This window comes from Mustela nivalis, assembly GCF_964662115.1.
Source record: "Mustela nivalis genome assembly, chromosome: 4".
NCBI lineage: Eukaryota > Metazoa > Chordata > Mammalia > Carnivora > Mustelidae > Mustela > Mustela nivalis.
The window spans coordinates 29331197-29475375 of record NC_139023.1 but is presented as its reverse complement, the minus strand read 5'-3'; the positions used below and the strand labels follow the sequence as shown (position 1 = coordinate 29475375).

Sequence of the window (144179 nt, the reverse complement as noted above, 5' to 3'; positions counted from 1 at the left end):
TCAATTTATTTTATTTCTATAAGCCTCAGTTTATTAATTTATGACATGGGAATAATACTACCTCTCAAATGGATATTTTGAGTTAAATGGGCTAATATATTTAAAACTTTCATAATTTTTTAAAGATTTTTTTATTTAAATTCAATTAATTAACATATAATACATTATTTGTTTCAGAGATACAGGTCTGTTATTCATCAGTCTTATATAATACCAGTGCTCATTACAATACATACCCTTCTATGTCCATCACCCAGATACCCCATCCCACCACCTACCTCCCCTCCAGCAACCCTCAAAACTCATAATTTTCAAAGCTTTGTAATACTGCAATGGTTAGTTATGATTTTTGCCCATATTTTATTATTAACAATTGCATATATTGGTCAATAATGTAAAAGAAACTAAAACATTCATTAAAAGTTTATTATTCAGATGTGTCATATAAAAAGAGCAAATAGCTGATTGGCTAAAATTGAATTTTCACACCTTTTTGATGTTACAAATCACAACTTCGTGTTGAAGAGGCATTCATTAATTCAATAAACACTTCTTACATACCTCCTAAAAGCCTATCACACAGTTTCTCTTAATTTGACCACTGTACATATGGCAAGAAGAACCTCTCCAGAGATATGGGCTGAAGTAATATATTTTACTTTTAGCTATGTGAGTCTTTTACTAAGAATGAGAATTATTTTTGTGGTAGAAAAGTATTTTTTTAAAAACTATGTAGAAATAAATGTGAACAAATTATTTTCCCCCTGGAAACAGTGACAATTGCTAATTTTAAATTTTTACTATATGGCCAACATTGTGCTAAGAATTTGGACATATGTTACCTCCTTATCCTTCAGAAAATTTAAATACATAAATATCATCATAATTCCCATTTTACAGTTAAGTTTATTCAATCTCAGAGTAGTTATGCTTCCCCAAAACTGAGCAAGTAGATAGCTAGACTCTGTCAGAATTTTTATACCATTACAGAACACATATCACTCCAGAACCTATACTCTCAGTTATGTATTGCTTGTAATTAGTAATAATAGTAATAGTAATAGTAATAGTAATAAATAATAATAATAATATCATTATTTCTTTTTGGTGTGGATATAATACTTTTAGAATTATTCATACCACCACCCTTGTCTCTCAACATTTTAAAATAATAATTGATAGTATAGTTCTTAAAACACTGTATATAAAGCTTTGGGTTAATTTAGTGAAAAAAGTCATTTGTGCTGCATTAACTTTAGAACTGGTTTTACTGCCAAAGATGGGATTTTTATTAGAAAAAAAAAATTCAGAGGCAGTGTTTTATTTTGCTGGAAAACATTTGTACTAATAGCTAAAGAAGGCAGTGACTTGTTCTTTACCTTTAAATATGTGGATCTAAAATTTGAGTACACAGAATAGTTTTGAGGTTTCTATTTTTTTATTGCTGAGAAAAAGAGGAGTCAACACTCTTTTATCACAATTGAAAAATGTATCTCAGTTTTCTCTATAAGAAGGAGCTGTTTAAATAAAAATGTAAAAAAAAAAAAAAAAAAGTAAAGAGCATTTAGAATCTCTCCCTTAAGAAAAAAAGTAGCTCTTTATTCTTCGGAGAATTTGTGCCAATCTGGGAGAAACAAAAAAAGAAATTTTTTGGATCATGTAACTGAGAAGTCCAGAGGTAGGGCTGCCTTCAGGCACAGCTTGATGTACTGGCATAAATGACATTCTTAAGCATCTGTTTTCTCCTCACCACTTGGCTTAACTTGACTCTTCATGCCATGGCTGTGCTCTCTAACAGGCTTAGAAAAACTAGCTGTAGGAGGTCAAAGCTTTATATTCTTTCAGCTTCAATTCCCTTAGGAAGAGGCAATGTTCTTTCCAATACAGTTACCATGAAAATCTTATTGTATCTCATTGATTTAAACTGGATACCAACCTTAAACACAAATGTATAACAGGAGAACGTGAGTCACCAATTGTCTTAGGGCTAGGTCATATGATTTTCTAGAAGCTGACCCTGAAATCAATGTTCCCTCTGTAGGCGACTAAGGCAATACTATGCGAAACCAGAAAGGAGGATGGGGATAGGAAGGAAACAAAGCAAGGGTGTGATTTCAGACAGAGTCCAGACAGAGTGTGTTTCAGGCACTATCCACAAAGATACGTCTTTAATCTTTCTTGCAATTTACTCCTACACTTTTCAATTCCTGGACACAAGTAAACAGAAGCTCCAGACCTCCTGTGTATGAGGTCAGAGCTGGGTATGAGGGCGAGTGGGGGTGTGTGCGCACACGCGGGCACATGGAGCTGTCCAGGGTCCTAAGGGCTGTCCTCTGAAGAGAAGTCTTCTACTCCGGCCACTGGAAGCAAATGCACGTGGAACCTGGGCAGGGACACAAAGAAACTCAAAAGGATTGGAGCAACAGTGTTTGCTGCAAACCCTAAGGTCATGGAATAGCTAGGGATTTTGCCCTGATGAAAAGAAGAATGCAGCTACCAGAATATGGGTAAAATGAATGCTGTGTAGTACAAAACAAGAGCTGTCCACTACATTCTCCAAGCTAAATTTTAGAAACAAATCAAAATATTGTTTAATAAAATATTGATTTAAGGTGCTGTGAAGTGCGTAAACCTGGCGATTCACAGACCTGTACCCCTGGGGATAAAAATATATGTTTATAAAAAATTAAAAAAAATATATTGATTTAGTGGTTAATTTTAGAAATCTTGGTTTTATGTTTTAAAGGGCAGTATTTAGAAAATTAAGCTACTGTTGAGGAGTGGAATGAGCATAAGATTTAGGAAAATGTTGTGGTTTCACCATCTCATTTAGAGTGTAAATTTGAGCAAATCAATTAACCTTTCTGAGCCTCAATTCCTTTACCTGCAAAGTGAAAATTAAAATAAGACCTCCAGCACTAGTTACAATGAAGATCAAATGAGATAATGAATGCAAAAGAGGCTTTGTAATGGTTACACTGCTTGGAAAGTTAATGGATCCACCTTGCCCATTAAGGTGTAAATGTCGGAAGGCCAAGACCTTATCCTCCTCAACTATTCTGTGTTTAGCCCAATACTTATACTTACTTTATCTGAGAGATTTAATAAGGTAACATATTTTTGGCAGGCAAGATTTTTGCTTTGGTATTTATATATTCATAGACATGACCATCTTATACCAAAAACCAATCACTTTAATAGAAATATAATAGACTCTTTCAGATTTTTCGAGAGAGAGAGTGCACACATGAACACACAAATGGGGAAGGGCAGAGGAGGGCGGAAAGAATCTTAAGCAGGCTCCACACTGTGGATCACCTAAGGTTGATCCCAGAACCCTATCATCTGAGTTGAAATCAGGAGTCAGATGTTTAACTGACTGAGCCACCCAGGTACTCTACAAGACATCCTATATACTTTTTGATGAAAAGAAACAAAGACAATGAGGCAAGTGCTTTTTGATTTTGTATCCTCTGTCTTAAGGCATTATATATTTCTGTTTTATTGAGCAGGAATTAATGAGGCATAAATTCCAAATACTCAAAATAACTAACAGTCATTTGCTGTCAGAGTAGTAGTCTGGTTCCTTTGGAAAATTAAGCTTATGTGAGTCTAAAAGGAAACCATTAGTGTTTTGCAGAATTAAAACATCACCAAAGTGGTCTTAAAGAAAGGAGTAAGATATAAGGGAGTGGGGAGAGAGATAAATATAGGTGAAAGAGATTCTAGGGTATGAAGAGTGGCTAATTATCTAGACTCCAGAACCAGGCTACCTGGAGTTATTAATTCAGTTTTGTGCCTCTATGTGCTCTTGCTCATCTATAAAAGGGAACAGTAATAGTATTGCTCTCCTAGGTTGAAGTGGGAACTAATTGTTTTAATACATTCAAAACACTTTATCAAAGCTTATGCCTTATTTTACCCTAAAAACTTGTTGTTAACCTAAAATTACCATGGGACAAAAGACATCAGACACTGTAGTATCCGCAAGTATTAACTGCAGAATACATGAGCACCTATAAAAGCAATACAAATTCAATACAAATTAAAAAGAAGAGGCCTTATTCTCTCCTTGTTAAAAATGACGGGGAAGATTTCCCTCCCCCTCTACTGCCTTTTCTCTTTTTTTGACCCTTTGCTTAAGAAAATTTGTAATTGTAAATTATTTCTCTCTCATGAATGTATGTAAATCATTTTAAAAGTTAAGGAAGAGTTTTGTTGGCTGTATGAATGCACAGGGATTGCTTTCTCAAGGACCTGGGAATGTAAACATCCAAGAAAAATAGGATCCAGGTCTCGCAGTTTCTGTGGGAGGACAGGAGATTAATTTCAGCTGGCTTCAAATTACAAAACTGTCTTCTGTTACAGGGATATGGAAAGTTTATTTTTCCTTTGAGTAAAGCCAATTCACTAGCATAGGTGGTCACCCTAATCACCAGGTAATCACACATTATCACACTAAGTGTGTTCTTGATGTGGTCAAGCCCTTTTACTAGAAGATTAGCTATTGTTTACATTGAAAACACATATGCAATAGGTTATATCTGCTTGACTATATGAAAAGATAACTTTCCTTTTTTATCTTTGCAATCTGAGCAGACTGTCTCTCAAGCACATCACATTCTGATTGAATGCTCATTCAGTAATAAACTGTTTTCTTTCTCTACTATATTTTGGACAGGTTTCCCAGATTAACAGAAGATTTTGCTTGCAATTATATTTTACCAAAGTACCTTTCTCTTTATAGGTGGACCAAGAGCTATTTGGGCATTTATAGCTTTAGAGAGAGCGACGACAATCGGCAAACAGTTCTGGATTTCTCCCTTACTTATGCTTCAATCATTTTTTTTCTCCTCTGGGTATAAAGCCACAGTCACAAAATCTGACAGATCCAGGATTCAGAAAGACAGTCTTTCTAAAGTGTTAGTAAAGAACTAATCCCTCAGAATCACTTGTTCTGTTGATAAAAGTGAAGATGGGGAGCCACAGCTTCTAACTTTGCCCAAATTTTACTGGCCTTCGATTACCAATCCCATGGATATTTAACTGTTCCAAGTTTCAGTTTAATCATCATAAAAATGGGGCTAGCAACACCTATTTCTCTGGGTTGTTACGCTTAGTAAACCTTCGGATGCAGTATGTTAGTCCATTTTCACTAACACTGTGTTGTGGATTTGCTGTCCTTGTCGTTATTCTTTTTGTTTCAGTCATGATAATCTGTGATTATCACTGAATTTCTTAGTTCCACTAAGGACATCAGTGATTTGTGATTGTTAATGCCAAAACTGCTACTTAAAAAAAAAAAAAAAAAAAAAAGGACTTCAAAGTCTTTAAAAGATTTCTACATTAATATAAAATATATCCAAGAAACTACTTCAAATCAACAAGAAACCACAGTTCAATACATTAGAAAAAATGGACAAAGAACAGGATTAATTTACAGAACAAAACCCCAATGGCTAAAGCTATATGAAAAGACAATTAACTCCTCTGGCAAAGAGAAATGGCAAGACCATAGGGATATACCTTTAATCAGACTGGCAAACCGGCAAACCCTATGATAAATATCAAGGGTTGTATAGTAGATAACAAGATAGTGATCTGGCTGCATTCCTCTTGGAATGAAAACTGGTATAAGAATTTTGGAGAGTACTTTAATAGGATGTAGTAAAATTTAACATGCATGTATAGAATGACCCAGCAATTACACTCCACATACAAACTGTACAATCAAGCCTCAGAAGAGAATTTTGTAGAATGTTTACTGCATTACTGTTTGTAGAAGCAGAGTTGGAAATAATCCAGGTGTCTCTAACAAGAAAAAGTTACATAAAATGTAGTTAGTATGTATTATAGAATGGTATGCAGCAGTAGTTGTTGGAAACAATGAAGAGCATTTTTACACTCTTGGGGACAGATCTCATAAATGTAGTGTCAAGTGGAAAATCAAGATATGGAAAATAGATCTACATCAAAATGCAACACATATAGAGGCAGTGTACATAAAGGTAGGTTAAAACTTCCAGATTCAATAGCCACATTATCTGGGTACAATTTCTTGTTAGCTGTGTGAGCTCTTGTTCTTGTTAGCTCTTATCTGTAAATTAGCTCTTATCTGTTATCTCCTTATCTGTAAATAAAATAAAAAATGATAGTATTTACACAATAAAATCATTGTAAGAATTAAGTAAGTCAGTATATGAAAACTTTTTTAAAGATTTTATTTATTTATTTTAGAGAGAGAGAGAATGAGCAAGAGTTGGGGGTAGAGGGGGAGAGAGAGAGAGAGAAGCAGATGCCCTGCTGAGCAGTAAGGCCAACCTGGGACTTGATCCCAGGACCGGGAGATCATGACCTGAGCCAAAGGTAGATGCTTAACCAAATGAGCCACCTAGGTATCCCTGAAAACCATTTTCAAGGCTGAATAATTCTTAAGACTTTATTATCTATTTTAAGACGTATTTAAACATGCATATATTCCCAACAATATTGCCTGTTTTTCAAAAGATCTATGCAATTTCCTGGTGATATATGAACATGAGAATCTATTTACGGGGAGGATGGGTATAAAATAAAATAAAATGCAAGAAATAAATAAAATATAATATATCATATGAGAGAAGGCTTGTAAAGATTGATGATGATAGAGTCCATGAATGGAAGCGCATGATGAACTAAAATTCTCTACTGAGGTCTAAAAAAAACAACTCTGCTATTTTAGTAACTTCAACTGTATTCAGGCTTTTTTATGACAACTTACCACAGTTAGTTAGAATACTATTTTTGTACAATTCCTTAACAAAATTTGCATTTGATCATGTATCTAGAGAACAATATCTTAAAACCTTCAAGGAAATCAAGTAAAGACACTCATCAAAATTCAATGTTTCTCGGTCTTACCACAACAATATACACATACAAAACTTTTGATTGTAAAATAAGCTATTTTTTAGTGTGTAGAAAGGGAAAGGGAAATTCTGGAGTGTAAGCTTGTAGTATTTTTTAATAGTTTTGACACTAGCACCTAGAAACATGTCTGACACTTCGATTCTCAGTTATTATCTGTTGAGTGAATGAATTGATATTATAATCAGATTCTCACTCCTCTCTTACTGGTGGATTTCACATGCATATTTAAGAGCTTATTCTTTCCTAGGGATTCAGTGATAACTATTTCACCAATAACAAATGTAATCATAATGCTTTATGATCTCTTTCTCTTCATGCCTGTGCTGAGTTGCCCAATTAATGAAGCCTGACAGATGCCTATGTAGTTCCTTTCTGTCCCCAGGCAACTAACAATGACCCTGGTAGCGTATTAGAAGCCTTTGGATGCAACGGATAAGTCAGCGTTTTGTTTTCTGTCTCAAGCCCATTATCTAAAATGGTTAAAGTGAGGCCCCAGGCCTGAATTCAATAGCTCCCCATTCCCCTCTCTCTGCCAAGTGTACAAAATCTGCATGAAGAGATTTCTGCCACAGCATTTTGATTATGCCCTCATTTCATCCTGAGCTTGTCAGGAGCTATAACAACTTGTTAAAATCCTCATCAGTATTTTTTCCATGGTTGAGAAGACTCTATTCACTACGATCTCAGTGAGACTTAGTCTCATGATCTCCCCCATTTATGCTTAGAAATGCCTATGATGGATAGGTGCTCCCTGCCAGACCAGTGCCCTCAGATATTTAGTGGGTGTGAATCAGACCAACGCTTATGTATTCCATATCTCAGGGTGCAGTGTTCTGGGCCCCTCTCTTGTCAGTTGCTCAAATCTTGGCCATATCAACTCCCAAGCAACTTCCTTTTCCTGCCTGCCTGATTCCCATACTAAATTGTGATTGGGTGTCTGCATGTTAACATGACAAATCGTCTGTGTAAATGTGTTTGCTATTTTCTTTTCAATTATCAAAGATTAGCAACCCCAACAGAACTCTGTTAATTAAAACAGAGCATATGACAGTGAGTGAATGTGTTTATGTCTTGAGTTGTAACTATAATAAGCAGTGTTTTGTTTTTTCCTGATGAGAATATTTATTGTCCTGAGTACTGGAAGGACATAAAACTCCAGGCCCTTCCCTTTGAGTCACTTCAATAATATATAATAATAAAATGTTGTTTTGTACTGTATAAAACATGTCATCATTAACAGACCCTTTATCTCCTCTTATTCTTTGTTTTTATTAAGAAATTAGACCTTGGTTTTGAAATTTCCTCACTGCATAAACCTGACAGTATTTAAATTTATCATATGTGTCTTTAATATGTGTCAAGTACTAATTGTGGAGTGATAGCAATGATGAAAACAAATACAGCAGTAATTATAGGTTTTAAAGTTGAATATTATATTTTTGGATCAACAAAAAGTGTTATGGGCATATCTTAATTTCTCTCCAAGTAGATACTAGCACTACTTATCACTAAGGATTGCTGTAAGAATTAAATTTGTTACATATTAAGTGCTCAATACAAGTTATATATGATGTCATTGTATACCACAGTGCCATATACTGTATAAGAGAAAATAATCAGAACAGTTTTATATTAAAATACAATAACAAAACAAGTATAATGCATGGTAATAATATTCATTCAGGGATTACATTATTGATAATAGTGGAGAATAATATTTACTGTTTCCTGTGGGTTTCCTTAAAGCTAGCCAATCTAAGCAATTGATTTTATCTGTGAATATGCTAATCAAGGCTTTAAAGATTTATTTATTTATTTTAGTGGGGGAGAGGAAGAGGGACAAAAAGAATCTCAGGCAGACTCCCTGCTGAACACAGAGTCCACCCACGGCTTGAACTCAGGATCCTGAGATTGTGACATGTACCAAAACCAAGAGACAATCACTCAACTAACTCTGCCACCCAGGCATCCCACTAACCAGGGCTTTAGAGTTGAAATTTCATAACAAAATCTCCTTCTGACATCTCTTGTGGTGGACATTACCACTGGTCATAGAACACAATGCTCATCTCGTCATGCTATGAAGGAAAATAATACGACAGATTCTTTTCCACATTGTATTGCTTAACGCAGTTTGTCCTTTTTATTCAAAACGAAGGTCAGAATTTTCAATAATCAGGATGGATTTTGTGCTTTTTTTCGTTTTCAGTTAGAAAGCTGTAAGTAGTGTCTTTTATGCTGATGTAGTTATATAGCCTTTGTTTCATGTACAAAAATTCAAGCTGCAAGATTTATTTTATGCACTCATTTGTTTATTTAATGTGCATTATAAATTATTCTGCCACTATATTATCTATTAAATCAAATTGTTTGATGTTTACACAGTACTTGCTATCTCAAGATTGCAAATAATTTCTCAGGCAACTCATGGGAAGTCAGAGAATATCTATGAAATAATAAATCCAATATTTATGAATAATGATATTTCAAAAAATACATAGTTGATATTTTTGAATTCCACTCCTGAGAAAATAAAAGTCAAACAAGATTTCAGCAGGTCGTTTTGAACAAGCACAGTTTCACTTTACCACAGCCAGATCCATATATGAAATTGGAGGGCATGGTGAATTTAGAAGAGATTTTTTTCATATTCCCCAAATCTGATGAAAATATTGTTTTTCTACAGTCTTTTAAGTGATTGCAGTCGTGTGAATTCTTAGTGATTTCATATGGACATCTGGGACTAATAGAGCTCAGAATTTGGGATTCAAATATTTGTTGTGTTATATATCAACTTGTAACAATCCAAACTGGTGGAACCACATAGTTTACTACTCAGGAAAAACAAAAAATTAACAGTTTTCTGACCAACCTCAAGAATGGTAGCAAATTGTAAGATGAAATAACTCTTTTTTAAAATAATAACTTTTTAAAAAGATTTATTTATTAGAGAGAGAAAATGAGTGGGGAGAGAGACTGAAGGAGAGGGAGAAGCAGGCTTCCCAGCAAGCAGGGAGTCCAATGTGGGGCTCAATCCCAGGACTCTGGGATCATGACCTGAGCCAAAGTCAGACACTTAACCAATTAGGCCACCCAGGTGCTCACATTTTTTTCTTTTTAATTTGGGTCTTGAGACAGGGTGATATACTGCTGAACAGTATAGATTTTGAAGCCACACTACCTACTGAGAATTCGAACTTATCACTGCAGATTATTTATCTGTGCATCAGATTCCTGATATCTAAAGTAAGAATAACAGTGGTAACTGCATGGGTTATTCAGAAAAAACACATGTAAGAGTGATAATATAAGCACTCAGAATAAAATTTGATATCGTAAGCTAACATGAAGAACAAACTAGAAAAACTGTTTGCAATAAATATGGTGATAATCAGTTATACTAATTTTTCTCACAAATCTATTAAAAGATAACTCAAAGAAAAGAAAATACATTGATTATGGGAAATACAAATTTCACTAGTAAGCAAACAAATATATATTGAAAACAATAAAATACTTTTTTATCTTCTAAAGTAGCATAGATACAGGAAAATACAAGAACACATTATGCAGGAAGTTTACACTTAAAAACATTCTTGCATTTATATTGCCATTTTGGAAATCATTCTGGCAAAACTTATCATGTAAATTAAAATATTTTTATTATTTGACCTAAAAAAATACATTTTGTAATTTTGTTTTTAGGTTACAATAATTTTAGGCAAAATAATAGTGTAACATAATTTGTAACTGTGAATTTTTTGAAACAATATAAAAGTACACAAGTAACTGTTAAGTATGTTAGTTTAATTTCAATTATTAAAATGTATTTTGGAAAAATATGAAATGCTTATGGGGAATTATTAGTTTAGAAACGAAGGCTCTAAGGGTAGACTATGTGCTATGCTCATATAGATACATGGCTGAGAGAAAGACATCAAAATGTCTGAGTAATAGTTCATTGTGTATATACTATCTCTTCTTTAACCATTCATCAGTTGATAGACATTTGGATTCTTTCCATAATCTGGCCAGTGATGATAATTCTGCTATAAACAGCAGGGTGCATGTGTCCCTTCAAATCAGTATTCTTGTACTTTTTGGAATAAATACCTAGTAGTACACTTGCTGGGTCATAAGATGACTCTATTTTTTTAACATTTTTTAAAAAGATTTTATTTATTTATTTGAGAGAGCAAGTGAGAGAGACAGAACACGAGAAGGGTGGGGAGCAGAGGGAAAAGGAGAGTCCCCGCCAGCTGGGAGCCCGACATAGGGCTCAATCCCAGCACTCCAGGATCATGACCTGAGCTGAAGGCAGGCGTTCAACCAACCGAGCCACTCAGGCGCTCCATAGAGTAAGCCTATTTTTAACTCTTTGAGGAATCTCCATACTATTTTCCAAAGTGGCTGTACCAGTTTGCTTTCCCACCAACAGTGTAAGAGGGTTCCCCTTTCTCTGCATCCCTGCCAACATCTGTTATTTTCTGTATTGTTTATTTTAGCCATTCTAACTGGTGTGGGGTGATATCTCGTAGTTTGATTTGTATTTCCTGATGATGAGTGATGTTGAGCATCTTTTCATGTCTGTTAGCCATCTGGATGTCTTCTTTGGAAAAATGTCTATTCATTTCTTCTGCCTATTTCTTAACTAGATTGTTTTGAGGGTGCTGAGTTTGATCAGTTCTTTATAGATATTGGATACTAACCCTTTATCAGATATATTATTGGAAATATCACCTTCCATCCCAAAGGCTGTCTTTAATTTTGTTGATTGTTTCCTTCGCTATGCATAAAACCTTTTATCTTGATGAAGTCCCAATAGTTTATTTTTGTTTCCCTTGCCTTTAGAGATGCATCTTGCAAGAGGTTGCTGCAGCCAAGGTCAAAGAGGTTACCGCCTGTGCTCTGCTCTAGGATTTTGATGGGCTCCTGTCTTACATTTAGGTCTTCATCATTTTGAATTTTTTTTTTTTTGTATCATATAAGAGTAGTCCAGTTTCATTATTTTACATGTTGCTGTCTAGACTTTCCCAAGTCATTTTTTGAAGTGACTTTCTTTTTTTCCATTGGATATTCTTTCCTGCTTTGTCAAAGATTAGTTGACCATATAGCTGTGGGTCTATTTCTGGGTTTTCTGTTCTGTACCATTGATCTATGTGTCTGTTTCTGAGCCAGTACCATACTGTCCAGAGCATTATAACTGCCTCCAGCTTTGGTTTTCTTTTTCAAGGTTGCTTTGGCTATTCAGTTCCAAAGTGGTCCCATACAAAGTTTAGGGTGATTCAAGCTCTGTGAAAAATGCTGGTATTACTTTGATAGAGATTGCATTAAATGTGTAGATTGTTTTGTGGAGTATAAACATTTTAACCATTTGATCTTCTAATCCATGAGCATGGAATGTTTTTCTATTTTTTTATGTGTCATCCTCAATTATTTCATGAGTGTTTTAGAGATTTTAGAATACAAATCTTTTACCTCTCTGGTTAGGTATATTCCTAGGTATCTTAAGGATTTTGGTGCAATTGTAAATAGAATCAATTTCCAATTTCTCTTTCTAATGCTTCATTATTGGTATGTAGAAATACAACGGAGGTACCCTGGGTGGCTCAGTTGGTTAAGCATGGGACTCTTGATTTTGGCTCAGGTCATGGTCTCAGGGTCATGTGATCCAGCCCTGTGTCATGGCCATGCTGGCCATGGAACCTAAGATTCTCTGTCTCCCTCTCTTTCTGCTCCTTCCTCCACACTGCCCCGCCACCACTTGTGCTCTTTTTCTCTCAAAGAAAAAAAAAAAAAAAAAGGCAATTGATTTTGTGTTCTGCAACTTTACTGAATTTGTATATCAATTTTTTGGTGGAGTTTTTTGGGTTTTCTATATAGACTATCATCTCACTGAAAATAGTGAAAGTTTGACTTCTTCTTTGCAGATTTGAATGCCTTTTATTTCTTTTTGTTGTCTGATTGCTGAGGCTAGGAGCTGTGGTAAATAACACTCATTTGTGATTCTGTTTATTTGGGTCCTATCTCTTTTCTTTCTGAAAAATCTTGCTAGGGATTTATCATTTTTATGATTTTTTTCAAAGAACCAGTTCCGGGTTTCATTGATCTGTTTTGCTCTTTTTTCAATTTCCCTATCACTTATTTCTGCTCTAATCTAATTTCTAATCTAATTTCCCTTCTTTGGCTGGCTTTAGGTTTCTTTTGTTGTTCTTTTTTTAGCTCCTTTAGTTGTAAGGTTAGCTTGTTTATTTGAGATTTTTCTTCTTTCTTTCTTTTTTTTTTAAGATTTTATTTATTTATTTGACAGAGAGAGGAATCACAAGTAGTCAGAAGCAGGCAGAGAGAGAGAGAGAAGGGGAAGCAGGCCCCCTGCCGAGCAGAGAGCCTGATGCAATGTGGGGCTCTATCCCAGGACCCTGGGATCATGACCTGAGCAGAGGCTTAACCTACTAAGCCACAGAGGTGTTGGAGACTTTTCTTGCTTCTCGAGGTAGATATGTATTGATATGTATTTCCTTCTTAGAACTGCTTTTGCTGCATCCCAAGGTTTTGGGCCATTGTGTTTTCACTTCCATTTGTTTCCATGTATTTGTTTTTAATTTCTTCTTTAATTTCTGATTGACCCATTCATCTTTAGCAGATGTTCTTTAACTTCTGTGTATTTGTGGTCTCTCCAATTTTTTTCTGGTGATGACTGCAAGTTTCATAGTGTTGTAATCAGAAAACATGCATGGTATGATCTGAATTTTTTTGTACTTGTTGAGGCCTGATCTGTGACCTAGTATTTAACCTATTCTGGAGAATGCCCCATGTATACTTGTAAAGAATGTGTACTCTGCTACTTTATGATGAAATGTTGTGAATATATCTGTTAAGTTCATCTGGTCCAGTGTGTCAATCAAAGCCATAGTTTCCTTGTTGATTTTCTGCTTAGATGATCTGTCCATTGATGTAAGTGGGGGTATTAAGGTCTGCCACTACTGTTGTATTATTCATGGTTCTTTTATGTTTGTCATTAATTTTTTATGTATTTAGATAATCCCAAGTTGGGGACATAAGTATTTACAATTGTTAGATCTTCTTGTTGGATAGACCCTTTTATTATGATATGCTACCCTTCTTCATCTCTTGTTACAGCCTTGGGTTTAAAATCTAGTTTGTCTGATATAAGGATTGCTACCTCAGCTTTCTTTTGACATCTATTTGCATGGTAAATATTCTCCTTTACCTCACTTTCAATCTGCAGGTGTTTTATGTCTAAAATGAGTCTCTTATAAGCAGCATACAGATGGAACTTATTTCCTTTCTTTCTTTTTTTTTTTTTTTTTAATCCATTCTGGCACACTAAGTCTTTTGATTGGAGAATTTAGTCCATTTACATTCAGAGAAATTACTGATAGGTGTGTATTTACTGCCATTATATTACTTGTTTTGTCATTGTTTTTGGAGATTTTCTCTGGTCCTTTCTAGTCTTTGTCACTTTGATTTTTCTTTCCCACTCAAAGAGTCCCCTTTAATATTTCTTTCAGGGCTGGTTCAGTGGTCATTAAGTCCTTTAGTTTGTATTTGTATGGGAAAGTCTTTATCTCTACTCCTATTCTGAATGACAGCCTTGCTGGGTAGTATTCTTGGCTGCAAATCTTTCCTATTTAGCACATTGAATATATTATACCACTCTCTCTTTTCAAGTTTCTGTGGATAAATCTGGTGTTAAACATAGGGGTCTTCCCTTGTAAGTTAGAGACTTCTATTGTCTTGTTGCCTTTAGGATTTTTTTTCCTTATCACTATATTTTGGAAATTTATCTAAAATATGTTGTAGTGTTGGCCTGCTTTTGTTGATTTTGATAGGAGTTCTCTGTTGCTCCTGGATTTGGATATCTGCTTCCTTCCACAGATTAGCGAAGTTTTCAGCTATTATTTCCTCAAATATACATTCTGTACCCTTTTATCTTTCATCTTCTGGGACTCCTGTGATACAAATGTTATTATATTTCATGAAGTCACTGAGTTTCCTAAGTCTACTCTCATGATCCATGCTTTTTCTCTTTTGCTCAGCTTCATTATTTTCCATAATTCTATCTTCTATATCACATATTCATTCCCAGGCTTCTTCCAACCTTGTGGTCATTACATCCAGTCAGTTTCAAATCTTGGTTATTGCATTTTCCATTTCTGCCTGATTGTTTTTTAGCTCTTTTATCTCTGTGGTAAGGGCCTTTTTGAAGTCTCCCATGTTTTACTCAAGCCCAACAAGTATCCTTATGACTATTTATTTAAATTCTCCATCAGGCGTATTTCTTATACTTGTTTCAATAAGATCCCGGGCCATGACCTTTTCTTGTTCTTTATTTTGGGATGAACTCCTTCATCTTGTTGTTTGGTCTAGGTCTCTGTCTTATTCTATGTGTTAGAAAATCCATTGTGTTTTCTGTTCCTGAGAGTAATGGCTTTAAGAAGAAGAGGTCATATAATAATGTTCAGGGCCTGGTGTTTCAGGAAGTGTTTTTGATATGTGCTGTGTGCACTCTGTTGCTGTGTATTGGTTGCTCTAACCCTCAGTTCAGCCATCTGCTGAGGTTCTCCTTACTTGCCATGGGTCATATTTGGACCTTGCCCAGCCTTGCCCAGAGTGTGGTGAGTTTTAACTAGTTGTGCTTTGGGCTGTTTATTTTTTTGTTTTGTATATATATATATAGAGAGAGAGAGAGAGAGAGAGAGAGAGAATGTGCACACATGCACAAGTGAGAGGTGTGAGGAGAGGCATTCCGAGAGGGAGAAGCAGCCTCCTCACTGAATAGGAAGCTCAATGCCAGGCTTGATCTCGGGTCCCTGGGCTTATGGCCTGAGTTAAAGGCAGACACTTAACTGACTGAGCCACCCAAGAGCCCCTGGTCTGTTTATTAAATGAGACTTGATGCTGTTTCCACTAGAACTGAAGCTTTGCAGAACTCTATGGTGTATAGACCATATACACCATATGGGGGATTGGTGCTGATCTTCTGGAGATGAAGCCCTTTGTGCTGGTCCTTAGGTACACTTTCCCAAGTAAAGCAGTACTAGCAGAGGACAAGGGAGATGCACATGATGTAAGGATGTGAGGCCACCACTGATGGTTCTGTGTTATTTGCTGAACTTGGTTTATGCCAGGAGTGGGGGAGAGAAATGGTTCCAGCAGCTCCTTTGTCCCTGGAGAAGATAGTCTGTGCTTGCTGCTCTCAGGGAAGCCTTTTCAGAAGAGCAAATAATTTGCCCTCAGGCATCCTAGATATTTGTCAGATCACTACTTTCAATCTCTGTCTCCAGGTTGCTTGCCTGCCTGGAGCAGTGTTGTGCACTTTGGGTTCATTCCAGCCAAGCCAGCAGACTTTTAAAACTTCAGACATTAGGGATTTGGTGTGGTGGGGACTTGCACTGGTCCACTGGTGGATGGTCTTGTCATGTTAGGACCAATGCAGGTTTGACCCAGGAGGGCAGTCATACCAGAGTGCAGGGGCATGGACTTTGGAGAAAAGCAAGCTACATAACCAGTTTCCAGGTTAGCTGTGCTCAGTAGGTGTTTCTGTGCCTAAACTGAGGGGCAGGAGAAGGAAATACTGTTTGCTAGCTCCTTTGTCCCTAGAGAGGCAATGCTACCTCTCACAGATGCCCTCTAAAAAAGTAAAGTCTCTAGATGTGTGCCTAAGGCAATTCTCAGATCTCACTATCTGCCCAGGTTTGCTTGTTTGCTTGTGTGCCTTCTCTCCAAGAAGCGGGCAGTATCCTCAGGTCCCCACCCCAGCCAAGCCAGGGATCTCTAAAACTCCAGTCTTTGAGCCCTACTGGTTGCAAAAATTCATGAAAATCAGCCCATCTTATTTTCCTATCTTCCCAATGGCTTTAAGAAAGCATTCTCCTTGTGCATATTGCCATGTGCTGCTCTCTCTCTTGCTTTGCTCTAGGACCAGGATTCCTTCTCCTTTGTAGCATCCATGATCTGTTTCTCCCCCAAACCATGTCTCCACAATTCCTACCTTCCTCTATGTAGCTTCTTCTCTCCCTCCAGTTGTGCAGTGTATTCTATCAGTCCTCAGGTCTATTTCTTGAGTATTTAGAATAATTTGATAGTTATCTAGCTGTGTTTGAGAGACAAGGCAAGATTAGGGTCCTCCTACTAAGCCAGCATCTTAGCTTCTCCATCAGATCTCATTTTTAATCCATATATTTTTAATAATAACATCTGAATATCATGTCACTGTTTAAAAAATTGTATTTATTTTCAAAATGGTCACTATGGATTCTCTGTAAATATCTTAATTTTGAACTTTATTTATATATTAAATTATTGATTTTCAGATCATTTTATTAATCATAAATTGAAATTCAGAAAAGTAAGATAAGTGTCCTTAGGTAACTTGAACACATAAATGGTAAAACTGAAACCCTGGGTATTCTGATGTTAAATGTATGTGTCTTGCGTTCTACTATGTGGGTGCTTTTCCTCTCTTATGTGTAAGAAATAAAGGGATAAGAAACAGATAAAATATTATACCCATTTTGTTATTTATTCAACAAGTATTCATTGAATATAATTAGCATCAGACATTATGATAAATATTGACATTGAAAAGTAAATCACTATCCTAAATACATGAATGTTGAAGCTTTTATGGTGACAGGCATATAAAAATATAGGAAATGTCATCCTGGATGTATGTGCCAAATACATACAGGAAACACTACCATGGAGGTGTGTGCCAAGTGCAATGAAAATATAGTAGATTCATAAGACTGTCAACCTGGGGATTCAGGGAAGTGTTCATTAAAGTGGTAATCTATTAACAGGATTTCGCCAGATTGAAGAGGCAGTAGAGGAACAAAGTTTCAAATGAGATGACTCTTTAGAGAACAGTAGGCAGTCCTCTAAGCTGCAATTACAGTGGACTGAAAGGTTATACATAAAGCTGGGACATAAGCTCATGTGGAATTACAGGTGATTCAAGTAAGATTAAAAAATATGGAGTAGTGAAAAGTACATTAGCCTGAAAAGTAGAAAGATTCAATTCCAGTATTGCCTTTCTTTTATAAGCAATTATGGCAAGTCTTTAATGTGCTAAACACTGTACTACTTGCAGAGCTTATGGAAATGAACAAGAATGAATAAAAGCCCTGCCCCAATGGAGTTCATAGTACAGTGGATAAACATACATTTTTAAAACTATTTACAATACATATTATAGTTGCTAAGTGGTATCTGGAAAAGGGGTTGGTATATGTAAGGAACTAAGGCAGTATGCAGGAGCTATTAGTGGCATTCAAGTTCTGACCTCTAATCTGTAGGAGCTAGATTTAAGGGAAAAGTAGAAGTCCATTTAGAACAAGAGAATAGCATTTGCAAAGTCCAGAGGCACGCAAGAGCATGTTGAGGTCAGTAATGGGTAGTGAATAGCCCTTGAGAAGGAGAGATGAGAAGAGTTCAAGCAGAAAATCAGAAGTGGTCAGATGAGTCACAGTCTTGTAATGGAGTTAGAGGTTACTTTAAGGCAATGGTAAACCTTAGGGATTTTATGACATCATTGCGAAGAATATATTTTTGAATGACCACTCATTTATCAATGTGGAGATTGGACTGTAAAAGGCAAGTCTAAAGGCAATGATAACACTAACTAGGTGGCATAGTGAAGAAGAGAAGATAGAGTGACAGTTTTAAGTCACTAGGGTCACAGAGGTAGGGAAGGAAATTTCACTTTATCCTCTTGAGCTGCAGGTTCATCTTCTAGCAAATAGAAATGTTGAGTTGTATGGACTCCCATTATCTTTCCAATGCAAAAATTCACCCCAGAGTGTTCAGCTCATGGACTACAATGAAAGGAACATCTCATTCCCACCAGGGGCATTCAGAGAGTGGTGCAATGGAAATCTGACTTACCACATAGCTATGATGGTCTAAACTATAAGAGTTTGAAAGAAAAACAAATAAAAAAGCAGCCACAAGAGAAGTAGGAAAGCTAATAAAGTGGATGTCTGGTGGGAACTGCTTCACACAGCCTCAGTTGTGAAGATTCCTAGGGGAAACCAACACACTAGAACAGTGTGAAATTTTTATCAGAAAACCCCAAACCACATGAACACTCTTTCCTTCTACTTTATGCACAAATGTCACACCAAAGTGAATTCATTCAGATTTGGGGACTATTTTCCCCTTAGCCCAGGAACCTTTCATCTAAGCAAAAAAGAAAGACCTGTTACCCTGTCCAGAGAAAGTGCTCTCACCAGGTTGATTGTGTGCTTGCAGTCTATCAAGAAGAAGAGATTTGATGTAGGTGTTTGGATTTTCTGTATTACCACATGGAAAATCAGAGCAAGCATTTTTTAATAATACCTGAAAGGAGAACCAGGTTCCTGCCCTTCATGGTGGGAATGGAGAAAGAACTGGATAAAAGTTCTCAGTTAGCCTTACCATTCTTACACAACATTCCCCAACTCTGTTGCTACCCTCCCCATCATTTATGGCCTTTCCCCACAAGAGATCCATACACTTTTCTTTTCACCTGGTTGTCAGTATTTCTTTGGTTTGGTGATCTACAGGGCCCACCTCCACTCTGAGGTGCCTCTTTTGCAATCGGCCCTGTACCTACTCATTCTGTTATGACCAGATATATAAAATCGTTAACTTCAAAGATCTTTAAGAATCTGATAATCCAACTACTTCTTCTTACTGCCATAACAACTGAGTTGGGAGTCTATGGCATCTTCTGCCTTATCAACCCTGTTCTGAACCAGGACTGAATAAATGTGAAAATGATGCTACATGCTGAGTCACAATACTGATTAAGGTTCCTTTCTTCTTTTACCAAGAAGGCATCCTCTTTGCCATCATGCTGAATTTAACATAGGGAAATAAAATGGTATTTTTCTGTTTCCAAAACTTTCTATTTCACATATTAGTGTTTTTCCTGAATGTTAGAACTCATTCTGCCCCTATCTTCATGGAATTTTACCCTGGGGGTTAAAGGTGAAGTTCTTGATGAAAATTAGTTCAGAAAAGCATTAATGTATATAAACATTAGAGATAATTGATATATTTATTCCCTATATCCCATAAAGTTTTATTCACTATATTTTTTCACATTTTTTTTTTTAGGGCTCCTCTTGTGCTGTTCACTCAAATATCTCATTACATGCCTGTCTTCTTTTTAAACTGTAAGCAACTTGATGGCAGAACCCATGCATTCTTCACTTTTATATTTTCAACCTCTAAAATTGTATCCAGCAAATAGGGCTCAGTGAATATTTGTAGAGTGAGTAAAAAAATCGGTTTTGAACTGAAGAGACAGTGTCACCTATATTAAATAGAGGTAGTATAAAAATCATGCAAAAATACATATGTTGATGAATTTCATTTAAGATAACTTTAGAGCTTTGGTGTTAATTAAGGCATGAGAGAAATTTGAAAAGTCAATTTATGCTACTTTTACATGCTTCCAATTTCTTTATATGAAACCAGGAGAAAAATAGTAAAAGAAGAAAATCATATAAATTGTATATTCTCTCATTTACTAAAAATAGTATGCAGTTTTAAGAGTTAGTGGCTGCTGCTTTCACCTCAGGTCATGATCCCAGTATCCTGGGATCGAATCCCACATTGGGCTTTTTGCTCCGCAGGGAGCCTGCTTCTCTCTCTACCTCTGCCTGCCACTCTTCCTGCTTGTGTGCTCGCTCTCTCTCTCTCTCTCTCTCTCTCTGAAAAATAAATAAATAAATAAATAATCTTAAGAAAAAAAAAGAAAAAGAATTAGTGGCTTGAACTGGCTCGTCATTTCTACCAAAAGAAATTATATATCTATGCAGGGTCTGCAAAGAGTTTCTCTGAGTTTTAATTTGTATAATATAATCATGAGCATAGTCTTCAGCAAAAATTATATTACATAAACTAACTTCAATTTCTACATTTCCAACTACTCTTTGTTCATTCAAGGCTGACATAAATTTTTTGACAATGGAGGTAGATGTGTAGTAAATGGAGCTCTATACATATAGTAACATTTTGCTCTCACACATATAGTAACATTTTGCATACTGTAATTCCAAGTCTTCTTATGCTTGAATTATTGCTTTTACATAAGGAAGACAAATTCTTGAAGACTGAGGAGGCAACAATTTATTTGTTCCCTGTATTTGGTGTTAAAAAGAGACTTGTATAAATGATCATTAAGTCACTGACTTGGATTGCCTAATACATACTGAGCCATCACCTAAAAGCTATAATCTGAAGGAAGTGAAGATCCTCATCAGCAGACTGCCTAAATTTGCCTTTGCATATCATCAGAAAAATTTATCCTTGGATGTCTCCTTTCTCAAGGCAATAAAGAATCCTTCTGTACAGTTTTCACATGTGAAAATCTATTTCCTTTAGCTTTGCCCCTGCTGCTTAAGGGCCCCATCAACAAACTGGGAAACATCTTTCTGTAGAAATGATCTAGAAGAAGATTCTCCAAATGTATTCTGTGTAATACTAATTTTATTAGATTTTCCCTTTTCAAAAGTGGAAAAGAATTCTGTGATCAAATAGTTTAAGAAAACTGATTAGACAGGTTCCTTTGCTGATGGATTTCTTAGGAGTTTTAAATTCTGTTATGCATTATCTATCCTGAGAAAAGAGATAAAGAACATAGTGTTTTCCAACCTTAATGACTACAAACTTTACTCAACTCTAACACATATTGTGGAAATAGTATTCTGTTAAAAAGCACTTGCAAAAATTGCATTCATGTCAATGGGAATGGAAATGAAAAGAATAGTCCATTAGTCAAGAAAACCAAAATGAGTTCAAAAGTTAAAGTCTTCTTCAGAGAAATAGAATACATTCAAATGATAAAAATATATAATTTTATGCAATAATGACAACCAAATACAGTAAAATTATTTTCTTTCTGTGTTATGTTCTGCATTTGTCTTTTCTTCCATAGTAAGAATCCTGGTTCCCAACAATACCTGTGTTTGTTATTTGCTCAGTCCTGTAATACAACATGGTTTCATTTGTTTCTATATTCCAAAAGAATATAGTAGCAATGGAAGTACTCCCAGTGAGTATACCTCACAGCTTGTCTTATAGATTCTGCTCCTCAATAAACACCAAGCAGGAGTACTTAGGTTAATGGCTGATTATAAGATAATTCTAGAATATCTTACTGAGCCAGAAACTACACAATCACTCAAAAATGAGGGGTCATGTGCAAATGACACAAGAACCAACTTGACGAATTTCGAACTGACCAAAGCTGGAAAAGGAAATCTTCAAAATAAATAATGACAGTTATGGATTAAAACATAATGAGTATTTTAAACAAGTACTACAAGGAGCGGAGATGTACAGGAAGATAAGATATATATATTTGTGTGTGTGTGTGTGTGTGTGTACTATTTATAGTATTTATACACACTCACACATACATACACAGGCGATCCTTGAACAAGGGTTTGACCTGGGTAGTGCACTTATTATACAGATTTTTTTAAAAAACACAAATAAGTATAATACTTGTTTAGAAAACAAGCTGTGAGGTGTACTCATGGTGACTGTAATTCCATTGCTTCTATATTATTTTAGAATATAGAAATAGGAGGGGTGCCTGCCTGGCTCAGTCTGTAGAGCCTCTAATTCTTGATCTTAGGGTCATGAGTTCAAGTCCCATGTTGGTCATGGAGCCTACTTTAAAAAAATATAGAAACAGGAATTGTGCCATGTGTATTGTAGGATTGAGCAAATGAGCAAATACATTGATATTGTTGGGAGCCAGTGTTTATTTTATGGAAGAAAAGACACATAAATACAGACTAGGGAAAGAAAAACCTTACTGTATTTACTTAGCATTATCAGCATCAAGGGATAAGTTTTGTCATTTGAACATATTTTTTCTTTTTGATTTTCTTAATAACATTTTATTTTATCTAGCTTACTTTGTTGTACCAATGCATAAAAGTGTTGGTTAACTTTGTTATCAACAAAACTTCAGGTCAACAGTAGGCTATTAGTAGGTAAACTTTTGGTGAGTCAAAAATTTTATTCATATTTTTGAGTTGACAGGACATTGGCATTCTTAAACCCTGTGCTGTCAAGGGGCCAGATACAACTAAAGTTACATGGGGAGTATTTTCTTAAAAAATTAAAAATAACTGAGAAGAATGATATTTTCTCTTATATACTGTATGCTAAATATTTTAAGGGATTTACTTCTTCATAGTTTTTTAAATGAGTAGTTTGCTACTACCCAAGGATGTATGAAAATAAATGAGAAGAGATTTGGTCAATGAATTAAAAAAAAGCCACAACAAGCATGAAAGAATTCATAAATCACATATTAACACTAAAAACCAAGGAAACAAATAAATTCAGGGAGGAGGGAAAAGCTCTTTTTTATAGTAGAATGCCAACTAATAATTGCCAAAGACCGATGTGGTCCAAAAAAATCACTAGTTTTTGCAACCAATATAGTAAGAATAAATTTAGGTGTTGCATGGGTGGCTCAGTCAGCTAGTTAAGCAAATGAGCCTTGATTTCAACTCAGGTCATGATCTCAGAGTCATGAGATCAAGCCCGGCATCAGGCTCCCTCTTGGGCATGGAGTCTGGTTAAAATTCTCTCTCCATTTCACCTCTCCCAGCTCATGCTTTCTCTCTCTCTCTCTCTTTCTGTCTTTCAAAGAAAAAATAAATAAATTCAGCTCAGGATAATTTTTCATACTATGTTTTTCTACATTACCTTTGGCTTAATTCTTTGTAAGTGAAACCATGAGTGATAATGACCAAGTGTAGTTCACACAAATATAAAAGGAGGTTTTATAGAAAAGATATGTTAAAAGTCTGGATGCAGTGTTGCTGGCTTTTCTTTTCTCCCCCCCCCCCCCCGGCAAAATGCTGAGTTAACAATGCTGAATTTCATGTGAGTTACAATTCTTAGCAATATTTTAGCCAATTATAAATGGAGTAGTATTCTCTACTTCTGTCTCTAATCTTCAGAATCTTCAACTCTTTTCTTGAAGAATTCTGAAGTACCATATGTTCTTTCTCAATTTTTATTTTTGTATTTCAGCAAACTGTTGGTAACATTAAAATATAAGATTGGCTCTAGGTTAATTCTCTTATATGTAGTAAATAAATAAATAAATAAATAAAGCTTAGCTCTTGCTTTTATCTTTTTCAGAATGTGAAATGTCCAATCTAATTATAATTGTGATCTAATCAACAATGCAGGTCTTGATAAACCATCCTTATGTGTCAATACCACTTAAAATGACTTCATATTTTATTATCTTCGTAGAAGCTGATTGTCTTTAATTTTCCAAAGATTCTGATTTATCAGCAATTCAGACAGCATTTCCTAATTCCACATCAGTGAAATTTGATATTAACATTTATATTTCTCCCTTGAAAAAAACTGCTTTGGGGTCATTTAAAAGAAGACTAATAGTTGTTTTGTTAAGATATTTCTTTCATAACTACCAGACATAAAGTACTTTTCCTCTGCTTTATTTTTTTTAATTGGTTATATTTGCTAAGTTGATGAAAATTAAGGAAAAGACAAGGAAGCAATAAGGAAACCTATCAGAAATAATACTAATCTTATAAGAAAAATTCATAGCCACTTTTTGAATTTATCAATTACTTTCCCCACGTTGAACATTTTTATTATACTGACTAAAAACATCACATAATTTTCACATTCTAAAGTAATTAATGACATGCCAGATGATTTTGTCATAATAACTAACAAAATTTTAAGTTTTTATAATTAAGGGCATTTCCTTTTCTTTTCTTTTTAATATCTCTTGTTTCCTTCTTAGTTTCTGGGAAAATGCAAGTATGCATCGTGAGCCTAGGAGATAGTTTTGACTTGAGATTAGAAACTAGAAGTTAGTTATAAAAACAGAAATTCATGTGGCAATTTTTTGATATGATTTAAACTTTTGTGTAGGCAGGTATCCTGTCATAATGGACATTTGTTTCATCACTACTTGAAAGCCTAATTTGAGGGGCACCTGTGTGGCTCGTTCAGTTAAGCAGCTGCCTCGGGCTCAGGTCATGATCCCAGACTCCTGCGATCAATAACTGCATCAGGCTCCTTACTCAGCAGGGAACCGGCTTCTCTCTCTCTTTCTCTCTCTGCCTGCCACTCTGCCTACTTGTGCTCTCTATTTCTCTGTCAAATAAATAAATAAAATCTTTAAAAAAATCTAATTTAAGATAATTTTTGATGCTACAGTCATAAACTGACAAATAGGAAAAAAACATCTTATCTCAGTATGGATAGTTTATTAGAATTGCTAGATCATTCTTTGATTTACCAGATTTCCTTGTCTTTCCTGGAGTTGGGAAGTCAGACATCAAGATATTTAAAAATAGATCTCTATAACTATAGCTAGAACATGTGTTATAAAAAACAGCTAATCTACATGTTCTAACATCTAACTTGTGGCTCATAATAACTAATATCATGTAATAATAGTTGTTAGGACTCAACACTGCTTTAAATAATGGAAAATCTGATTTGCAAAGAAAATACAAACATTTTCCATTAGTGTATGTCTATCCAGAGCCAACTGGATATACATTTGTACTTCTTTGGGGGAGGGGAAAAACAGTATGAATAGTTCTGTTCTTCATAATTTAAGAATTACAGCAGATACTGTGTAAGTTTAGTTTCTTGAAATATGAATGTACCTATCTTGTAAAAGATGTAGGTAGAAAAAATTATGTCAATTAACTTAGCAAGATATGGCAAGAAGAAATTAGTCTTCTTTTAAATGACCCCAAAGCAGTTTTTTTTCAAGGGAGAAATATAAATGTTAATATCAAATTTCACTGATGTGGAATTAGGAAATGCTGTCTGAATTGCTGATAAATCAGAATCTTTGGAAAATTAAAGACAATCAGCTTCTACGAAGATAATAAAATATGAAGTCATTTTAAGTGGTATTGACACATAAGGATGGTTTATCAGGACCTGCATTGTTGATTAGATCACAATTATAATTAGATTAAACATTTCACATTCTGAAAAAGATAAAAGCAAGAGCTAAGCTTTATTTATTTATTTATTTATTTACTACATATAAGAGAATTAACCTAGAGCCTGATGTATATAGAAGGAACAAAGTGAAAGTTTCTGCCTATATAAATGGCCAAGTGAAAGACATAATGAATAACAATGTTTAAGGAGTTTGTTTCAATTGAACAAAATGGCTCACAAATTACTTTTCCTCCTATTATAATTCTTTTTTTTTTTAACATAAAAACATTTGGTAAACTCTAGCCCCATATATTGACTGTCAAGGAAATTAGAACAGGCTTCATCTTACTTAAAATGAATACTAAAAGAACATAAATTCAAAAGGATTTGTTGAACACCAGTTCTGGTTTGTAACATTATAGTTTTATATGTTAAAAATCCTATATAAGAAATACTTAACCTTGGTAATATTTCAATAAAATATTTAGGAAAAAACAATCAGGGAATACTCATTTGATTTAATCCACCATTGTTATGAAAAATCAAGGAGAAAAATTAAGCAGAATGAAGCATTACCAACTGCAGTGGAGAGGGGGAAAATAAGTAGTTATTTTATGTAGGTCAGGGAAGGCCTCTTTCATCGGGTGACATTTGAACAGTGACTTGAAGAAAGTGAGGACGCTAATTATGAAGATATCAGAAAGAGGACTTTTTAGGCAGAAGAAATAGCAAGTATAAAGTGTGGCCTGGAGTATGTGTCTTGTATTTGAGCACATTGTAGGAAACTGGTGTAGCTGAAATGGAGAGAATGAGGAAGGGACAGAAAGTACATAGTCTGGAACATAGTACCAGGTCAGTCCATGTAATTTCATAGCTCATTTTACAGATTTTGGATTTTTCCTTGAAAGAAATGGGAAGCCATTAAAACATTTCAAGCAGAGGACTACAATGATCTGATTACTTACATTTCAAAAGGATCATTCTGACTGTGGTGTGGAGAATAGAGAGGATGCAGATGAAGCGTCTGTTCAAGCCAGGCAAGACATGATGGTGACTTGTCACCATGGAGAGAGCTTTGGAAGTGATGGGAAGTAGCCATAAGAATTTTGAAAAATTTTTCAGGAAGAACCAGCAAGATTTGTGCTTAAGCTAAGTGTTTGGTCAGGCACAAACCCAAGGCATTTAGCCTGTGCAACTAACCAGAAGGATGCAGTTATCTCCTGTGAACATGGAGAAGACAAAAGAGGAACCATGTTTAAGGAAATGGAATTCAAGAAATTGGGTCAGGCTTATGACTTCTAATGAAGAACCAAGGAAAGATGATGATTTGGCAGCTGACTATAGAGTTCAAGGAAGACATATGAATTGGTCAGCCATTAACATTTAGACTGTTTCCTGGATGAAATCTCTTAGGAAGTGAGTGACTTAGTAAAGAAAATATTCTAACAGTTAAAATCTAAGTACAAACTCCTATACCTTCAAAGCAGAACACAAGATTAAAGTTCTTTCATCAAAGACCTATCAATTCTTACACTTGCAACAATTGAAAAATAAGGATATGTCTTGAAAATAAAGGAATCATTTGTTTTTACACTCATTATGACTTGTCATTTATTTATTTATTTATTTTTATTTTTTTTAAGAATTAAAAAGGAATGGAATGTATCTTGCCTCCACAGAGAGAAAGAGAGAGCTATGTGTGAGGAGTTTGGTTTCTGTCTATAAACATAAGGGTAATTTTTTCAGGCCCAACCATGGGCAATTACAAAGTCTCTACATGGCAGACCTTATGGGGAAGGCTGCTGTCCCCATATAGATTTGGGGTACAGCCACTGTACTGCAGTTTCTGGAGGGAGTTGAAGTCAAGAGTTCAGGGCCCTGCTGTCTGGTCATGCTCTTCTCGTATTGGCATTATTAACTCTAGGACCTTCTTTCCTTATGTCTATATCTTGAGATCTAGGGCAGAGGTCTTCCTCTGCCTCTGTTGAGACCACCTTATAAGGGAAGGAAGAAGAAAACCTCATGGCACTCTTACTCAGGTTGACCCAGTACTTTTCTGCCCCTAACCTTTTTCTCTGGTCTCCTTTGAACCCCAAAGTACATAAAATTGCCAGTTCCTTTTGTTCAAGACTTCCTCAACAGTGAGCCAACCCAACACTTATGTCTTTGTCTTTGTCCAGTCACCTGGCACTGGACTGATGTGCTGTTGGGATGGGGAAACAGAGTGGGGGATTGACAATTTTTCCACATTTATACTCTTACTTAAATTATAGCAGTAAGTAATTAAAGCCTTGAAATTTTTATTTTTGGTTTGTTGTTTGAATGGACTATTCCAACACCAGTGGCTCTGTTCTCTTTCTCAGTTCAGCTGAGCTCTTGACAGTGTCAATCATCTATTTGTTTATATTGTTTTATCAGAACAAACTCAATATAATTTAGTAACATTGTGTAGATTAAATTTTATCAAGGTATTTTTCTACATTTGAAATATATTATGATTTCAACATTTCTTGAAGTTCAGTTAATTATTCCAAAAATTCCATAAGCACTATTTTTTGTAGGAAAATACTGCTCTGGCCTTCTGTTAATGCTTATATGTTCCCACTGATGCCTTGGCAAAAAAAAAAAAAAATTATAAATAAATCATAATTTACTCACTAAGATCTTTCTCCTGTTAATTCTTTCTAACAGCATTATTAATAATTATATACCCAATGAATTAATGGTAAGCCATTAAAACTTGGTTTTATACAAATTACTTGAGTATGACTATATTTAATTTTCTCAAACTTATTTTTATTGCTTGTTTAGCACTATAATTGATAAACAAAATTTAATCTACATAAAAATTTGTCATTACTGAACATATAACATGTTCTAAGATTCTCTTAGAAAGACAAAATACCAAAATTCAGTTAAAGCCAGTTCATTTTTATTCTAGATATGTAGAAAAAATTACTTATGCATCATTATGAAAAATGAAATGTGTCTATTAAGATTACTTAGCTTTTACTCAGTACTTCATGTTTCAAAAGAATTATAATATTATTTAAACATTATTCTTAATTCCATTTTTAATGTGGTTGTTAAGACTCAAAAGACCAAAATATCCTACACAGGACAAGTATAGTTCACTGAGATTTATGTAGAGAAGATTAAATGGGGATAGGTATAAAAAGATGGTTCTGCTTTCAGCTCTGGAACTTGGTAGCGAGGCAATCTACCGAAATCAGCGAACTTCTCTGAATTCCAATTTTCTTAGCTCTAAAACTAAATGTCAAAACACTATTTTATTTCAGGAATCAAATAAGTTGGTGTAGTTTAAAATGACATGTATTATGACTACTCAATCCTTCATTATCTTTATAACAATATTAGATTTGTAGAGTTTTTTGGTGAAATGTATTGGATTGCTTATGTGGTAATAGGTCCACGGTACCTAGGCAAGTTTGTAATCTTCCTTTTCCACTTCTCAATACCTTCAGCTCTCCTCCACTCTGCTTCCTTGCTACCCCTAAGAATGATCTCGGATAGTCCTTTATCTGAAGGAGATTTGCTCTTGTGGGCCCTGTCTCTTCTCTCAGACAGAACCCTTTGCCTCTTTCCTCACATCCCACAAGGCTAAATTATCTGGGCTGGCCAAAGAGCAAAGTCACTAATCAGAAGGGAATGGTGCTGTGGTAGAAAGAACTCTGGAATTAGCTCTGAAATGTCTCAAATCTTTGGTCTTCAGTAACTACTTTTCTAAATTCCAGAAAATAATTAGTTCTTGTTTTCTTAACTGCGCAGTAGGGTTAGTCATAGTCTTTAGCTACTTTTCACATATGAAGAGCAAATGAAATAAAGTTCCCGGCAGGATGCCCTGTAAACAGTAAAAAACACAAAAAGCAAGTAGATATTGCAGCTCCGATTAAACGTATCCATGCCAGTGGAAAGAAGCCAGTGACGAAACTCTGAAAAACTTCCATCATTATGAAAAGGTGTTTGAATGTGAGTGTTTAACAGAGGCCTTCCAGAGGTAAGATCTGTTCTCTCTTGTTGAATTGAAAGGAATGGCACCAAACACTGCCTAGGAATGAGATACATTTAGTGAAGAAGGTGTTATGTGTATCATTTACATATTAAAAAATGGATAGCCTTAAAAAAAAAACAAAACCCTGATAACCTAGGTGTACAAATATACCATTTAATTACAACATATACAAGTTTATTTTTATTTTTTTAAATCATGCAAGGTAGAGATGGTAATGGTAATTCCTTTGGCATCACACCCAATAAATCTCTTGTGTACATTATCCCATCATAGCTTTCTCCTTCCTGGAGAACCCAACCATCCCTCCATACATCTACATGTGCCACCCTACCACGTCACATACATTACTTCAAAAAGGTCACATTTAAAAAGTTAGATAAATATTCCTGTAGTTTGGAACCAGTAATAGAAATAAGTTATTGACTTTCTGGTGAGATGAGGCTATAGTGTTACTCTTAACAACATCAACTGAATTTGAAATTGCTTGATGGTTCTTAATTTCTAAGGTTAGGTCTTATGACTCCAAGTGTTTCTATACTAATTCTCAAGACTTATAGATATCATGCTGCATCCAGAAAAAGTTTCTGAAACAGAAATGAATAACACATGGTTTTTCATATATTGGAAGGACTTTGATTCAGATGTTCAAGATGATATTCAAAACACTTGAATGGTATCTAATTGTTCTGGAACTAGTAAATGGAAAGCTCAAGTGGTTTATTTAATGTGATTGGGTAATAGGAGGTGGATAGTGGTCTATTTGACTCTAATTGCACATGTTTTCCCAGTGTATATGGAAACACTAGTTGTACTATATGTTAAATGATTAACATTAGAAATACAGTCAGCATTTCACAAAACAAACAAACATAACAGAAAATCTTTCCAACAGAAAATTGTCTACATACTTTTGAGTATATATCCATCAAAATTCAATGTTGAATATTTTATGAAGAATTTCTTCATTTAGTAGAATTGAAAATTAGAAGTGATTCATGGAAAAGTTGGTGGAGGCAAAAGAGGAAAGTTAAGTCCAGGTTTTTGCTTGTTTGTTTGGGGTATCCTATAACCATTGAAAGCCATTGTGAAAGAAATCATATTTAGATTCCAATTAATCTGAATAGGCATTAAAACAATAGCAAGATTCTTGGGGTGTCTGGGTGGCTCAGTGGGTTAAGTCTCTGCCTTCAGCTCAGGTCATGATCTCAGGGTCCTGGGATTGAGCCCTGCATCAGGCTCTCTGCTCAGTGGGGAGCCTGCTTCCCCCTCTCTCACTGTCTGCTTCTCTGCCTACTTGCGATCTCTCACTGTCAAATAAATAAATAAAATCTTAAAAAACAAAATAAAACAAAACAATAGCAAGATTTTTTGAGCACTTTGCAATTATCACAAACAGGCCGATGATTCCATTTTTTCAGTTTACTAGAAGAGCTTAAGTTATTTATTTATTTATTATGGCTTTTAAAAGTCTTATTTCATTTATAGGTGCTCTCATCAATCCTGAGGACAAATTGTCTTCACTTTATTAGTTTCACTTCACTTCTTTTACCTATTAAAGCACATTGGGAATGTGAATGTTTGTATCTGTGGTATTTCAGCAATATGGAAATAAAATATTGTTCTAAAACAATACCATTTGAAAACATAATCCATTATGTATACAATATTTTACATTGAGAGCCACTGTTCCTAGTGTTTCTGTGACTTAATTGTTAACTTATTTTACTTTTTATAAAGGTAACCACGTTTCTTTCATTTTTCTCTATATCAAACTGTGAAAGAAGGAAGCACGCACACAAACATGCATTATCATTAGCCAGGCTAATCTAACTTCAAGTCTTACTCTGTCATTTACCAAAAATGTTACCTGAGCAGATAACTCTACTACCAAAACCTTCACTAAATCATTTTACTTTTTAAAAATTTTTAAAATTTTTTTTGAAGATTTTATTTATTTGACAGAAAGAGACAGCAAGAGAGGGAACACAGCTGTGGGAGAGGGAGAAGCAGGCTCCCCGGTATCATTTTACTTTTTTAAATTTTTAAAAATACTTTACTTATTTATTTGAGAGACAGAGAAAGGATGAGAGGGAGAGAGAGAAACCTGTTGAGGGAGGAGCCCAATCTGGGGCTCCATCTCAGGACCCTGACAGAGATCATGACCTGAGCTTAAATCAAGAGTTGGTTGCCTAATAGACTGTGCCACTCAGGTGCTCCTTCACTAACTTATTTTAAAATAACATATGAAAGGATGTCTGGATGGCTTAGTTGGTTAAGTGCCTGCCTTCAGCTCGTCATGATTCTAGAGCACTGGGATCGAATCCCACGTCAAGCTCCTTGCTCAGTGAGGAGACTGTTTTTCCCTCTGCCTGCTATTGCCCCTGCTTGTGTTCTCTCTCTCTCTGACAAATAAATAAAATTCTAAAATAATAATAATAATAATAATAATAATAATAACATAGGGAAACTCTAGAAATTAAATGAAATAATGTGTAATATATGTATATGTATATACATACACATATCTATAATAAGAAAATATAAAGAATGTTTCATAATGTATTTAATCCATGTCTTCATAATTTCTGTGAGGTATTGGTAATCACAACCCTTTCGGATTTTCATCTCAGAAGATCCTGGTGATACATAGCCAGTAATAATCTGTCAGTCATGGAATTATGTCTGCTAGAATTTCATATAAAAGGTATTACCAACACCTATGTAAGAGGCTTGTAGTTTTCTTAGTTCCTCCTTTTTCCTAGATTTTAAATAAATTTTGTGGAAAAGTCAAATTGAGAAATTTAAAAAAATTATTTCTAGTCTATTCCTTGTAATGTAAAATAATTCCTTGTTACATTTCTCTGGCTCCAGTGCCTTTTCTTCTTGATTCACATTGTTATTATGATAGTTAGTACTTCCATGTCAATCTTGGGCATTTTTGTTGCCTTGTTACTGTTGTGTGATTGTACAAAGTACTTTAGATATCTCAAGTCTTTCTTTATCTTATGTTTTATCTCTCTTACATTTCCAAAATTGATTACGAATTATCTTTTTTTTCTCACATGTTTTATCAATGCTTTTTCTTCTTTACTTTTTAATTGCTTGCCTGTGCTAATCCACTCAATTCATGTCATGTTATCAATTTATAATTTTCTGTCTTTGTCATTTTCCTCCATCTTGTTTTTTCTTGCATTTGTTATATTATTTGATTGATTTTTTATTCAATCATTTTCTTTGTGTCTTGTTGGTAATGATACATTAAATACTGTCCATTTACTTGATTAATTATATCTTGCATTCCATACGTTTTAAAGGAAGTTTTTTACACATTTGTTGTCTTATGATCAGGGTATAATTTAGCTTTTCTGTCTTTGAACCATTATTTCAATACTTTTTTTCAAAAAATAGTTATTAATTTCCTCTTATGTGGCAGCCATTTTGGACCTTGTCTTTCTGAAGTTTACAACATAGAAAATAGACAATCAATTAAGCAATAGATCAGTATTTGTGTACATATTTATAAAATTTACTGCTTATGATAAATGTTTCAAAGTGAATAAATGGGACTCAGGTCAGTCAGATATTGAGAACAGAGAATAATTGTGGGGGGTTGCACATTTATAGAGTAATCAAAGGATGACTCCTTTAGATTACAATTAAGCTTAGATATAAAATATAAGAAAGGGACAACAAAGCAGACTATAAGGGAAAGAATAGTCTAAGCAAAAATAATAACTTTTGACAAAGTTCTTAGTTATTAACATCCTAGGGTCTTTGGAATGACACTAGACAACCTTATGATGTTGGCAAGGCCATATGTTATATGACTTTCTAGTAAATGAGTAACTGAATTTATATTAACAAACAAACCTCAAGTTGTGTGGATATCAGATTGCAATTAATAAGAGTGAAAGGGGAAACATCAGAATATTGAGCTAATTTAAGAGTTCCAGAGACAATGAAGAGATTGTGTCTATGAATGCACAGTGGAACTAGAGACAAATAAATCATGAAGGTAAAAACAACAGGTGTATGTGTTTTCCCAGACTATTGAAACACTTATTAATTTAAGTACCTTATTTAGGATATATGCTTTTCAGTTTGCTACTCTATCTACTAATACCAGTCTTGGGCAGGCTGCTTCAGAAATTGTACATTTAAGTAACCCCCGTGGCCTAGAAGGCATTTAAATTAAGATATGTATCTGAATAAATGTGAGTTTCATGAATGCAGAGAGATATATATATGTAATATCTTAATTTAAATATATATCTCTCTGCATTCATGAAACTCACATTTATTCAGAATTGGAGAGATGATATAGAATAAATATATAGGTAGTAACATTATTATCACTAAAAAATCCTAGGTTCTATCACTCAACATTCCTTCATTTCTAAAGAAAGAAAGTTGCAGTAGTTACTATTACTGCCTAAAATACATTAAAACTTAGTGCACGAAACACTACTGTTGGTATGCTCTCAGTTTTTATAGATTAAGAACTCAGATATGGCATAATGGGGATGATTTGTCTTGATTCCCCTGTGTCTGGGGCCTCAGGGAAGATTAAATGGTTAGAGGCAATTCAGTGCCTGAGGACTGGAATTAATCTGGGGATATCTTCACTCACTTGTTGAGTAGTTTGATTCTGTCAGCTGGGACGTTGGTTGGCCTAATGGCTAAGAACACCTACATATTATCTCTCTCTGTGATTTCTCTGTGTAGCTATTTTGGGCTTCCTCAGAGTATACTAGCTAGGTTGTAGGACCGAATACCCCAAGAGAACTAGGAAAAAATTGTATTACATTGGAATGCTTGTATCATTACTTCCATTAGAATTACAAGCCTTTCCAGATTATAAAGAAATAACATAAGTTCTGCCTCTTAATTGGAGGAAACTCAAAGTCACATTGTAAAAAGGACATGTGCATTTGCCAGTGTTGTTGCAACCATTTCTGAAAAACACAAACTACCTTGTTACTGATACAGTAAATAATGGGACTCTGGAAGCATAATTTGCTTTATACAGGACTTGCAAAGAGCCAGTCACATCATTACTCCATTGCATGTCTCATCTTAGTTTAAATGTTATTTTAATTTTCATCTTGATAGCTTAGGGTCATGGTTGAAAACCACACCATTTAAAGGCCATTAAGAAACACATTTTTCAGAATAGTCAAAGAAGCATTTCAACTTATTAGCTTTCCTATGATGAATCACAAAATGAATCAGCTTTATACTAGGAAGACAGCATGGCTCAATAAACTAATCAATGAACTAAGTCTTCAACATATGGTATACACACTGTACTCCCCCCAAGATATTTTAGGCTCATTAGAATGGTCCAAACCAGATGCACGTACAATTTTTTTTTTTAAGGCAACAGTGAAATCCTTACCAAAAATGATATTTTTGCAAACCCTTTGAAAGTCCTCACAGTATATTTGTATGCATTCTTGAATGTCTACTTTCCTTACTGTTCAACAAATCAGTCAGAATATATTGGAAAAACGATGTATTTCCTGTTAAAAAAAAACAAACTAGGGAAACCTATAATATAATTGGTCTCTTACAATTACGTATTTATTGGTAAAAGTTAAGGAAGTGATAAAAATATTGAATTGTGGCTCACATGGAGATTGATACTAACACATTCTTCTTCTAGCATATATTCTGCATCATAGAATATGAAATAGAAGTGTCATGAGAGGCATATTCAATTTAGCACACGTGTCTGTCAATAATAACTTGCTGCAGGCAAGTCACTGTGTTAAGTGCTTTCCTTCTGTTGCTTCGTTTAATGCTTGCAATATGCCTGTACAGTGTCTTTAAAAATAGAGACCTATTATTTAACTCGTAAAGACAAGAAATCCTGGGATAAGCCGTCTAAGGCTTATTAGACAACTCAGCAATGCTGTAACTCCTGATCTTCCTATGCATCAACTTTTATACCTCCAGGTCATGTGTCTAAATTTGAGGGGGGAAGAAGAGAAAGACCCAAAGCTGACGGATCTAGGGACTGAAGGTATACATCAGCTTCATATAATTCTTAACAAGAAAATGAAAAGTTTGCTGGAAGGAACTCTCAAGAAATTTCTTGCACTTAATTAATGGGGATTGGATCACATGGTCACCTTTAAATTATTTTTGAAAAACATGAGGAGACAAATATTTATTTTCTTCTTTTGGATCTATAGGAGAGCAAGACTGGGGGAAGAAAGGAGCTGTGAATATTCTTTTCGGCATTCACTTCACGTTGTCTACTACACATCCTATGGAGTCATTGCATTTATTGTCATCCATGATTTACAGTTGAGATGAGGGTGGTTGGCAGGGTGAAGTAGTTTCCCCAGTGTCATATGGTCAGTAACTAGTGGAGCTGGACTACAAACTGGGCATCTAAATGCAGAGTCACATTTTCAACTGCTATACAATGCAGCTTCCTGTTACCACCCTGGATCAGAAAGTCATTATTTCAGGAAATCTCCTTTTCTTCCTTTTTTTTTTTTTCTTTTTTAAGATTTTATTTACTTATTTGACAAAGAGAGAGCCAGAAAAGGAACACAAGCAGGGAGAGAAGGAGAAGGAAAACAGGCTTCCTGCTGAGCAGAGAGCCTGATGCTGGGCTCGATCCCAGGACTCTGGGATCATGACAGGAGCCAAAGGCAGACGCTTAATGACTGAGCCACCCAGGCACTCCAGGAAATCTCCTTTTCATAACTCTTTCCCCTCACATAATCATCAGAGCAGATATTAATAATTTTGGGTCATCTGAAAGATGCCAAAAGTTTCTATAAAAGTTATCTTTATTAAATCAATTAAAATATCTTTATTAAATCAATTAAATAAAGCAATCAATTTTTATTTGTTTTAATTTGATTTGATTTGATTTTTTTTTTCAGTATTCCAAAATTCACTGTTTATGCGCCACATCCAGTGCTCCATGCGATATGTGCCCTCCTTAATACTCACTACCAGGCTCACCCAACCTCCCACTGCTTTCCCCTCCAAAACCCTCAGTTTGTTTCTCAGAGTCCACAATCTCTCATGGTTTGTCTCCCCCTCCTCTGATTTCCCCCAATTCACTTCTTTCCATCTCCCAGTGTCTTCCATGTTATTCCTTATGCTCCACAAGTAAGTGAAACCGTATGATAATTGACTCTCTCTGCTTGACTTATTTCACTCAGCATGATCTTTTTCCGTCCCTTCCAAAACAGAAAGGCTTATAAGTATAAGAAATTTGTGTGTGGTCACACAAAAATAAGGGCAGGCTAAGATTTGGTTCCAATTCCACATAATTCCAAAGCCCTTTGTTTGTTTGTTTGTTTGTTTTCATTTTGTTTGTTTTTCCTACACACCAAGGGTTACAATTTTCCTAAATATAATGACTGTTCCAGATGCCACCCTTTTATATCCACTCTGAAAGGAAGATTTGAGAAGCAACTTATCATTTAGTTATCTATTCATCACCTATCAATCATTCTTTCATCTACCTATCTACTAATAGATACATATTTAATATGGTGGGAAAACACAGAGTATAAAACTTGCCAGTTTAACCATTTTTTAAGTGTTCATTTCAGGTGTTAATTATATTTATATTATTTTGCAACAGATCTCTAGAACTTTTACAGCTTGCAAAATCAAAATTCTATGCCGATTAAACAACTTCCCATTTCTACCATCCCATGACAACCACCATTCAATTTGTTGTTTCTGCGAATCTGACCACCTTAGATACCTCATATTAATGGAATCTGCAGTACTTATCTTCTGGTGGCCGGCTTATTTCACTTAACATATTGTCATGTTTCCTCCATGTTGTAGCATGCCACATAATTTATTTCTTTTTAAAAGCTGAATCAGATTCCGTTGTATGTATATACTATGTTTTCTTTATCCATTCATCTGTCCACAGTCATTGAGCTGCTTCCACCTTTTAGCTATTGTGAATAGTGCTGCAATAAACAAGAGTGTGCAAATAATCCATTTGAGATCCTGCTCTCATTTCTTTTGGATATGGATAGTATTATTGGGTCATTATAGAAATAGTTTTAATTAATAAAATGATGAAAATTGCTCTTTTTATCTACCCCTGAATCCTTGTAGTTTTATGTGATAACAATTAACCTGTGGCCTTTGACTCTTCAGTTACATAGATCCATACAAATAATCTTGTTTCTCCAGATTTTTAGACCCTTAATGAAATCTTCTGCTTTTAATCCCATTCTGGACATGCATGTCTTGCTGATTCTATCCTTCAATGTCAGTGACTCCAGATGAAATGCACTTATAGTAATACTTTAGGCGTTAGGCTGGGTGTGTGGAACTTAGATGTCTAGAGAAACAGTTTTGTAGTGTGTAGAGAGGACTGGATCTAGGTTGGGATGCCTGGGTCTAATCCCAGCTGTACCACTCATTTTCTCTGTGTCTCTGAGCAAGTATCTCAACTACCCTGTGCCTCAGTTTCCATTTATGTGAATTGGGATAATAATACAAGCTAATTCTTGGGATAATGTAAGGATTAGGCTAGTTACTATGAATAAAGCTCCTAAGACAATATCAAATGAACATTATGTGCTGGCTGTATTACTTTTTTATTGTCCTAGTATTTGTTATTGCCCACTCATTTTTCATTCTCAGAAGCCATTCTATTTTCCAAGTCCTCATAGAAGAACATGGTTGTTAGTCCCACCATAGTTATTCAACGTGCCACTTGCAATTGTCAAAAATGGTTAAATTAGAATTGAATTAAGGTGTGTTCATGTTGAATCATAAATGTTCAGTTGCAGAGCCAGCCAATACTACTGATACATTTTAAAGCTCAACCTTCATTCATGATTAAATTTTGTAAATAATTCTGGGCACATAGTAAAAGCTCAGTGTATATACTATTTTATTCTGCTTTATAACAATTATCAAACTCAGAAAGTATGTCATATTCATTGTGATCTTAGCAAGAAAGGAAAAGCTAGGCTCAGATTTTGCCTTTCTTGGCCCAGCTCCTTTTCATTCATTCAAACTGTCAAGATAAAAATATTGTACAGTGGAGACAAAGAAAAAGAACAACACTAATATTCACTGGAACTTTGGCAATAAGTGTCCATTAAAAAAAATCTAGCAAATTAGTCCTTGACTTTTAGAACAAATATATACTTAGAAATTTACTGCACCACTGTGCCAAGAATTTTACCTGCCAATAACAGAGAAAATGGAGCTGGAGAAATGGAGAACCTTCTTTGATGCATGGGTCAAGCTTGCCAAGGCATCTTGGTCCAGTCATGGCTATTGACCCTGCAGTAGGAGCTACAGAACTCAGAACTGCCTGCGTGCTTCTAACTCTTATTTTCTAGGTAGATAGAAAATAAATATATGACCTTAAGGTGCATTAATTGTAAGCATTTCTGAATCTCCCAGTAGTGCTCTCAAATATTTTTCTGAGTATGTTCCATTTCTCCTCCAACTCTCTCTAGCAGTCTGCTCTCTGCTCTGTGTCCCAGAAAACTGACTGTAAGGATTAGATCAAAGTCTCCCTTGACCTCTGGCTTTCAGTAGGGTTTGCCAATGATGAGCAAAGGGAAGCAAAGGGAAAGAAGGGAAGATGTTGGTGAGATATTTACTCTACAGATTCCCTCCAGCAGAGTTGCCATGAGATGCCAGTGCTCTTCTGCTAAAGGTCACAGTGCCTGTCAAATGTCCTTTGGCCAACAGCTTTTTTTCTAGCTTTTTGCCTCTTCCCTTCCCCTTGGTCCTTTAGCACCTGCTACTTCTTCTGTAATTAGTTTCAGGATTGTAGAAAATGCTTGGGGTTTTTTCTAACTCTTATCTATTCATAAAATGTTCTTTTATTAAACCCTTCTCAAATCACACAATTCAAATATCCCATTATTCTCTTTCTGGGATCATGACTGGAAAACACATCAGAAACACTGAGGTGAAAATACATTTTCTTTCAAAAAGGGGACCAGAGTTAAGGAAGATGAGAGGGATTATGCATGCTGTGCAAATGGTTCAAATTCTTTTACAACATGCCTTAACATCCAAGAGTTTACACTTGAAACAAGAATTTATAAGAAAAAGCTTTGACCTTAATGTAAGATGTTTACTAGGTCTCCCCCACTGTCTCATTCACCGTTGTCTTTATTTGTCAAATGGAGTGCTTACTATCGGTCTTTCATTTCCCATAGATTTTGCTATTGGTCAGCTAAGATCATTAATATAAGAATACTTGTGTAGTAAAACAGTATATTAATATTAATTATTTTTATCAATGCAAAAGGAGGTTTTCAAAATTTTTATTATGAGTATAATCTTTTAAAAAGACAAGTAAGAATGAAGAATTGAAATGTTAGCACACTAATTTGAAGGTTAGAAGCTAAAAATAGTAAAGTCTAAATTTTAGTTTGAATATAGGAAACATTAGTAGTATACTTGAATCAATTTTCAGAAATTTGGTTTATGCTAAATGATGAGTATATCATGACTAAGTTACTTCTTATATAGTATTATCTTAAAAAAGTGTTCCTATTTTATTCAGAGTGTACAATTCTTAACAAACTACTTTTGGTGACTATTTGAAATGTAAATTTTAATAATTGAAGTGCACATCCTGAAATGCAGAGGGAAAGTACATGAGTAATGTGCACGGTAAATTAAATATTTATTCCAGTGAAATTATTCAGAAAGGGCTGCTTAGATTTTAATACTGTGAAAAATGTTAAAAGCAAGATTTTATTTTGACACAAACAATTTTAATGAGGAAACATACTTGTTTTCTCACGGGGGAAAATATTAAAATTGCTTTAATATTTGCATTAATCATTTTCTTTTACTTAAAGCATCTTGTGTCAATTTTAGTGGCAACAGCAATCTTCTCTCTAGATTAATCTACTTTATCTACTTCAAATAGCATTGAAATAATTTTGAGGAAGTGTATATTTTCGTTAATAAAACGTATTAACATTTTTTTTTTTTTTTTTACAAATTCTACATAAAAGAACTAGCCTCAGTTAATGTCTCTTAGAGAGGGGCTGAAACTATAAAGTACAGTGAAGAGTAATTTAGTGCATTGTTTCACATAAAACTCTTTTTAACTAAGATCTTTTCCTTTTAAATTAAAATTTAAAAACGGGAGCTTGGGTGGCACAAACAGTTAAGCATCTGCTTTTGGCTCAGGTCATGATCCCAGGGTCCTGAGATCCAGCCCCAAGTCTGGCTCCCTGCTCTGTGGAGAGCCTGCCTCTCCCTCTGCCCCTACCCCAGCTTTTGCTTTCTCTCTCAAATAAATAAATAAATAAAATTGTTTTAAAAATTAAAATAAAAAATTAATAAAATAAATTTTTAAAGCTCTGACACCTTTCTAAATGTCACAAGTAAAGTTATCCCAAATATAAGTTGGCAAACTTTCTCTCCAAAGTGCCAGAGAAAAATATTTAACCTTTATGGGCCATTTGATTTTTGTTGTACCTACTCAACTGTTCTATTATAGTGCAAAAGAAACCACAGACAATACATACATGAATGTGACTGGCTGTGTTCAAATCACTAATGTTGTAGCCATAATGTGCCAACTCCTTTTCTAGAAAGTCAACAGTCTGTATTATATTTGATTGGATGGCAGGAGAATTTTCCAGAACACTTTTAGTACATATTTAAAACATTTCAACTAAAATGAAGTCCACATTTGAAATTAGCTGGTAGAGATCATGTTCTTACTAAAAGAGTATTTTTGTGTTTTAAACAGAGCTGAGTAGGTTGTGTTTTAGGTCTAAATTTCTCTTTTGTGAAGGAAATCTGTTCTAGTGTTAGAATATGAACAATCATTTTGTCATTAGAGTAGTAATTGAACGATAAGTGTCTCTAAATTTAATTTCAGGTTACAGTCATATGAGCTTAGAGAATGATTCTAATATACTGAGCCCTGGTTTCCCCATCTGTTAAATAGAGCTCTTTGCTCTGAAAACTGCATTATTAATATAAAATGCTTAAAGTTCCAGACAATGGCAGGTGCTCAATAAACATTAAAAATTCATCATCTTTAGTATTTTATAGAAACAGCATTGGACCTGAAGGAAAACTTCTAAACTGTGTTTTTAAGACCTCTTCCACGGTGGCAGAAAACAGAGAACTGCAAGGGTGAAGCAGAAAAGACTCTTGATTTTCTGGCTTTTAATCCTCTGTCACTATTTCCTCAAACTAAATAAGACCCTTTCGTGGTCTGGAGTATTTGGAATGGCCTGGGTACTAATCATTGAATAAATATTGGTCTCATGGACTCACTTGGGGAAGAGTATCTGGCAGTTCATAGTAGGATGAAGTCACAGGTTGTTCGAATAATCCAGAAATTCATAGTCTTTGTAGTGAAAATCATGCATAAATATGAACTATCCTTACCTACCTTTTTATAGTTCAGTTCGTTTTCAGATCTATCAAAGAGAAACCTTACATTTATTTACTTCATTGAAAAAATGTGAAACAACATTGATCAGAAACTAACTTCAATGCTAAAGTCATGATTATATACTGTGAAACAATAAAGGGACATATCTGTAGAAAACTATTTTTAAAAAAACACATTTAAGAGAATGTAACACTTTTTTTTTTCCATTACAAGTTATTGACTTTATTCTGTACTTAGAATCATGAAAATACAGAATACTTTGAAAAGTCGAGATACCTTTGCCACATACTCACAAAAGGCTCCCCAAAATGATAAGGCAGAAGCAGACAACAGAAGCCATTACAATCACAAGCCATAAGACTTTATTATATGAAGTGACTGGATACACTTAATAGAAGCAAATAGCTGTTATTACAGTGACTTATCAAGTTCCAAACTATTTCCATTTAGGTCAGCCTTATCTTTAAATTCTGTTAAATTAGACCTTTGTGTTTAACTGCCTTACAGTTTTCATAGGCTTAATCTTATCTATTCACAGATTCAAACTATTCATGATCCAGGTACATTTTATGGTCCACAAATAAAAATTAATTTCCATATTTTGAGACAAATATTTCAGAAATTGAGACTCTAAGCCAACTTCCTGGATTTTTCTGGTCCTACAGCAGCCTAATTCTTTTGCCAGTTTTTCTCCCTCCTTTTTCCAAATACATTATTATTTTTTTCCTTTCTCAGTTAGAAAGAAAGAAAATTATTTGATAAGAAAGTTCTTTTAATGAGAAACATATTTTAATAATAATAATAATTAATAATAATAATAATCTGGAAAGACCTGATTGATGATTTGTATTTCAGGAAATTATCACACACACAAATAAGAGGAAAGTTCTGCAGTATTCATAATGGCTCTTTTCTACTTAAGTAGTTTCTGAACTCTCCATGAATTCAGAATATCACCTAGCCCCCTGTGGTTTGTATTCTTGCCTTTTTACCATAGGGCTTGACCTATCTTTATTTGTCTCATCTTTAATTGCCTCTGTATGCATCTTAACTTTCAATTAAAATGGAAATTTTATTTGTGTCCATGCTTCTGTTTCTTTATTCAAGCTGTTTATTCAACTGGAAGTGTGATCTCTACTTAACCTCACCTGGTGACATATTGAATTCTCAGGCTTCCATCTGTAGAAACTTTCCCAGAGTTAGCTTCCCTCCCATAGATTGTATAACTAACCCTCTCATTATATGTTTCTTGAGGGTTCATCTTTATATATCCCTTGCTGTACTCTATCCATAGAAAGTGTTGCATAAATATTTTGTATTAGGTATTAGGTTATTTTTTTTTTAAATGCAAAGAAAAAAAAAGGCAGAACTAACATTATATTTACTAGAGCAATATGAACGATAGTGTTTGGAAACTCCATTTGGAATCTTTTTTTTTTCTTTTAAAGATTTATAGATTCATTTTGAGAGAGAGAGAGAGAAGGAAGGGCAAAGAGGGACAGAAGACTCCACACCGAGCACTGAGTCCTACTCAGAATGTGGACTTTTCCACCCTGAGATCACAATCTGAGCTAAAACTAAGAGTAGGATGCTTAACCCACCGTGCCACCCAGGCATCCCCATTTTGAGTGTTTTTGACAGTGCCTTGGTAATGGTTTCTTTGACTTTAGAGTGGCTTGTCAAGGGCTTCGTAAGAGTGAAAAACAATGACCAATAGAAACATTGCACCAAGGATCTCTGGTCTTCATGTGGAAAGGCATTGAGAAGTAAATTTGATGATGTAAAGAAAAATACCTTGGTCAGAAATTATCTTCAAAAATGTTTTTGGTGGGACAAATGTTAACTCATCAGATATCCATTGAATCACTTCAATTCCAGTGGTAAGTAAGATCAAGGAAATAATTGACAATGTGGTATCTTGCTACAGGAAATTTTCCAAGCGCAAATGGGCCCTGGTATAGTAGTTTGATAATTTTATATGTATGTTTATTCATTTATTAGGTGCCTATTCAATTATTGGTTATTAATCTAAATTTTACTTGAGCAAGGGATCCTATCCAACTCTCCTTTTGTGTAACCAAAGTACAAGATGCATTTTGTTGTAACATATTGACTGGGAAGGGGGCACCTTAAGCATTAGCTTTCAGCTCAGGTCATGATCTGGTGTCCCAGGATCTACCCCTCCTCAGGGTCCCTGCTCAGTGGCTAGTCTGCTTCTCCCTCTCTCTGAGCCCCTTCCTCCATTTGTGCTCTCTCTCTCATTTGCTCTCTCTCTCTCAAATGAATACATAAAATATTTTAAAACAAAACAAAGCATATTGACTTGGAATACAATTTCACGTTTTACAAGTATGGGTCTTTTGAGGTGAGAGTGCTATCAATCATTCTTTCTGATGCTACGTCATTGGCAAACATGCCACCCTCAGTTCAGCAAAATTGTAGCATATTCTAAGACTATAAATTAATGTCAGATATGGGAACACTAAAGGAAAAAACAACCTGGTGAGTGTATAGTTACACACATTTACTGTGTTTTAGCCTATAGTTGATCAGTTTTAGTAAGTCCTTAAAGAAAGCTTTGTCTTTAACTTAAAAAACTTCCAATAAATTGATTTCTATTTCATTAAAACTTCATACTTAGTTAGATTTACTGAGGAATTTGTCCTTTCTCTACCAAATTCTCAGGGAGGCTAAGTTTTTGGGTTTTTTTTTTTTTTTTTGCTTGTTTGTTTTATGGTTTTTTTCTTTTCTTTTCTTTTTTGTCTTTCTGCCTGTATTTTTTTCTTCTTTTTTTTCCCTCAGAAACTACTTGGCATTTTAGGAATTAATTTCAAGTGTGCCTAAGTTTTTCTATGCAATTCAAGAATAAATAAAATATTATTTTATTTATTGCAATTGTAAACTCAGGAGAATAAAATTGTTCCAGTCACAATTTCCCTTGTCAGAACTTGTAGATCTTGGTCACATATTTAAAGGATTGATCTATGAATTAACGTTTTCCCAGATGATTCTAAATCCTTCTGCTCCATTTATCTTTCCTAACCTTTATATCCACTTCTTTGGTCTGTTAGTGTTGAAACCACTTAAAGCAGCTAAGAAGCACAAATTCCAGTGAGTCCAATAAATTCAGATAAAACTCTGAAAGGAGGATTTTTTAAAAAGTTGTTTCTTAACATGGTAAAACTTCTTGAAAGAAGAGAGGGACAGGAATTAGACTGTATTCCCTTTAAAAATAAGTTCGATTTGATTTCTTATAAAGAGAGTCTATCCGTGTCATCACCTTTTTATTCTTATTTTTAGAAATACTATGATTTGTATCCCTCTCTTTCTGACCTACATATTTAAATAAAGCTGTTTAAAATTTCACTTGCTTTGTAAACAAAGTGCTTGTTTTGATGATCTATACAATGAATGTATGTAGTAAAGCATCTTTCATATTTTTATTAATTTTATTTCCACTTGTTAACATTGCCAACATTTAAAGCCAAGTTAATGGAACACCAATGAGAAAATCAAAGCTATTTATATTAAGCATTTTAAAGTATTTTAAAATACAGTCATGCTTAGTTGAAGAATCTCAGAATTAAAATTTCCTGCATGAAAATGAACAGGTTATAGCTTAAAACATGGAAATAGCCATAATACATTTTAGTGATGTGTTTTATTTTCATGGATACTTCATTTTCCATTTATCCATAAAAGAATCTTCACATTATGAATATCCATCAATACTCAGTTATAAAAATGAATGCATGAATAATTTCTAAGTGAATATATACATGGCCAAAGTTTGATTTGGCTCTCCATTCAAAAAAAGTAGTGTCGGTGGATATTGGGGCATTATCACTCAATTCATGCTTACATTTTTTTTCAGAAAAGTTTATAATCAAAGTAAAAAAAAAATCTGACATAGCTGAGGAATGCACAATGAAATGTATTTAGATTTTTAAAAAACCCTATATATTCTATAAAGATAAGCATAACCATGCCAGAGCCTCCTTCATGTATTCACTAATCATGTGGGGGACTACTGCATTAAAAACTAGTATCAAATGCACAGGTGCTAGCTCATAAGCTAGCTCACATACCATGAGATAAGTTTGAACACAAAACTTCTTATCCTCATACTTGCTCTTGGCAATGGAAACAATTTTTAAAGGTTATCTCCGAGATCACTTTGGTGATTTCCCAAAAAATTAGGTGGTGGTGAATGAATGTGGAGTTCTTATAAACAACAGATGGGCTTAACTATTTACAGGAATGTAGTGATTAAAGTCTAAATTTAACTCTCCTCGTAAGGAGAGAAGCATTTGGGAAACTACCAAACAACAGGCTTTATACAACAGTGTGCCTTTCTCTGCTCCTGTCTCTAAGAGTGTAGAAAGCTGCAGCACTCATGTTCCTCAGAGGGACCTCGAACAGAACTCCACTTTTAATGTGATCTTTGAGCCTGCTTTCATTTTTTTTTTTTCTAAGAGAACATCATAACAATTTACAACATAGATATAAAATGGACAGTGTAGGAGCTGGCAAAGACAACATGTGACACACACCTAAAACTATATTTCTCGGACGCTTTTAGTCTGGCAATTATTAATAGTACATATTTAAGACCATATCCTCAATATGAATGGTTACTCAATTTGCTAGATAATAATTCTTTTCCCACAATGAGTGAATACAAGCACTGTTCTTCATTTTTTTTTTTTTTTTCTATTTAGGGAACATAACACTTTTGTAGAGCAAAAAAAAAAAAAAAATCAATTCTTTCTGTATTTAATTTCAGTGTTGGTAGGTCTAAATATTTCAGTGTTAACTTCTTCATATTTCATAAATACTGTGAGTCAGAGAATAAAAATGGTTAAATGTAACTTCTTTTTCATCTATAGTTAAAATATAAATTACTTTGGTGGTTTTCATCCTAGTTTGTAAATCACCAAAACTGAAGTAACTACAATACTATTTAATATTGTGTCAGGAAATGGATTCGATTAAAATACAGATAAAAATTGGCCTTTTAATAAGGTAATAATTGGTCTTTTATTCTAATTTAATTTGTTCTTGGGAGTAAAACATCTGGATATAAATGCCAGGAAATCTTGGCTTTATGGTTTTAATTAGCTCTATTCTAAACAGGGCATACAAATAAAAACTAAGAAAAAAAATCAAAATAACAACATTTTCTAAGCAAAAAATTACTACATAACATTAGGCACAAGGTTAAGTTCCCATTACAAACAACGCTAGATTATATTTAAATAAAATATTACTAAAGTTATTAAAGTATTCCATCTTTAAAATATGAATCACAGAACTTATGAATTCAAAATCCTAATGGGATACAAGTAAAATAAATAAGATTAAAGTAAAAATATATAATAGTATTTTACTATATTTAATTCTGCAACTAATTTCTTTTACAGATATTTAAGTAAATTAAAATGAAAACTGCTACTTTATTTACCTATGAATCGGTAGAATAGTTACAATGCTTTTACATTTTAACCATTGGTTTCTCTGCATTTTAAATTTAAACTTCATATGACTGAAATGCAATAGATTATATTGGATTTAGTTAAACTTCTTACGATTTTTGCCTGGTAAATAGAACTTATAAGTAAAGATAGCCAACCCAATAAACCAGATTGAACAGGGCAAATGCTGTTGGGAAAAATATTCGAGAATAGGAGTCAATTTTAGCAATGCGTATGTGTATCCTTCCTTCCCTCCATGACCCTGTTCTGCAGTCTTCAAAGCAACAGAAGAAGCTGGCACAATCTTTGCCCTCCAAACACTGATACCCATAATCCTCTTCTCCATGGGGCAGAGAAATGTTATTCATTGGAATCAGAGTGGAGCCAGGATGGAGTCCAGGGGACATCTGAGTAAAATAATAAATGAATTTTTGAGGAAAAAAATATAATAAAGATCAATTTGTCTCCTCGAGGCAAACCCTAAAAGACTGATACGCAATAAAAATAATCTTAGTTTACAGAAATCAAAGACGTATTCAATTCTAATGTGTTTTTAGATTATAATTTACTTTGTAAGACATAACTTACAAGGACCACGTAAAAAAAAAAAACCCCTCATATATGCAATACATTTTATAGCTTTAGAAAATCGACCTACCAAAATATTGTTAATCATGAATCTAATTCTAAAACAAAAATAAAGTCTATATTTCTCTATTTGACACTGAAACATTCACAATGCTATAAGTATCTGTCTGCCATTATTATATTATGTAATTTATTTATTTTAGTGATAATGAGAACAAATAGCAAAGATGACATTTTCATAATGCAGAAAAGCTCTGAGGAGCTGTGAATGAATAAAAAACACATGGGTTGGGTTTGTAACAGTGGATAAGGCATCATATTTTGGAGACAGAATATGCAGGAGTTAAAAACTCAGGTTTGAGAACAACTGTGTTCTAATTTGACTTTTTCTACCAATATAACTATACTCACAGCTAGAATTATATTAACACCTAATCTTTGTGATGGCTGTGATAAGTAAATTTCAGGGCTTATTTGAAAGATAACTGCTCCATCTTGCCCAGTTATAATAGTTATTATTATCAGGATTATTTGAGACACGTATCAAATTAACTTTTTATGATACCAGTTTCTGAATAATACTTATATAATAAAAATACTTTAAAAAATATTTAGAAATCAAGCAAGTCTAGGATACCATGAAACGCTAAAGAAATCACTTTGGAGTCAGTCAGGCTTGGACAGAAATCCCAGCTCTGGCCAGGAAAGCTATGTTGCTCTGAACAGAAAATGTTAGTGCTCTTCATTTTATCCCTGTGTCTTCTCCTTTACAAAAGTCACAATAATACATAGATCCATTAGATAATTAAATGAGATGATGTACATAAAGCAGAAAGCAAAACATTTTAAACATAGCAAGTATTTATCATAGGTAATCTTTTTGTTATTTTCATTGTCATTGACAGTGTTGATGCCTGAAGAAGAAATACTACCATTTGGTATAAAATACATGCTTAAACAAGGAACGATAACAATCTGGACCTCATAAAAAATGCTACTGGAGGAAAAAAAAATTAATGAACTCTCGAAAAAATGGCAATTAAAACATTATTGAAGACTGTAGCTTTAGTAACACTTCCTTCAGAATTCCTGCATATTTTAGGGGTTATTTTAGAATGTGAATCTTAAGATATGGTCCATATATACAATGGGGTATTATGCCTCCATCAGAAAGGATGAATACTCAACTTTTTATCAACATGGACAGGACTGGAAGAGATTATGCTGAGTGAAATAAGTCAAGCAGAGAGAGTCAATTACCATATGGTTTCGCTTATTTGTGGAGCATAAGGAATAACACCGAAGACATTGGGAAATGGAGAGGAGAAGTGAGATGGGGGAAATCGGAGGGGGAGACAAACCATGAAAGACGGTGGACTCAGAAACAAACTGAGGGTAGGGGTTGTATGAGCCTGGTGGTAGGTATTATGGAGGGCAAGTATTGCATGGATCACTGGGTGTGCTGCATAAACAATGAATTTTGGAACACTGAAAAAATAAAATAAAAAAATACAAAAAAATGTGAATATTACAACTTGTTATAATTGGTGGCTTTTTATCTAATCACTAAATATAATGCTGAGATTATTAAAATTATTTTAACCTGACTTTAAATTCTTCCTAATGAAAATATCTGCAACATTGTTTATCCTGAATTTTAAAATAAAGAAATTTCAAGGCCATGAAAATTAAACATTGTATGGAAAAGTTTTTAAAAATTAAACACAAAAAATAATTTTAAAAAATTTGTGTCTATATTCAAATCCATTTTGTTTCAAATCCAAACCACTAAATATTAAAATTCAGTCAATGTCAAAGAAGCCAATAATCATATTTAATGATATTTTAAAAGATAAATGCATCACACAAGTCACAATAATAGAAACAAAATGTGCAGCCTGAAGATAAGGAATACATCCTAAACACAAATAAATTCATTACTCTACGTGCCTGGATGTATTATAAAAAGCAGAAGTAATATATTATTAAATGTTAGACATATGTTTTGAGCTTGACACTTGGGGATACTTGACTAGACTCCGAAATTTTAGTGGAACACTAAAATCATGTACAAAATGAGGCAAATTGGTATTCAGTTCCTTGTCACTTAATACTTAAATAGCATATGTTCAAATGCTAATCCGAGTGAAAATTGATTGAAATACAAGCTTGTTAGTTGGCAATTTCAAGGTTATACGGCACAAAATGCGTTCCATATATCACTTAGCACTGCCATAAATAAGAAGATGGTGGGTTTGTTGGAAGATATCAGTTGTGCATGAGGAAGATGATTAAACTAATATTAGAGTGTCCGAAGGTGGAGAAAAACTGAATGGTTCATTTTAAAACTGGACTAATCTCTGGTGATCAAAATCAGGGAGAGCTTCTGTTTCAGTGACACTTCCAATTGACAATTTTCCAGTTTCCTGCTTTCCCTTCAAAACACCACAAGTTCATAAAGTGAAAGAAGCTACACTTTAATGAATGGTGGAAGTGAATAGAAATATAACTTCATAGGTGCTGAGAAAAATGTCCTGAGCTGACACAGTAGCAATAAAATAAAATATTTTGACACACAGATAATGACCTGGCAACCACTAATGACAGAGTAATCAGAAGAATATACATATTCCAAAACTTATTTATCTGAAGTGCAGCTGTTTCATTTCTCAAGTAAAACTCCTGTTGCCCCCCAAAATAGCAAGCATTGAAAAAATAAGAAATAAATCAATTTAAGTAATATAAAAAGAAACTACATAACTGAGTAGGATTTTCTTTTACCTTAAATAATATAGTTTTGAGACTATATCATTTGTTGTTCTTTGAAAAAGTCACTAGGAATATAACTGAATTTAACATTTTGCGAAACTGATCCCATTCACATTATTAAAGATATATTTGTCTGGCTATATGTTATATACTACATTATTTATATATTAAAGATTTATTTATTTATTATTTGAAGGGGCACTAGGGGCAGAGGGACACAGAGAAAAAGAGCGTCTCAAGCAGATTCCCTGCACAGCACAGAGCCCAACATGAGCCTCAGCCTCTAAGACTATGATCTGAGCAGAAATTGGACAGAAACCTACTAAGTCACCCTGGTGCCCCTCACCTCTATTTTTTAAAAGATTTATTTATTTATTATTTGAAAGCGAGAATAAATACTACATTATTTATATACTAGTAATAGATTTAAATATACAAAATATATTTCAAGCACCAAGATACACTAAGGCTGAAGAAATATTAAGTAGCAAAGAAAATATTTATGTTAATTAAGTAGTAAAGAAAATAATTATGTATGCATATTTGTGTATATTTGTGTATTATAATTATTACTTGTATCATATACTAATATAATCAATGTTATTAAATATTAGTGACATTAATATCAAACATTATTAGGTCATGTTACCAATATGAAATGCTAACTAATATTTCTGTTATTAATTTCCCATTTAAAACTTTGTATGGGAGAATGCAAGCCTGAGCACAGGTTTTCTCCACTCCACTTTTATAAAATTCCATTGAAGTATCAGTTGGGATTTCAAAAACTACAAAATCTACATCAGTGTTAAAAACAGAGAGGAAGTGGATTTGGAGCAGCCAATTGGCATGTCAGAATTTGTACTGTCTTTGAAAGACAAAGAACAGGTGAAAATAGGCCAACATTTCAGGAGGCCACATTTCAAAAGAGGCTCAGAAAATGGAAACTTTTTTATCTTTTTAATCTCCATTTATTTTTAATTTAATTTTTTTCAGTGTTCCAAAATTCATTGTTTGTGCACCACCCCCAGTGCTGCATGCAATACATGCCCTCCTTACTACCTGCCACCAGGCTTACCCAACCCCTCAACCCCCTCCCTTTTAAAACCCTCAGTTTGTTTCTCAGAGAAAGTGGAAACTTGACTGTGGGAGCTATTGTTTCCACCCAAGACACTTCAGAAACACTGTAATGCAGGATGAATGGGGATGATAAACAGGATGGAAAACATGACGTTAGTTAAACGTCTATCTCCGGAAGAGCTACCGCTGTTTGAACCACTGCTCTTCTGTGCATATAAAGAGGAAGCGATGCTGACAGGTCAGAGTCTGTTTATGTTTAGAACTCCGTAATTCTAAAAATAAATAAACAGATAAATTCATGCCTCTCCAGGGAGGATTAGGGCTTATGAAGCTGATATTGGAATGTTCTAGTGATATCCTCATCATCACTTAGAATGTATGTGTGTATGTCTGGAAGCAGTAAGATGTCACACATCCCATCCACACGCATGAGAATGAAATGTGACAGTTGCACACTCAACAGTTACAGGCCAAGCTTGCAGGGCCTACTGGTGAAAAATTACAGAGAACTTCCAAGGTAAACTAACAATACAAAAGAAAAACATGAAGACAAAGAGTGAAGTGAAAAAAATATATATATAATAGGTTTTTTTTTTTTTCCAAATATTTATTTATTTGACAGAGGAGACAAAGAACATGTGCACACAAGCAGGGGAAGCAGCAGGCAGAGGGAGAGGGAGAAGCAGGCTCCTGCTGAGCTGAGAGCCTGACAGAGACCTCTATCCCAGGATCCTGGGACCATGACCTGAGCCAAAGACAGACCCTTAACCGACTGAACCACCCAGGCAACCCTAAAAAGTTTCTTTTATAATTTATATTCACTGTAGAAAATGTTTTGCTTCTGAAAAAGTATGAAACCAGTCATGTAATTGAACTAATTCCCCTATATATATTGTTTACTTCTGATTTTTAACTTGTATTGTACTTTATGTATAGTATATTTTTCCATAACTAGATTTAAAGATTGATGAAAGCAAACAAACAAACAAACACATACTATTGTTTTGTGTTTGTGTGTGGTTTTTTTTTTTTCCTCTCCAAAGTGTCTTGTTCATGGTTGGTGAAATAAATTTCCATCATTGTACACTTTAACTAAATTGAGAGAATACAATAAGTCAGTCTGTCCTCAAATGGATTAAAACAGGACCCTGATATAGGTATGTATAACATGATTTTCTGAGACTCCTAATCATCTACGGGAGGAATATTCTAGTCTCAACATGACTACTTTTTAATTAATAATGAGTAGCTTATCACAATTACATTTCTATGACCTTTATCTGTTTCATAGTCTTGATTTCATCCTTTAACTTTCTTAACTTCTTAGATTTAAAAAAAAAAAGGTATTGACATAAACACAATTGAATCATATTCTTAACAAGTATAAATAAAAACACAATAATATGTATTAGATGGGGTGGAAATATGGACCAAATGAAAACATCATTGATATTCACAATAAAAAACAAAGAGAAAGATCTGGAAAGAAGGATCAAAGGAAGGAAGGTGGGAGGTAAGGGGGGAGATAGAGAGTGAGGCAAAGAGGAAGAAAAGGGTCTAATATATCACATGCACAGTAAGGTAAAAAAGCATTTTTATTAATTTGTGTTTTTAAAAGGATTCATGGAAGCTCAAAACCTAAATTGGGACACAGCCAAATATTATCTCTTTTTAAAATAAATTGGAATCTTCTGGGATCCTCAGTTAAGCAGTCAGACCTCAAGAAGTTGATTTTGGTGTGGCTTAATGAAGACATGTCGATCTTCCAGTGACTCGAGTCAACGTCTTTTTTTCTGACTTACTGCCATATGCTATCTAGAGAACAAAAGGAGGAAATGCTAGATTTTAAAGTATTCAGGATTTTGAGCTTAAGAAAGAAAATGTGGACATGGAAGGAAGAAAGAGAGGAGGAGAAGAGGAAGAAGAAGGAGAGTGGGGGGGAAGGGTTAGGGAAGAAACAAGAGGAAGAGGAAGAAAAACAGAAAGAAGAAAAACAACAAGAACAAAGAAACATTTGAAAGGAAGATGCACCACGAGGCACTCTGGACTCTGAGAAGCAGAGGGTTTGAGAGGGGAGAGGGGTGGGGGGATGGGTTGGCCCTGTGACTGGTATTAAGGAGGGCAAGTATTGCGTGGAGCACTGGGTGTTAGACACAAACAATGAATCATGGGACACTACATCAAAAACTAGTGATGTACCACTGTATGGTGACTAACATAACAAAACAAAAATAAAAATAAAAGGAACAAAAAGAAAGAAAGGGTGCCAAAACAAGAACCTGCAAGACTTGTGTGTTTGATTGTCCTGGCTAGCAGAAGAAAATGCAGATTCTACCAACCATTAACTAGAGCACTTAAGACAACAAGCAGAGCTGTTTATTCTTCATAAAAATGCATTCTGATTTACTTGATTAACAAGACCAGATGGCTGAACACTGAACCAAGCAGGGAGTCAGATTTGATTACTGATTTCAGTTTTTCAATCAAAATGTCATTTAGTATTTAAAGAACTCATAAATCACATAACTGAACAGAAAGGAAAGACTATAGAACTTTATTTTGGCTGTAAAGAAAATACATTTTTGTACCCAGGTAGTCGGTTATATGTACCAATTTAACTTTGGATGTTTGAAATTTAGTTTTTCAAAGCTCATATTTATTTTTTATTCCATATTTTTTTTTATCTTTACTGTTTGCTTCCTGGGCTTGATGCTAAATTTTAAATACTTAATATAACTTTTTTTTTTCTTAAATAACTATTCTAGAACATTGTGTAGGACACGGGTGTCCTTAATAAATATTTGGTGAATGAAAGATTAAAAAACATCATAATTTTAAGGTTTGCACTTCAATGTTTAAGGTTTCTGAGTAAATGTGACAGTCAAACTGATCAGCTATAGTCCCAGAATAAACACTTGGTTGAGTGTCTTTTATAATATAATAATAATATGTACATTATATATTCCTAGAATGAAATCATAGAATCTGTATGAGCTTGTAGATTTCCTGATTTTATTCACAATTTCTAGAAGTAAAATTTTCAAAGTAGCAATTGAACATAGCTATGGAGGAGTAAATCATGAAATGGAAAATTCAGAGAGGGTACTTTGCTTTGATTAAAGGAAAACAGTAGAAAACCTGAATTTTTATTTTTATTTGAATTTTATTTTTACTTAAAAACGTAGCAAATGGGTATTCAAATTGACATCATTGCCCTCAGATGGTTTGTCCCTTCAGGGGCTACAATATGTCCCACAGATAAACTAAAATAGGATAAACTGAGAGAGTCACAGGCTAATTCTGCAATGTAAGCTATCAAATGTGTACTGCCAGCAATGTGCCCTGTCCTCTTGGAATACTCTGGGAAACCAAAAGCTAATGCACATAGGGTTTGGTCCTTGGAATATAACATGGAAAATAAAATATAATTTAAGAATATGTCAAAGTTTTATAAAGAAATTAATGAAAAATGGGAGGAGGGGTGGAAAGCATCACATCCTAGAACTGACTAAATTAGGAGTTAATACGGAAAATTCCATGCTTTATTATATACGCTCTATGGTAGGCTTACAAGCTTGCCACTCAAGCATAGCTGTTGTATATAGTTCTCATTTATTGAGGAATTTGGGAACAAATCTGCTTTGAAAACATTTGCTGGAATCATCAATAAAGTGCCATTTTGGTCAATATTGAAAAACAGATGTTTGCTTTTCTGAGTCTTTTGAGAACAGGAATATAAAGGAAGGATTACAAACTTCAGGCACCAGAAAAGGCCTTGGTATGAGTCTTGGATTTTTCACTCCCTCAGACTGTCCTTGTGCAAATTACTGAACTTGTACTCATAAGAGCACAAATGAAATCATGCAGGTAAAACACCTGGTATACTCAGGAAGTGTTGGATATTATTTTCAGGTTGTTGTAATTGCCATTAGATATGAATTTATAATCGATCACCCAACACTTAAGTATCTTAGAATTAATAGAACCAACTCTAATATATCAATTTGATGTTATACACGTTGAAGTAGATATAGGATAGGGAAGGGGGAGTAAGGGTACAGAAATACATACAAACCCAAAACACTTTTTAGCTATGGCTTTCAAATGCAGCTGAATACTAATATTAAAGAGGGTTCTTTAACTCTAAAAATGAAGCAATGTTTTGGGCCACCTGTTGTTAGTACCCAAATCCTAAGAAGCAAAATAGAATCAAAGAGAGATCTTAAATAATTGTTTTAGGTACAAAGAATCTGCCATTGAGGAAAAATCACAGCGTAAGAAACCACTCTTTGAAAGGGGACCCAAGAGTCTTTTCGAAGGGGAAGTATTAATATGTATTTTTCCTGGTGGGCAATGACAGATAGTTATTAAAATCTTATGCTGAGTAAAATAAGTCAAGCAGAGAAAGTCAATTATCATATGGTTCCACTTCTTTGTGGAACATAAGGAATAACAGGGAAGACATCAGGAAAAGGAAGGGAAAAATGAAGGGGAAAAATTGGAGGAGGAGATGAACCATGAGAGACTGTGGACTTCAAAAACAAACTGAGGGTTTCAGAGGGGAAGGTGTTGGGGGGATGGTTTGGCCTGGTGAGGACATGTATTGCATGGAACACCAGGTGTTCCATACAAACAATGGGTATTAAAGAGGGCAGGTATTGCATGGAGCTTTGGGTGTTATATGCAAACAATGAATCTCAGAACACTACATCAAATCTATCGATGCACTGTATGGTGACTAATATAACATAATAAAAAAAGGAAGGAAGGAGAGAAAGAAAGAAACCTCCAGCTTCATCTTAGTGCGATTTGGCTTTTGTTAGAGTATCTCAAGAATCCCTATTGGTCTAAGCAAGTAGAACATGAGTACTCAAAACAGTATTTCAAATAGTAAGTTGCTGTTTATAAAAATAGAGATTTTTAACATACCGAGCTTTTATTCTTTAGCTTTTTGTCTCTAGTGGTCTTTACTTTTTTGTTGCTGGTAAAATAATGCAAAGTGCCATATTCCATCAAGGCTGCAAAAACAAAAATGAAACAAACAGAAACAAAGAGATCCATCGCAGTCACATAAGAAACCTTAGGTAAGGACTTCCTGGCGATTGTGCTCAGAGTTGTCATAGTCAGAACTGTAGTGATACCTGTGGAGGGAGGGGGAAGATACAAAATAAAACATAGCAACCCATTTTTATTCTTCCATCTGATTTGGCAATGTTGGGAGTAGAAAGAAACAATGGAAACAAAAGGATATGATTACCCGTGATTTACAGAAAAAAATGATTGGTAACCATAGCTACCTTACTTTCGATGTGATCTTTGTGTCTGCAATGAGTTTTAATCATCTACATTTGTGCACTACAAGTTGCTGACTCTGCACACTCATTTTTCCATTCTTCATAGCAAGAGACTCTCCAATTTTTAGCTGGCATGAGGATAAATGGAAGAACTTCTTTGCCACCTTTGCTCAGCTATGTGTGGACACAGGCTGAGATCTAGCCAAGGAGAATTAAGTCAAGAGTGTAAACAGTGTCCAACAGATGGCATTAAAAATGCAAAAAGGGCATCAAAAGTTTCAAATTTCCAATTGTAAAGTAGATAAGTCATGGGGAGGTAATGCAAAAAGCATGGCGATGACAGTTAATAAGGTTGTGTTGTATATTTATAAGTTGCTGAGAGTAGATCTCCAAAGTTCTTATCCCAGGAAAATAAATTTTGTGACTATGTATGTTAACTAGACTTTTGGTGCTGGTCATTTTGCAACATATACAAATATTGAAACATTAGGTTATACTCCTAGAACTAATACAATGTCAATTGTATTTCAATAAAAATAAAAGATGGCATTAAAGAGATGGAAAATGCCTGGCTTTCCTTCTTCCTCATAGCTTTCTCCATGGAATGCAATGGCCAGGGCACCAACAGCCATCTTAGAACATTATATAATCATGAGAATTAAAATCATCCACAACACCAGCAGAAAACTGGAGGGAACCTGTGCCCCCCACACTGAAATCGCCTTTTGACTACATACCTCTGGACTTCTCACATGAAAAACAAATACTCTTCTACCTAATAAGCTACAGTGATTTGAGGTTTTCTACCACACATAGTTAAAATTAATCTAAACTACAGTGTTTCCATATGCAGTAACTTGAATTAGCACTATTTTTTTTTTTAAATCTCAAAGTTTAAGCAAAAAATACTGGCTAGCTTATGTCAATGGCTAAAAAATAAAATTAAATTAAATTAAAAAAGCACAGGGAAAATCTTTATATTTTAAAGAATCTGGCATATAAATTGGGTATCTCCTTGGGCCTCAGCCCTGTGTATGTATCTCTGTATACGTCCTTGTTTCTCTTTAGTGGTGGCTTTCTTATGGTACTTACAACTGCTAATCTTGATACTCCTAAATCACAGCTGTACAGGACACATCTCTCCTTACCTAAACTGCTGTAATTCTCATTCTATGTCCACCAAATATAGCTCCATGAATGGAATTATGTACTCTTCAAAAAGTATTTAATGTAATGCAAAACTCTTCCTAATTTGGCCAATTATTTATACCGTGGCAACATCAATGATGAAAAAAAAAAAAAAAAGAAAGGGTCTCTTTAATGTAGTGAAGGCAATACTACCTCTATCTTCATGTCTCCTTTGAAACATGCCCTAATCATTCCTCTTATGCACTTGTCTTTTTACTTGTATCATCACGTAGGATTGAAAAAAAGTGAAGACAGGGGTATGATGTATTGGGAGTCATGGTGACAAATTTAAGTTCAAATTCTGACTCTTTTATCTATTAGCTCTGTGACCTTAAGGAAGTTTCTTAACTCCTCTGTGCCTTTCATCTAAAAAATTGACACAGCAATATCTTGCTTAGTTCTTATAAGACATTTATACATAAGATATTCATTTTATTTATTAGATTTTAAGGTAGATACTTAGAATATTAGTTTTATATCTTCCTTTCTAATATTAGCATTGTAAAGCTATAATTTCCCCTCTAAGCAATGTTTTAGTTGCATCTCACAAATATTTACATATTAAATTCTAATTACTTAAAATTTAGGAATATTTTTAATTTCCAGTTTGACCCAAGGGTTATCTAAAGGGTCATTTTAAAATTTCCAACTAGATAAGGTCATTCTTATCTATATTGTTTATATTAATAATTGTTTTTTAATTTTTAGAAAGGGGGCAAGAGAGAAAGAGTGAGAGAGATTGAGGCATTGAGAAAATCCTAAGCAGGCTCCATGCCCCCACCACAAAGCCTGACTTGGGGCATGGGTGCCACAATCCTGAGATTGTGACATAACCCAAAATCAAGAGTCGAATACTCAATGGCTTGAGCAACCCAAATGCTCCTATTTATATTAATTCTTAATTTACTTCCATTTTGGTCAGAAAATATACTCTGGAAAATTTTGGTCTTTTAAATTTTATTGAGATCTAGGTTAATGCTCCATATGAACTTGAAAATACGGTATATTCTGTAGTTAGGTGTATCTTCTATAAATATCAATCAGGTCAAGTAGTTGATAATTTCATTCAGATTTTCTACATTTTCATTGATTTTCTTCCATGTGCTTTTTCTATCAGTAATGAAAAAGGATGTTAAAATATCCAAATATGATTACAGATTTCTTTTTTCCCTATTGTCTCTGACAATTTTTGCTTCAATTATTTTTAAACCAAAACGATAAAGGCTAGGCATATGGTAACTGCTAAATGATCTCCATGAATAAACAAGTCTTTCTTCTTCCTCACCTAATGCTCTTTTTTTTTCTGGCAACTTACTAAATCATAACATTGTCACAGTCAGACAAAAGTAGATTTCCAAATGTATTCCTGGCTTCCATACTTATGTCCCAATTTACTAAAAAAAACACGTAAAGATAATGTGTGTTTTGATTTCAGTATCAATGACTGCATTAAATTTCACTTTATTAAAATACTATTACATTCCTATTCATAAAACAATGAAAACTAGAGCAGAATTTAGCTTTCAGACTTTTTTTTAATTTAGTAATTATTATCACAGTGTTAGCTTAAAAATTGGTGGATTTCCTCTTAAAATATCTTTGAATCCATGATAATAAGAAAATTTTGTGTTATTAAGCAGATTCATGTATATTTCCTGCTCAAAATCCTACATGTCACATTGAAAATAAAATCCAAAGTCCATAAAGTAACCTACTAAACCTACATGATCTAACAGTTAGCCATATCTCCAATTTCATTTTTCTCTTCTTTATAGTCAGTTCTAGCCATAGCTGTCTTTTTTCTGACCTTCAAGCATGATGGCAGGGAAGATCCCATTTTAGGACCCGGTGGTTCTCCCTGTCTGACCTATCTTTCTACCACATATCCACCAAGCTAGCTCCCATGCTACACTGGGTCTCTGCTACCTCCTCAAAGAGGTGTAGCCTGACTCCACAGGATAAAATAGCAAACATCATATTCACATTCACAATCTCCTGTCATTATCTTGCCATTTATTTTGCTTTCTTTTCATAGCCTTTATTACTCACTGATGTTATATGCTCTTTATATTTGTACATTACCTGCACATCCTACCAAAACATAAATGCCATGAACATGGGGATTTTATAGCTACTGTTCACTGTTAACACTGAAGCACTTAGAACACTGCCTGCTTCATAAAAAAAAATTTGGCAGATGTTTGCTAAAACACAATGTGGAATAAATAATCTCTAGAAATTGTACTTCCATGACATATATATTCATGTTTGTATTTGTGTGCATATACTTGCTTAAAAATTTTTGAGCTCCAGATACATAGGGTGCAAAACTGTAAGAGATATTCTTCAAGTTAGATCCGGCTATGACTTATCTAAATAAATATTGATATGCTAATATTAAAAAATATTAATTCATATAACAATATAATTCTGCAACTGGCTATTCCCTTTGAAGATAAGATAGCATGGTTTCTGGCTTCATACAAATATCATGGTAGGAATAATCTATTCGAATTTTCTTTGGGAAAAATATGACAATAATGTTCAAAAACAAAAATATAATATTCAAGTCATACTCATAGTATCATACAAAGAATCTAAAATAATTTATTTACATTGGAACATAAATAATTTGAAATAATAATAGTTTAAATAGGAAACAAAACTCAGGTATTGAGTACATTTTATTCACTAGCTGTAAGTACACTTCTCTTTAGACCCCCCAAGGGACTGCATTTTCAAATATAGAGCTGGGTGCCTCAGGCTTTATCTTGCCACTTCTATATGATTTGCTTTTTACTGTATTTATTAAACGGAGTTATTCACCAGTGTGATTCATGTCTTGCACTTATCTTGGGAATGAAATTGATCAATAAGTTATCTTTGTATATCAATACATAAATGGAAGTTATTTTCTTTTAAACAAACGCACAGTAATTAGACACATTTTTTATATGGTTTTGATTATTGCAATTGATTGCTAAAGAAAGAAACCAAAAGGTTTATTTTTTCGAGTATGAATTACAAATTGCCCTCTTAATCAGTGTTATTGTGCAGACAACTCTCAAAATATTCATAGACTAATTACACATTTTATAGATTACAGAAGCCCAGAAGTTTCTTGCCCCTTTCAGTGACTTGCCCTTTAGAAAAGTTCACTGTTGATTAGCACCATTGTAAGAGCAGGAGATTTCAAAGCCTTCTAAACACACATTGGTCAATAAATGCTGGCTATCAGTGAGTCAGCTAAAAAATAAAATAAAATATTGATGAACAGTGATTAAAAATATAGACCAAATTGAGATTCAGGGATCATGTATGGGTTTTGTTTATTAATTCCTGCTGAGTGTTTATGTTTCCTTTGAACTCCATTAGCAGGAAAATTTTAAATTCTTTGTGATTCTACTTTCTGCTTGTTTGTCATATAGTCATTTCAACATTTTATAAAGCTCTAGAGTACTTGTAAATTTTTGCTTGATTGTAATGTAGAGAAATATTGTAACATATTCAATGATGAACTTTCTTCACACTAAAATGTTTTAACAGTCCCATGATACTATAGCATAATATTCATATCATACCAAGTGATGTTCTTGCCGGTACTGCATCTTTATTGATCCAAAAAGATACCCAAGAAAGAACAACAGTCAGGATACATGGAATGTAGGTTTGAATAGTGAAATATCCCATTCGTCTGCTCAGGTCAAAAAAAATTGTCATGATAACATAATCCCCTGGAAGAAAGAAGTTTTATTTTTGCTATTAAAATACATAAAAATATAGATTCAAACCTATAGATTTAAATAAAAAATCATTCATTGATTGGCATTTCCTTCTTACCAGAGATTGTGTGAGAAATTTCAGTTGAGTTCCGTAGCCCTACAAATGCAAACTGATATAATCTCCAGTATTTAGGATCAGCCACTTCTACAGAAGGTTTTTTCCACTTATACTCAATTTCATTTTTAGGGTACCCATCTAGGTAAAAATTAAAATAAAAATATATAGATTACCAAGATTCAAATCTTTTACTGCTTCAATACCAACATCATTCCAAATTCATTTTTATATTATAGGTATGTCAAATATAGAAAACATGGCATAAAACATGGCATAAAATAGTTTGAAAAATAAAAAATTAATAAAAAAAAATAAAAAAAGAAAATAGTTTGAAAAATCATATAATGATTAAATAATGATAATCCATGTAACTCCACTTAACTAAAAAAAAAATAGTATCATGTTAGTGTCTAGGGAAACTCAGTGTTCACTCTGATATAAAATTCCATCTCATAAATAGAGGTAACCACTAACTTGATTTCTGTGAAATCCTTCCCTTGTGTTTCTGTTATTGATTTTCTGATATGCGTTTCTGAACCATAGTTTATTTTACATTCTATTTGAATTCTAGATTGTTGCCATACAAGATGTATTAATTTATATTTTACTTATTTTGATATGATATTTGTAATAGTCACCCATGCTGAAGTATACAGCTTTAGTAAATTTTTTCCATTATAAAGATGTTCTCAAATTTATCTATTTTATTGGTGTAGACACCTATAATGTTTCTTATTGGTCAATAATAACATTACTACTAGTAACATTACTATACATACTCACAAAATTCATGCATGCAAATTTCTTTGGCATATATATATGTATATGTATATATATATGGAATAGCTGGGGTCATGGATTACATATAATTTCTATCATCTCATAATAATTTATGAGACAGTTCCAACCTTCTTTTCATAAAGAGTATATCAATAAATTTTCTCAGTAGCCAGAGTATGAAAGTATACTTGGGTTCAATTCTTATTTAACTTGATATGGATATTTTTACTGGTCTGTAAGCATATTTTATTTCACATTTCTTCTGATTGTGAATGAAACCTAGTAATTTTTTCATATGTTTATTGGATTCCTAGGTTTCCTCTTTGGAGAACTGCTTGTTGAATCACATATCCCTTTATTGGGTTTTCTCTCTCTCTCTCTCTCTTTTTCAGTCTGAATTAGTTTTATATCCTGAATACAAGATCATTATTATTTGTGTTGAAAATGTTTTTTCATCTTGGAAGTTTCTTAGCATGGAGGTGACTTCTCTCAAAAAAAATAATTTTTTCCTGCCACATTTCAGAAAAATCCATAAGGATTTTTCAGAGTAATCAAGTGAATGAAATTTGGGCTGCAAATTCATGTGAGTGTGGGTTTGTAATTATATCCTCTCAAGGAGTTACTTCACCCTAGTTTGCTGATTGCAGAGTCAACTTTTCTTTTAGACATTAGTGGTTTTGTGTGCGTATGTGTGTGTATACACATCTGTGTATATAGGAGAGGATGCTTCTTCATGTTACCCTAAGCATCCAGCCTTTGTAACCCAGTTGTATGTAGAAATTATGTTCTAGTAGAACTCTAATCCACAAGGCTGTCAAAGTCACAGCTCAAATTTACCTTGTTTGGCAAATGTCCTTGGGTCAAAATTGGCTATAACCTTTCTGGCTTCATTTTTATGCTTCAATATCTTCCTGGGGATTTCACTTCTACGTTTTTGAGAAGATTTTTTAATAACATACAGTTTTAAATTGTTTTCAACAAAAGTATTGGTCTATCACATTATAGAAACAGAATTCGCTATCAACTTAAAACATTTCCAAAACATTATATCACTTTGTACCAGGATCACCTCATCAGCCATTCAATGAAATAGTACATCTCTCCTCTAACTTATTAAAAATCTGTTCCCCCTTTTCTTTTTTCACATCTTCTTTTTGTTTCATAGGGCTCTAACCATCCTGCTTTTCCATATTTTGTATTCTTTAGATTATCTTTATCAATGCAATAGAATATAGTCATAGTATATAGGAGTATGGGCACAAATAAAAATAGCTCGTTATTTTTCTATTCTAAATTTCATGATGTTGACTTTTAAAATGGGGTTGTATTGAAATCTTTTGAATATATTTGTTGTGAAGTATTAGGTATAGAAACCTTAATTCTAAAAAAAAAAAATAAAATAAAAAAAAAAAAAAAGAAACCTTAATTCTCAGCTGGATCTGTGTTGAATATCTGAAAAGTTAGCTATGATTATTATGTTTATGTTAGTGATAACCAATTACATTCACAGGGGCAGATTATTAATTTCTAGCAATGACAATCAAAGCCAAAGAACTATCACACTAAGAATTTAGTCATGGTGGGCACCTGGGTGGCTCAGTGGGTTAAGCCGCTGCTTTCGGCTCAGGTCATGATCTCGGGGTCCTGGGATCGAGTCCCGCATCGGGCTCTCTGCTCAGCAGGGAGCCTGCTTCCTCCTCTCTCTCTCTCTCTCTCTGTCTGCCTCTCTGCCCACTTGTGATCTCTCTCTGTCAAATAAATAAATAGAATCTTAAAAAAAAAAAAGGGGGGGACAAGATTTATGTTATTAAAAAAAGAATTTAGTCATGGTGTCTAGGAGGCAAGTATAATAATCACTCCATTTTCAAATATTTGCATTTCAACTATTCCTTGAGTGCTTGGGTTAATCAAGTCTTTGTTATGATTTGGGTGTTTTATTCATTGAGAAGTTAATGTTAGAAAATTAAAGCAGTGAGATAGATTATACATTTAAAAGGACATTTTAACGAGACAAAAATCCTTAAGAAAAGTCAAGACAATCATTAATAGAAACAACAAGAAATAATTGGGAATTTTGTAAATGATTAAGTAGGATAATACTCGAGGATAATATTATTTGACTCGTGAATACACAAAATATATAGTGAATAAACAGTAGAATATGATATATGAAAAAGTCAAGTTTCAATAGAATGAAAATAGTAATTTGTAGATATAGGCAGCAACACTTTTTAAACTCATTTTACATGGTTTCAAGACTTGTTCAATTATATATTATCTAGAAAAACATTTTTATAAAAATATATGTAAATGTTACTAAATATGAAATAAAATCGATATTCATACAGAAAGATAATTATTTTCTTGGAACAAAATACTTTTTATATTCAAATTATTTAGTTCTAATCATTTCTCTGTGTTTCAATCTTTCTTTTGAATAAAATAAGCTTATTTCTACCTAGGCTTTTCCAATTCATTAAAGTCTTTGCAAAGGTTTGCTATTCGTGTAGTAAATATTATTCACCAAACCAATCTTTGAAACATATTTTAAAATCCAATGTAATAAAGATAAATCTTGCCTCAGGGAGATGAATAAAATTTGAATCAATATTCTATTCATAGCAGTGTTAAAACATTTGAACACAAACCATTCTTCAGGACTACTTTATTTAATCAAAATAGGAAAAAGATACTCGGATAAACCCAAAATTTGTAAGATGATATAATTAAAAATATATGCATTTATTATCACTTTTTAATTTAAAAGCAAGAAAAATAGGTCATTTGTAATCCATACTCCTTAAAAATATATGTTATATTTTGTTTCATTTTATTTTACACTTTTTTTATAAAGAGTTTATTTATTATTTGACAGACAGAGATCACAAGCAGGCAGAGAGGCAGAGAACGAGAGGGGGAAGCAAGCTCCCTGCTGAGCAGAGAGCCCGATGCGGGGTTCGATCTCAGGACCCTGAGATCATGACCTGAGCTGAGGGCAGAGGCTTTAACTCACTGAGCCACCCAGGTGCCCCTATTTTATGCTTTTAAATAAACAGAATCTAAAGCTAAAATGCTATAAAATTATTACATATTTTGTCACTTACAGCTTGAAAATTCCAGTGGACAGGAATGTTCATCCATGGGAAAGTTATGAAGCTGAAGGTAACATTCTGCATTAATTGTCAATCTATTCAAATGAAAAAAGTAAATATTAAATAATAGGAAATAGTTTAAAGCATTAAAAATCATTTGTCTAATTTTCAAGAATTATTTTGGTCTCTAATAACAAACTGTGATATATTAGAAAATAATAATAATTGTAATGTTTCGAAGTTTTAAGTGGTAATGTTATAGCATTCACAAGTAAGAAAATTTTAAGATTTTCCTCTCCAGCCAACTAAGCTGCCACTCTACAATTTCTGTTTACAGTTTAAATTTTATACTTCAGGATCACAACAAACACACACATGCAATTAACAGAGCATACATGGTTAAGGATGGTGATTGTTTTCCATTAAATTTTCATAAACTTCTTTCCATTAAGGATGATTCTTAATAAATTAGGATGATTCTTGATAAGGACGTGATGATATGTTCAAGACAATGAGTCAAATAAAATTGAATCTTCATTTAATCCTTTCTTAAGAATGTTTTGCTACATTATTGAATTTTATAGCAGGATTGGCTCCTAGAGAAAATCTCAGTCAACCATTTGCATTATGGATTAAAACACATAATGTTCACACCACACTCTCTTATGTTTCAGAAGAGAAGGATATCAAGAGGTTTTTTGTTGGTTTTTTTTTCCCTTTGCTTTTAGTGCCTTTCATATACCAGGTACTCTGAGCTTAAAAAAGAAAGTTTCCAAAATATTCCACCGTTTTAGATTTTAGTGTATGAAAGGAACTCAACATTTCTTTCTTTGTAAAACTGAAAAAGGAAAATTTGTGAGTTGATCAAGTATTAGTATGGAAAATAAATTAGAGCAACTACATTTTTTTCCATAATATTACCTTAGAGTATATAGAACTCGTCCATCATTCCAAATTCGAAGCAGACGATTAGGAGTTGTTATCCAATGTGCATCAGATTTTCTTGAGTTTCTGAAGAACGTGTCAGGAATCCAAATTTTCCCTACCATATTGCTGTTAAGCATAAGCACTTTCATGGTACTGTTGAATTTTAAACGACTGTCAAACCAGGTTTGGGCAAAAATTATATCTATTGTGTATTCCTGAAAGATAAAAAGAAGGGTAACAGCCTATAATAGTAAAGTCACTATTCTAGATGTTTTCTTCAGACATTTAAATTTTTACATTATAAAGTTTCTGTAAGTAAATAACTCTTAAACTCAGTCCTTTCAAAAAAAAAAAAAAGTATGGCATTATCTTAACCTTCCTCTTTAATTTTTTACCTGAGACATATAAATAAAATTCAAAACTCCTACTAATAACTAGGTTATTACTTATATTACTTATATAACTGCTTCCCAGTCACACTGTAAATTTTACTCAAGATTTTATAATACATGAGATATAGTCACTAGATATAAAAACAAATTACCTTAATGTCAACAATTATATTAATTTTGTGATATTTACATGGAGCTAAAGCTTTAAAAAAATCACAAATAAGTACAGAATCAACATGCAAATGCTTACCAAATTATCTAAAATACCTTATATTGTCTTTTATCCAAAAAATCAATTACAAGTATGTGGATTCACTGTCTTCAAATATTTCAAACAAATCACACACACACACCAACACACACACACCCACACACACACACCCTTATTTAATGCGTATAACATTCCAAGCACTATGTTAAACTTTGCATGAATCCCATCCTTAAAACCTTACTTACAACCCTGTGAAATAAGTATTGCTATAATCTTTATTTTAAAATCATATTTGGGACACCTGGGTGGCTCAGTTGGTTAGATGACTGCCTTCGGCAGATCCTGGAGTCCCGGGATCGAGTCCCGCATTGGGCTCCCAGCTCCACGGGAATTCTGCTTCTCTCTCTGACTTTCTCCTCGCTCATGCTCTCTCTCACTGTCTCTCTCTCAAATAAATAAATAAAATCTTAAAAAAAATAAAATCACATTTATTGAGCAATACAGAAGTAAAATAATTCTCCCCACATCATAGAGGTAAATAAGCAGATGATAAGGAGACTGAGTCACCACACAGACTGAATCGCAAATCCACATCCACAACCACCACATATAATGGTGGTCCTAGTGGGGCCCGATGGGTACCAGGATTAGAGCACAGGCTGTACCCATTATCAGCAAGTAACTGTAAAGAGGAAATTGTGCAGTAATGAGAGAAGCTTCAAGGAAGTGATTAGGTATTATCTACTTTTATACGCTGACAAAATCTTGCCATATTATAAGCATTAAACTTGATTTAATAAAATTAATGGATAAGAATGCAGTAATTACCAATGCTATTGAGGAAAGTGATTATAGTATGTGTGTATAACTGTGATATTAAGAGAAATAAAAGAGTAAATTGAAAACTATGAGTATTATATAAGTTACTTCTGGTGGGAGAGATCGGTTGCTCACACCTGATACAGTGCCAGCAACTGACCAATTTACATGGGTGGACATACTCAGTGTAAGAAATGGAAGTGTAGGGCACCTGGGTGGCTCAGTGGGTTAAGCCGCTGCCTTCGGCTCAGGTCATGATCTCAGGGTCCTCGGATTGAGTCCCGCATCGGGCTCTCTGCTCAGCAGGGAGCCTGCATCCCTTCCTCTCTCTCTGCCTGCCTCTCTGCTTACTTGTGATCTCTCTCTGTCAAATAAATAAGTAAAATCTTTAAAAAAAAAATGGAAGTGTAATTGGGAGTTTGACAAATGAATAAAGAAAGGTAAGGAAAATAATAAACAGACTGGGGTCAACTTGTTAATATGGAAGTTGTGTCAAACCCTAATTTCCAAGCAGGATATTTATAATTGTAATTTACAGGACTAGAATAAGAGAAAATGGAATAAAGAAAAAATAGAGACTGGAAAGGAAAAACTTCTTTTGTGTGTTTTGTTCTTTTTCTTTTTCTTTATTTATTGAATAAATTTGACATGTAACATTATGTAATTTAAGGTGTACAGCATACAGCATACATAAAGCTACTTTGATACATTTATATACTGTAGTCTGATTGCCATCATAGCAATATTTATCACATTACATAATTATGATATATTACTGTCTATATTCATCTCTCCTGTGCATTAGATCTCCATGGCTTACTTACTACTTATAAGTAGTAAATACTTATTTTGCAAATAAGGTGGTTTTTTTTTTTTTGCATTCTGCATTGCTTAACAGTAGTAAGTACTTATTTCAGGTTTGTATCTTTAAACACCATCATCTTATCTGTTTTGGTTGAACAGTGTTGCAATGTGGGAAATGCATATACATATTAATAATTATTTAAAATCCAACAAAGCCCTAGACATTATGTAGTTGAGTATGAGATGTGCTTATAAAGGAGTTAAGCAATATAGATAAACTACTATGAATAATATGTCCATATTATAATGTATCATGTGATTATTCAGTAATCTCTCCATATATTTAGCCTCTACTTTGTGTCATTGAACATGACACAAAGTCCTTAAACACAGAAACACTTGCATCGTGATCCCCTCCTGAAATAGTCTTGATGGCCACGAGGTTGCCAGAATAATTTAGGGAGAGAGATGACTAAAAGTTAGTTCTTTCCAACTTAGTATGGAATGGCATAGAATCAAACTGTGCTGTGGAATAGAGGCTGAAGGTACTTTGCAACCAGGTAAGCTCTATACATTCCATTGCCAACAACTTGCTGAAAGTCTTGTTCATAATTCAAGCTGAGTCATACTGCAAAACATATCTCATAAGACATAATGATGAAGTATACTTATTCTGTAAATACTTAATCATCTTATTTAGTAACATTAGTGGATTGGACATGCATTTAGGTGGGCCAATGTGCCCTCATAAAATATCACGGGTGTACTTTCTCACTGAATCTTGTGGAAAATCCTTGGATAGCTTTACAACAGTTATCTTTTTTTTTTTTTTTAAAGATTTTATTTATTTGACAGAGAGAAATCACAAGTAGTCAGAGAGGCAGGCAGAGAGAGAGAGAGGGAAGCAGGCTCCCTGCTGAGCAGAGATCCCGATGTGGGACTCGATCCCAGGACCCTGAGATCATGACCCGAGCCGAAGGCAGAGGCTTAACCCACTGAGCCACCCAGGTGCCCCGCAACAGTTATCTTTAACCCTTATTTTTACATCCTGCTTCTCAGGCCAGATGTCTTTTCTTTGAAGTAAATCATAATTTATCTAAAAAAACATTCAGAATCTAGCAGTGTAACCTCTGTTAGTAACACACTTTCTGGTTTTAATAGTAAATGCAAATAGAAGGAAGCCTTATACTCATTCTACAGTGGATCCTAAAAAGACTATTTAATAACTTTATGTGGCAGAATTACTTTGTACTTTTGTATGAAATCAAACAGTAGAAACTGCTTAAGATAAAGGATGTGGCTTACATAACTGCTAGAATTATGTCTTGGCAAAGATCCAACTTTGGTTGGTAAAGGAACATCATGCTACCTGATAGGTATGCTTGGCTGCCCTGTTCCTAACTAAAAGGACATTAAAGGCTGCACTTGAGAGTGAACTAACATGTATAGGAGTGGGGTTTAGCAAGTAGAATCCTGCTTAGCAGCTGATAGGATCTTTCTTAGAATACCTGTTGATAAAGTGTTAATCTCCATTGAAAAAGTTATGATTTCTACAGAGCAAACTCTGAGCAGAGTCTTGGGGGAAACGGGAAAATTTCCCTAACCATAATTATTCCCTCAACCTAGGACCAAGAAGAGAAAGATATAGAGCATGTTCTTGATAATCCAACCTTCCTAAACCCTTTGCAGATGCTAATACTTCCAAGCTCTTTTAAATTGTTAATCCTTAATAAGTGCTTCACTGAGATAAGAAGGTCATTAAAGTTTGTGCTGCTTTATATGTAATCGAAAAATCCAATTTCATTTACTCATTTGTATTAGTGTAACTTCCAGAAAATGCTCAAACTGTGCTATTGTTCCTCATGTACTTCTTTAGAGGTTATAATTATCTGCATAAGAAATAAGCAAAGGAAACATGAAAGGGAGTCTCCACTTACTCAGGACAATAAGTACCATGGCGTCCAGTATAAGCATTTTGCAATAAGGACCAGGGCATTTAACATTCAAGTTCCAATGTACGTTATTATACTTTGTTTTCTTGCTAGTTAGCTGAGAAAACAGCATGAGTGAATAAAGGTGAAGAAATGAGTCATCTTGATTTCTAACTCAATCAAATCAAAACATAGTTGATGAATATGTGTGTCCCATAGTCTTCTTACTACATGGTTAAACTTGCAATCATGTACATGTCTCACATTTAATAGAACTAGTTAATTCAATATTATTATCTTTCTACTAATGGAAACTTTACACAAAATGCAGACCTGCCTAAGGAATTAAGATAAATGCATAATCTCATAATAAAATTTGTTTAATCCTGATCTGGTCTTCACACCATGGCATTAATTTCTCCCTAAACTAGCTATTCCCACGCACAAAATAGCATGCTGGGCCAAATAATGGTTTAGAGTACATTAGATGCTAAGGCTACGGATATATAAAGAAAGGGTACCGGCACAGCTAACCCACAGTACAAACACGTTAGTGGTAAAAGTTCATAAGTGGCTGTTCCGCTTTGCTCAGTTATTATAAAAGCACTGGCTCTTGATACTAACACAATATGGTAAGTAAAATGTTGGTATTATTCTATTTTTCAAATAGAAAAAGAGATAAGAAACAAAGATGATTTATCAGTATAAACCACTGAATTCATCCAGAAAAACACTGAGAGATATTTAAAAAGTAGACATGAATCCTGGGTTCAGTTACCAAACTTTTGGGATCTTAAGTTTTATGTCTCTAACTGGAAATTTCCAAAAGAACATAGCATCATGTACACTCATCAATTAACTTTTTAACAAATATTTTTCAGTGTTTAAGTTTCTTCTTTGTCATTCTGGGTTTACAAAAATGAAAGTGGATTCTACCTGTTATAAATACACTAAATATAAAATAAAAATTAGAAATTAATAAAACCTAGGAAAGGTACAGTTAAAGAGAAATGGAAACAGTAGAGAAAACTTTAGGAAGACTTTATGACAGAAGTTGTATTTAGTCTGAACCCTGAAGGATACATGAAATTCAGATAAATGCCGGGGTCAAATAATAGAAGTGGGGAGGAAGTACAGTTGGTAAAATGTAGGGCATAATGGGTAAAAAGAATGTAAGTCATAGGTAATGAAAGGAATAGTGTGTTTTCTGACCATCAGGGAATGTGCATTCCTCCGATATATAGAAAATTCTAAATCTAGAAGAGTTTTTGAAAAATCTAAAATTACCAATTACCCATAATTGACTCTGGAACCTAGACAGAGCTCCATCTCCTGTATTGCTGAATTGAAAGTCTTAATATTTCATGTGTTCATTTTATGTACTATACTTAATCATGCATTTCCTATTAGATATTTATTCTATAATATTCAATATACAACTTGAAAGAGTAAAACATCAAACTTAAATAATCACAGCTAAACCTTACAAAAGATTCAAATTTTAAAAATTCCCAGTCCTCAAAAAGTTTATAATACACTAGAGAAAATAGAATTAGATTCTAGATGTATATAACAAGTAACCTAAAATCTGGGGTGGGAACAATTCTTATGAACCTGTTTCAGCCAGGGTTCTCCAGAGAAATAGAAGCCATAAGGGGCACCTGGGTGGCTCAGTGGATTAAAGCCTCTGTCTGCGGCTCAGGTCATGATCCCAGGGTCCCGGGATCGAGCCCCACATTGGGCTCTGTGTTCCGCAGGAAGCCTGCTTCTTCCTCTCTCTCTGCCTGCCCCTCTGCCTACTTGTGATCTCTGTCTGTCAAATAAATAAATAAAAACTTTAAAAAAAAAAAAGAAAGAAAGAAATAGAAGACACAAGATAGATGGATGGGTGGACAGATGGATGGACAAACAGACAGAAAGACAGAATAAATAGATTTATCTTAAGGTTGTTGACTCAGGAAATTGTGAGGACTTCAAAGGCAAAAACTTGGAGGGCAGGCCAGCCAACTGAAAAACAGAGACGAGTCCTTATTTCAGTCTTGAGTCAGAGACCAATCTGGTGGCAGAATTTCTTTATCCTGGAGGGACCTCAGTCTTTTCTCATAAAGCGTTATCCGATTGAATGAAGCCCATCCACATTTTAAAAGGACGAGCTGACTTACCCAAAGTCTACTGATTTTCACATCTAAAAAATGTCTTCACGGTAACTTCTAGACAAATACCTGGGTACCATAGCTTAGCCAACTGAATGCATAAAATAGACCATCACAGAGATATAACAGCAGGGATAGACATTCATCATTTCGGGAAGTCTTAAAAAATTATACATGTGTGTATTTGCTAGACAAATTAAAATGACTAATTTTTGTGGTATGAAGAATCGTATTTCCCCTGCTCTGGTTTCTGTGTAAATCTACACTCTTCATTTTGCATTTTTACTCACTCTACCTCTCAGAGAAGTCTGTTCCATATTTTTCAATTGGCTAAATGTTATATATATATATATAAATTTGTTAAGAAATTTTTGTCTGTTTTTCATTCTCTGAACTCCAAGGTTGATCAGAATAATCTCTCAAAGTTAATGCAAAGTTGGAGTCAGTAGGTACACAGGAGTGCTGACAAAGCCAGGAGTCCAGATTCTTAACCCTACTCTACATTCCCACTTTAATCACTAATTAGATAGGTTTGTTTGCCTGTCTTCTATGCATATTTGTCAATGGATTCAGAATCCATGCAGAGGGATAACAATAGGAGATATTTTGGTCCTTTCAAATGCCAAATATGCTTCAGAACACATAGACTGCCATTTTTTGTCCCATACAGATATCCACTTGTTAAGAGGTTCTCAGATTCAATTTTGGCATTGCATAAAGGTAATAAAATTTGGAATTCTATTATTTTTATTAATTAATTTATTTTCAGAAAAAGTGTTCATTATTTTTTCACCACACCCAGTGCTCCATGCAATCCGTGCCCTCTCCAATACCCACCACCTGGTACCCCAACCTCCCACCCCCCGCCCCTTCAAAACTCTCAGGTTGTTTTCCAGAGTCCATAGTCTCTTGTGGTTTACCTCCTCTTCCAATTTACCCCTTTCAACTGAAGGACTCCCAAATTAAGTCATATGATTTATGTTTATTTATATCATATGTTTTGCAAAGTAATTTCCAAATGTTACCTGCCTTAAAATTACTGCATGGGATCAAATATACAATATTGCCTATTCCCTGTACCATTCGTAGGATAATAAGAGTTGTGGCTGTCCTCATGTAGGGCATCTAATATTAGGACGAGAAAAGTCTTGGGCATGTTAATAATATCTCTATCAATCTACCATGAGAAATCCATTACTTCAGATCTTCAAATTTTAAACAAAAGGTCCTCTGGGAATTTATAAATTTGTGAATTTAACCTTCCACAGTTAGACGTGCCTTGAGAAGTTTCATCAAAATTATGTCCCATTGATACGGAGTATCACATGAAAGGACAATTTCTTGAAAAAATTCTAGGAAATTCTCCAATGCATAGGCATCAAAAGGATGTTTATGCCATTCTGCTTTTCTTAGATAGATATAAAAGAGGCAAAAATACACACATGAAGTGTGTGCCATCTGCAACACAGGGAGCTAAAGTGAGAAACAAAAGACAATCTAGAAGGCCAAAGAAAGGCTTTCTAGATTCACCATAGCTGAATCAAGCCCAAAGACAAAAACTTAAATGGATGGAGAAAAAGCACCCAAGTGAAAAACCTAACATATAGTCAAGAGAAGTCCAAATTTTTTCAGTATGGAAATTTGGAGTACTCTGAGTCCATGAGTTGAGAACGCATTTAGAAGGGGGCAGTTTAGTGTAGTGATTAAAGATGAATGCTACCATTGGGAAGACTTGAGGGGGGGGTTGAATTCTGAATATAACAATTTTTAGTTGCTTTGAGTATATTCCCCAGCTCTTTATGGCTCACTTCCTCCTCTTGAATCCTTGTTGTCCATAGTATATAATATTCTTGCAAATATTTAACATAAATTACTTAAAACAATGATTTCACACACAGCAAGTATTCTATAATATTATCATCATAATAATGAAGGAAAGAATTCATAGCATTTTTAAATGGGGCAACAGAGCTTTTGCAACCATTCCCATTTACAAAGATTATGAGACATAGCCATATAATGACTCCTCTGGAAGACATGAACATTTTATAGACATAGTTTTATTTTTGAGGAAATTTCTTCATGTATAGAGACAGCCAGCTTCAATACCAAGATTTTAAGTCATAAAAATTACCTAGCTTCTGGAAAGCTATAACTATTCATATTATTAGCTCATTTGCAAAATTGTATCAGTTAATCAGTTTTGTTTCATGAAATATTTGGCCCACTCAAAACTTGGGACACCGAGTCTTGTTTTTCTCCCACTTCAGGGGCCACTTCTTCTCAGTCTCCTTTGCTAGTTCCCCTGCCTCTTTCAGATGCTATGCAATGCAGTGCTTCAATTTATGCAAAAGCTATATTCCAAATGCAACTACTTCCCCTGAAATCCCAATATGCATGTATGACCACCTCCTTAATGTTTTCATTTGGATAGCTAATAGACACCTCAACTTTATAATTTTGAAATAGAACCTTTGATCTTCATTATCCTCAAAAAAAAAAAAAAATTCTCTCTTCTCTGTTTCATTAAATGACAAGTTTTCAGTAAAAAAATCTTGGAGTCATTCTTGATTCCTCTTTTTCTCTACAATTCCACTCTGGTCTTCAAACTACCTTGGCATCACTGTTTTCAAGTTACTTACAAAATCTGACAAATTCTCATTTGTTTCATCATCATCAGCTTTTTCCTTGATTATTGCAATTATTTGTAACTAGTTTCCCTGCTTCCACAATTCACTTTGTATAGTTTATTCTTCACTCAGAAAGATAATAGTCTCACTGAAAAATTAAGTCATATCACCGTACTGTTCTAATCAACACTTTTATATCACATTCCCATACTCATTTAGCCAAAAAAAAAAAAAAAAATCTCAATATCTTTTCAGTGTATTAAGGATTCCAAATGATCTGAACCCTAATTACACCAACTTCTCTTACCTATTTTAACCTTATTAATTTTACTACAAACACTACTGATGCACATTCTTATCTCAGATCCTTTACTCCTACTATTCCCTCTGGCAAAGCACTCTCCAGTATCTGCCTGACTTCCTCCTTTAACACTATTGATTTCTATTCAAATGTTCCCTAATGAGTGATACTTCCCTTGGCTACTACATAAAATAAAACTTTACCCCCATCCTGACTTTTCCTATCATGTGCTTTGCCTCATTTCTCTTTATCCATTCATTACCACTTCATATGTTATATATTTACTTATTTTATAGTGCCTCCCAACTAGAATGCAAGCTCCATGAGGGCAAAGGGTATTTGATTTTTCAAGACTATAATCTGAACTCCTTTTTTTCTTCACTAAGCATTCTTCTTTTATTTATTTTTTATTTTTTTATTTGAATATAATTGACACACAAAGAAAAAGAAAAAGGGGGACTATGTGAGGTGACAGATATGTTAATTAGTTCAATTATGGTCATCACTTCACAAGGTGTATGTATATCAAAATATCAAGTGGTACACCTAAAATATATACAACTTTTATCTGTCAATTTTACCTCAGTAAAGCTGAAAGAAACAATTCTTCTTGTTAAAATTAGTCTTCTTATCTAAGCAAGATGGAACATTATATCTGGAAATGATACATTTAAAGAGAATTGGCATGTCTCATGTTTTAAATTATTTATATGAATTACCACTTTATAGATTCTTTCCATTGTCCATATTCTCATGCAAAAAATGAATTTTCTGGCACTCAGTCTGCTGCTAGAATAGCATTGTTTGTGCTGCTTTAGAAGCTCTGACTGCCAGTATTTACCTCAGTCATTTGGATATAATTGTGTATATCACAAAGCTGAAGGTTCTTATGAGAAAATCCAAGGTTTAGCACACAATTGGCAGAATTTCTATTATAGAAATTTGTCATAATTTCCATAATCACAAAACATCAAATGTTAAGACATTTAAATAAGTCTTTTCTCCTTCACATTTTAATTAAATTGCAGAGCAATTGATATTAGTTCAGATCCACTGCCAATCTAAGACCTAAAACTATTTTATTAAAATCCCTTCCACTAAAAAATATCTAAAAATAACACGTTGAATGAGAGCAAAGGCATTGTCTTTTAATTATATGTACTATTTTAAATACATGTCAGATAATCAACAAAATGGTTCCGGATATATCAAGGGAAGGTATTGTAGTGAGAAGTTGTGATGCAGTGTAAAGAACACTGGCTAGATGGAATCCGGAAATCATACCATAGCTCCAAATCTGTGATTTTCTAGAATATAATGCTGACCAAGTTTATTCTGTCTCACTGGAAAAATGAAGGCACAAGGCAAGATCGTTATTACTGTCATCCTGAGCTCTAAAGTCTGGTGATCATGAGAACATTGTTGATCATGAGAATGTTATAAAATGTTAGAAATTAATTTTTTAGTATGTTATGTAGTCACCATATGGTACATCATTAGTTCTTGATATAATGTTCCATGATTCATTATTGGCATATAACACCCAGCACTTAATGATTTAAACATAAACAAGGATAAAGGCTAAAATGGGTGTTTTTGTTGCTTTCATTTAATCCCACTTAATTTCTACTAAATTGATTTTTGAAAATGGTTTTAGGAAATGGCCATGAAACTTGGTTGACTAGAAGTCTTTGAAGGCCATTTCAGCATTCTGATTCCAAGTCCCTGTCAGGAATTACTGAATCAGAATCTCCTGCCGTGATGACTGAAAATTTGGATTTTTCTTATAAAGAAAAAAAGTGTTATTTTCTTATATAGTTTGGGTTATAAAGGCCTGGGAATTTTTGACAAGATTCTATCCCTTCCTCAATGCATTTATATATTATATCCATTGGTTTTCTGTATAGCAAAAAAAAAAAAAAAAAAAGAAAGAAAAAGAAAGTAAAAGAGAGAGAGAGACATCCTTGTAATACAGAATAATAGATCTCTAACTTTGAACCTCAAGGCATTTAAGCACTTTTTGCAGTCAGTATCTACAGATGGGAAAATTTATGTACCATTCCTTCAAACTGAACCATGTAGGCTGCCATCTCTCTAATTGTAAGCTCCCTCTATTAATCAGCATATGAGAATATGTGTGTGTGTGTGTGTGTGTATTTAAGAGAAGTTTGTTTTTTAGCATTCAACTAAAATGTGTGATTCTACACAATTTTAGAATGTAGTCTTCTATAAGCCTGTAATATTAACCCCTTGAAGTTACCTTAGGCCATGTCAAAGTACCACTACATGAGGAAAGCTGCTTTTTCTTAGACATTTATTGTTTTGTTATGTTTTTTTTTTTATATTATTAGCAAAGCATTAACATTAGTCGCTCTCCTCCTATAAATAAATTTCATGTTGAGATACAAAACAATTAAGTTGTCTATTAACTTTGGCTTCAGTATTGAAAGCCTCAGGTAGGTACCATATAACCCAAAGAATACAATTTCAAGCAAAGGGGTAAAAGAAGAAGAATCAAGAGTATGTCTGAGTCAACTATCAAAAATTAAATAGTGACTTGAAGCAGCTGGCAAGAAAGCAAGTCTAAAACCAGCTATTAATCACGTATGAAAGTCACAAGTTGAAACAACTATCATTCTGCCAGAACTTTCCCTTTTAAGCCTAGCCTGAGGCCAGATTTACCAAGCAGTAGGGGCTCATTCTACAACATTCTGTATTTAGTAATTCATAAAGGACTCAAATTGGAGCTAACCTGGGTATCTCTACCCTGAGGCATATCATTAGAAAAGAATTCAAAATAGACACCTCCAAAATCTGACCAAGATGTACCAGAGATCTCAAAGGTGTTTATATGCATATCCTAAGGCAATAGTTATGGGTAGCCAAATGATTTTGGTAACATTACTTTTAATTACAACAAATTGGAAACATTCCAATTGTTAAATAATGGATGATTAATATATTACGGTACAAATATATCCCTTAATATTATGCAATACTTTATGATTTTTTAAAAAAGTAATTAAGTGGAATAACAGTCATGATATAATAAAAGGAAAGATAAAAAATTACAAATTAGTATGTATAATAGAGCGTTGATAAAACTACGCACATAAAGATATTAAAATGATAGTAACAATGTTTACCACTGGGTAACAATAATTTCAATAATTTTTTTTTTCCTTTGGCCTAAATGGAATTTCTAATTTTCCCATATTGGACATGATTTCTTTTTTAAGAAGAAAAACATATATGATTTTTTTTTAGAAAAAAAAACTATAAGGTCACCATGTGTAACTTAAAATAAGTATAGGTTCGTACACGGCATTCTTCCTGGCATTTCCCCTTCTGTTTTGATCTGATCTGCATTATTTAGTCATCCTTCCCTTAGGTTTTATGCTTCTCTGAAGGAAGGAGGTCATATCTTTTATAACTTAGCAGCCAATGCACCAACTGTCACAATACAGGTAGTAAATAAATATAAGACAAACAAAATCACAAAGTAAAAATTAAAATGTAGTTGTTTACATCAAGAAATAATAAAATTATTTTAATAAGTTTTGAGATTCAAAGGTTAATTTAATTTTCTAATCTTAGAACTTTAGCTTCCTTTGTATGGGGCAAATGAACATACTGGATCCAAGAAAAAGAGAGATGAAAATAACACTCATTTGTTTATAATTTTTAATTTTATCTCTCCTAGTGCTGAATCAAAAAATACCTAAATTTTATGCTGTTTTAAGATGAAGCTTGTGAAAAGAAATAGATTTTAGAGTATCTAATGCCAAAAGAATTAACATAATATGCAGAAATAAAAAAAATTAAATCCATGGAAACAAGCCTTAAGATATTCTACAATCCAATCAAATATACTTAAAATCATTAAATATAAATGCATGTTTTAAATACTTTAATTCATCATAGCCAAGAAAGCAAAACCTCTTTGTCTTCCCTCCATTAGCATATACAGATTAATTATCCAGATACAAAAGTGTATATATACATGTATTTTCCATGCTTTTGCTGTTTCATAATTCCTCAATTTAATATACTTGGTGAGGAGTGACTAATTCCTGTTAATATAGTAAAAGAAATAAACAGGGTTTCTTTGACATGTAGAAACTATGCCCAAGGCATTTTCTCCTTGAATCCTGAAGCATCAGGGACAAAAAAGAGAGAGAATGACAGACAGTGGGGGAGAAAAACCAGTTGAACATTAGTGCCAATTGCATGAAATACTGAAAAAATGTGTTCCTTGCAGTGTAAGAAATTTTTAAAGGAAAATCTCTGTGTGGGCACCAGCTTTCTCAATATATCTAGAATATTTAAATACTAGTTATATGTCTGGGGAGTTTATTATCAAAAAAGAGTGATAAGATAAAGTAAAAAAAGACTTAAAATCCAGTCCTCGCCATTTTTACACAGATTATTAACTATACCCCCTCAACATCACCCCCTCCACACACACACACATTTGATACTTGGTCGACCCACTTAAATGAATGGAATGAAATTTGATGGCTGGGAAATCCTTTATTTCCATTCTATAATGAATCATATTCATGACTTTTATAGTTCTACGTATATTTTCACTTAAGAGTGTTTTGTTTTGGGACACCTCAGAAGGGTTAGTCAAGCCTCTGCCTTCAGCTCAAGTCATGGTCCCAAGACCCAGGGTTCAAGCCCCAGGACTCTGGGCTCCTTGCTCAGCAGGGAGCCTGTTCTCCTTCTGTCTACTCCTCCCCCTGCTTGTGCTCACTCTCTCTCTCTCCCCCTCTCTATCTCTGACAAATATATATACATATATATATATATATATATATATATATATATATATATATATTTTTTTTTTTTTTTTAAGTATTTTGTTTTTCTTTTATAGGGAATATCTGGATTTTCATTTTCTGGTAAAAGGACTCTGAAAGGGAGGATTATTTTTAAATATGCCTATATTAGCCATGAAGAAAGCGTCCTGGTTTTTGTCTAGTTTACTTAAGGGTTTGTGTCCTGCTAAACACCTTGTACTCATCTCCAGCCAATAGTTACTTTGCAATTCAGCCCAGCTGGTGTCCCAGCTACTTTATAAGTTGTGCTCCTCATCACTGGCGCCCTGATTCCTCTGCTCTGCCCCTGTTCCCAAGACCAATGGCGATTTAAAGCAGGAAGAATCTATTCAACTTCAGCTCAGTACTCTGGGACTATGTGATGTATCACTCTGGTAGTTAGAATGATACAAAGTAAATTCTTCAGACATGACCTGGGACGTCATTCTTTTTTCAGGTTTTTAATTGAATTCCAGCTAGTTAACATACAGTGCTATATTTGTTTCAAATGTACAACAGAGTGACTCATTTCCATACACACCTGGTGCCTATCACCTGTTTCACCGATCTTCTCTCCCCCTCCTCTTTGATAACCATCAGTTTGTTTGTTCTCTATAGCTAAGAGTCTGTGTCTTGGTTTGCTTCTCTCTCTCTCTCTCTCTCTCTCTCTCTCTCTCTCTCTGCACCCACCCCTTTGCTCATTGGTTTTATTTCTTAAATTCCACATGTGAGTGAAATCATGTAGTATTTACCTTTCTCTGTCTAACTTACTTTGCTTAGCATAATACCTTCTAGATCCATCCAGGTCATTGAGTTTCTCTCTCTCTCTGGGCCCATGATTTCCAAATGCTCCTATCAGTAATCTCTTATATTGGACCATATAAGGGTGTACCAGTTTCTATAAGTAAGCCCATGTCCAAATTATACCTGTAATTTTCTTCCTTATTTTTTATTGCCGGAAATATTCGGAAAGGTTTTTGTTGTTGTTGTTGTTGTTGTGTTGTGTTTTGTTGGAAAGTTTTATTTAAGTGTTTTGTGTCACCTTTTAACCAACACCAAAAAGAGAAAAATAATTTTCCCCTTCCAAACAGGAGTGTCATTTCAGAGAGGACTGGGCATGCATATTGAGAGCTGGGAAGGGTCTGCCTCCCTAGGCTGCTCTTCCCAGCCATGCTACCCGGGGTTGGATCCCCAGTCCAAGGAGTTCACTTTCTGGGAGCCCTGGGAGACCTTGGAATGAGTGAGGGAGCAAACCCCCATCCTGTAGAGAAGGACTTGGTCTCTTCTGAAGGTAAGGGCATGAGTCTGGTGGGGCCTGGTGGTTCCAGAGGGGAAAGGAGGTCCAGAATGTTCCATGGAAGCTCCAGGTCCTCCAGGTCTGTAAAATACGTTTGCTGGAAAAATAAGATGCTTTGAAAATTTCTGCAGTCTGTGTTGTCCACCTACCCATGAGAAAACTACTTTGTTGACCAAAGGTGGCCGGATGGAGGAAGCAGAGGCTGGAGACCAGGAACTGGTCTGGCTCCAGTGGAGGATTCCAGAAGGGAGTGAGGCAGGCACCAGTCTTTGGTTTCCTAGGTCCTCTTTCTGGCAGCTATATAGGCTATGAAGACCCCAACCTACCTGGCCCTTGAGGTGTGGGCTCCCAGGCGGTGGGCAGTGCTGAAAGAGGAAGGCTGGCCATCTGTCATAGGTTGGAGGGTGCCCAGGCCATGGGTGCTCAAAAAAGGGTGCCCAAAGGGAACAGGGCTAGCTGGAGGAACAGGGGTCCTGGGGACGGCCTGCCTGCCAAACTGGCTAAGGCACAGTGGTCATGGTTGGCACGGATGTAAGCCAATTTTAACCATCAGGGGGAAATGTAGTTTTGCTTTGGATGGCATGCAGCAGGTGTGCCATGGGACCCTTGGTAAAGACTGCCATGTCCTCCCTGTCATAGGTCTCATGGTGCAGCGCACAGGGGACTGCACCTGGTTACTGCGGTAAGCATAGTCCACCATGGAGACATTGTCTCGCTCACAGCCTACCACCTTGTATCCAGGCCCATCTCCATACAGGATGGCAGTGAAGGGCTTCTTGTCTGTATCACTCACCATGGGGGCCAGACCAAAGCCAGAGTTGCCAGGGCGTGCACCTGCCAAAGATGAAGACCTGGGACTGGTCCACAGTGACAATGGTCAGTGTATTTTCCAGAGAGATCATGGTGAGTGTCTACCCAATTGTCTGGTCCATTTCTACCTCCTCATGAAGAGCCTGCTTGGCCTTTTCCTCCAAGTTATACCAGGAATTTTCATCTATTGCTGTTTCTGTACGTATTTCCCTTATGTATTTTTTATATATAAGGCATTTATTTATTTATTTATTTATTTATTTATTTGGTGGGGAGAGAAGACAGAGGAACGGAGAGAGTGAGCATGAGGGGTGGGGAAGGGGGAGGGCAGAAGGAGAGGGACAAGCAGACACCCCGCCTAGCAGGAGACCTAACGTGGGGCTTGATCCCAGGACCCCAAGAGTATGACCTGAGCCAAAATCAGACTCTTAAGTGAGCCACCCACGTACCCCTTATTCCCCTTGTGTTTAGCCTTCTTAGTTACCCATAAATTCATGTTGGATTCCCAAGATTCCTTATTGATTTTGACTTGACTCAGAGAATTGCTATGCCCCTTGAATGCTGTTTTAGCTAGTCAGAGGGTAAGCTGCAATTGTTTTATTATCTTGAAATGCTTACCCAAAAGAGTAAAATCACATAATTTCTCCAAAGCCCCCAAAGTTAAAAGGTTAAAAAACATTTTAATTCCAGGTGAATAACCTCTATTAATTATTTTTGCCTTCAATTCTGATTGTATATTTTTTCTGTTTATATTTAAGATTGCTTTTTACTATTATCTTTTAAAAAATTTAAAGTCCAGTATAGTTAAGATACAGTGTTATATTAGTTTCAGGTGTATAATACAGTGATTCAACAATTCTATACATTACTTAGTCCTCATACATAACCCAGAGTTTTAATTAAAGCACATGTAGTTGAACAGCCTTTACCCAAAATTACTTTATTCTTGTTCAGTCCTCATTAATGCATCTGTTATTCATTTTGAATTTAAATTCTCAAATTGTAAACTATAGAATTAATCTATTTATTGACTAAATTATACATTTATTCAATGTTCAATGATTGAATATCTTTTTTTTTTGATAGTGACATGAAGGCTGAAGTCATTAATCTAACCTTGAAAAAAAGTAAAGAAAAGCATATCTTATTATAGAATAATCTTGTTTTAGGTCTTATCAGTAATCTAAAAAGAAATTATTTTTATGTAGTCAGGCTTAAAAATAAATAACTATCTTTCCTGAAGCCAAATTTTGGCTAATTTAGAAAATAAACCATTAAGCTAATACCTTAATTTTGTTCCTTACCAGTAACTTAAGTTGTATTAATTATTAAGGGGAGGGGAACCTATCCTCTTGGTTGCTTAATTACACTCAAATCTGCTTGCTTGATTATACTCATATCCAAAGTAATTTTGTTCATTTTATGAAAGCTGAATTCTAATTTTCCTACATTGTTTAGTTAAAAGTCTTCTACGTAAACTGCTCCTTATTTGTCCCCAGTAAGACAAGGTTTCTCTTTTAATAAACACTATCAAGTATTCTATGTCTTTTTTTCTTGTTTGTGCTTTAGTATCACTAGTTTTAATAGCAATTTCATTTAATTAGCTTTTTAAAAAACTATCACTGGCCAAGGTTAGAAGTGTGCAGTTTGCCTACTGGGAAAACTAAGTCTTTGATACTATGAAACTTTGATACAGGAAGATTATCACAGAAGTTTCTCAGTGGCCATTCTTGATAAAGAATCTCTGGAATACTAATACAGCCTTGAATCCTATTTTTTATTTTAATGACCATGTTTTTTAAATGAATTTATTTAAATTAAAGACAAGAGCCCAAGACTACACATATACAATTCAGCAAATGTAGATGTCTATAAGCTCTAATGGGTTTATCTTCTTCATTGGTTAATTGGAAATTAAACATTTTAACATTCTCGTAAGGAGAAAATTAGCATTTTTAGTGATGTATCCCTTTATAAAATCTCACATTTGCATAATGTTAAATTAACATACACAGCTATATAGAATGCTTTATCTTTACAGAAGTCAGCAATTTGTTTAGGAATTCAATTGCGGCAGAGCAAATACTCAGAAATGTATGGGAACTTTCCTTTCCTTTGGTTTCTTTGACACGGTTTAACCTCCATTTTCTTGACAATGTTGCTGATTCTTCTATCACTTCAGATTCATCTTTCAGGTCCTTAAATGTATGTGTTCCTTAAGGTCTGATATTTATTCCTTTTTCTCTTTCTTTACTGTAAGACTGTTGTTCCCATCTCTAAGAGGCTCAGCTAATTTCTGACAAATATTTGCTGTAGCTCTAACTTTCTCCTGAGAGTTCCTCAGTTCCGATTCTCAAATTCAACTTATTTCCACAGCCAATTCATATTCATTTGCAACAAGGAGACAAAGATGGCAGTTGTGCTGTGGCCAAAATGCCATCAGTACAGTAGTTGATGAGGCAGCTGTGAAAGTTAATGACAATCATGTGACCATCATATTAAGTAAAAGAAAAAATGTGGCTGACAGTAATACTGTAGGAATCAGCACACACAGCCAGTTGTTAGGCATGATGGCTATTCAGATAAAAAAGAGTTTAAGGCCTATAAGAAAGGGATGATTTCACTGTTGTACTAATGAATAAATGAGGTAAGAGAGAAAATCAGTTTTAAAAATTATCTTTGGATGGTGTTTGGGGCTGAACAGTATCCCTCTAAAATTCATATGTTGAAGCCCTAAAGTCTAGTATCTCAGACTATGAATTTGGGATTACCTCAGAATAGAAGATCTACTTCCCAGACTACAGCAATTACTTAACTGGTGTCTCTAACCTCTTAATGGTCTTGTCTATCTTCTACACTGTTAGAAGTGTGATCTGTTAAAAATATAAATTCACCTATGATACCTTCCTGATGAAAAGTTTTCATCATTTCTCTGATCTAAGGGGATACAGTTCATAAAACCCACACTTCCTATTATGGCTAAGACGAACCTCCTTAATAAGGACCATAAGCATTCTGTCAGTCTCCCTTACTTGTAATTTATGTTCGTGTTATCACTGGAAGTTCCCCTGATCTTATCAGGTTGTTGCATTCCTACATGATCTTGTGCATGCCCCTGGCTCTTCCCGTAAGTCCTTTTCCTTCTCCATTTTCCCCACAGTCCTTCTAGTTATCTCTTTCCAGATTTCTTCAGGGATCTCCTCTTGATGGATCAGGTGATAATTTTTCATGCCTTAACATAGTTCCTACAAACACAGCTCACTGGAGTAAAAGGCTACATGTTCCTAGATAAGGGATATTTTAGCCCTGGTCCCTGAACTTGGCATATAGTCATTTCAGAGTTGCCCTGAATTCTTTCAGGATAAGTTATCAGAATTTGTCATATATTCATTCTATTATTGGGTGTATATATTCAAGAACTCCATGGCAGACAATTATTTTTAATGCTCATCACTCACCATATTTATGGGATCCACTGGTCCAATGCTGTTTACATAAACATCAGTTTCAATTACAGTGGGCCTCACTGCAAAATAAGAACATAAAGAATAGTAAAAAATAAGATCAGAGGTTGTGTTAAGTAAATCTTAGCTTTAAATAGATCTTCATAAATAACATTTACCATTTAAATAATAAAATATTCTTCGTTAGGAAATGAAGAAACATCACCCATTACAAAAACACAAATGTCTTTTGAACATTTCAGTTCACAAGTCAATTATGTATGTAAAAGTCAACATTTTAAACTAAAGACATTTTTTTAAAGATTATTATTTTTTTAATTTTAGGGGGAGAAAAAATGAGCATGAGCAAGGGCAGAGGCAGAGGGAGAGGGAGAATTTCGAGCAGACTCCATGCTAAGTGTGGAGCTTGACTTGGGGCTCTATACCAGGACCATGAGATCATGACCTGAGCTGAAATTAAGAGTTGGATGGTAGCCAATTGAGTTACACAGGCATCCCTAAAAACATTTTAGCATACAACATAAAAATGTTATAAATATCTAAACCCTTTATTAAAATTAAGGAAATTGATTTAATAATTTGCTAGGTAATTTGCTCTCTGCAATATGCTAGGATTTTAGAATTTGAATGAATATTAGTATCTAAGGATTATGCATTCAACTTAATGCCTATCAGTTGTGTGCTTGTAACTGTTCAACAACCTTTCTTCCATAGTGGATCCGGGGGAAGCCCTGATGTGTAGCTTTTGCTGATACCCATGGGTAAATATTCCCACAATGGCTGGTTTAAGGATACAAATGTGAAGTCACTGAATGCAGAGTTGGGATAGTATCTAATAAGTAGCTATCGTGAGCCAGTATAAGCATGCTCTAGCACCAATGGGACTCAAAGCATGGTTATGAGGATTAAAGGAGATAATGTCTGTAAAGCATTTACCTTCATGTCTGATTCTGATTCTTACGAGGAGCTTCATAAATATTTGTTCTTACTTCTTTCTCCCCTGTTAACAACATTCCTTTAGGTGGTTTATGTTGGCTCCAAACTTAGGTGCATTTTTATTTAAATTTCACAGAGTATATTGTATAGATATTTCTATGGATTTCATCTATTGTGTTGTATATATAACCATTTGTGTTTTCCCAGTTCATCTTAAATGGTATGTACTGTATATCAGTATGTTTATAGTCTGTCAAATGTGTAGTGCAGATCAGCCTTTTAAATGTTTATCAAATGACACGATTTATGAATACCTGTAATACCACCATATTAGATGATGATTTTTTTGTTTATTGTTTTAACAAATATTGAAAATATTTGTTAAAATATTTGTAAAAATATTTTTCAAATATGAAAATATATTATTTTGCTTTATTCCCCTGTCCCACCAAATAGAATATAAGGGGTTCATTTATTAATGTAGCAAATACTTATTAAAGTGTCAGTGCAAAGGGTTCACAATGTTGACAAGAAGAAGAAAACCGTTTTATGAAAAAAAATTCATATCTCAAAAGAGATTTATTTAGAGATGATGCAAACAAAAAAAAGCATATAAGCCTCCTTGTAGATTGAAAGTTTCTATAATAAAGGGCACGTTTAGTAACACTTACTCAGTTCTCCTTTATAAATTGTATCTGATTTCTTATTTCTGGACTAATATTTATCATTCTTAAAACTCAGACACATGTTTGACCCGGAAGGACACACTTCCCCCTCTAACACATAGTTAAGCCTGCCTGTCAGAGTCTCTATTCAGTCCCAAGTCCCCTGTCTTCGAAAATTCCAATCTGGCAGATTACCCATGCTGGCAAGAATTCAATGGAGAACTTGAGGTATTTTGAAAAAACAGTATATAATTTTATAATATATAATATATTATATATATATCCTTTTGCAATTATAAAACAAATTACACTTAGAAAAACATTAAAATATTTGCATAGTTTGGTTTTCTTTGAGTAAAGATTTTATTAGATGGTATATATATATGTTGTTTAGCTAGAAAAGTAAATAAGATTTGTCAAAAATAGCTTTTGTATGCAAAAGTATAGGTCTCTAGACCTACACAGTACATGACAATGTAATTCAATCTGCTAGACAACAATTAGATTTCTTAAATAAAAGTATGTCATATGATTTATAGCAGGCTTTATAATTTAATGTAAGCTGATGACATCTGAGATGACTTCCTTTAATTGTCATTTATTTTTTATTGTGAATTGAAGCCAATAAATATCAGATAATTATGCTAGTTTTAGCTAGATTTATAGAATGGATTTTATGAAAGCTAATTAATAAAAAAACATAGGTGTATTAGTTCCATTTGTAAGTATATTTATTTCCAGTTATAAGCAATTAAGTGTAACATACCAGACTTATTTAATTAGATTTTTTTCTGTTCATCTGATAAATCAACAAACACTGAACACCTCTTTATTGCATGATAGTAAGGATTGAATACTGTCTATGCAGATAAATAAATGATACCTGGGGGCCTTTTTATTTGTAGGTCATACTTTTCACATTTATAGTATAGAATGTTTTAGATATGAGTCATCTATCCTAGTTTCCTAATACCAATATTTCCTTAACCAACCAGGAGACAAATATATAACATTAGGGAAATATAAACTCTTACATTAGGGCTGAGCCACATTGAAATATTTCATGAGTAACAGATAGGTATAGGATAGGATAGGATAGGATAGGATAGGATAAAAGAAAAATCACATTACTGAGTGCAATGTAGAGCATCGCTGTTGATGAAGATATTCAATAAATAACTTAATAAATATATATTTGTAAACTATAAATATGTCCTTAATTATTATGTACTCCATTTTTTAACTTGGGACTGCTGGTATTTCATCTAGTTCTTTAAACTTCAGCCCCAAATAAGCCTGAAAGCAAACTAAAATAGGTCAGATTAATTTTAAAACACCAGCTAGAGATTGTATGCTTCAAAATATATACTAAAGAGAAAAACAACAGAAAACTGTCATTGTTCCTTAATAATGACTCATTACCTTTTATTGATTCGTCCTATGAACAATACTTGTGGCTGAAATCATTTAAATACAGGCTTCTTGGTAGAGTGAGTACATTTTCTTAGCTCTGTAATTTTCTCAATACAAAGTTTGTTCAATTGGAGGATTTTAATAATATTTTAAAAAGAAAACATCAGATTTCATTCAAAAATAAAAACAGGACACTTAAAAGAAATTGTCATTCCAGGTTCATTAATGATCTTTAGGATAAGGACAGAGATTATGTTTAATTCTTCAATGCATATGGAGATGAAAGATCTCCTTTTTTTGTGATAAACAATGATGGGAAAAAAGTATTACCATAACAAATCACATTTTTGAGAGATGGAAAGCAGGTAGAGAGGACACTGGATTCTTTTTGCAAGGTCTCTTTCTGCATTGTGATTCTAAGTACTTTGCTTTAAGTATCTCAACAAAATATAAGATAAACTCTCTGTGGGAGGTAGTGAATATAAGAAAGAATGGACATTATGAGCAACTTAAAGAAAATGCAGAGAACAGTAAGAAGAATCAAAAAATAATTTAAAAAAAGAAAGCAGTGAGATCAATGAAGTTTCCACACTCAATATCCACATAGCTAGGGCAAAATTGAAGACAGCCAACTGTAGAAATAGGTAATCAGTTTTTAATCCGAAGATACAAAATAAAACAGATTTTAAAAACACTTTCTTCGGGGCGCCTGGGTGGCTCAGTGGGTTAAGCCGCTGCCTTCGGCTCAGGTCATGATCTCAGGGTCCTGGGACCGAGTCCCGCATCGGGCTCTCTGGTCAGCAGGGAGCCTGCTTCCTCCTCTCTCTCTCTCTCTGCCTGCCTCTCTGCCTACTTGTGATCTCTCTCTGTCAAATAAATAAATAAAATCTTAAAAAAAAAAAAAACACACTTTCTTCATAATTATGTTTAACCATGCTTTCTTAGGTGACATTCAAATTACTCTAAGATATCTTTAGCAGATTATGTAGGTTTGGGGTCACTTTTGTATATTAATTCAGATTAATTAATTAAGAGTAATTAAAAATTAACTCAGATCAATTAAAATCTCTAATTCTAGAACGTAAGTTTAACAGTCTTTTCTATTGTAACAGAATAGGCATTAAAAAAAAATAGTCCCACTGAGTCCTATATTACCATTATAACACACAGTTTTTGAAAGAACCATACCAATATGTTTTTCTTGCCCTAGAATAGACAGCAAGTTTTCTCAACCCAAATATACCACTTTGGGTCCAGATACTTTTTCCCAGGCCTTGCTAACAAGGAAATATCAACTAATACTCACCATCTCCTTCTGCAGGTTACATATGGACACATAGATATTTGGATACATATGGATAAAAAGGTACATATGGATATATAAGTTCTTAAGTGCAATATAATGCTTTAGCCAATAGGTTCTAATACACAAAGCCTGAAACCATACTAACACAAATTCTGGATAGAAAACAAAATGCCTCCACAGAGCTCTTCAACAGTTAAGTAATTTATTACTTAACCATGCTACTATGCATGTTACATATGTCTACTTAAATTTAAATAGAAATTAAAGTAAAAATGTGTTCTCTTAGACATACTAACCATATTTCACGTAGTCAGTGGCCAATAACCATTATCAAGTATTCAATACACATACATAAAAGAATTTTAATATATATATTTAATTATCTATTTTAATATAATACAATGCAATTTATACATATATTTGATTAAGTATATATATATTTTTCTTTTTTGGAAATGTCTTCTCAGAAAAATAAAGATGGGCCTCTCATTCTATAGTTAAACTTGTCTTTAGGTAGCAGACTTAGTCACCTGCTCCTGCTCCTATATCTGGTGGGGGAGGGGAGAGTGAGAAAGAAAGTTAGAAAGGAACAATGGGATCTAAATAAACACAATAGAATACTACGCAGCCATTAAAAATGAAATCTTGCCATTTGCAAGGATGTGTACGGAACTGGAGGGTATTATACTAAGTGAAATAAGTCAATCATGGAAAGACTATCATATGATCTCTCTGGTATGAGGAATTTGAGAGGCAGGGTGAGGGTCATGGGCGGAAGAGAGGGGGAAAAAATGAAATAAGGTGGGACCGGGGAGCGAGACAAATCATAAGAGACTCTCAATCTCAGGAAACAAACAGAGTTGCTGGGGGGTGGGGGCTGGGATAAAGTGTCTGGATGATGGACATTGTGGAGACTCTGTGCTATGGTGAGTACTGTGAATTGTGTAAGACTGATAAATCACAGAAGTAAATAATACATTATATTAATTTAAAAAAAGAATTAGGAAAACAAACTAAAACAACAACAAAAAAAGAATAATTACACTAAAAAAATAAACAAAGAATAGCAAGCGGGAAAATCAAAAGAATGTAAGTGAGATAAAGAGAGAACTCAGAGGAAAAGTGGCAAACAGGAGGGAGGCAGATTCTGATTGATTAGCTTACATGTAACTGAAACCCACGCAAAAGAAAACTAAAGCACATGGAAGAGAACCAAAATTCAACACTAGAGTGGAGAGAAGAAAGGAAGGAAGGAAGGGGAGAGGGAAGGAGGGGGAGAGAGAGGGGAGAGAGGGAGAGGGAGGGAAAAGAAAGAAGAAAAGAAAGAAAGGAAGGAAGAAAGGAAGAACAGGAAGGAAGGAAGGGAGGAAGGGAGGGAGGAGGTACAAAGAAGGAGAGAGGGAAAGAGAAAGAAATCGCACTTTTATTTATTTATTTGTTTATTTATATATTTATTTATTTTTTAAAAGATTTTATTTATTTATTTGACAGATAGAGATCAGCAGTAGGCAGAGAGGCAGGCGGAGAGAGAGGGGGAAGCAGGCTCCCCGCTGAGCAGAGAGCCCGATGCGGGCGGGGCTCGATCCCAGGACCCTGAGATCATGACCTGAGCCGAAAGCAGAGGCTTTAACCCACGGAGCCACCCAGGCGCCCCAGAAATTGCACTTTTAAAAGACACATCAGTTACCTAGAATAAAAGTTACTCAAAAAGAACAACTCTGAGATAATTAGTGTATTATGAGTATAGTGTAAGTATTCAACTGAAAAAAATATTCAAAAGGCCTCCAGGAATGAAAAGATGAAATAAATTATGAGGGCAAAAGAATTGGATTGGCATCAGATTTCTCAAAAATGATACGCAAGCAAAGAACTTTGAAATAGTCTGATAAAAGGAAAACAGTGAAGGAAAGCACAAGCCATATGTAGCCAATCTGTCCTACAAGCATCAAGTCAATGGAAAAAAGTTTTTGAGACATAAAAACTTTTTGGAAAAGCTACTAGTTTAAGACAGGACTGGAAAAACTTCAGAAAAAAGACCAATGGTGAGTATTTTGACATATGTCAAGGCAGATTAAATACTAAAACAAAGATTGAAACAAGAGACTGAACCTAATTTACAACTGTTAGAATTCCTGTAAAGCAGAAAATATGTTGACTAAAAATAATACAGCAAAGGAGAGGGAAAAAATAGAAAAAGCTCACTGTTCTGTTCACAGTAGGTGGGATTTAAGGGATACCAATGACAACTGATAATCAAAAGAGCAAAAGGTTAAAAAAAAAAAAAAAAAACAACCAGGGACAAATGCCATTGGGAAAGTTAAAAATATGAAGGAAATATAGAACAAAAACATAAAACTTTCAAAATACTAAACTAAAAGTATTATTAAATGAAATCCAAATAATCTATATCTCAAGCAAAAACAGAGCAAATATAACTAAAGTATTATGGAAGTGTTGAGAACAAACCTATCAGTCATATCCACAAATGAAATGCAATTAATTTCTCCATGAAAAGAAAAAGATGTTTTCATTTTATCTCACAAAACAAAACCTAATGATATAGTGCATACAGGAAGCACAGCTAAAATGAGGCGATTCATGAAGGCAAAAAATTAATGGGGAAGGCAAAAAAATACCAGACAAATAGAGACAATAAGAAGCAGCAGGAAATGATACTTCCAATGACACATAATTTAAGTCAAAAAGCTTTAGATGTGACAATTAAGGTCTCCTTTTTAATGGTTAAAGCCACAAGTAATTATGAAGATATTAACCAAGATATTTCTAAACTAAATAACAAAGCAGCTACGTTTATGAGGCAAAATCTACAAAAGAAGCAAGAAAAATGGATAGGAACACGATAAAAATTTAGAATGAGAAGAAATCATTAAATTCCCAGCTCAAAAACTAGAAAAACAAGAAAGAAGCAAAACAGAATAAAATACAATGAAGGTTATAATAAAGACAAGATAGAAATTACAAGGAAGTTAATAAAAAAAAAATGGTAGAACTCATTAAGAAATGGGATTCTGGACTTTGGGAGACATTAACAAAGTAGAGGAAAACACTATTTTAATTTTCTTGGCAAAAAAAAAAGGTTAATAATACAACATATAAAGAAATTACAAAAGTAGGGGCGTCTGGGTGGCTCAGTGGGTTAAAGCCTCTGCCTTTGGCTCAGGTCATGATCCCAGAGTCCTGGGATGGAGCTCTGCTCAGTGGGGAGCCTGCTTCCTCCTTTCTCTGCCTGCCTCTCTGCCTACTTGTGATCTCTGTCTGTCAAACAAATAAATAAAATCTTAAAAAAAAAAAAGAAATTACAAAAGCAGAAGTAAAGTTTGAAGCAGAAGAAATTTTTTAAAATCCTAAGAGACTACTTCGAAGACTGCTTTGCAAATAAACTTGAAAACATAGATAAAAGGGACATTTTTCTTAAGGAAATACAGATTACCACAATTCATCTTGACAGAGGATAAAGTATAAAAAGAACAATTTCCATAGGAAAACAAGTCGATTATTTCCAAAAAAAAATCCAAGAGACCTGGATGATTTTACAATGGAATTCTTTCAAATCTCCAAAGACCAGCTGTCAATAAAGTTAAATAAATTGCTAGACCTTTAAGAATAAATGAAAACTCCCTATCATGAAACAATTATTAAAAGAATATCTAAGAGGGACGCCTGGGTGGCTCAGTTGGTTAAGCAGCTGCCTTCGGCTCAGGTCATGATCCCAGCGTCCTGGGATCGAGTCCCACATCGGGCTCCTTGCTCGGCAGGGAGCCTGCTTCTCCCTCTGCCTCTGCCTGCCATTCTGTCTGCCTGTGCTCGCTCTCTCCCCATCTCTCTCTCTGATAAATAAATAAAATCTTTGAAAAAAAAAATATCTAAGAAAGGTGAAGAGAGTACTCAAATACAAAAATGAAACATGAATATCATTCATGAATACCAATGCAAAATACTAAATAGTACATTAGCAAACAAAATACAACACCTCATTAAGTATATACTACAGGATGCAAATTGTTTCAATTAATATAATATACCATATTGATAGATGTAAGAAGGAAAAAAATCATAATTATTTTCAGAAATGCTAAAAATGCCTTTGACAAATTTTAATACCAATTTCCTGATTTAAAAACAAAATCAAGGGGCACCCGGGTGGCTAAGTTGATTAAGTGGCTGCCTTAGGCTTGATCACGATCTCAGGATCTGGGATCAAGCCAGGCATCAGGCTGCCTGCTCAGTGGGAAGTCTGCTTCTCCTTTTGCCCCTGCTGCTCCCTCTGCTTGTGTGTTCTCTCTCTCTCTCAAATAAATAAAAAATATATTTTTAAAAATATTTTACTCAAAAAAAGAATAAATAAAAATTAAAAATATAAAAACAAAATCAAGAAAGTTGAGGGAAGATTTCTTAATGTAAATCTTTGTAGGACAAAACATTAGTCATTTTCATTAAGATCTAGAAAAAGGTAAAGTTACAATCTCCACCATTACTCAATATTATATTAGAGATATTAATAAATGCTATTAGATAAGAGACATCAATTAGTTGCATATGAATAAAGAAAAAAATTATCTATCTATTATCTTGATAGCATATTTCAAAAAGTCAGATAATGCTTAAATCATAAAAGGTCAGTAAGCAGGAGGGCAGTAAGGTATAGAATAAGCATTCATAAATCAATAAGATTGATACACAAAACTAATAACCAGTAGAGGACATAGTTGAGAAACTACCCTTTATAGAAAGGAAAAAATTAAATACTTAGGACTCAATTATAAAAATGTGAAAAATCTGTATGAGTAAATCTTTAAGATATTCCTGAAAGATACAAAATAAGTATGAAGAATTGCAAAGACATGTTCCCAATTTCGATGAACAATGTTATGAAGATTCTGATTCTCCCATAGTTAATTTACAAATTTAACACAATCCCAATAAACACACAAACAAGTTTTGTGGGTTTTTTTTTTTAAGATTTTATTTATTTATCAGAGAGAGAGAGAGGGGTAGAGAGTGAGCACAGGCAGACAGAATGGCAGGCAGAGGCAGAGGGAGAAGCAGGCTCCCTGCTGAGCAAGGACCCTGATGTGGGACTCGATCCCAGGACGCTGGGATCATGACCTGAGCTGAAGGCAGCTGCTTAACCAACTGAGCCACCCAGACGTCCCAGTTTTGTGGGTTTTTTCATGAAGTTAAATTTATTATTAATAAAGTCATATATTTTATGAAAAAATGTAAAATTAGGGTTCCTGGGTGGCTCAGTCAGTTAAGCATCTGACTCTTGATTTTGGCTCAGGTGATCATCTCAGGGTTGTGAGATGGTGCCCCATGTGGGGCTCAGCCGTGGGTGTCAAGCCTGCTTAAGATTCTTTCTCTCCCTCTCTCTGCTCCTCCCACTCTCTCTCTCCCTCTCCAAGAAAACCCCAAAACTCCAAAAAGAAGCAAACAAAACAAAGAAACAACAACAACAAAACAGAAAAACTGAAAGGAAAAAACAAAACAACATGAAACCACGAGGTGGAACTAGTCTTACAAGACATTAATACAAAATGTTTTAGCCTCAATGTACTGTTTAAGCTCTATTATTCATATAGTGCAGTGACAAATAGAAAAACAGATGAGAGAATGGAACAGAAAGATCAGGAATAACCAAAGTTCACAAGAAAATGTAATATATGAGAAAGTGGGTGTCTCAAATAACAAAAGCAAAAATTGATTTCATTCATAAATGATGCTTAGCAAACAGAAAAGCCACTTGGTAAAGATAAAAATTAGATTCATACTTCATACCATAGAATAACTCCAAATGGATTAGGGAATTAAATATAAACAAATAAAATCATGCAAGTACTAAAAGTAGACATGGATGAATTCTTCTCAAAGTGGAATATAACCAGTGATACTTGAGCCAAACTGTATTAAAAATGAATAAAATAACCATTGAAGGAAATAAGAAAGATAAGAACTTAAGTTGGTTGAACAATATTTTAATTATATTCTGTAAAACTGAAGATGAAAATAATTGTACTTGAGTATTTTATTCCAGTTAATTTATTTCATTGTCAAATGGCATGTTAAAATTTTAGAACTCCATTTTATATTTACTGGAATTGAAAAAAATAAGAAAATATACTTTGGATAAATCAGAGCCAGGTGTCTCACTGTTGATAAAAGGAATTACAAATAAGGAAATAGAAAACAGTAGAATGAATCCCATGGTGTTTAGTTCGGAAGCAGAGCTTTCAGTATGAACTCATGGCTTACAATACATGTAAAAAGGGATAGAGATAGAAATATAGATCATTGTGAATGTGTTTGTAGAACATATATTTTCTACTTCTCCTCACTTGAAATGCTTAAGAAGCACTAACACCCAGTATTAATGAATATACCTACTGCCCTGATCTTGATTTCTCAATACCTTGGAGAAATGGTGAATCTCACTGCTTGGATCAAGATGAGCCAGGAATATCTTATGAACTAAAAAGTAAGGATGTGGGGCGCCTGGGTGGCTCAGTGAGTTAAAGCCGCTGCCTTCAGCTCAGGTCGTGATCCCAGGGTCCTGGGACCGAGCCCCGCATAGGGCTCTCTGCTCGGCAGGGAGCCTGCTTCCCTCTCTCTCTGCCTGCCTCTCTGCCTACTGGTGACCTCTGTCTGTCAAATAAATAAATAAAATCTTTAAAAAAAAAAAGTAAGGATGTGATCAGAAAATGATGGAGACATATGAAGGGACACAGAAGCCAAACTATTGGAAGTTTCAGTGCCAAATTTATTTTGAGCAACATAATAATGATAGTAATGGGTTATAAGCTATAAAGTAAAACATATATGTAAGTCTATACTGAGTATAAATGAATAGATCAATAAATGGAGGATAAACACAGCTCTTCTTTATAGTACACTTACAAATATTATGCACAGAAGGAGTGATGATGAGTCACCACTAGGCAAACAACACAGTAATAAATACTGTTACAGATAATAATCATTGATGGATACTAGCTTAATGGACAAACATGGGCTGAGAAACTTTTACATAGTTGACCATGCTCCTGACTATATCTCCTCATAACATATGTATTAATCTAGAAGGGGAAAAATAATAACTTTACAGTAGAGAAACCTACATGAAACCACACTAACCAAGTGTTAAAATTAATACCACCAGTAATAAGATATGTTAACATCACATACCTCCTAATACAACACACTGAAAGGGCACACAATCAGTTCTTGTTATCCTTAGCAAAAATGTATCAACTCAACAGAGTAATGAAAATACCAAACAAACTGACAGACATTCCACTGGCCAGTACTCTTTAAAGTTATCAAGTTTATGAAACATACAGGAAAATAGAAATTATATCAGATTGGAGGAAAATAAAAAGACATGAGAACAAAATACATTGTGTGATCTTTGTTGAAATTCTGAAACAGATAAGAAGACATTAATGAGGCACCTGCCATATTTTGAATAATGTTTCTAGAGTAGTTAATGGTATTCTGGATATTATTTTCTTGATTTAGTTTAGGATTTCTATGGTTATATAAAATGTTAACATTATGGTTAAAGGGTTTGTGGAAATTCCATGTATGGATACCATTTTATTAAGGCTAAGTGTTAAACTTTAAAATTAAATAATTAAAACAATCTAAGAAAACAGCCCATTGCATATGAGGAAATTAGATTAGCATAATAAACCAAATGTTGTAAAACAATGAAATTTAAGAAGATTTTTCAGGGCCCTCAGGCAGCTCAGTCGGTTAAGGGGCCAACTCATGGTTTCCACTCAGGTGCGTCCCTGCTGGGCTCCCACACTGAGTAGTTTCCTAGTGGATTCTCTCTCTCCCTTCCTCTACCCTGCTCCCATGCATGTGCTCACTTTATTTTTCTCTCTCTCTCAAATAAATCTTTAAAAAAAGAAGAAAGTTTTTCAACAGAAAAAATTGACAAAGCCAAATTTTGATTTTATGATAACACTAATAGAATTGAGAAAGTCTTTCAAGATTAACTCATAAATGAAAGAACAGATTACTAATATCAGAAATGATAAAGAGGTAAAAAGCTCAGATGCTCAGATACTAAAAACAAAAAATCACAAAAGTTATTATGAAGCAATTTAAAACTAGCAAATTTGAAAACTTTTATTCCTTAAGAGGTTGTTTACAAAATTATTAAACTAATTAAATTGTTAAAAATTCTTCCCCAAATTAAACTCTAGGCCAGCATAACTTCATATAATTCTCTAAATATTTAAGGAAGAAATAGCATCCATTTTACACAAACTCTTTCAAAGATGAAAAGTGAGGGAAAACAATTGATTTGTAGAAGTTAGCATGATCTTGGTTCCAACACTGAAAAACATATTATAGGAAGTTAAATAAATCTCTAATGTCCTTCATCAACATAGATGTAAAATTCCAAAACAAAACATTATCAAACTGAAACTAGTGATATATTTTAAGGTTACTGTATCACAACCAAATGCCATTTGTTACGGAAATGAAAATTTGGTTTGAGGTTTAAAAATCAGACAGTTACTTACAGAACAAATGGTAAGTAGAATACGGGGCAATATATAATTGATATGATTATTTCAATAGATTTACAGAAATTATTTGAAACATTAAGAAGGAAAAAAGAACTCCAGCAAAATAAGAAGAGAAGGATTTACAAAGATTGTCTTAAAAAAAAAAGCCTATAGCAATCATACCTAATAGTAAAATATGAATTGCTCTCCCTGATATCAGGAAAACCCAAAGCTATTCAAATTTACTCCAGTCTTAGCCAATGCAACATGACATGAAAAGAGTATAATTTTGGAAATAAAATAAAATATTTATTATTTACAAAGAGACACACTATTTGCAATGTAGTCATTTATAAGTTATTATCTTTGTAGAAAATCTAGCAGAATATAACAATAAACAATTAAAAGTGAGAAAGAAATTTCACAAGTTTCCTGTAGACAAAATAAATATGCAAAATAACTTTTCTATATACTGCTAATATAAAATTAGAAAATAAAATTTAAAAAATCTATTTACCCTTGCAACACAAATTCCAAATATATAGAATTAAATCTAGTAAAATATATTCAATACTTCTTCACAGGAAACAATAAAAATAAATGCATAAATAAAGAAATGTATGATAAATTTGAATATTAATTTAGTATAATAAAAATTCAATATGGTAATGATTTCAATTTCCCCATATTGACCATAGATTTAATGCATTCCCAATGAAAATGTCGGCTGGTTTATAATTTGAGTTTTTTTTTTTAATGTCATTAGGGGGACTTAGAAGTTAATTATTATAAAACTTATACATAAATGCAAATGACTAAGAAAAAAAAGTAGGATTACCTACACTATTATAGGTTTATAATTAATTAAGACAGTGCTGCATTTGTACAAAATTCGAACACAACTTACCTTTTAAATATTCTTTTTTATGAAATACCACTCAGCTTTTCAGGCAGTTTTATCAAAACTTGGCTGGTGTACCCTTTATTGTAGCAGTTGTAAAATAATAACTTCAGAAATATTTGTATGCCTTTCTTCCCACATCAGACAGAATTTCTCAACAGTGCCAATTAAATAATTATCAAACCTAGCAGTCTCTGACATACATCAGATACTCAAGGAATATGAACTGTATGATTAAAATAACATCAGTAAAGTAGGTTTCCACCAAAATAAGGTCAGCAAAATCCCAACATAACTCAAACTTACCTCCTATATCTGGGCGAAGTTTATTGTCATAGCCTTGAAGCAATGAGTTGAGAATTTGTGTTATATCTCCTTCATGAATCCTTGGTGCCAAGACCCAGGTTTTGTTCACTGTTAAATCCTCATCATCTTCGTCATCCACTTTATCAACACTAAATAATTAAAAAAAAAAATTGAGTGATAAAAAGTTCAACCAAATTCTGTACTGAAAAACACAGTATTAGATAATCATAATTCCTATAATTCTGTTAGGAAATAGTAAGATGGGAACAAGCATTAATAGTATATAACATTCAGTAAGGCTAATGCTTTCCTCCTATGAACCATACTATTATAATAATAATACTCAAAAATTAAGAATTCAATACAAGAAATGAAACACATAATATTGAAATAATAAATTAAATCTTGGCCACCGCAGCTGTTTTTAAAGGCGGTAGAGATTAGGCACTGAAAATGTGAATGGCAGTCATAGATTTGTATAGTACACACTCTGTATAACTGTATATAGTGACTCTAAACCACCATACCCAAAAATACAAAAATAAAAGGTAAATAAATACAAGAAAATTTGTAATAACTGGTGAGATATTTAAAAATGCATGTGTAAAAAAGAAGAATAAAGGAAAAAGTATTGAACACATCTATGATTCTTCCCTTCAATTCAGACGAACCCAGGTATCACATTCCAAGAATTTGTCAGAGATTGTCTTGTCATCAAATCATGAATGGGTGACTGACCTGCCACATTTTATGGAGAGGGGCATGACTATCAAGTTTTATGACTAGAAGTGAGACTTCAGAAATCAAGTAATGCCATTGCCTTTATTTTATAAATGAGAAAACTGAAGAGAGTAGAGAACTAGCCATTCACAAACTCACTTATTAGCAAAGCTGAGAATCGAGTCCTAACTCTCCAGTCAAGGCTTCTCACTATACCGTTGTATTTAACAAGCATATGGATTCAGCTTAACTCTGCACTGTGGTAGAAAATGCAGCAATAGAGATGTTCATCTACAATTCATCAAAAGTAAAGCAAACTACTCTTCTCTTTATTCCTCATAAAGAATGCCATCTTCAAATGAGTATGATCATCTTAGACTGAACACCTACTCTAGTACATCTCAGTCCCCCAGTGAAAAGGGGTCCAAAGACTAAACACTTACATTAGTGAAGTCAGGTCAATCCAAAATATATGAGTTATTTGTATATGTTTCAGAGATAAGCTTCCCTCTAGCAATAAACATGCAAATTTGATGTAATATCTTGAGTTGATTTTTCTACAGTATCCTTTTAGATTTCTTCTGCTTTGCACATAAAACATCTTAGCTAATGCAGCGCTCACTGTCTTTAACCTTCTTAAATTCCACCCCCTCCCCCAGGGGTGCCTGGCTGGCTCAATCAGTTAAGTGGCCCACTCTTGATTTTAGCTCAGGTCATGATCTCAGAGTCCTGAAATTGAGTGCTGCTTCAAGCTCCCAGCTTAGAGGGGAGTATCTTTTTTTTTTTAATTTTAAATTTTTTTATTTTTTATAAACATATAATATATTTTTATCCCCAGGGGTACAAGTATGTGAATCACCAGGTTTACACACTTCACAGCACTCACCATAGCACATACCCTCCCCAATGTCCATAACCTCACCCCCCCTTCTCCCAACCCCCCTCCCCCCAGCAACTCTCAGTTTGTTTTGTGAGATTAAGAGTCACTTATGGTTTGTCTCCCTCCCAATCCCATCTTGTTTCATTTATTATTCTCCGACCCCCAACCCCCCATATTGCATCTCCACTTCCTCGTATCAGAGAGATCTTATGATAGTTGTCTTTCTCCGCTTGACTTATTTCGCTAAGCATGATACCCTCTAGTTCTCTTCCTCTCCTTCTGCCCCTACCTCTACCCGCATGCATGCTCTCTCTCTCTCTCTCTCTAAGTAAATAAATCTTTTAAAAAAATGTCCAGTTTTATTGAGATATAATTGACATATATTATACTATAAATTTAAGATTTACAGCAGAACGATTTGGTATATACATATATTGCAAATCCACACTTTTATCCTTAAGGAGTACAAATTAATATTATAAATTACATCTTTACCTTAAAGTATTTGCTACCTCATTTTTCTCCATAGAATTCTATGGATAGTTATTATCAGCAGATAGTGGGGTGGGCTATTATTCTCAATATTTCTTCTCTCCTTCTTGTCAGAGAATTATACTTTTCACTCCACTGACTTCTGACTTGGTCATGTGACCTGAAATGTTCCTTCCTTGCTGTGGAGGATTATATTTCCCTGTTCTGTTGAACTCAGGTGTGGCCCTGTGATTTGCTTTGGCTAATGAGTATGTGTGACATGCATCACTACTAATCAGAAGGTTTAATGGCAGTGCACAGTTCACCATATCATTCTTGTGCTTCTGCCAAAAAAGCAGCCTACATAAAGATTTCACCATTACTTCACTCCCAGAGTGAAGACAACATGGACAGAGCCACAGTTGACCCACAAGGGACATGTAGCCTGAATGAGAAATCAGCACTCAGGGTCATAAGCTGCTGAGATTCGAGGGTAGTGTACTACCACAGTACACAACCTAAATTCATGTGTGAACACTTATGGTACATTAAGTTAACAGGTTTTTAATGAAGAGCTTATTTACATTAATTGTCCTGCCATATTTAACTTTAAAAAATATATAGTATAGAAATATAGTTATATGATTTATTTAAAATAATTTATTTCCTATAATAAAATACATACATACACATACATGCATTCATTCATAAACGAAAGCACTGAAAATACTGAAGTATAAAGAGTCCCTGCTGGAATGTCCTCCAGGAGTTATCTTATCTAATTAGAATTGCTAAGTCACTGGCAACAGCCCAAATTTTAGAGCATCCATTTAGCTTTAAATCCCAGTTTTATAGAATGAAACATCTGGTGGTTAGAGGCAGGCCAGTGCACATATAAGCAGTGATCTTTCTTTGAAACATGATTGTAGTTAAATGGAAGTTTCCAGGGGGAAAAAAAAAATAAAAAGCTTTTTCTATTTTTTAACAGTAACAACATCCTGATAATCCAAAAGCGCATGCTCATAGTGATTTATATTCCCCTTTCCCCAGCTAGCTCAGAGGTTAAGATGAGAATCTCAGTGCTACCACAAAGCTAACTGTCCTCATTTTTGGTAAAAATAGAAAGGAAATCTCATTATAGTTAATTTTTTCTGCATCTTCCCTCCAAGCTTTCTAAATTACCTTCAGAATATTCATTAATTACATTAAGATCTTATTGGTATTATTTTGGGTAATGAAAAAGTACTTGTTGTAATTTAAAAATAATTCACATAGTTTATCTGATGTCTTAATATCTTTTACAGGCTGGCGGACTCTTGTAATGTTTATATACATTGAGTGGCCATTCATTTGGGGGAAAGAAGTATGATTCGTATGTAACACTGAGACCTTTCTTGACTCATGCTCAAGGATTTCTTTTAAATAACTTGAAAAATTTTAATTTTACAATTAATGGAAATGCATTTAGACCCCTGAGTATAAAATTTTAATAACTGTTATTTTAAAGATTGATATTTTTTATTGTTACTAACAAAAGCTGAGTGCTTATATGGCACCATTAATTTCTTACCATGTGTCAGGAATTGTGTGCTACATTCTTTCCACATTTTATTTCATTTAATCTAGAGTAATCCCAGGAAATAAAAATTAATATTTCTACTTTACAGATGAGAAAAAATAGATTTATAGGGTTTCCAGGATATACCCTATTAAATAACAGAACAGAGAAAATTAACTTAATTTGAAGGCTGTTTTCTCTCTCTCACATTTTTTTTTGGGGGGGAGGGAGTTTCCACAGTATCATCTCATTTTATCTTTAATAAAAAATCCAGGTGGTTGGACTTGGACTGTGAGTTTTCTAATTCATAAGAATACAGCAACACTTACGGTAGGTAATTAGTACATTTGGATTGTGCGTGGATAGGATGCTAATCTCCATCCTTGAATTCCAAAAGGTTGGAATAATAATTTGGGGGAATCACACACACATTCTCTGATGAAAAAGACTTCATAACATGTGTGTTTAACTTTCAATCCAATGTTTTAATTCATTTATAAGGGTAATATCATGTACCGCAAAGACCAAGTTGTATTCCTGATCTAAATTACCTTATTTTCTAATAAAGGAGAAAACTATTTAAACAAATGATAGAGAAAAACTATCATATGCGGGATGCCTTGGTGGCTCAGTCATTAAGCATCTGCCTTAGGCTCACGTCAAGATCCCAGGGTCCTGGGATAGAGTCCTGGAGCCCTGCATCTGGCTCCCTGCTCAACAGGAAGCCTCCTTCTCCCTCTCCCACACCCCCCTGCTTGTGTTCCCTCTCTTGCTATGTCCATTTCTGTCAAATAAATAAATAAAATCCTAAAAAAAAAAAAAGAAGAAAACCATCATATGCAAAGATGTTTATCACAGTATTATTTATGATAGCACAAATTTTAAATACTAAAAGTATGTTTAAGTAAATAATTGTGTAACCCTATGATTTATGGATGTATGTTTAACTGACTTTGTGAATAGTCTACAAAAATAGAAAATTATTTTCATATTTTAATGTTATATGAAAAATAACATACAACAATTTATTTTTACCAAAACCTATATGTAAAATGGCTGAAGATTTAATGGAAAAGTGGCATAATGAGTACACTAAGAATTCTACACTAGCAGAGCTGCAGAAAATTGAATTTTGTCTATATGTTAATATATGTTAGAATCTTTTTGTAGAATTTTATAATATAAATACATGAAAAGGAGGTAATTTGTCATTAATGTCTACCTAAAAATGAGTTGGCTTTTCTTATAAATCAGATAGTATTTTGAAATACATTTCTTTTTTTTTTTAAGCTTTTATTTGTTTATTGGACAGAGAGAGATGCAGTGAGAGAGGGAACACAAGCAGGGGGAGTGGGAGAGGGAGAAGCAGCTCCTCGCTGAGCAGAGAGCCCGATGAGGGCCTTGATCCCAGGATTCTGAGATCATGACCTGAGCCCAAAGGCAGACGCCTAATGACTGAGCCACCCAGGCACCCCAGAAATACATTTTTAATCATAAAGTTAAATAATTAAATAGAGCCTTTTATGGAGAGAAGCAGAGCTTGATGCTCTGCTAAGAAAACAAGAGTGACAGCCCTGAAAATTCGCTACTTACTTCTTCCATGGGAACAGAGTTAACTGATATCCCAGCTGCAAACTTTCCAGACCCGAACTGCATGGGCACCAGACCCAAGTTTCCCCCAGCAGCTTTCAGCAATAACGGAACATAGAAGCAATAACTGAACATAGAAGCAGTCATAGGACCTGTCCATTCCTGCAGGACTAGGTAGGGGCTTCTCTAAAGGACAACTCCTGTTAGATAACTCTCACTGGCCTGGTCAACACTTTATTGGAAGTGCCCAGGAGTCTGAGACTCCTCTGACACAAACTGCTCTCCCCACCCCCCCAGTCACCCCAGAGCTGTCAGACCACTACTATCTGAGGCCCATCTCAGCTTACTTCCACTTCCTCCTATTTATCTTACACAGCATTTCTCTGAAAAATCTCTTCCACGTCTAACTCATCTTGGCATCTGCTTCTTCAACATTTCTGCTTCTCACGCTTTTTTAACAGACAGCACTAATTATTTACTAAAGAAAATTTTTGAGTCACCTACACCAATGTTGGTTTGTCTTTTTTTGCCTAAGCTATTTTAAGACATGACACAAATCAATCTGTTTATATAAGTTATTGTATGTGAAAAATTACTTTAATGAACGTATTACTCTTCTTAATAAAACAAGCAAACATTTTTAACTAGTAATAACAAACACAGGCTAAGTAAAACAAGGTATGTTATACCATATAATTATGAAGAAAATTCATCTTTATAGCTAGAGAAAAATCATATAAGTCTATAGAGCAAGTCAATCAATTAATATAAACTATCTTTCATAAAAAAAAGCTTGACATTCATCAGGGTTTGCCCAGGATGGCTTTGGCTTACACCTTTTGTCCTAGAACAATAATAGCACCCTCTTTCACTTACAAAATGGCCTCATTTGGAAGATAAATTATATAGCCATCCTTTATATAGTTCATATAGAGAGGTGACTGCAAATGTCCTGGTTCTGACACCTGGGGAAAACTCTTCCATTCATCTGTTTAAATGATGGAGAAGAAACTCCAAAGCCAGGCTTCATTTATGAGCTGTTGCTCATAGAAGATTAGTATTTATTTATAAATACCAGATATGTTTCTATAAGCATAAGTCAAGCTACAGGTTCTAGAAGAGAAACATACCCCTTTTAATGTTTCTGAGTAGAAGATATCCTAATGCCAAAGCCTACAGGAGCTAGCTTTTAAAGAGTAGTTAGAGCTATTGATTTTAGATCTGAAATTAAAAGTTGAGAAAAACACAGTAAAGAATAAAAAAGAGAATTTTGTTTTCTTTTTTCCTTTAATTTCTAGCTGCTAAATTCTTTTGTACAGACCTTTTTTCTATAGTTGTAGCTCTGAATCATTTTTATTATTTGTAAAAGTTAGTAGGAAAACAAAAGAAGTAAAAGTATGACAGGTTTATAGATCTGAACTTTCAGAGTTTTAGAGAGGTGAAATGATAGTCCACTCAATTGGATGATTTTTTTTTTTTTTTAGCACAGTGGAATATAGGATCCATCAGTTAACACACATAGAGGTGAATACTTAGGAAATTTGAGGAAGGTAGAGGGAGCCTAGCCCCGAATATTAAGTAAATGTGTTCCACCTTGTGTTTCCGAAATGTCCAGGGCTTACCTCTCCCATGAAACTGATCACATTGTATCTTAATTAACTACCTTATTTATTTATGACCTTCTCTAAGCTCTTCGAAGACAAGGGTTAAGGTTTCATTGGTGGTATCATTGGTACATAGCCCATTGCCTAACACATAGTAGGTGTCCAATAAAAATATTCATTGAATAAATGGAAAGAATATTAGATCTCATCTTGCTATTTGCAGCTAAAATTACAGTGAATCAAGGAAATAAATAACTAAAAACTGTAACTGTTGGCCTTAATAGGAGAATTTATTATTATAGGTAATCTAATATAAAATTAATTAAAAAAAGAAAGTAGCTTTCTGAAACCAGAACCAACCTCTCATAAATAAAAACAAATTTTTTTTCACAATAACAATATGGCTTATACAATTACTAAGAGGAAATGTAGTAAGGTAGGTACAAGTTTTATGTGAAAAATAAATGAAGAATAAAAAAACAGAAAAAAAGGCAAAGTAAACATTTTGGCTATTAAACAAGATTGTTAATATATTTTCCCCAAATTAGCTTATAGAATTAATGAAGTTTTAATTTGAATCCCATAGTTCAGACATTAGAGGTTAAAATCATTATAACTAAGTACAAGAATCAATATGGGAGTTTACAGAAATTAATGAAAAAGGGAATTGTTAGGTGAAATTTGCCCTGCCAGAATTAAAAAAAAAAAAACACATATTTTAGAGAAGAGAAAATAAACCATAATTTTCATTAAGTCTATTAAAAATGACAACTGGGTTGAAAATATATTAAAATAAACACTGAATTCTCTATTGTTCCAATTTATATATATAGATCTTGACAGAACAGAAATTAGTCTTAGAAACAATATAATTCTTCATGACATTCATATTCTCTAAGCCTTCGATGTTCTTATGCATCAGATAAATTCTATAAGTGGGCTAAAAACTTTGTAAAGTGGAGGCTGATTAAATTAGAACACATATTAAAAGATCTTAAAATTAAGTTGAAGAAGGAAATGGCAATTAGTTCCTTTGAATGCAGAAAAATATGCTTTTATTCTAAGTCTTGGGATTACAAAATGAGAGATTAAAATATTTTCATTGACATAAGGATACCTTCAGAACCATTCACTTAAAAAGAAGAGAATCCAAATGCATAGAACAAAAACAGCAAAACTATCTTTCTAGTCATTCCAGGTGTGACAGTTTGAAGGTTTTTTCAAAAAGAACTCTTACTAAGGAAATGACAGACACAAACATACACTCATAAACCACCTGCACAGAACCACAAATTAGTTTATAGAACATACATGTCAGAGTAACACTTAAATTTAATCTAGCCAATACGGTTACTTTGTTCTAGTCAATATGGCTATTTTGTGGAAAAGCCAATCTTTACACAAAACACTCTTCTTCCTGTGTTGGAAGATTATTTTGATAATTATACATAACTAGGATGAGTGAGAGTTGAGTAATGTCCCTGTGGTTAAGCAATTCACAAACTGTGCAACCACAAGTAACAGTCCTAGAAATCTACTCCAATATTAACTTGTCCAGAATCTGATTCTAGCAGTCTTAAAGCTACCTGGAGAACCAAATCACCTGATCATACCATATTAAATGGTATGATCAAATATTAAACTATTTATATTAGATTAACTATATTCCAATCATAGACTTTCTGAAATTCCCAGGTAGTTGCAGGTTAGAGTGCTTCTCTTTCCTTAATGCCTAGCACTATCTCTACTACTGTGTTACTCAATGTTTTTGTCTAAAAATAAGGAGAAATTTTAAATCTCAAAATACATTTTATCCGGGAGGAAATGGATTCCTACAGTTTGGAAGTTCACTATTAAACTAAATGATACAGGCCACAACAGGATGTTGCTATTTTATTTTATTTTTATTTTTTTTGATATTTTATTTATTTATTTCAGAGAGAATGAACATATGAGAGAGAGAACATGGAGTGAGGGGCAGAGAGAGAAGTAGACCCCCCCCACTGAGCAGGGAGCCCCATGGAGGACTGGATCTCTGGGACACCAAGATCATGACTGGAACCAAAAGCAGACAGCCAACCAACTGAGCTACCAGGCACCCAGGATGTTGCTATTTTAATGCCACAGGTTAGATGACCAGAGTAAAGGATCTCTCAGAAGATGTAGGAATACAGTTTTCAATTTTAAAAGACCTATTAAACTGTGAGACTATACTGCTGGCCACAGACTAGTAATGTTCTCTCTCTCTCCAATCTGTCTGTCTCTCCTTCACTAATACAAGACAGCTGACAGCATTCAGTCTTTCCCCAGAGTAGCAACTGATGCCTGCTTCCTTGATGTCCCCATTATAGCTCATCTAGAATTCTGAGTAGCAAATATAGCATTTTATAACCAACATATACTACTAGAGTTCAGATTCTCTGGAGACAGGGACTCTGTCTTCTTTGTCCTGTGCATCTAGCATATATTCTTACATATATGCCCCGTATTCAGGACACAAACACTATTAGGAAAGGATTCTGTCTTACTTACCACTGCATCTCCAGTTGTTAGAACTCTGCTTAACACACAGTAGGCACTGAGTAAATATTTGTTGAATGAATGCTAATGCTCAATAAATGTTTACTGAGTGAATTAATAGCTAAGACTATTTCCTGAAACATGAGGCTTCAGTTGGTTAAACTATTTTAGTACAAATAGAATTAGATTCTGAGATATTTAAAAATAGAAAGAGACATAAATTTCATCTGCCTCCGACAGAGTACAAGAACTCTAACAAGCTTCTGCTTGAAGAAGTCTAGTGATAAGACATCCATTATTTTGTTAGAGGCCTTTAGTGTTGAAAGAAAATATGCCTCCTCATAGCTTTCCCTACTCACTTATGGTTTGTTTGCTATACCTATGTGTAATAAATTCAACCATGATTTTATATAGCATCTTTAAAAATAAGTTGCTATCTGAGTCCTCAAAAAAAAATTCTCTGAATTCCAAATTATTCCTTTTAACTCTTTAACCTAGGGTATTCTTTTTAGATCAAGTGTTCCACTTTGTTGAAGTTTTTCCTAAAATAATTAATCTAGCACTACATATAATATTCCAGATTATGTGATAGGTACACAGTAGATTTTTATGCTTACTACGCTTCTACCAATGACATCGTCTGTTCTTTCCTTTCCTTATTCTTAACATCCCTCTTTTCCTTTTTTTCTCATTCATCCAGAGTCATGCTATTTGCTGTAACTTATATTGTATTTGTAATCTGAGAAGTGTGAAAGAATGCAGGCTCTGGGCATAAAACACATGGACTTGAGTCTCGGATTCAGCATTTAGCAGCAATAAGATGTTCAGCGAGTTCCTAAAAATTGCTGTGCCCCAGCTTTCCCATCTGCAAAATGGGGAGAACAGTATCTAAGCAATATTATCCCTACATACTTGACTGGTTACTTAACTAAGTATAACGTTCTAGGTTGAACATTTATCTTTATAATTTTGGAAACATTTCCCCCATAGTCTTCTGGTTCTGTGATGAGAAATCTCACGGCTCTCTAATTTTCTTTCCTTGATTGAAATCTTTTCTAACAGCAGACAGTTCTGTTCAACCTTGGAGTTCTGAGTGTATGTTTCCTTACTGTGACTACAAGATGTTTTGGTTTGAGTAATACCATAATCTAGGCCTTGGCAGTGAGTATAAATGACATATAGGTAGTACTCATGTCTAGTCTATTCACCACTGTAAACCCAGCGTGTTGCACTGTGTATGGCTCGTAACAGGTATTCAAGAAATATTTGTTGATTAAAAGAATGAATGATCTCTCTGGAATCCAAAACGTGTCTAATAATGCATAAGGATTCAAGGACTTTACTGTAATTGAGACAACTTTAACCAGTATAAATAATACTAGAATCACTGTAATTCTCAGAATATCTGTTGTTATATCTTTTCAGTTAAAATTTTAAGTGCTATGTACTTGGCACAAATTTTCTCTCTTGGTCTTGAAACAAGCTGGAAAGGAGAATGTCATTTCCATTTTCACAAATGAGAACTCTCTGCCTCAAAGATTTTCCTGAAATCACCCTAGTGGGAAATGGTGGAGCTAAAACCAGAATTTACATTCTAATGGCCAAGTCCAGGATTCTCAAGTGGTACCTGGTGTATATGTGAATTATCCTCCTGAGGCCCATACATTTAATTTATGCCCACCTTTCCTCTTTCTCTCATGATAGTCATTTATCATATTTTGATAATATCTCAAGAGCCTTTTTTCCCCACTTTTCCACCTTGCTTGTCTCCTCTCCTTTGGGACCCTGCCATCATTAATATTTTCTTAGACAAATTCTAATCACCTTTATAAAACTATAAAATATTAGATTAGCCTATTTCATGATTGAATGAAAAGTCTAACATCTGCTTTTATTGCTTAGGCAGAGGTATGTCTGATAGTATATAATGAAACAAAATAGAAGAGGGATATAGCTAAAAGACTATATACACAGGGGATTTTTCTATTATAGTATTTGCATTTTAGTTCCAAAAGAATTTTGTCCCTTGGTTCTTTGAATATTTTATTGTCATGGAACATCATTACTCAGTAATTTTGTCCTCAAGTTTGCATCAGTGTTTTATTAGAAAATTAAGTCAAAACTCTAAATGCCTAAAAAAAAATCATTCACTACCACCTCCACAAAATACATTATTGAAATTACTTGAAAATAATACATTTTATAAAGGAAGTGTATTTGAATATTTTCATTTGGGCAACTGACTGTTAAATTGTACAATTATTGACTCATGAAATTGTTTGGAAAAAAAACAAGTTATTTTCCCTGGGCTCTCTCAAATATAACTGCTTAGTCAAAGCTTATCATAAATTACTTCTTAGAACAACTAAAGCCTCCAAGCACTCTTTCAACTCTCCTTAAAAATCTGATTAGAATTAGATTTTTCCAACGTTATAAATAAGTCAAATCTAGCTAAGAAATTTTAACCAACTTCTCAAGATGCCATGGAGCCTCACGGAGAATGAAACACAGGAACCATGAGTACAGCTTTCAGTTACAACAATAGGATAGGCTTTCATACTTCAGCAATATAAAAATCAATAGTGTCTCTCCTCTATGCATTTGATGGAAACTAGTGAGGAAACAAGCTATTGTCTCTGATTAAATATAAGAAATAAAAAATTTCAGTTTGGTAAATTTCCAAATAGGTGACTTTGAAGATTTATTTTAGAAACCAACATAAGAAAACAGAAGTCTCATATACAGAACCATTTATGATTAGTTTAAAAGAAAGGCCCTTCCAAACAAGGAGAAAGGGAGATGAAAATATAAATGTAACTGGCTTATCCATGTTGACACCAGTTATCTCCAGCTAAATATTAATAGGGTAAGAACTTCACCACACCTGTAACTACTTTAAAGTGAAGATATAAACTCTCATCATGGAGGCTCTGACAGCTAATTATAACAGAAACATATAAATTTATTTTTGAATATTCTTTTATTGATTGGCCAGAATATTCCAAATTACTTACACTGTTATGATAAAAATCAATTATTTATCTATTTTAACTGCATAACACTTCTCTCTCATGGACTCTTCCATATGGTTAAAAAAAAAAAGTACATGGAATTCTAATTAGAATTTTACTCTTTAAAACTGCAAAGAAAAACCAATAGAGCAACCATTGAGTTGTTTTATGTTTTAGTTCAAATCTAAAACATATTGATAATGAAAACTTGTAGAAATCACAAATGATCTACTGCCCTTCATTTTCTAGATGAATTAAATGTTTAAAGAGGGTAAGGAGTCTTGACACAGATCATGTCTCCAGACTTCCAGAACCCATCTGTGTCAGCTATACTACATAACTACCTCTGAACAGCTTGAAGAGAGTTCTGGAGCCAATTATGAAATTGTAATGTAAATATCCTCAAAACCAAAAGATGTTATGACTTTATTATTTCTTTAAATGGTTTGTTTTAGATATTTCAGTGATCAGCTTGTCTATTAGGTTCCAAGGGAAACTTGCAGTTATAATGGCAAAGGAGCATACAGGTTGTTATTTCAGAAGCCCACTGGGTAAATCTGTTTTTACTTATGAGAATACAGATTCATTTGTAATATTATGAAGATGCATGAAAACACTGACACATGATCAGCCAAAATATCTTCTATAATTTGACATTATATTCAAAGAAATAAGTGATTATGATATGACTTATATGCAAGAAATAATTAGTCAGTAGTATGTTTGTGTCCATGCAGAATGAATTTAAGTTTCTAGGGAGAAAGGTAAATAAACTAAAACTGTAATACTTTAAAAAATCATATGTAAAACATTTCCTGGCAAGTCTAATATTGCTTAGCATACTTTAATCCATTCTCTGTTTTTGGAGAGAAGATATAGTTGTTCTATCTGCTGATAAATATTCACTCTAGCTATGTAGTAAAATTAGTCATAATAATTTTGTTTTAGTAATGATGCAACTAGTTATAAAGACATGTTTCCATCTGCATAGTGATTGCGTTTTACTCGAGTTCTAAACAGTATCACATAATACAATAATATAATGTTAAATGTGCATTCATATAAAACACAGTTACATGATATGAATAGTATGTCCAAGACCATAATAGAGTCTGTGTCTTAATATATTTTAACTCCTTTCAACCACTACTCTTATATCCAGGTGCAATACCTGGGCATTTTATTTTTCTGTCAGAATGATTTCAAAGTTTTATTGGAAGATATTACAGCCAAAGGAGCCCAGATCCTGTTCCTGTTAAACTGGAGGCTTGGGGTTGCTAATGTCTCTCTCTTTGTCTCTCTCTCTTTCTCTGTCAAACACACTTACACACACACACACACACACACACACACTCACATTCAAAAATTATTCAGATATCTCAATAAAATATACATGTCATCTCTAACATAAATATAACACCCTCTTAACCCTGGTTTTTAAACCATATTTATAATCTCTCTCCAAATGTAACTTTTGGTTTTTCCAGAAGAGCAAAATAATAATAATAATAAAGGGAAAAATCAATATTTACTTATAGAAAAGCATCATACATACCATGTTGTGTAACAAGTCTCTAAAATAACTTTCTCTTTAAAAATGCAGAATTATCCAGAAAGTTCATCAATGACATTCATTGACTAAATTTAGTACCAAAATCATTTCTACTCCCCATCCTAGGAACTGAACCTTTACTAGTTTCCACTGTGTCAAGTCAAACAAGCCAAAGCAAAACAAAACAAATCCAAAACTGAACTGCCTCCTATGCTTTCACACACAGGCTCATCTCATCCTATCTGAAAATCAGTGTATCTAACCAGAAAATAAAACGATGGTAAAATATTGCGCTTGTGCCCAGAGAAATGCAAATTACTTAACTTAGAATGATTTCCAAAAGAGAAAGAAATGAGGGGAAAGGGGGTTGATCCCAAAGAATAGTTTTAAGTCCTTGAATTTACTCACCAGTTTCCCAGATGCAGGGTCAGTAACAAGAACATGAGCCTCACCACTCTACTTTGACTCCACAGAAGAAAGGGAGAGAAGAGAAAAGCTTTCCAAGAACCCATCAGGATCGCTTTTGCCGCTCAGTTCTCCAAGAGAGGACTTTTTCTCCACCTCAGCACCAGCCAGGAGAGTACGGTGGGGATGAGTGTGGCTCGGCAGTACACCTCCCAGCCAGGTAGGATGCGACTCCCAGCGGAATTGAGCCGGGGAGCCAATCAGACACAGAGGATGCTGGCATAAATTATCTGAAAAAGAGTTGGACCAATCTACGGCCCAAAGAGGCGGGGCTTCTCCTACTAGAAATCGAGCCCAGTGGGGAAAAGGGCTCCGTTTTTCCCAAAAGAAAAACAAACCTCTTCTCTCTCTCAGCCTCAGAGAAACGTTTGCGTGGCCTTGACAGATTCCTTCCCTGGGGAAAGAAGCTTCCTTCTCCCCGCTGGCCTTCCCTCCTGCCTGCCACTATTTCGGGGGTCCCTGCCTCTTTTTCTCCCGCGTTTGAATTCGGAGTCTGCCTTCCCAGAGAGACGCGTGGCAAGCTTACACAGTACCTAATCTGTTTTCCCCAGGCTCACGATGGTTCTGCTAATTTTTGTTAATTATCGTTGTTAATTGTGAGTGTTGGGCGTTGTCTCATTTCGCTTTGCAGTCCCGGTACCTGGCACAGTGCCCGGCACAAATGAGCTCTCAGGAGATGCTGAATATCTAATTGAATGAATGAATGAGCGGGCTCGGTGCATTCCTGATAATCACGTTTCCACCCCCCTTCCGCTGCCTTTATGAGTGAAAAGATTGGCAGTCTCCTCTCTCAGGGCACTAAATCATGCTCCGGAATAATGCCTGGCATGAACTATCTCATTTTACAGAAACATAAAGAAAAATTCTATTTTAAAATGGTCCTCTTAGCCACAGGAGCTGAGACCTCTTACATGGGTAATCCTTGCTCTCTGCTCCCTCTCCAGTTGCCTTCCCGTTTGTTGAGCTCCCGTGTTTGGTACCTAACTTCAGAGGCTCTGCTTTGAGTTTGCAGCAGAGCCCAACAGTTGCCATGGCAACCAGAAGCCTCTGGCAGCCTGAACAACTGTAGAGGCAAGACAGTGGTGGTGCTGGTTGTAGAAACAGGCTGTCTCTGCCCAGCCATCTTCTGCCTTTATGCCTTCCTCAATCCCTGCTTCCCACTGAAGCCACCTGGAGGTGAGGTCTTTGGTTGTCTTACTAGTTACCCCACAACCACTTGCAATTGACCAGTTTCAGGGTGAGCAGGCAGATAAAAAGAGAGTATTTGTCTCCAGGCAAATAATTCAGGGCAGAAGAAACAGTGTTTGTGCATAAGCGTAGGGTAACTGTTGCTACCTTATCTTCTGAAATCACTTAAAGGAACTGGATGGTAGTAACGAGGTTACAGATATTTCCTGGCCCAGAATAACGGTGCAGTGCCGGGCTTTTCTCTCCTCTCTGACTGACTCTCCATCTTTTTAGTCTCTGAAAATAGTATTGACCTCCTTGTTTTTCTTCTCCTACTAAACATTAATTAGGCAGCATTATTCTTTTCAACAAAGCATGTTAGTCAAGGTAACCCATACCAAATAATTTATTTAACAATAAAGTTTCATTATAATAGATTCTGAGGTGAATAAATTTAGTTAAAAGTTGAAGTCAATATAAATCTGAGTAGACTTTCTGCTTTAATTAGGAATGTGCTTTGTATAGTTATTTAACTGTTTCATTGGATGCCCACACTAATTCACTGATCTGATTAGCCAGGGAACTAGAAATTAATTCACTAGAGGTATGTAGTGAATAGCAAACACTTGCCTTGTTACTCTTTGCATTATGCTAAGATTAGGTAAGATTTTTGCATATTTTAATGGGGATATGATACTGCATAGTGTTATACAATAGTATTCGATAGTTCTTCCATCAAAAATTCTTAACAAGGTTTCACTCTTATTGTTCTTATATATAACTGAAAGAAGCTGAGAACAGTTAAGTGAAATTAATGGAGGAAGGGTGAAGGATATACCCTTGCATGATTACACGTTGCCTATTTACTCTTACAGAAGATAAAGGCCTGGAGTAATTTCCAGACTGGGAAATTTCCTGTATTTTCCAAACTCTAGATTTTTTACATTTTTATGCTGAAATATTTTCAAATTTATCTCACTCCTTTCTTTCAAGCAATTTTATCTATTTCTATCTCTTTGATTTTTTAAATTTCCTTTCTATAATATATATCTTCTGGAAAACTGATCCAATTCTGCTGCTATTGTTAATTATAATTCCCCATAAACTGAGTAAAAGGGATCTGGGCCCTCCCGAATCCGAAGAAAGAATAATTATTTTGAATATCAGCCATGTCTTGGCCCTAATATTCTGTTTCATTTGATTTTAATAAACCAGATTGGAGAGGTGACATATATTGTGAGTCCCAGAAAAAGCCGAGTAAGTATACTATACTTAATCAAACAAGCATAGTATCTCACAAGATAATACTCAAGAAAAAACAGATCAGGTGTCATGCACAATTCCACTTTCTGAGGCCAGAAATTGCTATAGGTGAGGAACTGCAGAAAGATCTCTGTCTTCCACTGTGGCAGTCATTTCCAACTTCAGTCATTTGACCCCATGAGCTATTTATCAGTATCTGGAGATATTTTCCATTGTCACAAATTGGGGGGTGTGTTGTAAGCTATTGGCATCCAGGAGTAGAGTCCAGAGTTGCTGCTACACAGTCTAAAGTTCAAAAGAAAGCTGTCCTACAACAAAGAATTAAAATTGTAACAAAGTTCAAATTGTAGATGAAATGAAGTTGAGAAGCCCTGAAGTATGTATGAAGGAGATAGGTAACCAGATGCCACTGTAGTTGGTGATTCCTTTACACCGTCTTTGAAGTCACAATTCCCCTCCTCCTTCCTTTGGTAGTGTGAGCTACAACCACCATCACTCATTTTGTATCTAGCTGCAATGACTATCAGCTCATGGTGCACAGGAAATTTCTGTCTTCCAGAATTTGTTCAGGTATTATCTTAGAATAAAGTGTTTGAGATTCCCTATTAAAAATACAGAGTCATGGGCTTCTGTCCAGACTTAATGAATTAAGATTTTCAGGAAGAACCTCTGGAAGTCATCAGGCATCAGAAAGTTTGAGAATCATTGTCCTATAATAATCTCATAATATAACCAGTGAGACAGTGACCTGATTATGTATGTGCAACCCTGGCCCCCAAAAAGTCAGGTTTCGACATGATTCACCTGGCCATTATTAATTTATTTGTTAAAAATATGCATTGAAAAATTCTGATGTCAGACAGTATGATGCCTGACCTTAAGGATAAATTGGTGAACAAGATTTACAACTTTGTGCCTCAGTTTCTTCACTTATAGAAAGGAAATAAGAATTATATTTAGCTGATAGGGGCACCTAGGTGGTTCAGTGGGTTAAGCCTCTGCCTTCAGCTCAGATCATGATCTCAGGGTCCTGGGATTGAGCCCCACATCAGGCTCTCTGCTCAGCGGGGAGCCTGCTACCCCCTCTCTCTCTGCCTGCCTCCCTGCCTACTTGGGATCTGTGTGTGTGTCAAATAAATAAATAAAAATCTTTTAAAAAAAGAATTATATTTAACTGACAGACTTGTTTTAAGGATTAAATGGATTAATATATGGGATCACTTTAAACAGTACATGTATATTAGAAATTACTAAAAAAATGTGAATGGGTAAAGAAGATGTGGTATTTACATATACAATGGAATACTATGCAGCCATCAAAAGAAATGAAATCTTGCCATTTGCAATGGCATGGATGGACCTAGAGCGTATTGTGCAGAGGGAAATAAGTCAATCAGAGAAAGACAATTATCATATGATCTCCCTGATATGAGGAATTTGAGAGGCAGGGCAGAGGGTTGTGGTGGGTAGGGAAGGAAAAAAATGAAACAAGATGGGATGGGGAGGGAGACAAACCATAAAAGACTTTTAATCTCACAAAACAAACAGGGCTGCTGGGGGGTGGCAGAGTAGGGATAGGGTGGCTGAGTTATGGATATTGGAGAGGGTATGTGCTATGGTGAGTGCTGTGAAATGTGTTAACCTGGTGATTCACAGACCTGTGCCCCTGGGGCAAATAATACATTATATGTTTATACAAAAATTTTAAAAAGGTCATTGTGGTTAACTCACTGAAAGTAGTTTTCAAATCTAATTCATTACTCCAGCTCTAAGCAAAATGCTTGTCATCAAGTAGTTATTTCTAGTAGCTATAGTCTAATAGGGGGAGTGGAGAGTGTTGGGGGACACTTGTTCTCACCCCACCCTCAACGTTATCATGATACCTGGTTTCTCCAAAACAAGAAGACACTAGCATTCTGTTCTAGTTCTCCCAGAGCACTTGTACTTCAGTCAAGACAATAACAGGTTCCTAAATTTATTCCTCAGTATCATACTTGTTTTGTCTTGTCAGATGCTCCTCCTTTGCCTGGTTTTTATTCTTCCTGGTTAAATTTAGGGCTCATCTTTTCCCCCAAAGCCCTTATTGATTATTCACTCCATACTAGCCTGTCCTATATTAATAGTTAAATTCTACTGAATGTTTACTATGTATGAGCAGGATTATACTTAACAGTTCTAAATTACATGTGCATATAGTCCTCTATTTACTTAAAGCAACAACTTTATATGGGTAACATAGAATATAATACCATTTTTGGCAAGTATCTGGATTGCGATCCAAACCTTAAGTTTTGTGCTTTTAAATTTTGTACTAAAGAGAGTCATAGTGCTTATCAGACCTCATATTACAATATGTGTATCTTCACCTTTCTCTCCCTAGAGTGCAACACAATGAAGGCAGAGATTTCATTTATTTTCATCACCCCCTTTGTCCAAATCAGTGGCTAGCAAGTAATAGACAATAAGTATCTGCAGAAAAAATAAGTATTCAATGTAAAATCAAATGAATAAACACATTAATGGCTTTAATCCTTTTTATATATTTCTGGAGCCCTTACAGGATCTTTCTTCAACACCATCAGTCTCAAGTGCTCATCTCTAAGTAGAAGAAATCTAGATTTTGTTGCTTAATTTATTTCTTCCCATGGTACCATGAGAATTAATTACTTCTATTTATAGATCAATATGATCAAAATTAACAAATCAAGTCATCTTTATTTATATAATCAAGTTATTACTTGAATCAAACAGAAGAGAGAGCCAGCACAAAGAGATTTCAAGACTGAAGGCACCGACTCTTGTCAATCTGTTCAACCTTCTGAATCCTGTATGTGGCCTCTGAAATGCAGCCAAGAGAGGGAGTTCAGAAGCTGATCCTTGGTGGCAGATGGCAATGGATCTATGGCTTCTAACCCTAAGTCCGTCCCATTTTTTTTGTTTGGTTCTGTATTGTAATTTTTTAATAAAGATCTTATTTATTTATTTGACAGAGATCACAAGTAAGCAGAGAGGCACACAGTGGCGGGGGGTGGGGCCATGGGGAAGCAGGCTCCCTGCTGAGCAGAGAGCCGGATGCTGGGCTCAATCCCAGGATCCTGAGATCATGACTTGAGCTAAAGGCAGAGGCTTTAACCCACTGAGCCACCCAGGCACCCCTGTATTATAATTTCTTAATACGGCTTTCCATTGCTGGTTATCTCTACTTTTTCTTGTTTCTTCCATATTTTCCATTCTATCTGATTTCCCCACTCATATGCAAATATGCTCATGTATAACATTAAAATATGCATCTATACATATTAACCATGTCATTTCCCACTCTGTCTTCCATGGTTATCACTTTCTCCCATTAATAGCCATCCTTCCCTACTTCTTCAACATTCATCACTCACCAAACTCTATGGTCTGCCTTCTGCCCTCATGACACCAATACCTCTATTTTGCTGGATCCAGTAGATGTTCTGCTTAGTCAGCTTGTATGATCTTTCATCAGCATTTGATCCAGTGGGCCATTTCCTCTTTCTTAAAACACTCATACATGTCATGGTACCATGCTTTCCTGGTTTTTCTCTTGCATCTTTAGCTAACTGTTTTTAAGCTTCTTTACATATCTTCACATTCTTTACATCTTTACATGTTTGTTCTATCTGGTCTCAATGTTGCTCAAATATCAGTTCAACTTATTTTTGAGTCACACTCTCACATGCAGCAAACTCATCTATTTCCCGAGCTCTGTATCTATATCTATATTTATATTTATATCTATATCTATGTATAACATTTAAAAAAGGAAAGTGGCACTTGGTTAAACAGTTTTTTAAGCACCTGACTCAATTTCAGCTCAAGTTATAATCTCAGGGTTGTGAGATCAAGTCCCACATCAGGCTCTGTGCACAACAGGGAGTCTGCTTGAGATTTTTTCTTTCCCTCTCTGTCTGCCTCTCCCCCACTCTCTCTAAAATAAACAAACAAACAAACAAACAAGTAAATAAATAAATAAATAGTCTTTAAAAAAATAAAAAAGGAAATTATTCCCTTCAAATCACATTGTAAGTCTGGAATTTTTACTGGGCTTCAGACACGTATATCCAATTAGTCAAACTGAAACCTCACAGTTTTTCTAGATATACACATCATCTAATATATTATGAACTCTTTCCAGATCTTATCTCCAGTCTATCCAGTGTAAATAGATTGCAGTGACTCACAATCTCATAAATAAGAAGGTCCTTGTTCAAACTTAAGATTGTCTACTATTGGGGTGCCTGAGTGGCTCAGTTGGTTAAGCTGCTGCCTTCAGGTCAGGTTGTGATCTCGGGGTCCTGGGATCGAGCCCTGCATCAGGCTTTCAGCTCAGCAGGGAGCCTGCTTCCTCCTCTCTCTCTGCCCACTTGTGATCTCTCTCTCTGTGTCAAGTAAGTAAAATATTTTTTAAAAAAGTTTGTCTACTATTAATTGTGTAAAAACAAGAATCTTATTCATTTTTAATACCTTAATTCCCACAAGATTGCATAAAAAATGAAATTAGTCAACTTATATAAAACTCTTAGAACTGGGATGGGCACACAGTAAGCATTAAGTTAATCTTAATTATGGCAATTGTTACTACCATTTTCCAACTTCTTCTATTTCTACTGCCAATTAATCCAAGCAGCCATCCTCTTTTACTTGGACTACTAAAACATCTTCCATTTCCAATCATACCAACCTCTGATTTATTTTTTATATAATCACCAGTTGGTATAAATTGATTATGTTCTGTGCAAATAACTCAGTGATTTCCTAGTGTTGGATAAAACTGTAATATTTGCATTATGGCCTTTAAGAACCTCTAGCTTCTGGTCCTTCCCTTTCTCCCCTACTCCATTTAGTACCCCTATCCTTTCTTCAAAGTGTTCCAGCCAGAACGACCCTTTTTTGGTTTTTTCATTGTTGTGAGTCATTGATACCTTTGGGGTTTGCAGGTGATTTACCCATACCTGGATCACACCATTCACCCTTCACCCTTCAACTGATTATTGTCCTCTTTTCAGTCAGCTTAACTGGTACATTTTCAAGCAAGCCCTAGTTCCCCTATTTAAATTAAGTCCTCCATTATGCCATCCAATAGCACGCAGTACTTTTCCTTCCCTTTTTTTCCTTCCCTCGGTACTTTTCCTTTCCTTCCTCAGTACTTTTCCTTCTTTCCTTCACTTGCTATATTTTATAATTCGCTGATTTATTTGATTTAAGAAATAGTCACTAAGCACTAGGGTTTCGAGCATTCTTCTATGTACTAAAGATGCCGTAATAAACAAATCAGTTTCATGCCCTCATGGAGCTAATATTTTGTTGAGCTTCCTATAATGTAAATTGCATATATCTTCATTTTTAAACATATTTTCCATAAACATCTGTTTAATTTTTGTCTGTTATTTAGGCTGTCACTCCTTGATAACCAAAAATTTTATCTCTTCCTCTTTTTGCTCACTGTCCCCAATTATCTGGTATACTGCCTCATCAGAGCTATTTTCCGAAGAAATGAATGAAGGAAGGAATGGAAGTACATGAAAGTTGGAATTACATCAATAAACCTTGTAAACATCACCAATCACATAATTAAGTTATATTTGCAAAAAGATGAAATGTAAAATTAGGTGACATGAATTTAAATCCTGTCTACATTATTTTTTGTGATTTTTGGCAAGCCATGACATCTCTCAGTTATTTCACTAACCTAAGGTTTCTTAGTTGGAAAATAGAGATGACAATTACTCCTACCAAAATGGATATGAAGGTTAAAAAAATAACTTTAGTATTACTCTTTGTAAATCATTAAATAATATAGAAATATTTGTTGTTGATATTATTATTATTATTTGATGATTAATACAAAATTATGGTAAATAAAGAAGACATGACAAAGAAGTACAAGATATCAAGAGCTAAAAATGATACAGTCCTGTATTTCTCTAAACATTGGATATCTTAAATTATTTAGATATCTTAACTTATTGAAAGCCTATAACAATCCTGGGAGACATTTACTACTACAATTCCTTTGTAGTGGCGAAACTAAACACTAGAGATTTACTTCCCCACATCACATAACAAGTAAGAGGTAGAGCTGAGATTTAAATCTAGAGGTTCAGGTTCCAGAGTCCATGTGTCTGACCTGCTATGTGGTATCGCCTTTTAGATGACCAATAAGTCATGATCTCAGCTTTGAAGGAAATCATCCCTATGTCTGCCAAGACACCTCTCCCCTCTCAGGTTAACCAACACTGTTATTTCAGTGACTACATACTAGGGCATCATTATTGTGAAAACCTTTCATATTTTATTTTAAAGGGCCAGCCCATAAAAATGTCAAAGGTGGAAAAGAGTTTTGAAGAATGACCCTCAAGCAGCCATGTTTCAAAGGAATATAGTCCTGTTCAGGATATGAGACACTAACAGGAAAGAGATCCAGCCCTTGGAGATTCATCAAAGCCTGACATTTAATGAAAAACCTAAAGGTCTTGATGGAGCTTTATTATATCAATTACTCATAGAGTCTAACATATTTTATTTTTAAGAAATGCCTTGCTGGCAGGACTGGCATTGAAATAGTAGCCCCAGAACATCTTTGAATGGCCTTATCCAATACCTAACTCCCTTAACATCCAGTTTATAGACCACATTTTGTCTATTTGTGTCGTTTTGACTAGCAGCTAAAAAATAATATAGTTTCTTATGGCCATTAAGGTCCAGAGGTTCTTCAAATGCTTATTTCCCCCATATATTGTCTCACTATAGCCCTTGGTTCAGCAAAAAACATAACAACTACAGGTAAATACTGGAAAACCATGTACAACCCTCAAGTCTCCTCTTAGCTGTGTGATGAGGTGCCATGCATGCCAAAAGGATTATTTTATTGACATAAATCTGGGGAGTCTTTATAAGTATAAGTTCTAAGTTTTTTGGATTATGGTGGAAGGATTATAATGTTGGATTGTCAAAATGTGTTAAATGAGCCCATGTACTAAGCAAAGATTTTGCATTCAATATGCTAAACAAGGGTCTGAGAGTATTTGTAGCAGTTTGCTTTAAAGGTTGATTAAGCCTTTTACCAAAAGGTAAGGAATGATGATGTTACAGTATTTTTGATACTGAAAAATAGGTATCCAAAGTTTTGGGAAGAAATGGTTGTTAGCATGGATTTGTCCCACTCACCAACTCTAATCTATGCACCTCCGTTTGTCCAAGGACACTTCCTTAGCCTTAATGTATTCCTCAAGGAATCTCCAGCAGCCAAGAAAAATTCTGGGGTAGCTATTACCTGTAGGCCGGGGATGACAGTGGCAAATGGTGCCATTGAACTGGATTCCCAAAATCCAATGGGGATAATGGAATCCCAGGATTCCCCATATTCAGTGGGTGTGATAAAACCCCAGGACAGCAGGAACTGAGTGACAACACTTAATCACTAGAATTAAAGTTGGTATGGTTACAAAAATGGAAAGTATAGGCAGTACAGTAATCATTATGGTTTGATCTGTAGAGGTCCTTGTTGTTAGTCAACTGATCATGGTATCTTTAGGACTAAAGCAGATGGTCAGTCTATAGAATCTTATTGATTTGTATAGTCAGAAAAACATTAGGTCTGCTGAAGAGAGATATCATTTGATTTCCACAAGATAGTCCAAGCCCCTCAACCTATTTTTACTCTTGAGACAGTTTTCTGGACCCAGAGTCTCTTAATAAAGGGGATATTGGATTCCTTGAAAAAGGTTAAGACCACACAGACAAAAACTTATTCTGTAAATCTACCTCTTAGCCTTCCTCCAAGAAATGTGGCCAACGTTTATCAAAGTGACTATGTATCGTAGAAGTTGCCTATCTAGACAGTGAGGCTCTAAGGCCCTAGTTCTAACTGACAAGCAATTCCTGGAAATCCAAAATGTAATGTAGTCCAGTAAACAGACATCTATAGAGATAACTGAATGTACGGTTTGGTTACCATAGTAGGCCTGTGTGCACCTAAACTCATCATGTGATTTTGTCCCAGCTATAAAATACATGGTTATGAGCACGGACCCAGCGACTGGCAGAAAACCAGATTAGTTCCTTGGCTAGTAGAGAAAAAAACAAGTAAAGGCCATAGAACTACCTTTATCTACCAACATAATAAGATGTAATACCACACTTCTACCACATCAAGGACTTAAAAGATGAAGGAGTAGTGCTTCTTAAGACATACATATTCAGTTTGTCTAGATGGCTTATGTCAAAGGTAGACAGATGTGAAAGAATAACAGTGGATTATAAAATACCTAAGTAGGTAATTATTCCATCTCCTGACAGGTGGTATTTAGCAGATATTTTATTGGTGAAAACATTATATAACATATAATATTTATATACATTATTTACAATATATATTATTATATTATATTATTATACATGTATATATAATAAAATTATATATATAAATATATATAATATATTATATTATATATTATTTACAATATATAACATAATTTTCTGACTTTTAGCAGAGGGTCAGCAATTCACTGTTGCTGAGGTACCTCAGGACTGAATCTAACAACTGTCCTGAGGATATCATCTAGTCTAAAGGCACTTCAAAAAAACAGTTTTTTTTTTTATTGTATAAGACAACATACTGTTCCATTACATAGATGGCACCATAATGATTGGACCTGGTAAATAAAAGAAGGAACTATTCTAAACACCTTAATGAGACACAGGCTAACTGAAGGTGATAAAGGATTCGACAAAAATTAAGGGCCTTACAACATAAATGAAATTTCTAGGGTTTCAATGTCCTGGACATGTTCTGATATCCCTTTGGAGGTGAAAGTAAATTTGCTGTGTCAAGTTCTTCCTATTATTAAAGAAAGAAGAGAATGTCTCTGGATTTTGGAGGCAACATATTCCTTATTCAGGTTTATTAGTCCAACCCATTTGCCAGGTAAACTTAAAGTTTGTTCTTTATTAGGGTTTTTATAATTTTTTATCAGCACTCAGAAAAGAGAAAATTCAGCAATAAGTTTAGATTATTGCATAAGCTGCTTTACTACTTGGGCCAAAGGATATTACAAATCTAATTATATTCAAAATGATGGTAGCAGATAGGGATAGTGTATGGTACTGATGGAAAAACTCTTCTTAGTGCATCACAAAGTAGACTTTTAAGATTTTAGAGCAAAGCAATGCCGTTCTCTTCAGATCATTATCTTGTTTTAGATAGAAGTAGACTCTGACTTGCTACTGGTCTGTAGCAGAGAATGAGCACTTCCCATGAGCCACCTAGTTATAATACAACCTGAGCTACCCTTCACCAATTGGATTGCTGGGCATGGAGAAGTCTATCATCAAATGAAAGAAACGCACATGAGATCAGACTTGAGTGAAACCTGAAGCCATAGATTAAGTCACATGAGCAAATGGCTTAGACATCTACAGCCCATAATCCAGCTCCATTACCCCTCTCTCTCGATTATTATCCATAGAACCCCATTAGGAGTTTCCTATGACTAGTAAGTGACAAAGGAAAAATCAAGCCTTATTTACAAGTGACTCTCTAGGATTGACTAGAAGCACCCCAAAGTAGAAAACAGTAGCTCCATCATTTCACTTTATGGTGCCTCCAAATAAAGTGCGGAAGAAAAGATCTCCCAGCAGGCAGAATTTAGGAGTAGTACACCTGTTCTGTTGATTTTTTTTTTTTCTCCTTAGAATGAGAGATGGTAAGAGGCAGAACCCACACTGATTCATAGGTTGTGATTAAAATCAGAGATTGGAAGGAACACATTGGAAAAATAGTGACAAAGAAGAAATGGAAGAGCTATCTGGGTAGATGTCTCTGAATGCGCACAGAATATCAAGATATTTTTTCGTCTATCTATGAATGCTCAGAAAGGAGTAGTTGCAGCAGAATAAGATGTTTATTATCACATGAACAAGATGATATGTTGTCTGGCTTTCAGCCTCTTTCCCCAAACACCCTGGTCCTTACAGACTGTCTCTCACATAAAGTGAACATGGCAGCAGGGATGAATGTTATGCCTAATACCAACAGCATAGATTCAACAAATATAGTCTGACTTACAGTTTTCCAGCTTTTTTTTTTTTTACTTTTTTTATTATGTTAGTCACCATACAGTACATCATTAGTTTTTGATATAGTGTTCCATGATTCATTGTTTGCGTAAAACATCCAGTGCTCCATACAATCCATGTCCTCCTTAATATCCATTTTACTTATTTATTTGAGAGAGAGAGAGAGAGAGAGCTGGGGAAGGAGCAGCGGAGAAGCAGACTCCCTCCTGAGCAGGACCCTGGGATCATATCTGAGATAAAGGCAGACACTGAACCGACTGAGCCACCCAGGCGTCTAAACAATTTCCCAGCTTTTTAATAATAGATACTAATACTCAGTCCCCGGTATGGTACCATTTCCCAAGGGCTTTAACTAGCGGCCTGGGAATAAGTTGATTAAGTAAAGGCTATGAGAACCTGCATAAAAATCACTAAATACAATGTCAAAATGTAATTGATACATATTTGTTCAGTGATTATACAAGTAAACTACTGCTTTGCTGAATTTATCACCTTCTCAAGAACGTTAAAATAATTCCAAGAACTTAGGAAGTATTTATGAACCATTATAATAGTTATCCTTCTCTTAGGGTTTGATCGGCTTATAATGAAAGGGTAGATGGGATTCACAGTCTCTGGAACTTCTTCTTACACAAATAAAATATATGTTTTGTTTTGTTTTGTTCCTGGGAAGAAGTTTCACTTCATTCTCATTGATTCAGCAAATATGGACTACCTACAGGGATCCTTACTCAAAAGTTAAGAGCTATTGGCCTAAAGTACCCATATAGCTATTGATTTGCATGTATGCTGATCTTCCTTCTAGACCTACCACCAACATTATTTAAATTTTAAGCATAGTGCAATTACCATGAATTCAGATATCCTTAGAATAAAAAGGGTAAGTGTGATCAAGAAACAAAGTCAGACAGTAAGACTTATCCACACTAATTTACACATGGAATGCCACAGAAGTTTTGTTTTGTTTTTCATAAAGGAATTCAAAATAGAAATTGGTACTTTGAGATAATTTCATCAACATTAACCCTCTTCTGTAGTTCAGTTGCCTGCCTTATAAGAACTTTCTGCTGACAGGGCGGAGGAAGGTCATAGTTTTGATGTCCTTCTAGTCTATGTTACTTCAATCTGTCTAGTAGCTGCTGTCTTTGTGGGTTTAAAGTTGTTTGGTCAACCAAATAAGAACACTATAGATTGAATTGATCAATGTCACCTTGAAGGGAGATTAAAAGCTCTTTTTTGCAAGGCAGTGAAATACAAGAGCTAGGAGAGAAAGTTTACTAATATGCTGAATAGCAGAACTAAGTTTTGAAAAGCCTAGATGCAGAAATTAATATAAAGAAACTATTTAAGTTATTTTAAATCATGGTAATTGAAATGTAATTTGCAAATGGTAAAATTTTCTATTTAGATGTACAATTACACAAGTTTTAACCAATGGATACAATTGTGTAACCACTGTTGCTGTGAAGACGTAGAATATTCCCATTATTACAAGTTTCACTATGCACCTTTGTAGTTAGTCCATGTCACGCCTGGCCCTGGAAATCACTGACTTGATTTCTACATCTATACTTTGCCTTTTGCAGAATGTAATATACACAGAACTGTAAAGTATGCGATCTTGTATGTCTGTGTCTTTCATTTTCCAAAATAAATTTATGATTCTGCTTTATTAGGTGTTATCAATACTGGTTCCTTTATTGTTAAACAATATTTAATTGTGTGTCTGTATCAAGATTTATTTATTCATTCACCAGTTGATGCATATTTTTTCTTTATGCATATAGTTGCTGCTATAAATGTTTGTATATAGGTCTTTTTCTGGATATATGTCTTCATTCCCTCAGCTAGATGCCTGGGAGGGGGCTTCCTGGTTGCATATTATATTATTATAGTATATTATTTATATTATTTATATCACTTTCATATTTCATCTATATCATGTTATATACATAATAAGTGCATCTTAAATATTATACATGAAGTGCTAAATTGCTCTCCAAAGTGGTTGTACCATTTTGCTTTCCTGCATTCAATGTATGAGAGTGGTTCTACATCCTTGTCAAGACTAAGCATTGCCATTTTTTTAGTCATGCTAATATGTATATAATCAATCTCATTTGGGTTTTGATTTGCATTTCCCCAATAAATAATGAACTTCCTGAGTGTGTTTGTTTGCAATCTATGTCTCTTTTATAAGGAAAAGTCTGTTCAATTCTTTTCTACCTTTAGTGGATGTATTATTGTTATTATTATTATGAATTATGAGAGTTCATACAAGCCTTTTAATGGATATAAACATATTGTGCTTCATAGATGCCATGTTTTGTACAAATTGAAGTTTTGTGACAAGTCTGCATCAGGCCAGTCCGTTTGTGTTATTTTTCCAACATTTGTTCCTTTGTGTCTCTGTGTCACGTTTTGGTAAGGCTTACAATATTTCAATTTTTTCATTATCGTTATATTTGTTATGGTGATGTTACTATTGTAATTGTTTTGGGGAACCATAAACCGTGCCCATATAGGATGACAAATTTAATTGATAAATATTGTGTAGGTTCTGACTGCTTCGCTAACTAGCCATTCCCTCTCCTTCCTCCTCTGCTCAGGACTCCCTGTTCCCTGAGATACAGCAATATTAAAATTAAGCCAGTTAATAATGCTACAATGGTCTCTAAGTGTTTATGTGAAAGAAAGCTGTATGTCTCTCCCTTTAAATCAAAAGCTACAAACGATTAAATTTAGTGAGGAAGGTATGTCAAAAGCCAAGATAGGTGGAAAGCTAAGCCTCTTGGGTCCACTAGCCAAGTTGTGAATGCAAAGAAAAAGTTCTTGAAGCCAACACAAAGTTCTATTCCAGTGAACACATGAATGATAAGAAAGAGAAACAGCCTTAACTGCTGATATGGAAAAAGTTTGACTGGTTTGAATAAGAGATCACCAGTCACAATATTCCCTTAAGCCAAAGGCTAATCTAGAGCATGACCCTAGTTCTTCTCAACTCTGTGAAGGCTGAGAGAGGTGAGGAAGCTGCAGAAGAAAAGTCTGAAGCCAGCAGAGGGTGCTTCATGAAGTTTAAGAAAGAAAGCCATCTCCAGACCATAAAGGTGCAAGGTAGAGCAGCAAGTGCTGTTGGAGAAGCTGCCGCAAGTTATTCAGAAGATTTAGCTAGAAATAGTTAAGGAAGGTAGCTACACTAAACAACAAATTTTCAGTAGAGATAAAATAGCCTTGTATTGGAAGAAGATGCCATCTTGGACTTTTAGAGCTAGAGAGGACAAGTTAATGGTGGCTTCAAGATTTCAAAAGATAGGCTGACTCTCCTGTTAGGGGCCTAATGTAGCTGGTAACTTTAAGTTGAAGCCAAGGTGCATTTACCATTCCAAAAATTCTAGGACCCTTAAGAGTTATGCTAAGTCTGCTCTGCCTGTGCTCTTTAAATGACACAACAAAGCCTGGATGACAGCACATCTATTTATAACATGGTTTACTGAATATTTTAAGCCCACTATTGAGATCTGCTGCTCAGAAAAAAGATTTATTTCAAAATATTACTGCTTGGGGGTAGCTGGATGGCTCAGTTGATAGAGCATGTGGCTCAGGGTTGTGAGTTCAAGCCCCACATTGGGTGTGGAGATTACTTAAAAATGATATCTTAAAAAAAAAAAAAAAAATATATATATATATATATATATATATATATATATATATATATATATATTCTTGTTAACAGTGAACCTAGTTACCCCAGAGCTCTGATGGAGTTATATGAGATTAATGTTGTTTTCAAGTCTGCTAACACAGCATCCATTTTGCATTCCATGGATCAGAGAGTAAAAATTTCAACGTTAAAGTCCTATTATTGGGTGGGGGCATGGGTGAGCCTGGTGACAGGTATTAAGGAGGACACAGATTTCATGGAGCACTGGATGTTATATGAAAACAATGAACCATGGAACACTATATCAAAAACTAATGATGTACTGTATGGTGACTAACATAATAAAAAATAAATGAGAAAAAAATAAAGTCTTATTATTTAAGAAATATAAATTTTGTAAGGATATAGCTGCCATAGATAGTTGATTCCTCTAATGGTGAGTAAATTGAAAATCTTCTGGAAGGATTCACCATTCTAGATGCCATTAAGAACATTTGTGATTCATGGTAAGAGGTCAAAATATCAACATGAACAGGAGTTTGGAAGAAGTGGATTCCAAACTTTATGGAGAACTTTGAGGGGTTCAAGACTCAGTGGAAGAAGTAGCTGTAGATGTGGTAGATATAACAAGAGAACTAGGACTGAAGATAGGACTGAGTTGCTGTAATATCATGATAAAACTTTAATGGGTGAGGAGTTCTTTCTTGGGGATGAGCAAAAAAAGTGGTTTCTTAAGATGGAATCTACTTCTGGGACACTTAGGTGGCTCAATTGGTTAAACACCCAACTCTTAATTTCAGCTCAGGTCATGATCTCAAGGTCCTGAGACAACTGGGTCTGTGTTCAGCACAGAGTCTGCTTGAGATTTCCTTTCTCCTGGTGAAAATGCTGCAAAGACTGGTAAAATGACAACAAAGCAATTAAAACATTACATAAACATAGCTGATAAAAATGCCAAGATTTGACAGGATTCCAATTGGGAAAGAAGTTCTACTGTGGGTAAAATGTTATCAAATAGCATCACATGCTAGAGAGAAATTGTCCACAAAAGAACAAATAGATATAGAAGTCTTCATTGTTGCCTTTTTTTCATTGTTGTCTTATTGCCACAGCCACCCAACCATCAACAACCACCACCATGATGTCAGCAGCCATTAACTGGAGGCAAACTTCCACCAGCAAAAAAGTTTACAACTCACTGAAAGCTCAGATAATGGTTAGTGTTTTTTTTAGCAACATAGCATTTTTTAAAATTAAGGTATTTATATTGTGTTTTTAAAACATAATTATATTACACACTTAATAGACTAAAATATAGGATAAACATAACCTTTATATGCACTGAGAAACCAAATAACTCATTTAACTCACTTTATTACAATAGTCTGGAAACGAACCTGCAGTATCTCTGAGGTATGTCTGTATAAAATTTGTAAATATTTTCTCCAATTATGTAGTTTGTCTTTTTATATCATTTAGCTCTTTGAAGACCAGAAATTTTTAGTTTCAATGAAGTACAGTTATCAATTTGGCTTTCTTTTATCGTTTCTGCTGTGTGTGTCCTGTCTAAAAACACTTTGCTGATTCCAAAGTCAAAAGGATTTTCTCATATGACTTCTTTAGAAGTAGTTGTGGTTTGTGGTTAATTTTATGATTCAATTTGTGTTAGTTTCTATTTACTTTGCAAATTATGCATCAAATCTTTTTTTGTGTGTAGATATCCAATTGGTGCATCGACATTCTTTGGAAAGACTATTCTTTTTCCATTGATTTTTTTTGTCACTTTCTGGTGGAAATTAATTTGTAATAAATGTGTAGTCCTATTTCTGGACTGTTTAGTCTGGTCCAGTGATCTTCATGTCTATCCCTATGCCAATATCAAACTCTCTAGATTACTGTAGATTTAAATCTTGAAACCAACTATTGGGAGTTCTACTCTATTCTTGGTTTTCCAAAATTCTTTGATTATTTTAGGTTTTTTACTTACCTATAAATATTTTAGAATAAACTTTTCAATCTATAACAAAATCAAATCGTACCCCAACCCGTGGGGGGGGAAAAAAAAGCCCTGCTAGGATTTTGTTTGAAATTGCACTGGATCCACAAATCAATTTGGGATCATTGATATTTTAACAATACTGGAAGATACACTTTTTTTTTTTAAGATCTTATTTATTTGACAGACAGAGAGAGAACACAAGCAGAGTGAGTGGGAGAGGGAGAGGCAGGTTTCCTGCCATGCAGGGAGCCCTACGTGAGGCTTGATCCCAGGAACCTAGGATTGTGACCTGAACCAAAGGAAGCCACTTAGTGATTGAGCCACCCAGGCACCCCCTGGAGGATATACTTTTATGTGCATTTCTGTTTTTGCCTTTTTGGTGTTTTTTTTTTCCTCCAATGGTGTAATGAGGCAATAATTGTCATCTGGCTTGCATTATTTCTAGTCAATACATTTAAGACAATTTCTGTATTTTTCTTGATATGTAAAGTTTCCTTTATTTCCCTTGATTGCATTCATGATTTTCTTTTTTTATTTCTCTCCCCACATTTTGAATAAGATAGGTCCAGGTAGGTGGGGTTTGATTTGTCCTCTTAACATATATGCTGATAGGGGTCCTATGCTTTTCTTGGACATTATGTCTTCAAATATTTTCTCTGCACCTCAATTCTCTTCTCCTTCTGGTTCTCTACTTACACATATGCTTGCCTGTTTCCTATTGTTTCTCTGTTTGGGATTCTCTCTTTTTTCTTTTCTCTCTTCTTTTGTGTCAATATAATAATAAACCCGTCAAAGGAATTATTCATCTCCACGAGTGTTTTTTAAAAATTCTAGCATTTTTATTTTACTTTTTTAAGTTAGCCTACATTTTGTTAAATTTTTTCATATGTGTATAATGTCTACCTTTTTAAATCCTGTAATATTAATTTTAGTTGTTTACTTATAGTCAAGTATCAGGCCATTTCTGAGTCTGATTTCATTGATTGCTTTATCTATGAAAATAATTTTAATATTTTGTTTTATATTTTTGTGTGCCTCAATTTTTAAGTAAATATCAGAAATCATATATACAATGACAAAGATTAAAAATAATATTTATTATTAGAAATAGGTATACTGTTATGTAGGGGATGTGCTTATTTAGTTCATAGCTGAACTCAATTTGGGTTTTGTTATTGGTGTTGGTATCTTCAAGGATACTATGATGGTTAATACTATATGTCAACTTGACTTGACTAAGGGATGACTACATAGTTGATAAAACATTTTTCCCAGGTGTGTCTGTGAAGATCATTCCAGAAGAAATCAGCATTTGAATTGGTGGACTGAGTAGAGAAGATGACTGACCCTCACCAATGAAGGTAGGCATTATCTAATCTGTTGATGACTTGAATAAAACAAAAAGGCAGAATAAGGCAAGGCACGATTCATCTGCTTTCTCTGCTTGAGCTGGGACATAACTCTTCTCCTGCCCTTGGAAGTCAGTGCTTCTGATTCTTGAACTCTGGGGCTGAAAGTGATACTTTGGGCCTTTGGACTCAGATTAAGATTTGCACCATTTGTTCTCCTTGTTCTTGGGTTTTTGGGTTTGAACTCAAACTGCACCACCAGCTTATGCCTCCAGCTTGGAGATAACAGATCATGGGAGTTTTCAGTCTCCGTAATAGCACAAGACAATTTCTTATTGCAAATCTTTTCCTACACATCTGTATATGCATACCCTATTAATTCGGTTTCTCTGAAGAGCCCTGGCTAATACAGATACATAATTTTCAAATCCCTCTATCACTGGGCTGTTGTTACCTTGTATATAAGGCAAGGAGTACAGTGCTAGTCATTTTTTTTGGGGGGGGGTGTTTCTGCTCCTTTTCCATCTTTAGTCAGTTTTGCACACCTGCACCCTAAGTAGGATCTTTCTATACATTTTTGTCTTTTCTCAGGTGCCAGACTGTTGCTGCTTGAACTGCCTGCAGTGCACAGATGGTGGTTTGCTATTTCCCTGGTCCAGTCACAGTCTTGACTGTGTTGACCCTGTGTTACTAGACTTTGGAGTAGAAATTTCTGTGCTTTATTCTCTTCCTCCTCTTGGCAGCCAAACTCTTCCTTCTATATATGGTTGGTCTTGGGACAGTGTTTCCTATCTTTTCCCAAGGATACTAGATGTATACTTTATCATACATAGAATTCTAAGCCTCAGTCCCCTATTCCTCTCTTCAGGGGTAGAAGTTTTTGCTTCTATTCCTCCCCCAGAAGCAATGTCTTTTTCTGCATCCTGATGCGAAACTGTTTTCTGCCTCTTTCCTAGTGGTGCTGTCTTTTAGTTTGCAGGAAAGAAGCATCCAGGAAGACAGTCTGGGCTTTGAGCCTGTCACCACCATGTCACCCTCTGGCCTCCTATCGTTTCATGTTACAAAATATAACTTTCTCCATTTTTTTGTTTTGTTTTGCTTTGTTTTTATCTTGTCCTCAAACTTCCTTGTGAAAATAAGGTGCTATTAAGAAAAGCTTTCTAGGGACGCCTGGGTGGCTCAGTTCGTTAAGCAGCTGCCTTTGGCTCAGGTCATGATCCCAGCATCCTGGGATCGAGTTCCACATCAGGCTCCTTATTTCGTAGGAAGCCTGCTTCTCCCTCTGCCACTCTGTCTGCCTGTGCTCACTCTCTTTCTCTCTGACAAATAAATAAAAATAAAATCTAAAAAAAAAAAAAAAAAAAAGCTTTCTAGTTAACATGGACTCCCGTTTTATCTGGGAGCCCCTAGCTATTCCAAACTGGTGTGTTAGCCTGAGTTTACCTGTAATTATTCTTATTATTTATTTTTTTTTTATCTCTTCTTACTCAGTTGTATGGTGATATCCTTCCTCTAAACTGCCAAAAGTGGAACAGTTCTGTGTCCCCTCTGTCCTCTTTAGGAATTGGTTTATGTAGTTGCTTTTAACCTTAGTAGTCTGATGGGCTCAAAGAAAGTATTGATTTTGTAGATTATTAATCTTTTTCTTGTTGTTAGGGTAGCAGCGACATTCATTGCAGCTTCCTACATCCTAAGCAGAAATGAAAGTCTACTCTTAGCTGTAAAAAAATAATTATACAATGACAGAAAAAGTAAGGATTGGAATGATTATAGTCCATGTAAAAAGAAGTCAAAACACCACAGCTTTTATGTAAATGCATATCAAAATTTAATTAATAAAATCCTATTTAAAGAATAAGGAAAACAAAGTTTAAACTGAATGTCGAAGTAATGAAACTACATTTGTACATTTTAATTCTGGCTTTCCTACATAAAGAGGAACATTAAAAAATGAAAAGTTATGACATTTGAGAACAATCCAGGAGACTAAAGCATTAGTGTATGACACAGGTTGTTTAGGAGACAAATTAGAAATCAAATTAAGTAGCAAAATATGATAGCTATCTTGGTGTAGCTCCCTGTGGAGAATAAAGCTGGTACTTATAAGTAGAAAAGTGAATATGTATTCACTTAATAGGAATTAGTAAAAAGAGAAATGTAGTTTGAGATAAATGTTTTATTTATTTATTCATTTTATTTACTTTTTCTCAGTTCTTGTACTTTTCTAAATATGTGAGTGTAAACAAATTACTTAACCTCTCAGAGTTCAATATGCAGATTTGTAAAATGGAGACAAAAATATCAAATTGACACATTGGTTTGCCAAAGTATTTTTCCAATTTAAGACATGCTTTGAAATTGTTGGTTATCATTATTACCAAAAATTGAGGAAACCAACAATGAAGGAATGTATCATTTAGTATATGTCCACTATATGTTAGGCATACTCTTATGTACTTTACATAAATTATTCCATTTAAAATAAATTTATAAAGTTTTTGCATTTTAACCATTCTATCATCTAGTTTCTTAGATTATTGATCTCTGCCTCTGCTCAAATTCAGAGATTCATCACCATTTCTGTACCTAACTACCCCATCTCTGAAACTATAAATCAGTATTTAATACTCAGATCAGAAATATATTTTGTGCTGCTTGTCTCCTTTTCTTTGAGTTTGTCATTAGTGATTCTTCTTGCCATTAAAGTATTAAGAATTAAGATAGAAATTTGTGAGTCCATGAGAAAACAGCCAAGGATATATCTCAGTATACTTAATGAAGACCATAGAAAAGGAATACATAGAGTCTTAATGATACAAATATGTATTGTCTAACCCTGTTGATCAGAGCTCAGTGTTCTTTGTAAAGGTGTGATGTCAAAGCCATGTGAGAGGATTTACTATTGTGCTTTATACACAAACACCAATTCCATAGGATTTTATTTATTTCCAAAAATTAATTCCAAAAAATAGTTATAGTTGACTTTTTAAAAAATAATTGACTCTTGAAAGATGTGGGAGATAAGGCCACCAACCCTGTGAGGTCAAAATCCATGTAGACCTTTTGATTCCATGAAAAATTAATTACTAATAACCAACTGTTAACCAGAAGCTGATGTTACTGCTAACATAAGTAGTCAATTAATGCATACTTTGTGTTATGTATTATATGCTATATTCTTATAACAAGATGAAATCAAGTAAAGAAAATGTTAAGAGAATCATAAAGAAGAGAAAATACATTTACAGTAGTGTGCTGTATTTATTGAAAAAAGTCCACATATAAATGAACCCATATACTTCAAATCCATGTTGTTCAAGGGTCAACTGCATTTGATTCAAATAAATGAAAATGAAAATACTGGATTCAAGAGACTTGAGGTTCCTATCTTGTAAGGATTCTTAAAGGCTTATGAGTTCTATGAATTTCCAAGAAGGGTCATCTGAAATCTCCATCTTCATTCTGTTGTTTTGTTTTGTTTGTTTTCTTAGACTAGCTCACAGCTTAAAGATTCTACAGAATGTTTTACAAAACACTTTATTATATTAAAAAATGACTTCACTATAGTGTCTTCTCTGTATATTTCCCACACAAACATTTGATAGTTTTGGAACACTGGTTTAGCATTCAGTGATTTGACTTACTACACAAATATCTTTTATCTGAGATAAGAAGTAGATTTCACAATTGAAAAAGAAAATTGAGACCTGGGGGGGGGGGGGGAACTGTATCAGAAAAAGTAATTGAAAGCTTCTAGAATATTTGAAAGAAAAAAATTAGTTGAAATTAGATATTATTCTAAAATATTTGCAGACTCAACGTAAGCTACTGAGATTAAAAATTATGTCAGTATGTAAAATTAATAATATGTGCCATTAAAAGAACAATTACTTTTTAGTAGTATTTGTATTAAATCTCTTTGTATAGATTTTTCATTTCATTTAATCCTTAGAAGAAATCTTCTACTTTAATAGTATATTTATTTTATAAACAAAACAGAGGAAACTCAGAGAAGTTAAATAACTTGCCCAGGGTTACACAGCTACTTAATGGCAGAGTTGCTATTTAAATCTCAGATCTTCCTAACTCCAGAACCCTACTGTTTTCCACTATACTTCAAAAGGGTTTAAGTAGCTGCTTAAAGATAAGAGCATATTTGCTTCATTTACGTAACATGATGCCAGCAAAACATCAAAGAAGGATATTGCAAATTAGATACCAATGGTAAAAAACCATTCGTTTCTTTAATCATAAGAGAAACTTGAGACTTGAATACCCCAAATAACTAAAACCATGTTTCCTACCTATATTTAAAGATATTTTCTCAATCTTTCCTTTGTTCACTCTAATTTATTAGATGCGTGGGTTCGTTAATAGTACTTTATGATTGCAAATTAAACTCAGGATATCAGAATCTGCTAATGAAGAAAAATCAGTCTCACAACATCAGCTCAAGTGTCTTTATTATAATGTCTCATTAAAGAGATCATAAGCTTACTCAAAGACAAGATTAAATAATCACGATGTAGCAGAGGTGAACATACTTTATCAGGTATAGAAGTACAAGCAGTAAAGTTGACTGCAGTGAAATACTAAAAAATAAAAATCATTCATATAAGCAATATGTGCCATAGTCTCTGAATCTTTAAGTCACTGTCTGGTAATAAAATAGATGCTTGGTAATATCTCAAAGATATTTGCAGCTAGTATTATATAACTCAAAGCAGAGAAGAGTTCTGTCGGGTTATGATATTTCCTTGTAGGACAATTTCCAATGAAGTCTGCAGCAAATTCTGATAAATTAAGCTTACACTGAGCTTCACCTTATGCATTACATGTGATATTGACTAGTACACGATTAAAAAGTCAGGTCCTGAGCTATTGTTGATGATTCACTGCGAGTGTCATTTGTGCAAATGGGAGTTTTGTTTTATGTTGAACAGAGAAACTCTTGTAACCAAAGAGATTTAAAGTATAACTCATCTCTAGCTACCAGACAAAAGAACATTGATACGTTTGGGAACTCATGGATTCAATGTAGGCTCAAGAGACAAAATTATTCAGATCGGAGATAGAGATCAGTCATTACAGTGACAGGGAGAAAAGACTTCAGTAACAAGAGTCTTGAAGTGAAATATAAACATTTCAGAATTGACTGGAAGGGGGCACCTGGGTGGCTCAGTGGATTAAAACCTCTGCCTTTGGCTCAGGTCATGATCCCAGGGTTCTGGGATTGAGCCCCACATCGGGCTCTCTGCTCCGAGGGGAGCCTGCTTCCTCCTCTCTCTCTCTTCCTGCCTCTCTGCCTACTTGTGATCTCTGTCTGTCAAATAAATAAATAAAATCTTAAAAAAAAAAAAAAAGAATTGACTAGAAGACATGGAAAAGAACATGGTGAATGCCAGAAAAAAAAAAAAAACACAACAACAACAAAAACTAGAAGACAGCTTCTTTTTTATTAAAAAAAAAAAAGGTAAATGTTATTTATTACTTAATGCAGAGAAACTGGAAATCAATTTAAAAAGTCATCCTCCTTTTGAGTTCACTGGATAATAATGATATAGTAAATCCCATATACTTTTCATAAATGAGTGTAAACTTAGTTATGCCTAATAAATCCTTTTGTCAACTTCAAATATTTCTGAGTTAAAACAAAGATGAAAATACCTCAATACCATTTCATATAGATATATGAACCATGTGGATATTTTATGAATGTTAGAATTAAGATTCTTATTCCCAGAATGAAGAAAATCAGGGATAAAGTCTCTTTCTCGAATATTTCTGCCATAACAAACTTTAATTCTATTTGAGTATTATACCCCTCACAATAACATTTACCTCTGTACTCTGAAAAATTTATATTCTCTGCTTATCTTTTAAATAAGCTGAGATTTTGGAGGTAAGGAAATTGTGTATTATCCATCTTCATGTCTCTAGAACTTAATATATGCATGGAATACAATGAGTAGGCTCATTGAAATAAGCAATTAAGTAGAATGAATAAAGACTAATACAAAGAGAAGCAATATGTCATTGCATACATAGGACTGGAACATGGGTTAAGAATTGGTCTTAGATGGTGATTCTGGCATTAATGTAAGCATGTTTTAAGGCTTGATTCTGGCATTAATGTAAGCATGTTTTAAGGCTTAAGTTTCTGTGTTTGACATTGTAGAGCTTGAACTAGATCAGTTGTTTTTTTTTTTTTTTTTTTTAGATCAGTTGTTTTTAAACATTTGGTTTATTTTTTATTTTTTGTTTGTTTTTAGTTATAGAGTCCTGTTCTCAGAAGAAAACTTGCCACAAATCCCAATATATAAACAAAGGTGAAGACAGAGTTGAAGTGGATAAATCAGGGGCATAGGTAATGGAGCCCTGCCTGCTTCTTCCATTATTGTTTTTTCTTACACGTACCATTCAACGATAATCCTTAATCTCTTAAATGAGAATTGTAAATAGTCTAGTTGAAAACAACCTTTCTACTACATGATCTTTAAGCAATGGGTAGATTAAAAAATACTGTATTTGTAAAATGTGTTTTAAATAATAAAATATATAATATACAAATATAAATCATATAACATTAAAATGTTAATAATTTATAAATAAAAAAGCTAAATTAAATATATAAAATATAATAATGTAGCTTTTATAATTAACATACAATCACCGTACCCTGTTCTTGGCATGCCTGCTGTGATTGAGCAATTGTCAGGATTTCCTACATAATCCATTAAAATGATCAATATGATGTTAAGAATGTAAGATTTCCCTACTTACTTTTAAATGAATTTGCTCTCAGTCTTATAATTATGTGTGACCCCTTTTAATATACCTTCTCTTTAATGTCTAACCAAGTTGTAGCTACTAAGGGAGTATACAAAACAAGAAAGTTAATTCAATATTAAAGACTCTTTTTCAAGTGTGGTTAATTTGAGTTCCACAATTTACTCTTCAACTACTTTATAAGACAGTTTTCTTAATCTAATTAAATCATTGCCATACTCATGAATTTAATGAATGTACAGTTCTATAGTAAACGTTTCCCTAAAAAATCCTTAAAATATTAATGAAAAATAATTTTAAATTGTTATTACAGGTTTGTCATTATTTAAAAATGGTGCAGGTTGTGTTCTACTTGATAATGACTTTGTAATCTTGGCTTGAATGTGATTACAGATATTTAGTTCTTTCCTATTATTAATTTTTATTTTAGTAGTATGTCCTGATGAATAAAATACTTAAAAATACTATTTGACTTTTATGAAAATGAAAGACAAACACTTTTATGAAATTATTCACTGCTAAAGAAATAGAATAAAATCTTTCTCATATGTTTCAGTTGTAAAATTTAAACCTAACATAGGTTTTATAGTTTATATCTGTGAATTAAAAAATTATTTTGAATAAGTCTCATATATTCCTTTTCTACTTATATATTCAGCAAGAGAACATTAGTGTAAAAGATTCAGGTAAACACAGCCCTGAGTTTTATGGAAGCTATATAGTAAACAGAAAACAAAACCTCAGTTAATAATAATAATACCTACAGTTTTTTTGACACTCTTCTAATACTTTTAAAGATGTTAAACAGAAAGGAATTTAGTAATAAACTCAAGGTTTAAACCTCTTGGGAAAGACTCCCTAAACCTCTTCATGACGAGGAAATTTTCAGATCAGAAAGCCATTACTGCAATTATTAGCTGCAAGGCAACTGATTTATAGTTATAATCAGAAATTAGGAATTACCCTCTAGCATGTTGGATTCAGAGCCATTTCACTAATCTCCTAGAAGAAGAAGAAAAAAAAATCCTTTGGACCCCTCTTAGCCCAGTTAGTTTAGCTCATTTCCAAATTCAAATCTCACACTAATTCATCTGGTTGGCAAAACTGAAATCAGAAATGAGGTCCTAATACCTAGGAAACTGGGAAAGATAGTTTCAGCACATTTAAAAGAAATTGGAATAGTTTTTCAAGTGGACCAGTCTACCCCAAATACTGTTTTTGTGTACTAAGATGGTACATTATTTTACAAATTGAGATTGCTTGGTTCAAAAATTGGATCAAGGCAGAGGATCAAGGAAACCTATATATCTCCTCCAAGCCTATATATCATGAATTGGTATAAATATTATTTTTGTTAAAGCAAAACCCCTAATAGCTCTGGAAAACAAAAGTACACCATAAAGAGGCCATGTATTTTGGATAGATGATAATTTTTAAGAGCATAATGAAGAAGAAAGAAGACTGATGCACACCTACCACAATGCAGAGACAAAGCAAGCCACTGCAAAGGTTATTATAATTCCATGATATTCCAAAATTAGCACAAAGAAATAAGGGATGGAGAGGAACTCCTTAGTCAATTCTCAGAGTTAGTATTTAATTAATAATATACCTTCCCTTGAATTAAATGTGTTACAACAGCATTGCTGTCTAAAGAGTTTTATTAGCGTGTGTGTTAACAGGGGTCAGAGGTGGGGGAGTGACTAAAAGAAAAACATAAGAGAGCCTAGAAATTTGGGACACCTCAAAAAGTCAGTATCCCAAGAATAAAATTCTCTTTATTCCGGCAATTAAGAAGGCACATAACCATGCTTTCTCTGCTTCTCCCATATAGTCTCGAGTAAAACCTGCCAGGTAACACTTCACCTACTTACACAGAATATAAAGACAGCCTCCCTCTCCCTGTCCCAATTCTGGGATAAAAGGTGTTTGGGAAATCAACCTATACCACTTGAATGGACTTATATAGGTACATTAAGTACCTATATAAAGAAATCTGCATTTTCCTTCTTAATGTAATAAATTTTCTAGAATTTTGAGGTAATTCGTAAACCTAAAGAAAAGGACAAAAGTGAGTGACCAAAATAACTGAACCCAGAAGAAACAAAACAAGTCAGAGAATATTCTGAGTACTAGATATGCTCAGAGAAGTTAAAAAAAAAAAAAAAAAATATATATATATATATATATTATATATATATATATTCAGAGAACATACATGTGCACATGAGTTTGGGGGTGGGGCAAAAGGAGAGGTGGAGAGAGAATCTCAAGCAGGGTGTGATTTCGCCACCCTGAGATCATGACCTGAGCCAAAAGCAAGAGTCAGAAGCTTAACTGACTGAGCCCTCCAGGTGGCCCTCCCAGCAGTGTTTTGGAAAAATTAATCCAAGAAAAAAAAGGCCGCTTGGAT

General features: G+C 34.3%; 1 protein-coding gene and 1 long non-coding RNA gene across 4 annotated transcripts; one reads left to right on the top strand and one right to left on the bottom strand.

Moving 5' to 3' along the window:
• Positions 1-42538: 42538 nt before the first annotated feature.
• On the bottom strand, positions 42539-116135 carry GABRG1 (gamma-aminobutyric acid type A receptor subunit gamma1). Of its 3 annotated transcripts, none has more exons than XM_082728498.1 (9): positions 115378-116135; positions 101064-101212; positions 86994-87061; positions 67359-67579; positions 66450-66532; positions 62566-62703; positions 62307-62459; positions 57173-57384; positions 42539-48213 (listed from the first exon to the last, which is right to left on the bottom strand). In XM_082728498.1, exons 1-9 carry the CDS (start codon positions 115479-115481, stop codon positions 47944-47946), a joined length of 1398 nt encoding a protein of 465 aa, XP_082584624.1. In that variant the 5' UTR covers positions 115482-116135; the 3' UTR covers positions 42539-47943. The 3 variants fall into 3 exon arrangements, with proteins under 3 accessions (XP_082584624.1, XP_082584625.1, XP_082584626.1); XM_082728499.1 differs by having other exon boundaries at positions 57173-57261; XM_082728500.1 differs by lacking the exons at positions 101064-101212; positions 115378-116135 and adding an exon at positions 91861-91865 and having other exon boundaries at positions 86994-87063.
• Positions 116136-116504: 369 nt separating this feature from the next.
• LOC309863761 lies at positions 116505-141295 on the top strand. The gene is made up of 4 exons (XR_014311244.1): positions 116505-116610; positions 132742-132845; positions 134904-134989; positions 141250-141295. It is a non-coding gene; the product is annotated as an uncharacterized lncRNA (long non-coding RNA).
• Positions 141296-144179: the final 2884 nt, after the last annotated feature.

What these genes read in the sequence shown, in the direction of transcription:
- GABRG1 (XM_082728498.1), bottom strand. Translation starts at nt 115,481, where the DNA reads ATGGGTTCTTGGAAAGCTTTTCTCTTCTCTCCCTTTCTTCTGTGGAGT. An exon ending in TCCACTGGAATTTTCAAGCT is followed by an intron (nt 62,704 to 66,449) that starts GTAAGTGACAAA and finishes ATTTTTACCTAG; the next exon opens with ATGGGTACCCTAAAAATGAA. An exon ending in AATTTCTCACACAATCTCTG is followed by an intron (nt 62,460 to 62,565) that starts GTAAGAAGGAAA and finishes TCTTTCTTCCAG; the next exon opens with GGGATTATGTTATCATGACA.